Below are 144,179 nucleotides of genomic sequence, written 5' to 3'. Positions count from 1 at the left end.
CACCTAACATTGAAACAGTAGGATCCATCCGTATTTGCAAACTCACTGTTTCGTACCCTGAAACAAAATTTACAGTTTCGTCTTCCATTAGGTATGTCACGAGACTGCACCCTTATAGGCTTTCTATAGCTTTGACGAGCACTTCCTTTGTGCAAATTGTAGTGGTGGCCTGCCAGCTAGTTATAGCAAGTGTTTTACGTGGACAGCGGCATAAATTGAAAGAAAACGTTCATCTTGGGACCAAAGAGAAATCACGAGAAGAACAAGACGAATAAAAAGACGAAGAGTAGCAGAGGGTCAGACGACATCACAGCAAGCTCAAAGAGTGATACTGATTGTCCAAGCCTGAAGCCTACTTAAGGAACCCAGGACACAGTGGTGCCATCGCACAGCGGACCGGCTAAAGCGATCAAATGATTGAACAGAGGCTGAAGAGAGAGAAGGCCACTGAACAACCGGAACAACGAAGTTATGTGTCTGCACTACAGCGACCCCATTCACGTAGCGGTGAAACAACACCACAGGAGGACTGTGAAAAGGTGCTACGTGCTCTCTTCAAGGCCCTGCGTTCACACCTAGAGAAGATGCCGGCGAGCTCAATACAGGACATGCTAGAAGTAGTCCTGGCTTGAGTCGGTGATTCTAAGCTCTGCCTCCTCTTAAAACACCTAGCAACATGGATGCGGTCAGGACACAACGTTGACCGTCTCGCCCAAAGATACCAATTCTTATGCAGTGGAACTGTGCGGGTCTTTCCTATCCTTTACGTGAACTGTCGCTTTTCTTACGCAACGTACCAGTGCCAATATTGGCCCTATCTGAGACTGGCCTTTCAAGTACCTGATCAATAGCTGGTTACTACACGCATAAAAACCATAGTATACCGACATTTACGCCGGAAGCGCCATGCTACATACGTCAGACGTGAAATACCACATTTCCTGCTGCCAGTTCAAGACCTTTGTAGCAGTGCTTTCGAGGTCATTGTTGTACAAGTGCGGTTGGGAAACCGAAGCCTAAGCGTGGCGTCCGTATATGTGAGCTCTCGTCAGAAGGTCTCGATGGGAGAAATCATAAGAGACCGCTGCAGCCGCTGCCATGCTCCGAGGATTATATGCGGGGACTTTAACACACATCGTACTTTCTAGGATGACAAGGCAATTGATGTTCATGGGAAACAAATCTTAGTGCTTTAGATACTGAGGGACTCTGTGTGGCGAATGACAGACAGCCAACGATTTTCCGACCAGTGGCCCCTCACAGTGTTATTGACTTGACATTCCACTTAACGGACATTCTAGCATTATCAAAGACGAATAAATATAGAATGGGCAGCTACCATCGTCCTGTCTTTGTCAGCATTGCTAGATTTCGAACCACCGGCCGAAGATCCTGTGCTCTGACGCATTGGGTCTAAGCGAATCTTCTGGAGACATGTTGGCGGATATGCTACGTAGCAAGAGATTAGCTACCACTGAGCTGAAGCTGCACGATCACTTCCCCGCTCCGAACTTAAATCTAAATAATCTATGCGCCGCCCGTGGAAGGGCGGAACGAAGGCTGATGAGGACGAAGGGCGACTCACCAATGAACACTAAAAAAAACAGAAATAATGCAGTGATTCGCCGTTACACAAATAAACTAAGAAGATATCTATGAGCAGCATTTTGTGCAAGACTCTCGGTCTACACGCCAGTGCCAAGAGTATGATGGGACGTTTTTAACCTTGCCGGAAACTTTCGACCAAACAAGCCACTTGAAGCCCTAGCATAGAAGTTACGCAAGACGCTCGCTTGTCTTGCATATGCCTTTGCTTAAGTATGCTCTTCCAGCAGGACAGCCACAACCAACCTGCCTCCACCGCTATCGTCGTCTCCGATGGATGCACCTTTCACACTGAGAGAGTTGGAACTAGCTATGAGCACCCTCTGACGTGGCTGCGGTGCGACCTGACCTTATCAGTAATCAGATGCTGACTAACCTACCGGTTGAGAGACAACGTGATCTGCTAGAATTGTTTAACGAGGGGTGGGCCAGAGGGGTTATCCCACATTTATGGAAGGCAGCATGGGTGGTACCGATTATGAAGCCTGGAAAGAATCTTACAGCTCCGGACTCGTAAAGACCGGTATCGCTGACCTCCTGTGCAACGAGGCCAATAGAGAAGATGGCGTGCACAAGACTCACTTCGTGCGTCGAGCTGTCGTGCATGACAGGATTCCGGCAGCGTCTAAGTGTTCAAGACAATGTGCTGGACCTGCTATGTCACATAGAACATTATAATGCAGACGGCCTGTCGACACTTGCTGTTTTATGGATGTTTACAAGGCTTACGACTACGTGTCTCGAACAGCCACCATCAGCCAGTTAAAAGTTAAAAGCGTCACGGGTCATCTCTTGCTCTTCATAGATACGTTTCTCAATGATCGCCGCATCAGAGTTCGCCTTGGCAACACTTTGAGCGATGAAATTGGTATATTTCGCGGCGTACCACCGGGGAGCGTTTTATCTCCCTTATTATTTAACATCGTCATGGCTAGTCTCCTAAATATACTAAGCCATCGAAAAGCAGTGAAGATGTCTATATATTCTGATGATATCTGCATATGGGTCGGCGGCTACCAGCATTGTCGCCTCGCACGAATAGCCTAGGAGCAATAAATGCCATTCAATGCCACTTACACATGCTTGGATTTCACTATCAGCAGAGAAATCATCCTTCATACTATTTCCTGGAATTAAAAGAAAGTCTACACGTTTGGAGCCAAATTTGAACCGATACAAGATTCTACAAGTCACCAATGTCCGATTCATTGCCATTCCCTTGGGCCACACACTCTACTCTGGCGCTGCGCTGTTGACCACTTTGAGGCGTCATTGTCAAAGAGGCCTAATGTGTTCAAGCGAGTCACTGGCATAGCCTGGGGCAACCACCCGACGTTGATGCTGCGGATATATACTTACAGCGTTGGTTACAAGTCGGATCCTGTGCTAGGTACCTCTGATGTCACCCTCAGATAGTCGATAAGAGCGATAGAAGCCATACACAGAAAAGGTCTTCGGCTGTGCCTGGGAGCCCCTTAGCCGGCATCGAGCAAGAAAGTGCTCTACGAAACTGAGTCATGCCCTCTGCGACTTTAGGCTTCCCAAAATCTCATGATTCAGCTAATACCTTTGAGTGAATCTTCGGCCGTCAAAGCCCTCTTAGACCTGTAGGTAACAGGCAGCGCACACATTTTTATGCGGCACTGATCACGCTTCGAGTCTTAGGATTGAGCTGCCCGAAACAGAGTGAAAAGGTAGACCCACCTCGGACATTCGAAGATATCATATGCAACTTCAGGATACCGTGACTGCAGTCAAAGAGCTGCATTCCAAGTCACTCGTTCCTAAACATTTTAACACGACTTGCCCGAATCATCTCCAAGTATACACAGATGGCTCTGTCAAAGTAGACGAAGACCGCTGCGCAGGTGCATTTCACATTCACTCTCTGAGATATGCGTGGTCTGGCCGCCTGGACCGTATAGCCTCGTCGACAGTTGTGGAAAACGTGGTAATAGCTGCTGCTTAGCGCAAACTAAAGACATTGCCTCCATGAAATGTGGTTCTCCTTACGGACTCAAAGGCCGCGTTGCAACAGCTCTACCGTGGTCTACCGTCCATCAAGTTCCCGCGCAAACTACTAGCGTTCTTGAAAGAACTCGGCAACAAAGGCTTCAGAGTAAAGTTTCAGTGAATTCCCTCCCTTATTGGTATTGCTGGCAACAAAAAAGCTAATGCTTTTCCATAGGCAGCGCTCTATCATTCTCCCAAAGTCAAGACTCCAAATTTAAATTGTCAATTTTAAAAATCCGACATTCGAAATCACTTCGGGTCACTTTTGGTTCCACCACATATGCCATGCGTAACCATGCGTAATTTGTCGAGAGGGAGCCTTACTTCTATATCAAATAAGGACAGGATCTGCTAGTGGATGGATGGATTGATGGAATAACTTTACTGAAAGGTCCTGCGAGCTACGGGGCGCAAGGCCCCATAGAGGGGGATACTCCCACGTTGGGACCGGGAGTTGTAACTCCCTGGCCGCATCGTGGGCTCGCTGGACGGCTCAGAGCTGCTCCGCCAGGTCCATGCTCCGTAATGCTTCTTGTAGTCTGGCGGAGTCTTGATTCTTGTTTGCGTGGGTCCGACAACACGGTCAGTGCAAGTGATATACGTCTAGTGTGCTATGGCAATTTTCGCAATATGATGCTGTGTATAGGTCAAGCATGTAGTGATGTCTGTTCTGCGTGAGGTACGTGATGGTTTGAAGTATTCTGAACGTGAGGGCTTGAGGCCTGGTGAGCTTATTGTGAGGTGTGCTGTATATTCTGCGGTCTAGATAAAAGTGCTTTGTGATCTCGTTGTATGTGGAGGGAGGGTCCCGATTCTCGCTGGGATGGTCACCACCAGAATAGGTGGCGTCGTGGAGGGTTAGGTCTCACACGCTCCTGTGAGCCATCTCATTGAGATTAAGAGGGGCGTCCTCGATCTCTCCGAGGTGTGCCGGGAACCAGCAGATGGTGTGATGCTGCAGTGGTGTGGATGTATTGACTATATGAAGTGCTTGTCTTGCAACGGCTCCTTTCTGAGAGGCTTTGACGGCCGAGTGTGAATTGCTGTAGACGTGGGGGGTGGTCGGGTCTGTGAGCGCGAGTGCGATGGCGACCTGTTCTGCTATCTCGGACTTGTGGGTCTTGACTGTGAGAGCGTTTGTGACTTGACCTTGCTTATTGACCGTGGTGGCAACGAAGGCCTTCCTGGGCGGGTACTCTGCCGCGTCTACGAAACAGCTAGGATCTTCTTATCACGTATTTCCCGCAGGATGAACGATCCGTGTGCCAGCTTTCTGGGTTGATGGTGCGCGGGGTTCATGTCCCGCGGGAGTGGGCGAACCGTGTAGGAGTTGCGTGTGCCCGTCGGAACGCTTTGGTATAGATTCTCGATTGCTGTGGTGTCATAACCTAGTTTGGCTAGGATTTCTCTACCCGGTTTGGTTCCAGAGAGTCTTGTCAATTAAGCCCGTTCTTGAGCTTCGGCGATTTCTTCAAGTGTATTGTGTACCCCCAGTTGTAGCAGAAGCTCTGTCTCGGTGTTCTTGGGGATTCCCAGCGCTAGTTTTACTAGCTTCCTCAGTTACACATTGAGTTTGTCCTTCTCCGCTACCTCCCATCTGTGCATGGCCGCCGCGTACGAGAAGTGGCATAGCGCAAAGGTTTGTGTTAGCTTGAGGAGATTTTGTTCCTTAAGGCCGTGTTGTCTGTTTGCTACGCGTCATATGAGATTCAAGGCATTATTCGAATCTGTCACGCTCTTTTCCACTGTCGCGGTGTTAGAGCCGTTGCTCTCAATGAGCATGCCGAGGACTCTAATTTTGCTGACGTGTGGAATGGTTCCTCCGTCTTTTGTTCTGAGAGTAATGACATGTGTGTCTCCGATTTCGCTCTTTGGCTTGAGACCGCTTCTCGATGGTTTGTAGACGAGGAGTTTCGACTTCGCGGGCGAACATCGCAGGCCCGTGGGAGCGAGGTATTCCTAGATCGCGTCGATCGCTTGCTGTAGAGCGTTCTCAATTGATCCCAGGCTACCTCCGGGGATCCAGAGCGTTACGTCATCTGCGTATATGGTGCTAGTACACCAGCATGGTTATTAAGGCGAAAGCCTTAGATGGCTCATGGGACGAAAATTTGACTGTCCGATGTTGTGGCACCAAAATTGTGGGTCGAACACTCCACCGTTCATGGGCGTCGAACTCACGACATTTGATGTTAATTACGGCAAAGCGAATTAACACACAGTTAATTAAGGCACTCGAACCCTCTACCTTAAATGGGAGTCGAACCCATTTAGATATATGGGCGAATGGACCATATCTCCCAGTTGGATTCCAATTGACATCGGGAAGATCGACAGTCGAACCCACGACCTTTGGTGTTAATTAATTGAACTAGAGGTAACTGAGGCGCTTGAACGCACTACTTTTGATGGCAGAAAACAAGTAATAGGAAGTAACAACGCGTTCGAATGAAAATGTCAAATAATTTAATGAATTCCTCGTGAGCGCGCAGGCTTTCATCTTCATCGTCTTTAGCGTACGCTGGTGTGATGGTCAACTTTTTTAATACGAAGCGTATCAATTCTCCTAAAACTCAAGCATACGACTACACAGTAGACATTAAACACTTCCTGTGGTCGTGCCCAAAATTTTAAGATGAAAGGGACGCTCTGCTGGAAAATCTGCAAGAAAAGGATCTTCCTCATGCGTGCCTGCAACACCTTGTGCTCCCCGAAGGACGAGTTATAGCCCGCGAAGAAACTTCCCTTCTCTTTATCGCATTCTTAAGAGAGACTAGTCTGAGGGACAGGGGGTGAAACAGCCCAGTTATACTATAAGAGACACTCGGGCAGAAACTGCCGGCCTTGATCACTAGGCTAAGCCCGCCTGTTTCTACAACTCACCACCATCACCACCACAACCACCATATTCAAATTTACGCTCCTTTATCATCGGAATTGCCAACAGCTCACTTTATATCTTTCGCGGGAGCAGCGAAACTATCGTTCACACTCTTTGAGACTGCCCTTGTTTCAATAAGCAAAGTGCTGCGCTCTCCTCTATGCCAGATCAGCTGGAGAAGCGCCCACTCACAGAAAGCAAAATTCTCTAACACGGCCTACACGGACATCAGCGCGAGCCGCTGCTGCGTTACCTAAAAGCTAGCGCATTATGCAACAAAGCGGGACTGTGCAACCCTGTGCGCTGTATGACATTTTATGTCTCAGCAGGACATTGACCCTATGTATGACTATGTGGCACCTTCACAATGTGACAGCGCCCACACAGGCAGCTTTATATTATTCATTATTCCCTTCTTATTCTCTCATCTTTCGTGTGCTTTGTTTCATTTCTCCAGTAAAAGATATAGCCAAATGGAGATATTAGTTAAACTTTCTGTCATTCCTTTGTTTCTCTCTCTCTCTCACTTATCTGCAATTTCACTGCCCTCTACAGTTTATATTGAACCCAAAGCACGTCAGACTGTGAAGTCATTGTTTTATAGATACTGTGCTAGGATGTCATGATATCGATTCTCGTCGGCATAGTGTGTCATAAGCGCCACACAACGTGTGGCACCTATCAACAAATCCGACTGTAGTAAAATACTCAGGAGCACTAGCTGGTTCGTATTTATTTTTCGAGCGCAGATGAGGCGGTGACAGAAGGCTACAAGAACAAGCGCTGACTGTCTTCAATAGCAAACTTAGACTTCGCATCTGACGGTCAGAGACTCAGGACCTGGAACAAAATAAGTGTTCATTTTAGTCAGCGCTTGTTCAGCCTTCTTCTGCGCACCACCTCGTTCCTGCTAGAAATATGAATGCACATTTAGCGACGCCGACGCTCCATGTTCTAATATATGCAAGGCGGCACTGTTGAAGCTGTAGACAGGGAGAATGGCCGGCACTGCGTGTCCACCAACCGCAATGGTCCTTCATTCCTGTTGAATGTTCGAGAGCAAGCAGGCGGGTCGCCGCCTATGAGCACCCCCCCCCCCCCTCTCACTGTGTGAATGCTCGCAACGACCACTGAGGCAGCCGTCATGTTCGGCCGCAAGGTATTAATGGCTCGGAAGTGGAGTTGGCCGAACAACCCGCCAGCAACTGCGGCGCCAGCGTGACGGCGCCGGTGCGTCCGCGCTTGGCCCGTGTCAGGCGCCGAGTACGAAGGCAGCCTCCTTCCGGCCGAGAACTGTTACTCTCGTCGCCTTTATGGATTATTAATGACCGGCACCCAAGCCCCCGAATCTTGGCCACGTTGCCGCCAGGTCAAACTTTCTTCATTACCACCCGCGGCCGGCTGGTTATTATTCATCAAGAAGCGGAAGCGTCCGGGGAAAGCGAGATGGCGCAGTCCACAGCGACACGAGCGCTGGGGTTCTCCGCGCCAATCTCGGAGCAGCGTTTATTTTGCATTAGTGCACCGTACTACATAATGGTTCCGGCCTGCATCATTAGCTGCAGATAAGGGGGAGACACACTTTATTTGCTCGGCGAGACTTTGCCTCCCGCGGCCATGCGCTGCATTCCAGCACCTTCGCAGCTAAGCGACCTCCGTGGCTGCCTTTATCAGACTTCCCTTCTGCCGCGCGCTTTCCCATTTCGTGCCTTATCAACATCGTCGTTGCAACGAAGAGAAAAAAATCGCGAGAAGAGAGTAAAATGCAGGGAAGTCCGTTGATTCTGTTTATTGCGACCGCGAGCAAAGAAAGGTAAGGTTCCTCGGATATTATTGGGTACGAGCAGGTTGTAGAATTTACGAGCCATCGTTTACTGTCTCAGCACAGGGTTACCGGTATAGGAGCTTTGCACAACAAGAGGCTGATCTCGCGGAAGGATAGCGCGACCAGGGAAAGGTTTAACGACTAAGCTCTCGCTCTCATCCTGCTCCCATCGCTAACCGAGGCTAGCAGCGTGAGTCGGATAACATGCACCATTATTATCGTTCAGAGTCAGCACATTATGCACCGCGTTCATAAAAAGCAAGATGGGTATTCATTGTGCCTGCGTCTGGAACTGGCTTAGGCACACCGAAAGCAACTACACTCTTTCCTTGTTTTAGCCGCTGACTGAAGTTTTTTTGACGCGGGAGTCACGAAGAAGCAATCAGCAGTCCTTCTAGGGCGTGACGACGCTCTACCCTGAAATTAAGAGGTGCACTGCATGCGCACGCCCACACACACACACCGAATGGAGAGTGCTCCCCTCAATTTCGGGTTACATTTAATTTTAAAAAAATCATTGTTTGCTTGATCGTTGATCTGAGAGCCCCTGTGAAAGGCCATGCATTCTGTAAAATTCTACGTGAAGAAATAAAAAAATCTTGCTCTATGTTCAATTTATGGACCGCCGTGTAAACTGAGAGATGATAGCATCGCGCGCAGATATTTCAGACGGAGCAACAGTTGGTCACTTGCGATCACGGGGTACATCGTGTAACCTGTACAATAACCAGTACAATAACCACGAAAGTTAGCTGATGGGCTTCCACATCGTTTTTCTACATTTATTCGTTGCGAAAAGAGATTGAAATTTCTGCACACCGGTAATAGACCTTCCTTATTGTAAAGCTAAGCCTTCATTGTTAAGCATGCTTTTACCGTATCAGGCTGAACGTGCCACCAACGACAACGCCTTTAAGTCCAAAATTATGTGAGGAGACAGATTTATCGAAGAGTTTCAGCCGTGCTGAGCCTGTACAGCGACTAGAGCTGGAGAAGCGAAACAATCTTGGCCCGTGGAAAAGCACCGCCTGCGAGTTGCACGAAACTCTGGCACATCTAATAAGCTTGAAAGGCACAGGCATTATTGACACTGCTGTGCGTGCGTGTCCGTGGGTGTATGTGTTGTGTGGGGACGCGGGATCCTTGTTTATACATTATTTTTACCCAACACCTGTCCACGCCTGCCAAGCCATGAACCAGGCAAACATCTCCAGCTTTAATTAAAGCAAGCATTTCTTTCTTTCTTTCTTTCTTTCTCTCTCTCTCTCTCTCTGTCTACATGGAACTTCCAAGGTAATGGTGGCGCAGTCAAATTTTAATCTGCACAGATGCGTGCAATTGGCACATTTCATGAGATAGAACGCGTAGGCATGGCTCCTGCGCTGAGCCACGAGTCACAGTCAAGTTCCAGCATGCGCAGAGCCCGCTGTATTCAATTGAATGACGACCAATGCCTCCTATAGTCGGGCCAACGCGCAATGCCCTTGCGAATTAGGAAAAGGTCTATTGTGGTTCTCAAATGAAGTTATTATGAAAAAAGAATATGGGGTTACGTGAATACGTCTTCACTGTGTGTCTCTATCTGTAGCTTCCGCGGCACAATACCAGAGCCACGGTTGAAATGTGCCAGGGCACAGCGGTTGTTCCTGCACTGTTGGCTGCATTTCTGACGAAGTGGCAGCGGAAACAAGTTGGCCGTTCGACCCTGTCCACTCGACACCTGTAATAACCCGTATACGCACCGACAGAAAGATTTTTTTATTTTATTTTGGGTCATTTTACGTTATGTCGCTATAATTGATTTCCCATCGGTTTGACCATCTCTGATACTAATGAGGAAAACACTCCTTGGTTTGCCCAGATGCACGTCAACAGAGGCAACTATAGCGATTGCTCGGGACCATCTAATGCAAACTCACATTACGGTGGAAGCCTTGAGAACGCACATGAGACATTTTGCACGTGCCCCCTATCGCCACCTTGCAGCACTACCTTCAGACAGGCACCAAGCATCATTCTCTAAAACTATCGTCAAGTACAACGACAAACTTCCCTCGGGCTTCACCGCTGCATCTAAACCATCGATACCCCCTTGGTGTCTTATCAGCCCCGCCGTCCATCTCAGTGTACAAGGCATCGGGAAAAAGTCTGAGCTGTCGTCGCCTGTGCTAAAACAACTGTACGAGAGGTACGCGGACAGTGTGCATATTTATACTAATGGTTCCACAAACATCCAGTGTTCGTCCGGTGCTGTGGTTGTCCCAGCAAGAGCTATTACCATCAGCTTTAGGACTGACCACCCAACGACATCGACATCTGCGGAACTAGCTGCTCTTCGCGCTGCACTTCTTTTCGTCAATCGGGAGCCACCTCGACAATGGTCAATCTTCAGCGACTCAAAGGCAGCCCTACAATCTGTACTATCAGCTCTGCGTCATGGGCCATTCGAACAGCTCGTATTCGATATTAGATGCCTACTCCATACATCATGCACCCGGAGCGCGTCGATATCTATATAGGTCCTTATTGGGTGGTCTCTCGCGGTGGCAATTGTTGCCACGGTTGAAGCATTTCGAGGTAGCCCCAGACATGTTCGAAGGGCTTGGCCTTGAATGCTCTGTAGGACATGGATGTTAGTTTTGTTAGCGTTGGACAGCACTGGTGTGCTGTATCGCAAGCATCCTAGGAAGAGCGTCCTGTATAGTTGAAGCATAGATGCCACGGATGTGCCCCACGTTTTACCGGCGAGAAACCTTAGTATATTCGAGATAGAAGTAAGCCTCTTCTTCAAATATGTGATGTGGGGGCTCCATGAAAGGTCTCTGTCTATAATAACGCCTAGGAATCGGTGAGTTTTTGCGTAGGAAATTGGTTGGTGGTCAATAGAAATGGGGTACCAGGTCATGGGCTTGTGGGTAAAGGCGACTAAGGCGCACTTCTCGGTCGAAATGCTGAGGCCTTGCGCACGCAGGTACGATGATGTTAGGGTCACTGCTTTTTGGAGCCGTGCACGCACCTGGAGACGTGTAACTGCCGAGGCCCATATGCATATGTCGTCAGCATATATGGAAAGGTTTACTGTATGTGGTAGAACGTCGGCAAGGCCAAGGACATAATATCATATTTCAGTGGCTGCCGGGACATTGTGGCATCGTTGGTAATCACCTCGCCGATGACGCTGCCCGACGTGCCCAGGCTGGCTCACCGACACTCTTTATACCTTTATCCAGAGTCGACGCTGCAAGAGAGCTTCGCAGTCTCGCTCGTACAATCACGTTAGGTTGCTGGCATACACCTCAGAACTCTAAGTGTCGTTTACACAGCCTCGACCCATCACTGAAACTTACATTACCAGCGGACCTTCCACGACGTGACGCAACACTGCTGTGTCGGCTGTGGGTAGGAGTAGCATTCACCAACTCCTACAGCTATCGAATTGGAATGGCGGATTCACCAATGTGCGCGAAGTGCAAGTGTGAAGAGACCATCAGTCACCTTCTGTGCCACTGTTCTCGCTTCGATAATCAACGCGAGACTCTCCAGTGTGCCTTAAATAGACTGGATGACAGGCCATTTACGGAAGCGAAGATCTTGGGGGCCTGGCCTCATAGTTCATTGGCCCAGAAAGCAGTTCGAGCGCTTTTTCGCTACCTGAGGGAAACAGACTTGAGTGCCAGACTGTAGACATCCTATACCTAAGTTCTCTCTCTCCCTCTTTCACTCCCCATTCCCCTCCCCACGTGTAGGGTAGCAAACTGGACTCAGTCTAGTTAACCTCCCTGCCTTTCTGTCTTCCCTTCTCTCTCTCTCTCTCTCTACTCCATACATCACAGGAGAAAGGACACCACGTGACGTTTCAGTGGCTGCCAAGTCCCAGCCGCATCATAGGAAATGAAGACGCCGATAATGCCGCTCGGGCAGCTCTTGAACACACACAGGAAGAGGCCATACCACTTTCACGGTTCGACGCAGACAGCAGACTTCGAGTGCTTACACAGCAGATCACACTCCCTCTATGGTGCACACCAAGCAGCCAGACAAACCGGAGCAATCGTCAATACGACCTGCCCTCTTTGATGCCTCTCTTTGTGCCAACTAGACTCCGCTGAAGTGAGGCCACTCTGCTTTATCGCTTATGGCTAGGGGTGGCCTTCACGAAATCTTATTCATTTCGCATTGGAATGGCCGACAACGCTCTCTGCAACGCCTGTCTTTGCGAGGAGACGCTAGAACACATTCTGTGCGACTGTCCTGAATATAATGTTCAGAGACAGTCCCTGGCGTCCGTTATAGCACACCTTGACAATAGACCATTGTCAGTTGCAACTATTTTCACATATCGCCGGCAGAAGACATCGCAGCTGAAGGCGACGAAGGGACTACTTCGGTTTATGAAAGAGACGGGCTTGGACAAGCGGCTGTGACAGTGGTGTCACGTAACGCGCAAGAGTGACGGACGGTAACTGACAATGCGTGTGCTGTGTTATGTGCCCTCTCTTTCTCTCCTCCCCATCTTTCATCCCCCCCATGCCGCTCCCATGTGTAGGGTAGCCAACCATTTAAGCTAAACTGGTTAACCTCCCTGCCTTTCTTTCTCCACTTTTTCCTTCCTCCTAAATACATTTGACACATAACAGTTCGTTTATTTTTGCGCAAATTTCATCCGGGAGATGACGCTTAAATCGCATGCCAATTATAATATGTGACAGCAACCAATGCTAAGCAAACTACAAAGATTGTCATGGCTGAACGAATTGTCAGCTATCCCCAGTTCATTCACGGCGATAGCTGCAGCCTTAATTGTCAGGACACGCGCGGTCTCGCTGTGATTTAGCGGTACTACTTGGCTTTGACACAGGGAGTGCTTGGCCACTCGAAGGGGTCGGAAACACGTAGCTTGGAGATAAAACATGATTGTGACGTCCTTCAGAGAGAGGCAGAGAGAGAGTGAAGATCCCTTTCTGGGACGGCGGAAATTTTTACCGGCGTGCGTACGACCGCTGACATGTGCTATATGCTATTATATACTCTGCATAGGGAGGAGGAAGAAGGGGATTAAAAGATTCGAGATGAGAGCGGAAAAAAATAAAACAAAAATAAAAATACATATAAAATAAGCGAGAATAGAGAGAGAATAAACGTCTTTATTGTGCGAATGTAGCTTGGGTCAGTAAGCCCTTGGTATTGATATTTACAGGTGAGACAGTGGGTGAATTCAGGTTTTCTACATCATGAAGTGACGTTCGTGCAAGCAACGCGTTCGTGCAGAAACAAAGGAATCTGGAATAAGAAACTCAAGGAAGATGGAGACTTGAGGTGATGAACAGTGGTCGAACGAAGAACGCACGAACGTCGCTTCATGATATAGAAAATCAGAATTTACCAATTGTCTGACCAATAAATATCAATGACAATTTACACGCTCATTTTATAATTATTTTCATTTATTTTCCCTTTCTTTTCGCTCTCCCCTAGAGCCTTTTAATACCCTTCTCCCGAACAGTGATCGAACAAGGCATTCCTTGTTCGACTGCTGCTCATCAAGAAGCAAAGGAAGAGCCCCCCCCCCCCCCCCCCCCCCCCCGCGATGGCTCAGTGGTTAGGGCGTCATGCTACTGGGCACGCGGTCATAAGTTCGACTCCAGGCCATAGCGGCCGCATTTCGATGAGTGAAAAATGCACGGCACGCTTGTGTACTTAGATTTAGGCGCACATTTAGGCGCTGAGTACATTGCATTATTGAGCTTGCGAGCGGAGCTTGAGAGCCGGCGGTGACGATTGGCTCCTGCCCTGTACGGGCTTCGAGTTGTATCCAATCAGTGCACTCTGAAATGGACAGTGCACTTTGTGGACGCTTACAGAATAGCCAGCTGATCAAAGTAATTCTGGAGCCTTCCACTATGGCGCATCTCATAAACCGCTGTGCAGTTTCGGGGCGTTAAGTCCCATGATTTTATTTTATTTTATTGAAAAACGCCCATGCGGGAAAAAATTATGAGTCGTTGCCGCAAAATGCTTCATTAAATGAATAGAAACACCTGACAGCCGCAACGATTGGAGAAGCAGTCATCATCAGTAGCAGCATATTTTATCACCACTGCAGAGTGAAGGCTTCTCCCTGCGATCTCCAGTTACCCCTGTCCTGCGGCAACTAGCGCCTGCGAATTTCTTAATTTCATCGCCCCACCTAGCCTTCTGCCGTCCTCGACTGCGCTTCCCTTCTCTTGGCACCCATTCTGTAACCATAATTGTCCAAGGGTTATCTAACCTACGCATTGCATTACTTGCCCAGCTCCATTTTTTTTTCTTAATGTTAATTAGAATATCGGCTATCCCCGCTTGCTCTCTCATCCGCACCACTCTCTTCCTTTCTCCTTAACGTTACGCCTAACATTCTTCGTTCCATCGCTCTTTGCGTGGTCCTTAACTTGTCGCAACTTTCTTGCTTGTTGGTGTCTTTCTTGGCGCACTGTTAGTTCTGTTAATTTAAGTCTATATTATGAACCAACTCGCCAACAACACGTCTTGTTATAAAACAAAGTCAACGCAAGAAAAATCGAAAGCGTGTGATTGTTTGGCGATCTGTTATTGAGAAAACTGAGCTGTTTACTCAGCATTGGAAGAATGGTGGGTGATAGAGAAGCAGTTAAAGACTACCAAATGTAATTGAATGTTCAATGGCAAATATTAACTCCACCAGGCCCAAACAGCATGTAACATGAAGAAAAATTAGAACAGCTGGTTCCCCTTCGCTTCTAGCCTTGAATGTGCATTCGTGTCAAAACACAATAAAAAGCTTTTATATAAAATTCATTAGTACAGCAATTACCTATTACTAATTCATTTTCTGAGCTATCCATAACTGAAACTTCGCTCCAGTTTATCAAAGGGAGAGAGAGAGAAACACTGCTATTGGCATTGCATTACATAAGAATATTGAGGTACGTATAAAACTAAGTGGATCAAGAATTATGCGTCGTGGCTTGTGGCGCTAAGAAAGGCACGCAACCAAGCTACATAAATGACAGTCCAAGTATTGTAGATGCGATTGAAGGCAGAAAAAGAGCCCAAGAAAGAAATGAGGCTATGGTGTTGCGCTGTAAAGCACGAGGTTGCGGGATCGAATCCCAGCCACGGCGGCTGCATTTCGGTGGGGCGAAATGCGAAAGCACCAGTGTACTTAAATTTATGTGCACGTGAAAGGACCCCGGGTGGCCAAATTAATCCGGAGTTCCCCACTGCGGCGTGCCTCATTATCAGAGAACGGTTTTTGCACGTAAAACCCCAGAATTATTTTTTTTAGAAATAAATATGAACAATGAAAAGTGATTCAAAGTCAGAATGGGTGTAAAGGGGCTCGCGTGTTTACTTTTTGAGCAGTAGCCTACTGCATCGTCTTCAGAACGCATCTGTTGAACCAAAGTGTCCAAACAGAAAGTCGGCACTACTTTCACCCTGAGCCCAGTGTGTGCGGTGCTGGTTGATAGTTGGTCGCATTTGTAGACGCGTTCAGGTCAAGGCCAGTTTCTGAGAGCGAACCTGCGAGCGGCAGAACCAGCAGAAAGCAGTGACCATGGCATGGACAAAGATACATCGTAAAAATGTATCGTGTTACAAGAACATGGTATTGAGGCGATAAGTATTTGAGATACAGACACAAGATACGGGCGAATTAAATGTGTCCGATGAGATGCTCACCATTTGCATATATCTTAAGGTAGCACAATGCATTACTTAATTCCGCATTATATCTCCACTGTAGAGGCCACTGAAGATTTACAATAGTCGGCTTGCAAATTTCTTAACTCGTGCCTCGTTCCTTTCGAATTTCTTATAATAATACCAAAATTGTTTTTACGTTCTAACAAAGTGGTAAGCCGCCATTCCGCAACACTCCGTGGGGCTGGCAGGACTTGCATCGAATCAACCAAGGTACGCTGCGCAATCAGGGGTTCTTCCATACCGCCTGTATACACTGGTTCCTAGGGGCCAATTCAGCGTCTTATTTGCTACGTGTTTGTTTATATAGTTTTCAATAGCCGCAGATCAAGCTTCAATTTACGCACTGAACAAATTGGTGCGGCAGTAGAGCGCTGTAAAAGGCCGTTGTAGTCATGTAGCTGTTATACACACCCTAGAGAAATGGCATTCTCTTGTCCCCTTGTACATCGTTTCACACTGCTGGCTAATCGTGACTACGGTCATGTTCTTCTGAATCATGGTATCCAGACCATTCCAGACGGTGAATTGCTGACCTAATTTCGTGTAGCTACCGCGGAATAATCTAACTAATGTCTTGTCAGACCACGGGACTTCTAACAGCACGACGGCGTACAGGGGGATGTGCTGCAGTATGTGCTAGAGCCACTACAACGGAGGTCGCGTGTTCGTGGCGAACGCAATAAGTGCAATAAAAATGAAATAAATTCTGGGTTTTTACGTGCCCAAATCACGATATGATTATGAGGCACGCCGTAGTGGGGCAATGGACCAGCTGGTGATGCTTGCAGTGCCCCCGACGCACGGGACACGTACGTTCTTGCATCTTGCTCCGATCGAAATCCTGTCGCCGCGGCAGGGTTTTGATCCCGCGATCTCGTGCTCAGCAGCGCATCGCCGAAGCAACTAAGCAACCTCGGCGGGTACGCAATAAAAATTGCTTTTCAGTTTACACCTGATTTTGCGGTATCGAATCCCAGTGCGGAGCGTCCCTGCGGGGATTCTACAGTGGCGCCATCTGCCGCTTGTAAAGTGCCCTCAAAGTAAACTGCAGCGAATCATTGCTGGTCCAGTTAATATGTTTACCCCGCTAAGGGAAATCCAGCATGGAAAGCTGGTAACTGGAACCCCACATGCATTTCACGGCCCATTCTCATTATGTATTTCTGAAAAGTGGTTCTACGCTCAAACATTCTAGCAATATGTTACGCTTCAAGTACTGGCACACTTAGTTCGCAATTACAACATGCCCCTTAAATACAATAAATAAAAGAATAAATTAAATTCTGGTGTTTTACGTGCCCAAGCCACGAGATGATTATGAGTAACGCTTGCATAAAGGATAATGATTGAAGATTGATAAATATTATATAATCGTATTGTTCTGATGTTATTAAGCTGCTTCCCTCCTGTAATAAAAAATGAGGATGGCTTTCACTATTTGGTTCCCCCAGCTTCTCGTTTTTGATGCAATACTGTCGTACAGCATTCTATTTTCTGAAAAAAATTGAGGCGGGCTGGCGCTTACCGTTTGTTAAATTAAAAAAAAGGCGGTGCTCCTAGGTGGCACTGTGTTGCGCATTATTGATACTGCTGGTCGTATCTGGTTATTAGAAGTATTAGAACATGAAATTGTCGTCTGATAGAATAAGCTTTAATTACCGTCATTGCTGGTCTTATGTGAATCTTCGTGAATTTTGTGATAGGGACATCAAGAATAGAGATACTGATACACTTCTCGCTGAATGTATAATTATGCAGATACAATATAGACAAAGGATATCTTAAGATAGTATTCAAGGTGCATCTATATTCGATTCGATACTCTCCTGCCCTGGCAGAATCGGTTTATGACGTCAGCGTGGCCAACCTTCACGTGCTCATAGTCGTGTGCCTGACTGCCGCTCACCCTAGTGCGGAAGATGCGCTGCAGTTAGGCGAAGACAACTATGGAGCGACCACGTGCCTTCGCTACCGACGTGGATCTCTGATGTTGTCGCTGTGGTTTTAGCCACTGCTACAGTTCAAGCGTGTTTTCAGACATGTGAGGTCTTCGAAATGGACTTGAACTGACATACCTTGTGCTGACTTTGTAGTGAGACCTTCGCCCACGCCCCTAAAAATAATATACAGAGGACAAATTACTAACATCAGCCTTAGTATTCATCCATCGGATATACATGCCAAGACGACCTTGCTCTTTAAAAAGATTTCCCCTGCGTAAGCCATCTATCGCACATAATTCAAGCGTGTCTTTAGGCATGTAAGATTCTCTGGGCTGGAATTCTCCGACATAAGGTGGCCTCACAGGGTGCAGGGTTATCTGACAGCTAACTTGAATGATCGGTCGCCATAGTCAGAAGTTCTAATTCTCGCGCTTTTTTTTTCAATCTGAAGGTGCGAAGCTTGAATTCTCCTCCAGTACACTACATCTCCAGGCTTGAAGTGGTGCCTGACGCCTGCAAAAATACCGAGAGCCAGTGGGGTGTACTAGTCCAGGTGCAAACCAATTAGGAAGACCTACTAAGCTTCAACAAAAGACACTACCTCACCAGAACAGGAATCGGCCTCCCTGGTGCAGTATTCGGCCACTACCTCCCAAATGACTCATTCGATTAACCAATGAGCCTCAGTCGCCAGCCGCTGCGGAGCACCTGACCAAGGCAGCGGTCAGATCTGCAATGCAGCAGAGGGTGCTAGGAATCTCCGAACCAGGACAGGACGCCAATGGAAACTGACATTGGCAACGTTTAACACCCGAACCAACACCCGGAAGGCGAGTGCTATAGTTTCAGTTTCAAGGAACACGCGCGCTCCCAGTGGTTGCCGGACATCCTAAATATTTTTTTTATTTCTCTTTTTGTGAATTTTAAATCGGGTGAAGCGCCCGTCTTCATGCGTCCGTCGAGCTTACCTTCTCTCACCTTTGCCACTCGCTCAGCGATATCACAAGTCGGATCGCGCTTGGTCATCTGCTTCGGTTGTCGTCCAAAGTAAGAAGATGGGAAATCTAAGACAGAGAAGCTTGATCTGGCGTGCAGCAAATGGAAGACGCAGGAAACGAAGTCAATCAAGCATTTGACGAAGATGGCTAATTCTCGGCATTACTTGTGTTGCGAGGCTCTGTGGTGATCTAATACCGGGAATTCCAGTCCTGCGATATTTTTCAAGTTTCATAATGACAGCAGGTAAGCATAAGTATTTCACTTTATTTACTGAGCAGGTATTCATTTTGCATGAGTAAAGCAGTTTTGTGCAAGCCTGAGTGGACTGACATAGGAGCAGTTTCGCTCGACCCACTCGTCATGACGGCAGTCCATCTGCTGTCGGTCAAATACTTGTATACTGAAGGGCTTGCGTGCGTGTATGTTGGCCAATACATTTTGTGTCCTCTTTACTTTGTCGACACATATACAGACAAGGCTAATGTAAAGAAAAAAAAGAGACAGCCGGGATGTTTTACCAAATTTCAAGAGTAATGACGGCAAATGGGTGCACGCACATAATTTCTTATTCGGTTTTGATGCACCATCACTAAGACATCGTACTGAACAAGGTTGAAGCTCTCTACTTTATCTGAATTTTGGAGCCTAGACGGTACCATGCGCTCAGTTACCTTTCTTTAGGCTCAACTTCGGTGTGTGCATGTTTTTGAGGACTTGCGACGAGGCGCAATGTTATTTGTTTTGCCCGCACAATGTATATAATAATACCAGTAATACAAGTATAGAGTATTTAATTCTAATTAAGTAGGCACTGCAAATCCCCCTTGCAATGAAGAGTGCTAGAGAGAGAGAGAGAACTCAACCTTTATTTGTATTTTTTGAAACGGTAATGCGAGTCAGAGACCCGGTTCACCCTAGGTGGGAGGATTCCTTATTCTAAGAACCCTCTGGCTTGGGTTGGTTACTTGCGTTCCTGTTGTGTGAAAATAGTGTCCTAATACTCGCTGTGTTTTTCTGTATATATGAATATGACGCAAAGTATGATCACAGCTAGATCAAATGCGCTTATAAGCGTTATAGAAATATGTGTGCTCATTCGGCATGAAGTTCAAATAATGAGAGCAATTACAGGCTACTTCCTGTTCATGCAGATGCATGTAGCCAGTTTAAAATTATTGGATCCTTACTTCTCATACTCTCAATGAAATATATGTGCTGTATTCTACCTTCTTTTTGTAAGCCACAAAATGTGTCGTCGTCATTAAATACGCGATAGTTAAGTTCCGTGTGACCAGCCCGTGCTGATTAATTTTCGCATTGGTTTGGATCTCCTGGAATCTATGTTCGCTCATTATGTAGAGATTTCAGTTGTGCATGAAAATTGCTTCTGCAGATTTATGCTTTCAGACTGCGTGGAGGACAGTCTTTTCCAGTACGGAATGTGTGAATAAAAACAAAAACGTTGAACTTTACTTGTGTTGAGTTTTGGCTGATTGAGAAATCGGCCAGCTTTAGTTGGTCCTCTTCACAACACACGAACAAAATTAACGATTTATGGTGCCAGGAAGTTATTTTCTTTATACTAACCCCTACTACGTCTGTGGACTAGTTGAACTGCAGCCCTAAACTTAACCACAAGTTAGGAATTCGGATGCGACTACTTTCAACAAATGACGAAATTTAATACATTGCCTGCGAATATTGGTAGTTAACGACGGCTTCCTACATAAATATTTTTCATTATAATTGTTGGCACTGGCGTGTACGAACGCCGTCCCAGTGCTTTCAAAAATGAAGCTTCCCAGGTAAACGCGGCCGACCAAAAGCACTTCGTAAATGCGGCAAACTTTAAATTTTTTTTATTTTCGGCCTTCTCATCAATAAAAGTTTTTCACCACCACCACCAGCAGCGAGTTCTGCGCCGTGATTTGGCCAATGTCCCCTCGCGGCCAGCGGACCTGCAAGGGAGCACGAACACAGCCGGCTTGTATCCGAAGGGGGAAGGAGGGCTTTGCGGCAAGCGTCCTCCTCCCGGCGGCGCGCCCTCTCCCACTGCCTTCTGACCTAATCCGTGACGTCATGGAGGCAATGTTTTGTCTGGGAATTATTCCCAGTCGGATGTCCGGCAACTGCCAGTGGTTTAAGCGGCGCTGCCGCCGCGTATCGGCATGGGACTGAGTGTCCCAGGGGAGGTATAGGGAGTTTCCGCACCCTTCCCGAACCCTCTCAAGTGAAGCTAGCCCAGCAGGACTCCTTGACGAACTACCAGGCATTGTTTGGGATATCATTGGCCTTAGTGAGGTTAGAAGAACTGGTGAGACTTATACATACAGTGCTGACAAATGACCACGTCCTCTGCTATAGAGGACTACCAGATAAGAAGCAGTTCGGAGTAGGATTCCTAATCCATAAGGACATAGCGGGCAACATTGATGAATTCTACAGCATTAATGAGAAGGTAACAGTAGTCGTAATAAAGCTGAATAGGAGGTATAGAATAAAGGTGGTACAAACCTACGCTCCAACCTCCAGTGGCGATGATGAATAAATAGAACAATTTTATGAAGATGTTGAATTAGCGATGAGAAAAGGGAAATCTCAGTATACTGTAGTCATGGGCGACTTCAATGCAAAAGTGGGCAAAAAACAGGCTGGTGAACAAGCAATTGGCAACTACGGCGTCGATTCTGGGAACGCTCGAGGGGAGATGTTCGTAGAATTCGAGGAAAGGAATAAGCTGCGGATAATGAACACCTTCTTCAGAAAGCGTGGGAACAAAAAGTGGACCTGTAAAAGCCCTAATGGTGGAACAAGAAATGAAATTGATCTTATACTTTCTGTCGTCCCAGCCTAGTGCAGGATGTGTAAGTGTTAGGTAGGGTAATGTGCAGTGATCACAGGTTAGTAAGGGCTAGGATTCACCTCAATCTGAAGAGAGAAAGAGTAAAATTGGTCAAGAAGAAATAGGCCAATGTAGACGCAGTAAGGGTAAAAGCAAACTGATTCAGGCTGGTGCTTGCAAACAAATATGCAGCCTTAGAACAGAGGAATGAAGATGACATAGAGGTAATGAATGAAACCGTAACTAGGCTGGCTTCAGAGGCAAGAATTGAAGTGGGAAGCAAGGCGCCAAGGCAACCAGTAGGTAAGCTCTCCCAAGTAACAAAGGACCTAATGAAGAACCGACAAAGAATGAAACAGCCAACTCAATATATCAAATAGAATTCGCGGAACTTTCAAAACTGATCAGCAAGGAGAAAATACGGGGTATTCGAAATCATAACGTGAGAAAGGCTCAGGAAGGAGTAAAAAATGGACGCTGCATTAAATAAGTGTGAAGGAAACTTGACATAGGACAAACCAGGATATAAGCACTGAAAGGTAAGCAGGGTAATATAACCAGCAGTCTCGAAGACATAGTAAAAGAATTGAAAGAATTCTATACTGACCTGTACAGTACCCAGAGCAGCCACGATACCTCCATTCGAAGTAGTAAAGAACAAGTTAAAGAGGCTCCTTCAATAACTAGCGATGAAGTTGGAAGGGCCTTGCAAAGCATGAAACGGAGAAAAGCGGCAGGAGAAGATGGAATAACAGTCGATTTAATCAAAGATGGAGGAGACATAATGCTTGAAAAATAATTAAAGAATCTCTTAAGATCTCTCTTAAGAGGTTAACGGCGAAAGCCTACTCTTCCTCCTCTTATCATTCGCCTCTTTCTCTTTGCCTATTCTCTTTCTCTTCTTAGTTTTAGTCATTACTGCTCACTGCTAAGCATATTTAGTCATTTGTAATCAATTGTGGACATTACAAGCCGCCGCTAGACATGTTGGTCATATCATAGTCATCAGTCGTCATTACAAGTCACTTCTGTCATTATTAGTCATTACTGGTCATTAGTAAGCATTTTAGTGATTTCTAATCAATTGTGGTCATTACAAACCGTCGTTAGACATATTGGTCATTTCGCTGTCATTTATAGTCATTACAAGTGATTAGTAGTCATTATTAGTCATTATTAACCTCTATCAATCTCTATTATAACGTTATCATTCACTAAGTGTCACTATCAATCATTTTTAATTCTTTACTCTGTCTTTAACATGTCTTCATATGGCGTGATGACGCTTCGGTGGACACTCCGGCGGTCAGGTCTGCTCACACAAGCTTCACCATGAGCCTAGAAAGGCTTTCGCTTTAAAATCTGGCGGCTCTTTATCCAAATTGTCTATCGACTTCAAGGGTCCCAGAGAACGAGAAGAATGCCAACATTAAACTAATCCACAAAAAAGGGAGACGTTAAAGAACTGAAGAATTATATGCCCATGAGCTTACTTCCAGTATTATATAAAATATTCACCAAGATAATATCCAATGGAATAAGGGCCACACTGGGATTTAGTCAACCAAGGGAATAGGCAGGTTTCAGGAAGGGATACTCTACAATAGATAACATCCATCAATCGGGTAACAGAGAAATCGGCAGAGTACAATCAGCCTCTCTATATGGCTTTCATGGTTTACGAAAAGGCATTTGATTCGGTAGAGATACCAGCAGTCATAGAGGCATTACGTAATCAAGAAGTGCAGGACACTTACGTAAATATCTTGGAAAATATCTTCAGAGATTCTACAGCTACCTTAATTCTCTACATGAAACGAAGGAAGATACCTATAAAGAAAGAGAATTCACTGCGTGCTTGAAATAAGTATTCAAGCTATTAAACTGGGAAGGTTAGGAGTGAGGATCAACGGCGAATATCTCAGCAACATTCGATTTGCAGATAACATTGTCCTGTTCAGCAACACTGGGGACGAGTTACAACAAATGATTGAGGACCTTAACAGAGAGAATACAAGAGTGGGGTTGAAGATTATTATGCAGAAGACAAGGATAATGATGAACAGCCGGGCAAGACAACAATAAATGAACTGAAGTAGGGTGTGAGATCGGGCTAGTTGGTATTTCATGCTGAAGTGACAAGCGCAAGAGTAGACACGGGGCACAAAAGGGCGCTTGTCCTTGTCGCCCTATTGTGCCTCGTGTCTACTCTTGCACTAGTCACTTATGCAAGAGAACAAGAGTTCAGGATCGCCAGTCAGCCTATTGAGTCTGTGAAGGAGTACGCTCACCTAGGTCAATTACTCACAGGAGACCCTTATCATGAGAAGGAAAATTCATGGAAGAATAAAAATGGGTTGGAGTGCATATGGCAGACACTGCCAGTTCTTGACCAGGAGCTTACCATTATCATTGCATGGAAAGGTGTACAATCAATGCATTCTACCGGTGATAACATATGGGGCAGAAACTTGACGACTGTGCTTGTTCTACATGTGCTTGTGTGCGCTTGTGCTGGTGTGTGCTTGTGCGTGTGCGCGTTCTTGTGTTGTTCACTGTTTTGCCCATAACTTTTTTTGCGCTGTTTTAATTTAGTTTGATTTTGTTTTCTGTCTTCTCTCTCTGTGTATGTGTATTTTCTTTTTTTCCCGGGCGACGGACTTAGCGATAAACATATGCATTCGCGGTGTCGCAGCAGTCATGGTTGACCAAGAGTAACTACCGCCATTAGGTCCCTCCGCCCACCTCTATCTAACAACAAATAAACAAATAATATGGGAATAAAAGCTTGTAAATAAAAAATAAAAGCTCAACCAGACTCGACACGTCGTTTGTCGGTCTGGAATAAGGTATTGTAACCCTTCTGCAGTTACAGCACCGCACCGGCAGAGCGCGAGCCATAGAGGAGGAGCAGTGAGCGTGAATAATAAGGGGACCCACTGGGCTCGATTTTTTTGTCAGCCAGACCATACGTAATGCCTCACAAGACAGTTATTGCGGCGTGCGCTACGGTGCGCGAGACGAACACAAAAACAGAGGCAAAGGGTGGTAACCCACAGCGGTAGCTCAGTATAGTTACAGCGTTGCGCAGCTGTTCACGAGGTCACGGGTTCTATACCGGCCGCGTCCCGACGGGAGCAGAATGCAGAAAAAAAATAACCTCGTGTATCTCGCTTTGGGTGCACGTTAAAGAACCCCAGATTAATTCCGAGTCCCCCACTGCAGCGTGCCTCATAATGAGATTATGCTATTGGCAAATAAAAATCTACAATTATGATTGTTTCCTTTTCAGATAATAGAAAAGTAAGTGAATCTGGGGGAGCGAAGATAAGAAGAGAATAAGAAAGAAGAAAATCATGCGCAGCAATTCCGCAGTGTTTCAGAAAACAGGACGGTTGACACACATTGGTAGGCGCGAGACGGGAGCGAGGAGAAGCGCCAGAAAGCATATAGGGTATTTGTCGGTTCTCTGTATGCGGTGCACACCTCTGATCTACGGCTCTGGAAGATCCGAAAGGCCTTCGAACGCCTAACTGCGGCCTGGATATGAGATACGCCTAACTCTGTTTTGTGTCCGGCTGAGGAATGGCCCGGACCAGGGTCCAAATATATTCGACGTTTGAGCTGCATACGAAGCCAGCCTTCAGGTCAGGTGTCCCTTGAGGAAATTCGAGAAAATACTTTCCGGTTATTACTGCGGGTAATATTGTGGTAGTTGTTGCTGATACTCCTCCGCCCTTTAGAAACTTTTTCCCATACACTGCGCCTAATTTTTGGTTCACAAAAGAAAGTTCACTAACAGCGATGAAAGAAAGTACTTTTCGCGATGTCTGATCTCATACAAGGATTGACTCATGTGCTAGGTTGTTCATTATAACGGCAAAAAAAAAAAAAAAACAGCGTTTCAAGAAGGGACACTAGGGAAAAACCACACACACACTGCGCTGACAATTCCCGCCTTGAAACACTGTTTCTTTCTTTATCTGATTGCAGAAAGGGACATATTACGATCATTAGCCTACCTTACTTGCACTGTAAGGTCGAGATGTCTCCCAGCGATATCTAATTTCACCTGCCTTGCCTCAACCTAGTTCGCCCTATGAGAAAGCATTTACGCACTACATGACTCCCCAATAGCACTTCATCTTAAACCTCCGGTAGGATGCCAGCTAAACAGGTTTGCTTCCTAATCTATGCAGCCCTCTTTCTGTCTCTTGTGGTTACGCCTACAATTTTTTGTATGATCGCCTGTTGAGCGTTCCTTCGCTTCTTCTGAGGTTTCTTTTTTTCCTTATCAGCCAAGCGTGAGCCCGTTAGGTTGATACTTATGGATCTAAGTACACGGGTGTTCTTGCATTTCGCCCCCGTTGAAATCCGGCCGCCGTAGCCGGGATTTGATCCCGCGACCTCGCGCTTAGCAACGCAGCGCTAAAGCCAATAATAAACCACAGTGTGGGAAATTTCTTAGTCAATGATCCGGGTTCACTGTGATTACTTGTATTAGATGTACATACAAACGTTAGACCATATTATCGTGCCAATCAAGAATTATTGTTCCCTTGCCAGACTATTGAACATAATATTGGCCTTTTGCAAATTAATCATATTAAACCTACCCTTTGGTTTTGCCTCTTCAAGTACTCAATCATTTCCCGATATTCATTCCCAGCGTTGCTCAAGTGAACAAGGTTATCTGCAAACTGCATGGTCACCTATATGTTCCCCGGTTATCCTTATAACTATTCATTTACAATCAAGCATTTTGAACACTGATGCACGCGTGTAGTGAACAACATCAAAGTGATTGTGTCTTCTTTCCTGACGTCCTTCTTAACCTCTATGTTTCTTTTCTAGTTAATAATTCTGGTAGCAGTGTAATCTCTATGGTTATTCCCTAAAATATTCACGTATGCTTTTTTTTTATTCTTACACAATGTAATGTGATGACTGCTGGCATCTCGATTGAATAAAAGGCCTTCTCGTAATCTACAACGGTCATACTTCTGTACTCGCTATAATCCGCAGAGTCCTCACTTGCGTCCCTGATGAAATGTGATTAGTTGTTGAATATTCCTTTCTAAACGCAGCTTGTTCTCTCGGATGCTAAAAGTCTAGCATCACCCTGATTCGAATCGAAGTTGCCTCAGTGAATATTTTGTTCAATGCATAATTCAGCTTAACAGGGTTATATTCTCTCCCTATTTTAATGGCTCCTTTTTTGTGCGTTAGCAGTATGTTGGCATTCTTTCAAGTGTCTGGGTACGTAATTATAATCGTGAGGCATGCTGCATCAACGGTCGCAAGCTTTTTCAGTACAGTATACCTGCAATCTTTTGTCAGATCGTCTATTAGTCTATCTTCTACTGCCACTTTTAGCGTGGACAATATTGCTAAGCTCTTGTCACTTCGTGCCAAATTACACACAGCCCTGCCTTTTCTTTTCTACAAATACGTCTAGTCGGGGCTACGTGGCTGTTCTGGGTACCATGCGGTTGAGTACAGAATTCCTTTGCTACCTGTATTATATCATCGAAGTTGCTAGCAACATTCTTCTATTTATCCTCCATTTGTTGGGCTGCTGAGCACGAGGTCAGGGGATCGAATCCCGGCCACGGCGGCGGCATTTCGATGGGGGCGAAATGCGAAAACACCCGTGTACTTAGATTTAGGTGCACGTTAAAGAACCCCAGGTGGTCCCCCACTACGGCGTGCCTCATAATCAGAAAGTGGTTTTGGCACGTAAAACCCCAAAATTAATTTTTTTTTATTTATCCTCCATTCATTTATTTATTTCGATTGCATACTTCTTGCGCCTGGTTCCTTGCTGGTTTTACTCCCCCCCCCCCCTCTCCTTCTTTGTTGCGTCCTGAATCTTTACAATGTTGTAATTTCGAATGCCACTTATCTCCCCCTTGTTGATAAATTTTGTTAGTTCAGCCAATTTGACCCAATGTCTACGGTGCTAGGCTTAATTCTCTGTCGTTTCCTTATTAGTAATTTCGTTGCTTAAATGCAATGAGTGTAATACTAACCCAATAAACGCAATGAGCGTAGCGCGTCACTGATTGTACAGTGAGGTTGCGGTAACAGTTACCTTCCCAACACTCATTTGCAGTTTGTCTTGACATGAACCATGGTACGACCTATATGTGCATTTTCCGAACAGTGTGTCTGATTTCAGAGAGCAGAAGGCCTACAGCGTGCTTTTTATTATCGATGGTTTGCCCAGATTTTGCAAACTGTTTCGAAGAAGCAACTCAGCGCAAATGGTTACCTTCAACTGCACGACAGGCTGCAGCATCGGTATTTCGCTGACTGCTTATTTTTTTTTTCGGTGTAGGCGGAAACTTGTCGTGCTGACAGAGCGCATTTTCGGGGTGCCGTTAAAAGCTAGGCGCTTTCGAAATTCCAAAACCTGCATGCGTCATCAATTCTTACTCGCAATTCTTGTTGTTCAGTGTCGCTGCGCGTTCCTGAAGCTGTCTTAGGCATTAATTAATCATCGCAGCGTATCAGAGATTGCGAGCCCAGCTTTTCTTTTCTTTGTGTGTGTGTGGGTGTGTGTGTGTGTGTGTGTGTGTCATTTGTTTCAGTCATAGTTCCCGACCGCCGCTCACGACGCCTTAATCAACGGAAGCCGTCCAGTGCTCTTAATTTGAGCTGCTTTTCGAGCGACGTCGCAGAAGAGTTTTAGGCGCTCATATCTGGTGGCGACGCCCAGAAGCCTTCAGCTAAACGCTGCCATGCCCTGCGGCGCCGCGCAACTCTTCATTTATCTCCATTGGAAACAATGCGGCGCGCACTTAAGAGAAACTCTGCTTCCGCGCATGGCGTTAAAAGATTCAAAGGCAGGGACATTCTTTTTTTTTTTCTATTAGTCACAGTGACGCGGATATCACTGGCTTCTGATGGATGTTTTGTTCGCCAGGTGGGCTTTTCTTTTTTGAGAGCAGCGATATTAAAAAGTTGAGATGCAGCAGAAAAATTCTCTGACATTTACTTACTTATTCAAAAGCACTAGTAACCAAATTGACGCATAAACAGCGACACTAAAATGAGAGCACGAAAAGACATTGCTATACGTCAGTTGCCACACAAACGCTGATAAACAACAACCCGGCCACATTAGAGCTCAAGGATGTCGGTTTAATGTCACTGCAGCGAATACATATACTTTGATCGCTTGCATTCTGAACACTCATCACAGCGAGCTAGCCCACCTCACATTAGGACGAAATATTATCCCCGTCAATCACAGAATTGGGCCGCGCTCACCGACTCCACTTTAGATTACAGTGGCAAAGTCTGGTTCAGGCGCGATGTCCATGTGCTTTCTTTTTTTCTTTAATAAAGTTGCAGCCAGCCGCAACATTTCACCTTACTTTTTATTTTTATGGCAAAATTTTCTTTAACCACGTCAGAGAAAAATGTTTCCCATCATTATTACATGCATGGTTTGGCGCAGTAACAACTTATAGCGGCGCCTTATATATAGTAAAGAAAACAATAACAGCAGCAACCGACTTTTTTTTTCCGCTGCACACAAATAACCACGGGATCAAAATTTTGTGTAAAACATACAGACAACGAAAGACGGCACACAACATTTGGCTCGCCATTCGCAACACAGCCAGTGGTGTAGGCGGTGCGTATGGTGCATTCTAGGAAGCAGGAGGCGTACGCAATTGAGTGTAGGTGCAGTGGAGAGATGCTCCACTGCAAAGACACTCGAACAAGAAACAGTGCCCCTGAGTTCGGAGAAAATCAAAGATCACGAATATGCAAAGGTTGAAGAAAGGAAAAATGATAGCAGAGCAACCTTTGCATCTCCCGAGTATCGATCACCTATCATTAAAGGCAAGACCACTGAAGGGCATATGCTACTCAGCTACAGTTCGCGCAATGCGCAGCATAGTCAAATAAGGAAGATCAGTGCACATGGCATTCCCCCCTCCCCCCCCCCCCCCATGAAAGGAAATTTAAAAAAAAAAAAGAAAGCGAGAGTATGCCCGCACCTATTTGAAGGAAATGGCGGAAGGTTATGTATTAATTAAATAAATTAACCCTTCTTTTCGCACCAATCAGCACTGTGCTGCAGGTAAATAAGCTGTATCCTTTAGGAGCTCCTGAACCTTAGATAATTTAACAGTGTTGTGATAAAGGCCCGAAGGGCACGACAACTGACCGCAATCAAAATCATATACAGGCTTGCAACAACTTATGCATAGCAGAATGACTTCGCAAAAGGGCACTTTTTCTAAGCCGAGAAAGATAAAAAGAAAAAAAATAGAAATTCGCACGTCGTGGTTAAATACAGAACATTTTACAACTTCTAAACACAAGCACAAAAACACACAAACAGAATAAAAGAGTAACATGTATATGCATTCACTAGAAAAAAAAAAGAAATACTGCAAGGATAGTCACTTTGCGAAATGACAACAGACTTTGGCACGTGCTTTGTCAAAGGCTGCAAATTTTATGCTTAAGAGGAAGCTTTAGCTCGGGTGCTCCTATCTAAATACATGTAAAAGGAGAATTCGTTTTTCTCGGCAACCACTGGACTAAATTTGACGGGGTTTGCTGCATTTAAAAGAAAAGCTTAAAATCTAGTGACTGTTGGTTTCGAATTTTCGATTTAAGTCGTCAACTTTTCATAAAAATTTGGGAAAAATCGCAAATTTTCAGAAAACGAAACTATCAAGTTTACAACTCCGTAACTCAGCAAGAAAAAATGATATCGCAATTCTGTGAATTCTACCTGATAGCACATCTAAAGTGGACAAAATTGATATGTTACACATGAACCTCAAAAATGGAGAAATGTGTATTTATAACTTTTGCAGAACCTTCGTAAACAACGTAACAAATTCATGTAAGATGTAAACTGCCATATCAAATTTGTCCGCTTTGAATGGTCTAATGGATGCCGTTTACAGAATCGCGATATCTGTTCTTGATGCAGAGCTATTAGCTTGTAAACTTCGTGCTTCTATTTTTTTCACACGTCTGAATTTTTGAAAATCCTTTTAACAAAATTCAAGCCCTAAATCGAAATTCCGCTTCCAACAGTCACTAGAATTTAACTTTCTCTCTCAAATGCAACAAATTTCATTAAAATCGGTCCAGGGGTTATCTCAGAAAAACGTTTTTGCGTTTTTACATGTGTTTGAATAGGCCGCGTCGGAGTTGGGCCCGAGCTAAAGCTTCCTCGTAATGACCTGATGTAGCGCAAGGACAAAAGCACAAAGGAGAGGCACACAGGACACGCCACAGGCGCTTCTTTGTGATTGTCATTAAGTAAGCACCAATTAGCCCAGCAGCTACTGCTTCTGCAACAAATATTATGCTGTTGAGCAGCTTAGGTAAACAGTGCGTCAACATCTGTGATCCATAGTGTGTACGCGGTGCGGTAGTGCAAAAATATCTGAAACGGTGTAAAGGGTACGATAGCATGTGAAGAGGAAGTTCAGCTATATCAGAAGTGATCGAAATGTTTCGTCGGAGTTCATTGCTGCAGCGAATTGAAAGACTCGCATCGTTGAGGCTGAATACCTTGACTATGTTTGTGTTCCGAAGTAGCTCTGAACTGGGGTACACTTCAAGGAGTTTAAATATATTTTTTTAATGAATTTTTTCTAAGAATATAAAATTATGCGGATCCCGCGTACTGTGGGAATCGACGTGAGCGAAGCTTCCTGTGTTGTCTGCTTTGATTGACGATAATTAGTGCTAATGTTGACGGCGAATGTTTAATTTCTTCAGCGTTTAGTGCAATACGAGAGGGGTGAGTTGATCGTAAATGTTACCTTGCGTGCACCAGTGCTGTTTGTCTGCGTAGCACACAGAATAGACAGCGAGACGTGTTTGCTTGAGGCGTTGTTGTGCGCCATTGTTAGAAGGTTAGTATCGTCATTCCCTCACACAGCAGGTCGCATTGTGACAGAAGTGTTAAGGTTTAATTGAATTATGGGGCTGCACGTGCCAAAACCTTAATCGCATTATGAGGCACGCCGTAGTGGCAGACTACAGATTAATTCTGAATCCCTGTGGTTCTTTAAACAGCACCTAAATCTAAGTACACGAGCGTTTTTCTATGTCGCCCCATCGAAATGTGGCTGCCGTGGTCGAGATCAAACCCGCAATCTCGAGCAATGCCATAGCCGCAATGCTACCACGGTGGGCACAGAAGTGATGAAATGACGTGCCCTTCTCAGCGAGGCAACCGAAGACTTGGAGTGGGCCGTCCAGCGGGCCAGGGCCGTTGCCGAGGATCTCGAAAGGTTTTCCTCGGGCGATCGACCCCTGGCAGCCTAGCCCCGGGCACCAACATCAATAACCGTTGGACAAATAAAGTTTATTCCTATCGTATCCTTACATGCTACGGTGCTACGATGTCGCCATAACGCTACGGTACTATTATGAGGCTTTGAGTGTGCACGCCGTGCGTCAGTTGTCCGCTTGAGAAATTTCCATGGCGTTCATTTTTCAGAAATAATAGAAACGAATCGTACCGTACGTTAGACTTAAATTTATCCAGTTTGTCCGAAATTGCTTCGGTGTCTAGTAGTAGCGTTTCTTCGCCTTCTCACGTAGCCTTTGCCCTCTCCCGCCCTCCCCCCCATATATGCGAGTTGCGAGCGAAGAGTGCCAAGGCTTTATTCAATCGTTTCGTGGCTGCGTTGATTCTACCCATTACTTGCCGCCTCTCTACCATTCTATCCACTTTCCCCTGGACGGTTCCACGTTGCAGAAAGGTAAGCGCTGCAGTTTCAGCTATGCTTCTCAAACACGGGGGTTCACGGATAATTGCAGCCGTCAAGTGGGTATTTTGACGCCCGCCAGGCAGCTCCAGAGGGCATTGTGCACATGCGACGCAGTGCAAATGTAGAAACGAGCTTCTGGTATAGCCTTTCTTCTCTGCCACGCTCCTGCTCCGTGTATATGTGCGCTCTGAACCACTTCTCGACGCGGCGTGCAAGACAGCAGCAGCAGCAGCAGCAGCAGTGGAAAGATGGAAGGAAAATACAAAGAATGCTTCGCTTTAAAACTTATTATGGTTCGTATAGGTTCCCCAAATGGTTCGTATAGGTTCCACAATAATAGGGACTGAAAGATAACTTTCCCTTGGGTAGGGAAAAAAGCTTCCCTGACAACCAACATGCCTCTCCGAGAATAGCGTACCTAAAAACTATACAAGAGTTTTAAACTCGGTTAAATTGTCGAGTCATCAAGTCTAGAGAGAGTAGGGTTTGTGCCAGCAGCCTATCAACTCATCTCAGTCATTTCCACTAAAGTATATAGTCGTGTCGTCTGCATATGTGTTGCACAAAGGTATGGGAATTTTTAACTACGATTTGCATCACAATGTGACGTCGCGATGACTTTCCCGTGTCAGTGACATTGCGTGTGTTTTTGTTCGATTTGATTTTTCATTTATTTCTGTTTAATTCCACGATGGCTTCTCCACTTTAGTGACTTTTAATAGGAGTTGCGCAATATATTGTTACAAGCCATTCCCGTACATTGGAGAAGGCGCAAGCAAGGCGATGAAGACGGGGATCAAAGAAGCGCTCATGTGGTTGTTGTTCCGCCATCTCGGCTTTTAATTTTTACTTTTTTGCCTAGTCTTATCTCCTTCCCATTTTTGGTAGAGGTGCGAGGTACCAACTCGATACAATGGATCTCCGCAGCGGCCGACATCTGGCTCTTCCCACAATGACAGAAAAGACGGTTCCCGCCGCAACAGTGGCAACGTCAACGGTTGTCGTCGTCCAGCCAAGAGACCCAGGCACGCTTTGTGGAACTGATATTGTCTACATTGAAGAGTGGTTGGCGATCTACAAGCGTGCAAGTAAGAACAACCGATAGGATGATACGGTCGTGTTGGCCAACATCTATCTTCAAGGGACAGCAAGTGTCTCGTTCCAGAATCATGAAGAGAAAATTGGAAGTGGGGATACCTGCAAGGAAAAGATGAGTGCTCTGTTTGGCAAGTCTCTTGGTCGAAAGATCACGGCAAAGAAGGCGCTAGCATCACGTGCCCAAACATCGACGGAATTCTACCTGTCTTACATACAGGATGTGCTGGCCCTTCGCTGCAAAGCGGATTATTGTATGGCCGAGTCTGAGAAAGTGAGATACGTCATAAAAGAGATAGCAGATGTTGTGTTCAATCTGCTAATCTGCAAGGACTGTGACACGGTGGATGCTATCATTGATGAGTGCAAGTGTTTTGAAAATGCCAAAAGTCGACGTATTGCCCATCAGTTCACTCAACGTCTCCACACGGAAGCAACATCGTCGTACGAAGACTATGTGGGTCAGAGCTACCGCTAACCACTGGACACGTGACGAAGATCATACGGCGTGAATTTGAGGCTATGTCTCCTGCTTCCCCGTTTCCCTATGCCTGCGAGTGAAAAATTTTCGAGTACCACGTTGGGCCAAGGAGGTCCGGAGCTTCGTTGGCCTATGTTCTTATTTTCGACGCTTCGTCAAGAATTTCGCCTACATTTCCCGTCCCTTAACGCAACTCCTGAAGAAGGACATATCATTTTCGTGAGGTCCTGAACAAGCTTATGCTTTTCGCATACTCACTAGACTACTTATCACCCCGCTCATCTTGGCCCATTTTGGCCCGTCCGCGGTCACTGAAGTTAGCACCGACGCCAGCGGACACGGCATCGGCGCTGTCCTTGCCCAGAGGCAACAAGGACAGGACTGCGTCATCGCCTATGCCCCTGAACTTCAATCACTGAACACGAATGCCTCACTTTAGTTTGGGGGGGTCGCAAAATTTCGACCATACTTATTTGACCGCGCTTTTTCGGACATCACAGACCACCACGCATTATTCCGGTTGTCCTCCCTTAAAGACCGCACTTGGTGACTTGGTCGCTGAGCATTGAAGCTTCAGGAGTATGCCTTTGATGTTAATTACGAGTCCGGCCGAATGCATCAAGATGCCGACTGCCTCTCCCGTCATCCCGTGGATCCTCCCGACTCCGCTGTCCATGATCCCGACGTTTGCGTCCTCACCATCTTTGACTTTAGCGATATCCAAAAGGCAGAGCTGAATGATGCAGACTTGTGCTCCATAATCCACCAGCTATGCTCTCACCAATCCAGCCCATCTCTCCACCTATTTGTGCTCCATGATGGTATTCTCTACCGACGCAATGCTAACTCCGACGGCTCCGTTTTTCTGCTGGTACTTCCTACATCTCTCCGTTCCACTGTACTCAAACAGCTACGCGATGCCCCAACCACTGCACATCTCGTAGCTTAAATTATGGGGTTTTACGTGCCAAAACCACTTTCTGATTATGAGGCACGCCGTAGTGGAGGACTCCGGAAATTTCGACCACCTGGGGTTCTTTAACGTGCACCTAAATCTAAGCACACGGGTGTTTTCGCATTTCGCCCCCATCGAAATGCGGCCGCCGTGGCCGGGATTCGATCCCGCGACCTCGTGCTCAGCAGCCCAACACCATAGCCACTGAGCAACCACGGCGGGTGATCTCGTAGTGTCCCGTACATATGACCGGGTGCGGCGTCTGTTTTTCTGGCCAGGCCTTTACCGTTCTGTCCGTCGGTATGTTGCTGCTTGTGAGTACTGTCGGCGCCGCATGCGCCCGTCCTTGTCGCACGCCTGTCCACTTCAGCCTATGGAGATCTCAACTGTCCCGTTCTACCGCGTGGGTCTAGATCTGGTTGGGCCATTCCCGACTTCTTCAACGGGGAACAAGTGGATTGTCGTGGCCATTGACTACACAACACGGTATGCCATCGCCCGGGCGCTGCCAACAAACTGTGCCACTGACGTCGCGGACTTTCTGCTTGACGATGTCATTCGCTGCCATGGCGCGCCACGACAGCTGCTGACCGATCGCGGTTGTTCATTTCTTTCTAAAGTCGTTGACGACATCCCTGTTCGTGTTCCACACGTCACAAGTTGACCACAGCCTACCATCCACAAACAAATGGACTTTAGCGATATGTCTTAGTCGCACGCTTTAGCAACATGTCTTAGTCGCACGCTGACCACGGTGCTCTCTATGTACGTGTCCGTAGATCATCGTGATTGGGACAGCACTTTGGCTTTTGTGGCATTCGCGTACAACTCCTTCCGCTACGACACCGCCGCCTTTTCTTCTTTCTACCTGTTGTTTGGCCGCCGCCCAACGCTGCCATTTGAGACTCTCCTGCCATCAGATACCTACATTCCTACAGTGTATGTCTGCGATGCAGCTGCTCGGGTTCAAACAGCTCACCAGATTGCACGCAATCATCTCTCTGTCTTGGAGACATCCAAGAAGGCCCGCTATGACAGCTACCACAGACCCGTTCGCTTCTTTACAGGCTCTTTGGTCCTTCTTTGGACGCTGTCCCGCCACGTGTGCATGTCTTCGAAGCTTCCGTCTCGTTACTCTATCCCTTGTACGGCTCTCCGCCAGCTCAGTGAAGCCACGTACAAGATCGCTCCGGTGGCTGACAGCTCGTCATCGTCCGTACCACCTAGTGATATCGTGCACGTCGTCCGTTTGAAGCTCTACTTCTCCGACAACAACCCTTCCCTTCCCTAAGCGCCGAGACGGTGCTGCCACCGGCGGGGGGTCATATGTTAAAACTCATTCCCGTACATTGGAGAAGGCGCAAGCAAGGGGATGAAGACGAGAGTCGAAGTGGCGTTCGTGTGGTTGCTGTTCTGCCACCTCGACTTCTCTCTGTATACACAGCGTCCCAACTATAACTTTAGCAAGAGTTTAAAGATATGCGAATGCCACGTAGCTGAGCAGAACGAAGGTAATGTTGTTTGCCGTCGCTTGCAGAAACTCAGATTATTTTTTTTCATTCTACTTGTCTACATAATTAGTCCTAATTGATTAATCAACTTCTCAAATATTATAATTACATGAAAAGTGTAAATGAGAAAATTGTAGAGCGACATGAAAAACTCCCGATACAGCTTTCTGTTGCTCAATACGTGCTACTTAAAAGTGTTTTTCTGAGGGTGAAAGAAGCCCGCGAATACACGCGAAGTGCCTCGAGCGGCCAGTCGCGCGGCAATTTTGCGTGCATTTGCGAGCTTCTTTCACATTCGGAAAAACACTTTTATGCAGCATGTATTGAGCAACAGAAAGCTGTATCGGGAGTTTTTCATGTCGCTCAAGAATTTCCTGATTGACACTTTTCAACTAATTATAGTATGTAAGAAGTTATTCATTAATTAATTAATTAAAACTAACAAACTAATTAAGCGGAATTAAACAAATAATTTGAGTATCTATAGGCGACGGCAAACAACATTTCCTTGGTTCTGTCCAACTACGTGGCATACGCATATTTTTAATCTGGCTAAAGTTAGCTGGGACACCCTGTATATTAACTAAATACATTTTCATTTTTGTTTTGCCTCGTCTTATCCCCGTCATAATATTAACGTTTCAGCAAGAGTAGCTTCTAATGACAGGTCATGTGCTGACTCTACATTACGCATGAATCATTTCGTCCTCAGCTTGAGTGTTTGTTTATTGTGTTTAGATACGATTTTGCAATGCAGTAGCTAAACTTCTCATACCGCCACGTTCAATAACCAAGAACAGACTGTTCAGGAAAATGGCCGGTGGACATGCAATGAAAATGTGTGTAAATTCAAGACCTCTATTCTTTTATTTTTTGCACACGTTAAATGGGGTAGTTGACGTAGCTCTCCACACTACCAATGTTTCCTAAACATGAGAACTGACAATACAATAAAATTAAAATTTAAAAAATTAAATTATGGGGTTTTACGTACCAAAACCACTTTCTGATTATGAGGCACGCCCTAGTGGAGGACTCCGGAAATTTCGACCAACTGGGGTCCTTTAACGTGCACCTAAATCTAAGTACACGGGTGTTTTCGCATTTCGCCCCCATCGAAATGCGGCCGCCATGGCCGGGATTCGGTCCCGCAACCTCGTGCTCAGCAGCCCAACACCATAGTCACTGAGTAAAATTAAAATAAAAAGAAGAAAGATATATCAGCAAGTTTGGTTTAGTGGCCTTCTAGAACGCCGCTGACATTCAGGTTAGCAACTTGTTTGAAGTACTAGCGTTTTACCTTAGGTCAGCTTTATATGGAACTGTGAAACGCATTTGCAAAAGCAAGCAATCTGCATTGACTCTTATTGCCCCGCTTCTTGGGGGTCTTTTCTTAGCTAAACTTTAGTGTTCTTCGCACTAGACTTAGAATACCAATGTGTTAAGTGTTTCTTTTTATTCGTAGACGACTTCTTGATTTTTATTAACATGACCGTAACCCACTTGACTTGTGTGCTCTCAGCCTTCCAACCACCGTACGCGAGTGCACTGATCGTTTAGAGATAACGTATGAGATCCTAGTTTCGGGGAAGATCAAATTTTTTGACACAATGCTTCATTGTAATAGTGACCACACCTGTTGGTGTTATGGACTTCGAGCTAACAAGCCTTAGCTACCGTTTCATTCTTCGCATTCGAAGCTTGTGAGAGTGGGTATTACTAACCTGATTTTTTCGGAATGCTGTATTGAAAACATGAATATATTTGATGGATCAAGCGCTTGAGAGCCAAGCAATTCGCTTTTAGAAATTTGGCTATACCATAAATGTGCAGGTTGGTTATGCAGAAAGATTGCTGTACTTGGCGCTGTTCCTTTAATTCCTGCATTATACGCTGTCAGTGCCATCAAATGCATGTTAAACCAACGTTCGCGCTCTGGAACATATACATCACCAAAACATGGACACCTGTTTGCCGCTCCCTTGATGTGCCTTAACTTAAGAAACACGCGTCATCACCACAGACAATCTGATCACAACGCACCTAGCTGACGACTCGCTCGGGATGCACATTGGGCATCTTTCAAGGATTAGCGATAATTGAGTGGTTCATTCCTGGAATATAACGTCCCAAAGCGACCATCACCGATACTACCTGGCTTCTGCACCAGCACAGACACTTTGATCTACGTTTCGGCAACCGATCACCGCTCATCTAGACTGTTCGCCACCAAATTATACACATCGGCTAAAGCCTTCAACTCCGCCGTGGTGGTGCCTTTGACAACCTCCAAGTGCATCTCTGTAACCATATAATTACAAAGAAAGCACTTCATTCGTTATTGCCTATCATGCACAGATTGCTGCAGTTATTGCACGAGACATACGAAAACCGCATGCATATTTATACCGACAGTTTCACTTCGCTTGCCACCTGTGCAGCAACAGATATTATTTCAGATAGGCATGTCACGCTTTTGTACCAGGTGTCACACAAAACGGCATTCACAGCGACAGAACTTGCAGCCCTCCGCGCCACTGTGCACTATGTGGAAGATGAAGCAGCATGGAAATGGATCGTGTATTGTGTCTCGAAAACATGCAGCACTTAGAACCTCCAGAAGGATTTACGCTACAGAACGTAACAGCAGTTGGGGTCCGAATTAAAAGAAGTATTTCGTCTAGCTCATAAATAAGAGCTCTACATCATCTTCCAGTTACTTCCGTGTCATCGGGTTGTCAGTAATGATTTCGCTAACAAGCCTGCCCGGTTGCCCAAGAACGAAACCAGATGGTTTCAATTTCTTTGATGGGGACGTACATTGCAAGGAAACTTCTTTTTGTTGCTGACGCAACGACACAGGCTTTCTGTAATTATATGAGCCTCTCTAATTACTGGCTGAATGGCATTTAGAAATGCTTTTTCTTTCCCTATAACAATATTCTATACACCAACATCTGACTTGAAGCCGGCAGACTACCGAGCAGATGTTGTGCCTCCCGCCCAGGCCATCTGTTTCCAAACCGCCCCTGAGAGGCAGAGATTCTGGGACCAAGGCCACCACATACGTCACTCGCGCAAACAGCACTTCCCACTCTGCTGCCGTTTCTGAAGTACATTTGCCTGTGCGACCGTCTTTAGTCGTGCTATGCATCCTCTTCTATGCTAACAGTGTTCGATTTCTTTGCTTTCCTCTGTCTAACCTTTCTTCTTCTTATCCCCAGTGCATGGTAACACACTGAACGTTCGTCAGGTTTATCTAGATACCTTTCCTATTTTTTGCCTTCTCTATCCTTCTTTGCAAATATAGCAGACAGATTATCAAGAACTGCCTCCGGGTTGCCTGCTCTATCAATGGATGGATGAGGTGAGGGCGTAATACAGTTTATGAAAAGGAGCGGACAGTCAGTGCATGCATGCACATGCTCTTGATATTTGGCCCTCAATCATAGGCGATGGCTAAGAGCGGTCGGCTGTGGGAAGCATAGAGATCTCATCAAGTCCATGGCCACAGAATCTCGTTTTCTCTAAGTGGTCTTTTCTCTCTAGCCGGCCTAGGGTGGCGAGGAGAGAAAGCATTTGTTCCTCATCAATGAAAATTGCATAAATGGTGCTCCATAATTTATTTCCAGCCCAAGCATTTCGATCAGCACTGTCTCTCGTACTTGGGAAGGAGCAAGTGACGGTGAACGTAACACAGCTCTCAGTTTTCACTGTAAGCGACAGCAGATGCAGTATAGTTGTGACCGTCGATGCTATCGGAACACAATACCTTAAAGAAAATAACTGAAATTCCTCTCCACCTTGACCACATCGCTGAACTGAGAAAGAGAAAGAAAAGAAAACTAGGCCAGAAATTAGCACCGCTAACTCATTAAGTATGCAATAGCATACTTAGATTGGGATGTCTCGACAGCAGCGCGCGCGTGCGTCCTGGGTAACCTTGCACGCTCTCGTTTATCAAAGTGGTGTTTCTATAGCTCGTACCTCTTACAAACGTGCGATTTCGTGCGCACTGTGCGCGCCCGCGTACGCTAAACACACCGCGTCTTTTCTGCTAAATACCTTCAAGGTGGGTGAACTCTGCCTATTATAGTATAAAGAAATGCGTGAGCGATGGTGGAACCGAACGTCTGTGTTCCAGAACAACAGATCATGCTCTAATCATTAGGCCACCATCGCACGCAGGCTTCTCCCTTGCCAAAGTCACTCTTCGAATCAGCTACCAGTCTTCCTAAGTGTCGTCGAGTACCTCGACTCGTCGGGGCTCTCGGCGAGACTCTAGGAAATTTATTCAAAGACGAATAGCCTAACGGCTATTCACCACCTCGGGCCTCCTGATCCGCCTCAACTTCGCTTTTGCTGGGCCAACTCCTATGGTCTATCACCAGTCCACTTTTCCGGTCGAAACCACTGGGCCTTCCCGGCCAGGCTACTCCGCTGCTGCCATAGCGACTCTCTACCTTTCTCCCTCCTCCTATCTCCTTCACTCCCATATCCATCCCCCTGCTGGTGCTGAGCCGTGCTCCCGCAAGGGTTGCAGAAGATAGTGCCAGCCTTTCCTCCTTTCCCTACAAGAACCACTCTTCTAAACATGTGGCGCGTGCCTCACGCGCCAGTTTCTCGCATTCTTACCTCGGGACTCCTAGCGCTTTGAGACGCTGTATAATATTACACTGTCCTCGGCATCGGCCCATATTTTACGTCAGGCCAATGCCTGCAAAGGGAGGGTAACTTGCGCTATTCGAAAAAACACTAACAAAAAAAACCCGGCAAGTCCCAGGTCCTGTGGGAATCGATGTTATGCGAAGCAGTGTGCGGGGAGCCTACCAAGTTAACGAAACGACCATGAGAGCGCCAAGACGTAGGCGGCTGTTCCACGACCTGCATGACACTCATGTCATGACATTCATGTCCTGACCTGTCATTCATGTTCGTCGTACAATCTTGTCATAATATGCCAATTGTGGTGCATACCGAGTTAACGAAACGACCATGAGAGCACCAAGATGTAGGCGGCTAGAAAATGTTCGCCAAGAAATGCTTCGCATTTAAAACGGCATTAAATGGCATTAAGAAAAAAAAACATTGATTAGAGAGTTTTAGTTTAGGGGACGCAAGGCGTTGGGGCCCCTAGCGCTTGGGTGCGTTTGCGTTTGGATACGCAAGCAGAAACACGTTATATTTTAGCGGCCCGAAAAGCAAGCCGCACTGAGGTCGCATGCGCTCGCAGCGCCATCAGCGTCTGATCGTTGCTGCGTTATCATTTTTCTTTAAATATAGCATCAAGCACATGAAGTAAAGTACATTAAACTATTTTTATTAAAAGGAGTTAATATATATAAAAACGATGTCTGCCGGCACTAGGCAAAAGATTTATAAGATTATCAACGCGCCTACGATACGACTGAGGCCGAGCCGAAGCAATCCATACATAACTTTGGTAAACTGTAGTTACGCGTCTTGGGCAGCATAATCCGTAGCGCTCTGTGTTCTGTTTATTTAGAGCCTCCTGCAAATTCTGACATGCCACCAGCTTCTTTAACACATCGGCAGTGAAATGCATACGTGCACACGTCCTCGCCGCTGCAGCCGTGCAGCCATGTTCTCTGTCTGTGTGGCGGGACGGGCTGTGACGGGCAGCTTGTCTCGGCTGGTCGCTTCTCGTAAGTCCTCGTACACCGCGAGAGTCACGTGGGTAGCGCGACCTCTTAGGGGCAGCGATGTTTTCGTAGTGGTCTGCGCATGCGCAGTACCGTCCCCCGTAGTTCTTGCGTACGCAAGCTGCTTGCGTCCTCTAAGCTAAAACTCTCTATTCACTCTTGGCCCGCATATGCACACAAATTTGCCGCGCGACTGGCCGCTCGAGGCACTTTGCGGCCACTTGCAGGCTTCTTTCACGCTCGGAAAAACACTTTTATGTAGCACGTATTGAGCAACAGAAAGCTGTATCCGGAGTTCTTTTTGTCGCCCTACAATTTTCTCATTTACTTTTTTCATCTAACTATAGTATTTGAGAGGTTGATAACTTAATTAAGCCTAGTTACCTAGTTAGACGGAATGAAAATAATACTTTGAGCATCTCGAAGCGAGGGCACACAACATTACCTCGGTTTTGTCCAGCTACGTGGCCATTCGCATATTTTTGAACTCTGGGCAAAACTTAGCTGGGACACCCTGTATACACGGCGCGTAGGTCGTGGCGACAAACTGCAAAGAACAGCCGTCAAACTCGGGCTGCGCGCATAGGCAGCTAGGGAAATTCAGTTTCCTCGCGGAATACATGCTCTCGCCGACACCCACGCACGATTTCGACCATTGCTGCTGTTGTTGGGCCATGCCGTAAAACTAAGAAGCTGCGCGCGCCTTCGTCGCGGACTCGAGGAATTCTCGCGAGCTTTCTCGTTTCGGCAGCGCCAAAGCGGGGATTTCTCGCGCCGAGCGACTGAGCGGGCTCGCCTCCGACGCACGCGGGGACGAACCATCGGGGAAAGCGGCGGGCGCGCGCTCAATGAAGCAGGTCCGCGCGCTCCAGAGCGCGTCGCGCATCGATTCGGCGCGCGCGGAGGCGAGCGCAGTCATGCACAGGCGCACATACTGCACGCCGGAAGCCCCGTCCGGCGCTCTGCACAAACAGCTCATTCCTGCCGACGGAATAAACAAATCCGAGCCTCAATTCACGACGCCTCCATCGGCTCCGGCCTTTGCAAGCGGCAAAACCAAAGCGCCCGCGTTTGCGAACTAAACATAACGTCGTTGCCGCCGCTCGAATCGTGCAACACGGTGCAAAATGATGCCGAACTGCGCTTCTTCTCCTTCTCGTTTTAAATCTTTCTCTTCTTTTTTTCTTTGCGTCCGCTAGAGGTTTCTTTTTTATTTATTTATTTACGATTACATTAAGCGGCGATTTTTCATTCGGGATCATTCGAGCGATGCACGAAATCCGCCGAATAATGGCGCGCGTGGCAATAGCGTGCGTGCTAAGCCGCGCCGCGAGGCGGGCGTTCCTTTGCATCGGCAGCCGAGAAAGCGAGCGGGTGCGCGCCTCGGAAACCGCACAGACAGACAATTTAAACGAGCACGTCCGATGCCCAACGAGACCGGGGAGGAGGCTCCGCGAAGTGAAAAGGTATACGTTCACATTGGGCACGAGCCCAGAAGGGGCGGGATAAACGCGAAGGAGAAAAATAAAAGCGAGACCCGCACGGAGACAGCAGAGCGCAGCAAAATGCGACGCAGGACTTCATTTTGAAAGATCCATTGTTAGACCTGGGGGATACCTTCCGTGCCGATATTTCATTTTGCGTCCCTCAGACGGCGGAAACCACGGAACAATGCACTCGCCGTATAGTCGGTAGCGGAAATGGAAAAGCGGACTTTGACAGCGATACCGAAACAAAAACGCGTCCATCATAGAACAGACAACTGCGCAGGGGTCCAAATTGAGAAGCTCGCCTCAAAAGACACAAGAAATCCTCGCGCGAGCCTCGAAAGAAGCTTCCATCATTCACACCTGCATCCTGGGTGAAAAAGCGTGGGGAATTGATGGCCGGTTTAAAACTAATTGTCTGCTAGGACGTTCATTTGGCTCAAGTGAGCGCGAAGGACGGCAATCAGGGAAGAGGGAGAGGGGGCTGGCAGCGGCGAGAAAGCGATTCTTGATTCACTTGCAGACCCGATACGCCAAAGGCCCCGTATTAAGTGGCCGTTGCATGGTCTGCCATGATTGTCTGAACTCTTCCAATCGAAGCAGATGATCATAAACGAAAAAAAAAATGAATATTCACTGAGCTTCGCTTTTTTTGCGCTTGATAAGTTGTTTGAGATGGATTGTAGAGCAGTCACTGCATGCACTTTCAAGTTAATGGAGAGGCCATGACTACGGCATGTCTATCCCACTGGGGGCAGAACTAATTTTACTCTGGTCTCAATTTTGACACTACGGCACTTAATTCACGCTACAAATGAAATATACGCTACCTGAATCCACTTTAAGTGATGAAATTGCGATTCCACCATTTCACAAAGCTGCTGTGAGTTACCCTGCAATTGGAGCAGTGATCTGGTAGGCGATAGCCTGTCTTTGACAACTTTTCAGACCATCAGAAAGGGCACTCTCGCCTTCTTCCGCCACTACAGCGTGCACAAGGGATTGCCGTCACACTCTGACAAGGCAAAATCGTGTAGCGCAACATTATAAGCCCACAATGCTCAGGCAAAGATCAAAGCGACAGTAAGCACTGTTGTGCATTATGTATTAATGGACAACTTTTTTAATACCATTGCAGACAAAATGAAGGTATCTTAAAGCACATACTATCTTTTTTTTTCTCTTTATTTCTTTTTCTGTCGCCTTATCCCAGTGTTCATTTCACAACGCTGCGAGCGTCTCTGCTTCTTCACCATTGCCGCTCCTGACGAGCCTGCCTCATTTACCTGAAATAGTGGAGCTGAGCATCCTGTTTCTCTCTCTCTCTCTCTCTCTCTCTCTCTCTCTCGTAAACGCATACTTTGTTTATGTAGGAATTACTCCATCCCCTATTGTTAATAATGCATGATGCCTTTCAGCGAAATTGTATAGTACGTGACACGCAAGCACCTAAACTGTGAAACTTTATGTCTTCATGACATGTCAGGCATCGATCAAGACGGAGTGAAATATAATTTTTTTAAACATCCAGTTTGCTAAGTATCTACGCGGGTCTGAGTTGTAGCTAACATAATCCGGCTGGCATGAATACATATTCATCACCAAGATTTAATATTCAATTTTAGGATTGTCACGTCAAGTCTGAGGCACCATTATACGTAAGCGAATAAAGTGTATCTTGTGCCACTGCCGAATCTGGTGAGTGGCCCCGCGTCTTCTATTAACGGTTACGTGAATAGGCAGGGCAGGATATGGTTACCTGGAGAGATCGATGGGATCAAGGAAATGCATTAGAGAAAAATACTATTCGCATATGACCTTAAATATTCAGGTTCCCACTCTGATGGAGCGAAAATTTGAGAAAGCTTCCCGTTACGTTACGTGCAATAACATTAGTTGCAAAGCGTATGCAGCACGTCCGTCGTATGAACTTGTAATATTGGCTCAGTACAGTGGTAAAGAAATTATTACAAAATACAAAGGAGCCTTAAGACAGTGAATGGGGAGGCGGATGACTTATACCGCACTTCTTTTTCTTTTTTTTTTTCAGTTTGAATTATCTTCAACAGGAAAAAAACAAAGAGAAAGAAAAACAATCACACAGGCACGGACGCGCACAGGGGAGATCTCAGAGGAGATCCATAGAAGAAAGAGTATCTTGGACAGAGACAAAAGAGGAAGTAAGAAGTAAGTGGGAAAAGGCCAGTAGATGTGACTTGCATTGCCAGAATCTGAGCGGGCGCGCCAGCCAACGAATCGGCCGCTTTTCCTGTACGCTGCCCGGGCACGCTGGGGAGCTATCGGGACAGCGGGCGCAGCCAAGGCGGCCCGAATCAAGCGAAGGGGGCCCCAGAGAGGTGGATAGATCTGGCCGCAGTGTTGCCAGGCAGAGGGCATTCATTCCGCCAGCGCAGCTGTGACCGGCATCGCGAAGTCCCTCGGATGCAGCCCTCCGGGCGAATATATCTTTGTCACCCAGAGGTCGGGGACAGGTCCTCTTCGGTTGCGCCACCCGAGACTGTCGCAGCGCCGCGAGACGCGCTCAGTGGTGGGCACGTCGCTGCGAAGCCACTCTCAGGTGTCTGGCGGCAGAGATGCTTAAACGAAAGGGGCTTGTTCCGAGGCACCAGCGCAAGACTACTGCAGGCGGAGTGTACTTTTGAACGGCCGAGTAAAGAAAAATGAAACACTACAAAGAGCGCCTCACGGGGCTCCTTTATGGTCAGAGTGAAATAAAAATTATATTTTGCTCGGTTTTCTTTCTCGAACCGCGCTGTTGAAACAGTAGAAATATGGCAACCATATTTTGACGCCGCGAGAAACTCTCGAATTCGGTAACCATCAGAAGGCTTCGCTTGTTTCGCCTTCATAAATATCGGAAGACTGAGGCGTGACGCTCATACAGGAGCCTTTGGAAGTTATAGTCACCACATAAAACGCTCGGAAATTTCCTCTACGCCATAAACAGTGCGTGTGTAAAAGGACGCTCCGTAGAAGGGGCCAGCGATTCTGCTCCCTTCAGCGACAATAAAAGAAAGGTTACAGCCCCACAGCTATTGCACTGCCTATATGCTCGCACTTATTTCACTTGCCGCTTAATTGAAGGCTACGTTACAAACACGGCACTTCCGTTTATTTTCTACTTTCGTCAATTCGTGCAAAAAAAAATTCAAATATACGCCAAGCAGAGGTTGACGTTTTCTTCTTTTTTTTCGAATTCGATAAAGTTCATTCAAATCGGATTAAGGCTGCCTAAGAAGATAATTTATGTATTTCCCATGTGTTGAGACACTGAGGCTAAGAGCTATGCGTTACTCTTAAAGACATATAAGGCCAAAAACTGTCCTACTTGCAGTGAATGTCTTCCTTGCAAGCTGCAATAGGAAAAACGTAAGATGGAAGTTATCATGCGAGCCAGCCCTCCAGTCCATCTTACTCTGTCGTTCAGTAGCAATTCATCCGCTTTTGTTCCGTACATATAATTGTGGCCACATCTTACTGCACGTACAATAAGCAGTCATCATCCTCCATCATAACAGTAAATAGTATCCGGCTGTAACTGTATATAACACAATGCACCCCGCGTTGCTACGCTTAACACGACAGCTGAAATATAGACTGCAATGACTTGGTTTCTTAATGGAGGTAGCATTGGCGGCCATTTATGCATTTCTGTTAGGCATCTCTTACGCTGCCGGCTTCGTTGCCAGCACATTTAAGGAGGGAAATTAATTAATTAATTATGGGGTTTTACGTGCCAAAACCACTTTCTGATTATGAGGCACGCCGTAGTGGAGGACTCCGGAAATTTAGACCACCTGGGGATCTTTAACGTGCACCTAAATCTAAGTACACGGGTGTTTTCGCATTTCGCCCCCATCGAAATGCGGCCGCCGTGGCCGGGATTCGATCCCGCGACCTCGTGCTCAGCAGCCCAACACCATAGCCACTGAGCAACCCCGGCGGGTTAAGGAGGGAAACATTCTCGGCATTGTCAGACCAGTTTTCTTTTCTGCTATCTACCATACAACCAAAAATATGGGCCAAACCCGGAGATAGTGCAGTCTAAAAATGGGTATGTGGCACTAGTACGTACTGCTATTCAATGAACCTCTTTGACACTAACTGCGTCACCGGATATGTGCCACTCTTCAACGAACAATCTTTCATCATAGGTAAATGGATATGTGCCACTGGATATGTGTATTGGATATGTGCAGCTCTTCATAATAATCACCACAACATATAAAGCACATCATCACCAATTACACACCCATGTTAAGATAGATTGCCAACAAAGACACGTATAAAGTGCACAACTTCTACACAGAACAACAAACACCCATTCAGTATGCGAAAAAGTGTATTTTCATTTTGAAAGAATGCTATTCGCATACTTGGATACTAATCGTAGATGAGTTCTGCCCAAACATTTAAGTCAAAGGAAACCGGGGCCCGTGTTACAGGCAGGGATTCTTTTCCTTGCTTCCTGTTCATTTCTTATCATTCGTCTTATCGAGTGGCCGTTACCGGCGATACCGAAGGCACCCAATGGCGGAAAATAAAAAGAATGACAAATGAAAGGTATCATTACATAATACGGTCCGGGGCTCGCTTGCTAGAGCGCACTTAGCTCCTGATAAATTTCCGCTGACGTCCTCTGGGGCAAGAGGAAATAAGCGTCGTCAATATAGCAGCAATAGATCTTCCCTAGGCACACTTACTTTGGAAGAGAAAGGCGCATCGCTCAGCGGCTCACTCACGCTGCCCCGTACAGATGTGAACGCGGCGGAACCACTGACCAAGATGCCTAAGATGGCGCGGCTACTGCAACTGGTATTGCTTGAAGCAGAGGCATCGCTGGCCACGCTAGTTCTTCTGCGACCACAGAAGCCGTATCGCGAGCACGATCGCCACCACCTGCGAGCCTGGTACCATTTCTCAAGTTGACGTTCTCGTTAATTAATTATTATTTCGTTACCTTAAGAAAACCGTTGGGAATTACGTATAAGATTGGACTTAAATATACAAGAAACCTGAGTGGGCCGAATATTTAAAAGAAGTTATATCTCGTGTAAAGAGGAAAGCTTCAAACTGAAGAACGACATGTACCTCGGTAAGCATGCCTCAGAATGTCGATTACCACCCGCAGCAGCATCTGAGACGCTATGGCGTTGCGCTACTGAGCACGAGTTTACGGGTTCAAGCCCGGCGGAGGCATTCCGATGGGGTCCGAATGCGAAAGCGCTCGTGCATCGTGCATTTGGTGCACGTTAAAGGAACCCTATAGGTTGTCGAAAGTAATCCGTAGTTCCCCACTGCATGCCTCATAACCAGATCGAGGTTATATCGAGTGGCAACATCCCCAGAATTTAATGTAGATTACCAGAGACCACCTTACTTCTCTGAAGCGGTCATGTGTTTTCATTTAGAGCGTAGCTCTTAGGTGCCGGTTCCTGCGGCGGCGGCGGCGTAATCGAGCGAATGAGCACAGCGAAAGATGAGAGCGAACGTGGCGGGCAGCGGGGGATGAAAAAAGCGGCGAGAGAGAAGAGGCGCGCGGAGGAAAGTGGAAAGAAGGAGGCAGCGGTACCATGAGGCAGAAAGCGGAGGAGGGTATGGGGAAAGCGTGAGAAGCGTAGTGCGGCGACGACGCCTACGACATGACACCAGAGTAGCGTGCGTCGTCTGGAAGGTCTGTCATCGGCGGCTGCGGTGAATCGCGCCCGCGCGTCAACCACGCGCTGGCTCTCGCAATCTCCAGATTAGCGAGGCGTCGCACCACACTTCGCTCCGTTTGCAACGTGCTTCACGAGACAGATTTTCCGCGCCAGTCAATATAGCGCGAAATGAAAACACGTATAGAGCTGCGCTCAAATTTCGAATGAGGGGGTATCGTCGGTGATCTTTTTTTTCTTTTTTAGAAACAGTTGTCCGACAGTTTCAGCGGAATGTACATAGAACCTAAGCAAGATGCGATGAAGAAAAAGCGTAATTTTTTTTGCATGTAATTGGAACACCAACCTCTTGATTTTAAGGGCCAACGCTCGACCATTCACGCCATTTGCACGCCCAGTGAAACGTGCCGTGCCGAGCACGCTGCATACTTGGCTCTCCTAGGAAGGAGAGATGCAGAAAAGTACACACAATTCACACGTAATATAACACGAGGGTATGAAGCACCCATCACCGAAAGTTTCTTGCACGAGTGTGCGAAATGTGAGTTGAACCTCCTGCAAAAAAAAAATCATCGCGTCATGGGAGTATAACGTCCCAAAGCAGCACTGGGGCTGTGGTGAAACGCCATACCGGAGAGCTCAGGGTTAGTTCATTTTCATCACCTGTGCTTCTTTATTGTGTGAACCGCCAAAGGTGTAGATGCCATCAGAGTACACGAGCGTTTTTCCACTGCGCCCCCATTGTAACGAGTCCACTGCGGCGAGGAATCAAATCCGCATCCTCGTGCTGATTTAGCAGTGCAACCAAGGGATCCTGTTATCCTGTACCCACTTGAGACGTCATAAGGAGCTCATAACTCCGGATATTAACCAACACACAAGCATATACTTGTACGTAACCAAGGAAATGTAATTATTTACGTGTAATCAATTACATTTTCTGGTAGTTTTCTAACTAATCGCTCACTTTCTTTTGCTCAATAACGCTCACTATAATTCATTTGCTTTTTTCAGTAACCAGTTACACGCAACCAGTTACTTTATTGATGAGACAAGCGGTAACAGGCGACGTAGCTTTGAGTGCTTGAATATGGCAGAAACTACAGCAGAACGCCTGCGCTTGTTGCACGCAGCATTATCGCGAATGTACATGTCGGCGCTTCTATGTCTCGACAGGGATGGCTACTTCGGAGGCTGATGCCAGGACATCACTTACGGATCACTTGTTCAGCTTTTTATTGGCCCTAACGGGAGCGCCTTCTCCGAGTCCTAGCAACAATTAAGTGCTGCGCTTCGTAGAGGACCCAGGCATTGAGTAACCCCAATCTTGTGCTGATTTCTTATTTTTTAATTAAGTAATTGCAATTGTAGTAATCGGTAACATTTTTTTCTGTAATGTGTGCAAGTCTACACACAAGTTAAAATACGAATAATGTCCCGTGGAGATACCTGTCTATAAAGTTTGTTTCTTTTCTCGCTGTGTTATTATTATTTTTTATTACCGTTTATGCACTCTTATCCTGGACGAGTAACTTGGGTGCTTGTTGCGTTTAAATGTTTTTGTGAGTGTGAATAACTGCAAACTGTGCTGCGTACGCCGATCCGTGTCCGTTGGTTTTATTACACTGCTAACTGATCGTCCTGTAAATTCACTCCCCATTCAACCATGTCACTCTCGCTTTACCGTGGAGTTAGTGACTTGGAGGCTGCGTAGGCCAGCTCCTATAAGATCATCCCATCAACCGCTGCAGTCGGGCGACTGACGCCTTTTGAACGCGGAGTCCCGTTATGCAACATGCGTTTTTATGAATAAGCCATTCAAGCGACCGGAAATTATCTTTAATTAAGGGGACACTAAAGATAAATGTTGTTCGAGTTGCTTTAGTAAATTACCCACCGACATTATCAAAACAGTCACTCTTACTGCGAGCTTAGTAATCCAGAAAAGATTTAAAAAAAAAAAACGGGTGGCGACGCCGCCTTGAAGGTCCTGCACCAGGCCTCCGCGATGTCATGAATTTCGACGACGTCGGCCCGGACGCAAGCAAATTTATTTCAGTAAAAATGGATCACGTTGTATTCTACAGGATCCAAAATACTGAACCTTGGAAGTTTAAAGAATTTTTGCAGAGCCACAACGGCCGCAACGCGAAATAAGTTCTTTTAAATCTGTGGTGATGTCCCAGTAACGTACCGAACCTGGGGTCTTGGCGGAAAATTTCATAAATGAAACCTTCACCTTCATTTTTTCTTCTTCTAATAATCAACCTATTATCACTATATACATCAATAAAAAATTAGGGTTTTTCCGGGACCATTTAGCAATATAAACTCATTTGGTGTTTCTGTTTAGTGCCCCTTTAACAAACCATCGGCATCGTGGGACCAGGTGGAATAAGTTACTCTCTGTTGTCAAACTGGGCAGGTAATGTAAAGGCTCCATTGCTTCATGTATTCAACAGCTTCTGGCAGGCGTGCCTCGTTGAGCGTAGCTGAAAACAGGCTCGCGTCATGGCCATTGGCAAACTCAAGAATTTGAACAGCCTGCACTGATGTCACCTCATTTCTCGATTATAATAGTTGCGTCGAGAAGCACTCGAAAATGTGGTGTATCAACACTTATAATGGGAAATAACGTGCAAGGGCATCTGCTTTCAGCAGATGTCAGGATTAAGGAAGGGCCGAAGCGGTATTGACAACATCGTTGCCCGTGTGAGCTGCAATAAGCTTAAAAGAGTAGCGTGCACTATGACTATACCTTTGTCCCTTGACATAAAGGGAGCAATTTTACAACCTAGAACATAAACCATGTTCAGTGTGCGCATTGCATATGTGCCATTTAGCGTCGTCTGTGTGTATATATACATGCGCCCTGTTTCGAATAAAGCCATTTGTTGAAGTTAGCGCATGTGCCGTGTCCTTCATCAGTTCGTGTTTTATTCTTTCCTTGGAATATGCCCCGTACCAACAAGGCAGAACCCCTCCTATTCACATGACATATTCCTTGTCGAATAACACTAGCGGATATCAGACTTTGTGACTCGCGGCTCAGCTTATATTTCGGCATCTTAGGATGATATGGATACACACGCCGTATCTCATGGTGTATCATGAGAACGTGTTTTAAAGGGAAGTTTTGTAAGCCCTTCGTCCCAGCATTTTTTCTTCTGTGAACGCTCTGTCGTCTAGTCGGCTTAAAGCGGCACGTGATGTCTGTCTTTCTTTGTCAAAAGAAGGGATATACCAGGATATGTTCTATGGTCTCGTCGCAGCCACAAACGCTGTACGAGGCGCTAACCTTCATGCGGATACGGAAACAGTAGGCGTTCGTAAAAGCTGCGCCCAACCACACGCGGGACAGTAAAGTTCCGTCGCCTCTAAATAGACCAGGTGGTAGCCGAAGGCACAATGAAGGGGCAAGAAACTACAGTCGCCATTTGGCACATTCCGGTGAATTCCAATCGTCTAATTAATTTCGACGAGCAAGTACGCGAAATTACCGCGCTGCATCAGGCCTTGACATGGGCCCAGGCAAACGCCGGACTTCAAGGTGGATGGAACGCGCAGCTTCGTCGGTTCTCTCCACTGCGGTGTAGACAACGTCCAGGCTGACTGTGGTACCAGAGCGGCACACGACACTTCGGCAGACAGGATCCAGATACCGCTCTCGATAAAATACGCCGTCACTGTGGTAACCGCATTCGCTTGGCGCTTGCCGCGATCCATCTGGTGCGACACAAGTCATCAGTACTGGTCCCTCATTAAAATCGATCTGTCTTGGGACTTCTTGAGGTCGCAATGCTTCTATAGGCAAGATCAAGCATTTCTTCGCCCCGTCAGACTGAAAGTAGCCTACGCGAACTACTTCAAGTGCAAAATTCAACAGACATACTTGCCAATGTGTTCTTTGTGTAACACTCCTGAAGGCATGCAACTTGTTTTGTGTGAATGCTGCCGCTAGTCGTCAGAAGCGTCTTTGAAGGTGGCACAACGCTCGCGCCACGGCTCGAACTTCGAGCAGCGGCACATTCAGGGTCCGTGACAAAGCACCACTTCCGCGTTATGCACCACGGCAGTGCTACTGGTATTTCTGAGGTCCACAGACCACATCGAAACTCTGTGAATATCTCTATTGTTTATGTGTGTCTCTGTGCCTGTATGGGCTATTTGTATGTTTACGTGATCACAGTGTGTACCATAATTATCACCCAGCCCGTGGAGTAGCACGCCAGGCGATCAGCCAGGCTATCATCTCCAGCATTATACTTAACATTTGTACCTCTCTCTCATCGGCTCTTTCGCTGCCGATGATGTCACAATGGCCGGGCAGCCCCTGAAATTCGATTACGTGCTCGCTTTCAGCAACGTGGTGGATAGGTCCTCTGATTTCGAAAATCAGGTGTTTATTAGGACCATTAAGTAGCCTTAACTGCAGAGTCTGGAGGAACAACTTCAAATCACTGAATGTGGTCAGCTGGCTAAGTGTCTGTTGATGTATGTAGTTAACAGCACCTCTGAGAGCTGCAAGTTCCAATCCCGTTGATACTGCGGCAAGGGAGAACTTGAATCTGATCGACGCCAATCTTGGTACGGGACGAGCTGTTTGTAGTAACCGGACCATCTGTGTCAGCAGCGCAACGCTAAAGCCACTAAGCTACCGCGGCGGGTTTTGACAGTCGTCTCTGATAGTTTCTTCGTAATGTTTTTTTCACTCTGTTAAATTTATCTGCTGTCATATGTTACATCTGGAGTAGCGAGCACGCCAAGCCTGGAGCCGAAGCTCACCCCTCCAGTTAGCATTGAATTTTATCTATCTTCATGTCCTGTTGTGATCAGTGCATCGCGCCATCAGTACTGCATACCGATAATATATGCAACATTTTACCGCGACAGCACTCAAGAGCTCGAAAAATTGTACGCTGCGTCCGTCCTGTGGTATCGTAACGTTCGTCGCCGTGCTGCCATCGTTGCGAGGGTTCCACACAAAGTTGCGGTGCGTTGGGTATTAGGACGGGGCAGTAACGGCTGCCGCAGTAGATGGGTTCAGAGGTACAAGAATCACCACGGTCTGCTGTTTTGTTATAAACCTCGTGTCCACTTGGAGAAATAAAAGAAACCAGCAATTACAAGTTTTATGCGCAACAGAAGCTGATAGTGTTTATTCGTTCGTCAAGCCCGAGCAACAAACTATCAGCAACGAATCAGGTCTACTGGCGACAAATTGTTTTTTTTTCTATGCTCTCCGTTTACTGCGTCCTGCACTCACCTTTCCTATACTGTAGCTGAGAACCTTGCTCCTTTTCAGCGCTACGCTTTGCGCGCACGGTAACATGTCCCACGTCATCATATTTTTAATAACATAATTTAAAATAATAGCTTGGCGCCTTTCGGTGGTACCAACTACTCCTAATCCAAAACCCTGCTTTATGGCGTCTCTCATAGTGTTGACGATTCCTTGAGGTATTAGGCCCCGCGAATCAACCAATTTTATCTTCCACAGTTTCTCTCGCTTCAGCGACTATACGCTTTCCTTCCGTTAGGGCTCTATGCTTTCCATTGGTTACTTGTTCCAGGCGTCACACGTCCCACCCAGTTGTTCTGCCCTATATTTTAGTTGGAATAGCAAGTGTAAATGGGCGAAGGGACAGGCAAGATCTTCAAATCCCGCGAGCGATCATCAAAGCATTGCTCTATATTAACAAGGTACGCAAGCTGTACAAGTGAAAAACGCATGCTGCCTAGCACAGAAATCATCGCCTAGAACGATGAATTGAGCTACGGCGTCGGCGACCGAAGGTGCCTGGCGACATCCGCGTATGCCTGTTGACAGCGCAGGTGCTCTGGGAGCGCGATGCCATCGCTGCAGCGCGTCTGCTTCGGCAGAGGAGGCGGTGCCCATAGGAAGCCGCCGCACCAAGAATGCTCGCCGCGAAATGGGGGGTCGTTAACTTGATTTATTGCCGCAGGAAGTTGCAGCGCTGAGGCGTGTGTAGTCTATACGCGTGCGGCGGGGGATTGAGGTGCTACCGAGAAACGACTTGAGCCCCGGCGATCGGCGGCGTTCTTCGATCTATATAAATTCGCCATTCCGTCGGCGCGCGCAGCCATAGTCGGCTGGCGCGCGCACTCCCCGGGGCCCACCAGCGAAATGGGCAGCCGGGGGGTTTCAACTCGATGCGCTCTCTAAGCTGGAGATTAATGAAGCGCGCGTGAAAACAGAGGCGGCCTCGTTACTGGCTCGCAATTAGCCGGGCAGAGTGCGCACTTTGATCCGCCGCGGGATCACATCTGCCCGCACCTGCGCGTGCGATATCTGAGGCTACGCGCTTGGCACTGCACGGCGGTTTGCGAGGCGTCGCGTAGAGACCCCGAGAGCTGGAACGTGGGCAAAGTGCAAAGCCGCAACCCGGCGGCGTCGGAGTGACTGCGGCGCTAACCATCACACCGAGGAGGGAGACAAAACATGCCAGAGGCTTGCCCATTATGACCGGAGAACGGAATCGTAACCACGGGAAGAGCGTGGTACGCGAAAACAACCGGTTGCACTGGTGTACCCGTGCTGGTCAACGATGACATACAAACATAGAGGAAGTGCATGTGCATTGAGACGCCGGAGCTGGTTCGGAATGATCGGGAAGGAAAGGGTAGGTCCTGTTCACAATAAAACCACGAAACACGCACATTGTCTTTCGAGGAACGTTAGGGGCGACGCGGCCATGGTACTACGAAATTATTCAGCCACGTCACATTAAAATTGATTATAATCTCATCTTAAAAACCAATGAGCCTTTGATATTTATATCGAAACTTAATTCATTTTTGCACCCTGTGTAATCATCCGAGAGGGATTCCTCTACAGTCTTTCCTAGATTAGGATTTTCTGCTGCCGAAGGATCCAATAGCACACACAGGAACGATTACTGAGCCTGTATGGGAGCTCTCAATCTTCAACGATCAAAACTACTGGCCAGGTGCTCAGTGCCAAATTGTGCTCATGCGCCAAAGTTTCCATAGGTGCCAGCTATGCTGCCTCGGGGTCAAATCTCGGATACCCTCATTCCGATACTGGAGAACAACCATGAAGGCACGCAGACGGTTTTTGCAGCATGCGCTAGGAGAAAGTGATGTGTCATTCTGAGCGAACGCGCATGCTCTAAGCGATAATGGTAGTAGAGTTTGGTAGCCTCGCTGCTCGTTCAAGTCAAACGGGCGGAGAAGAGGATAGTAAACAGCGCCACTTTGAGCATAGCTTTTGTTGTATCGGCCGCTGTGTCATAGTGCGGGCTACACACTGCGCAAGCGTGAAGTTTTCTTTCTAACTCGCTATCTCCCCTTTCCATTCCCCCTCTCTCCTGGATTACTATATAACCACCCTACTGTTGACAATAAACGCTGGTTTTTTACCTGTCTCGTTCCCAGGCGTGTGCGTACGTTCCGTTCCTGTCGTGGCCTAACGGCCGCGACTATGTTACAGCTTTCATGACTCTCAAGCGGGGAATAGGGATTTAGAATAAGAAGAACCTGTCATGATTTGCGAAGCGAAACGAAAGTTAGCGGCGACAAAAGGAATGCGTGCGCTCCGCGGCAGGCAGGGCAGACGACAGAGAGCAGTAGAAAGAGCCGCATTGCGCAGGATGTGGCATGACAGTCGAAGCTTAACGACGTCCAGAGCGCGGTCGACGTACGCAAGAAGCATATGCAGCACGGGAAACTTCGATTACATACTACACGCGCTCTGCAGTAGTGGCAATCTGCCGAATAGCTGCGTTAGCCGATTAATAATGAAGCTTTGCCTTTGGGGCGCATTTTATGTTTTTACACAGTGGTGAGACGTGCCTGGGGTAGTACAGTGCAGCATAAACACGTAGGTATGTCGCAGCGGTGCTTCGCATACGATCAACGAGGTGCTGGTAGTTTTGTTATCCAAGTTTAGTGTGCTAAGAGTGAGCACAATGACTATAACACAATTTGGCTGTCAGTCGTAAAAGGAATTATTTTTGCACGGCAACATTCAGTCGGCCAAAAATGTCCAGCTTGTATGGGTCCTTCAATTTTACCTTTCTTCTGGAATCTTATTCGAACATGTACGACGTTGATTTTTCGCAGCTTACGTGGAAGTCCTCATTTGTGCGTCATTGTGGTTATGGGGGGGATGCATATTTATGTTTGGTCTCATCATTCAAGGACATTAGCTGTCATTTTTAGCTCAATATTATTATACAACCAACAGTATTTCCTGTACTCTCTATGGGCTTCTATAGCTATTCGTCATTTTTTGTATTGTCATTGTTACTGTTCGCGTAACTTGTGATGTCCTTTAATTTCCTACTAATTGATACACGTTCTATTTGAGCGTATACTTTTAATTTCTGCCCACCTGTATATGTAACTAGGTATGAATTTATTCGATATCCAGCAGTAGTGACTACATCCCGATGGTTGCAGTTTGCAAAAAAAGATTGTGTACCCAGCTTAAAGAACTCCACGATGTCAGAATTAACCTGTGGCGCTTCAGTATCGCGTCGTTCAGAGTCTCTACGTTGTTTTGGGAAGTTAAACCCAATCAACAAAAGGTCAGATGGCTTTATACGCTTTGAAGAATAAACTATCTTTCGTCCATTCACTCTCCTTATCCTTTTCTTCTATATCATATGGCGAGAAAAAATGACCGTTCAGTATCGGAAATTTTTTACTCTTGAAATATTCTTACATGGATTTCACTTCAAGATTCTATTGTACACACAGTTCTATTTATTAGGTTTAGCAATTTGGAATGGGTCCTAATTTCTAGTGGCCTAGTTGCACACTCTCGTGGAATTGGAGCTCGGAAGTTGTTTCGTAAAGCAGCGTCTAGCGTAACCGAAAACCAGGAACCGAAAGTAGTGGCCGCGTCACCGAGTCGGAATGCTACAACGTCAGCGTTGTAGCTGTCTGTCAACGACTTTGCAACGATGTCCAGTATACTCGTGGTGTTTCAACGATCCCGCCAGGAACACCGACTGGTATGAAGTACTAAAAAAAAATGGTCAGGCTTAGCTTGGTTAAGCCAAGAATGCGTTGCATATTGTGTTGGGGCCCAGCTTTTCCTCCGGCTGTCGTGACGTCACGTCACGTGGTTGCGCTAAAGGTCAATGGTGGCTGCCCGGCCGCGCCCAAGGGCTGAACTGAGTGATTGCAATATGCAACGCATAAAACTCTAGTGTAGGGGTATGAGCCACTATGGTGGCTCATACCCCCAATGGTGGCTGCCCGGCCGCGCCCAAGGGCTGAACTGAGTGATTGCAATATGCAACGCATAAAATTGTCACGAAATGTAGTTTTAGTATAGCGTTTCGACTTTTTATGTAGACGCGCGCAAAACGGTTACAGTCACAATATACACGTGTTCTCAAGACATTTAGAATAGGGTTCCGCTTGGAGAATGCATCGCCAACAGCAAATGCTGTGGCGCCATCTGGTACATAGAAATGAAAGCCCTTTCGTGGCAACGGCAGCGTCTTTTGTTGCACTTGCCAGCATGAGAACAGACGGCTGATCTTAATAATGACGAAATATGTTGCCAATACTTTATTCTCAAAGAGTGATGAAAGAAACTGAAAGCTGATTTTTTTTACCATTTATGTTTTGCTATCGTGACAAAGAGCGAGTAACGAGGCGGAATTCGGATCGAAGCGGGGGGCCTCGGCTCCACCATGTTGTTACGCTAACCACAAAGGCCCGCAAGGCTGTACACAAAAGCTAGCTTCCGTACGTAACCCACAACGTTCTTCATAGCGTTCTGCGCATACGCATTTAGGACCGGCTATATTATTGTGTACGCCAGGGCTTTGCGCATGCTATGCTAAAACTGTCTATTGTTATAATTCATTATCTAAAACTTAACTTTCATACAATGTATCAGTCAAGCTTACAGCCAAGGTTTTACAGCCAAGCTTTAAGCCAATGTTTTAAATATATGCGCGACTAATATATGTTGTTGGCCATTCTAAGAATAAATGAACACTACTTTTTATATTCAGTTTAATTCAGTAATTAGTCAATATTAATTAATCACCTCCTCAAGTTCTAATTTTATGGAAGAACGTCCAAAGAGGAAGTTACAGAATGTGCTAGGAAAGGTTTGACTCAGCGCTTTAGAACTACTCAACTAATAACGCTATAATTCTTCCGCATCGTAAATAAAGCCTGCGAAATGTGAAAGAAAAAAACATAATTACCTGTTTACGCCCATTGACGAATAGCGGTATTTTTTTTTTTTTTTGTAACCTACTGCGCTTGCTGCTGATATAAAGATAGGGCAGTGGTGCAGTTGTAAATCACGGAATTCAAGACCGCGATCGGTCTGCTTCTGCTACCGAAGGCAACAAGCCCTGCAGATGTTCATGATAAATATAAGCACACTGAGTGACACCCGAAATCGACTCTTGTACATCACTTTCTGTGTGGTAGCAGCGGTAGATAGGAAGTTGAAAATAGCTTAATCGTACGCTTCCTAGCACGCTTTACACCTTTCTCGTTTGAGGATTTTCCCTTAATTTAAGGCTTACGAACTTGAATAATTATTCTTGAGTATTTGTACAATTAAGCAAAATATAAAAGGTAGTATGAGTTGCACCTTAAGGTCGTTAACAGCATGCTTTAATTCGCATTTCGGTCTTCGGATTAATATGGTCCACATAGGATTCTTTAAGATGTGCCCCAAAGCTCGGTACATGCCTTGCGTAAACTCACCTCATTATTAATGATGACTCATTCTTAAGTATATTTAAGATTAGGTGCCTGCTCCTCGCTTCACTTTTCCTGGTTAATGTATATATGTTTTCCAAAGAAACAAACAAACAAATAATAATAATAATAATAATAATAATAATAATAATAATAATAATAATAATAATAATAATGCGATTACCCTTCTTAGGATACCTCACGCATTTTCCGGTAGCTTTTCCACCAACTTGGGTCACTGTGTATCTGACACTGGGTATCTGGCTCTCATCAATGCACCTCTTTGACCCCAACTTAGGGAACAGGGAGTGCACTACTATGTACGTGCCGCTCTTCAATGACATAAAAAAAAATCTTAAAAATTTCCCTTCTGTTCGGCAGAAACGAATAGTCGTCACATATATTCATGTAATCGTCCCTTAATATAGCGTTATTATATATGTATATATATATATATATATATATATATATATATATATATCGTGATTCACCCCGTCGTCTCACCTGCTTTGCTTTCCATCCTCGCACCAGATTTTGACTCAAAAAAGCGGAGATTACTTGCACAAAAAAATCGACATGCATAATCGACGAATTAAAAATCATTTTGACTTTTAAATTAAATATTTCACGGCCTATAATTCAATTTACGAACCCTAGCCGGTGAGTTCGCAAAGCGTATCCACGTGGAACGAATTTTAAGGCTGACATCAGTCGCGAGGTATTCGTTACCAAAGTGCGCGACCGAATACGTGGGCGTTCCAACACTATTGTCATTCAACGCATGAAACAGTGGTCTGTTAAAAAAGTAAGTGGAACGATAATGCCTTTTCTACCGCATGTTTCACGGCGCATATCTCGAAACTCGTGCGGTCTTTAGAAGCCGTTCCAAGTGGAAATGCCTTGCAAACTCGTCGTCTACAATTCGCAAATTCCAATATATATGCCATAAAGTAATTAAGAAAAAGTTCCTTAGTGAATTTTTGTTAGGCGATTTATTACACATTTTGATTTCTCGGGCGAATAATATCCGCCGCTTCGAGTAATCTAACTCAAGGACTACAATTACGCTATCTGCCACCGGCTATATTTTACGAATTCTGCATATGGTCTAAAAAAACGCCCCCTATATTCACACAGGTGCCGCACCCCGACTTCATGGCGGTGCCTCTAGATGGCGCAGCTTGTGCAGAGGGAAGCAGGAGAGAGGAGCCCAGCTGCAGACGTGCCTCATACATGACGCGTTCCGGCGGGGGCAGTATCATGTCCCGCTACCTTGCTTCAATGCTGATCGCGCTAACGTCGACATTCATCGCGAGATGGTTTCTGCCGGAATGCGTCATATAAGCGTGTGTATGGTCAACTTATATGTTTTAGAGCGTAAATATATAAGCGAGAGAGAAAAAAAAGTGCAGCAGATCCAAAATCTAGCGCCAATGTAGCGCCGCGCATACGGTTCCCATCATATCTGCCGGCGTGTCTCATTGCTTTCCCTGGCGAGGCTACGGTGCTCGTCGACTGAGCTTTCTCTGCTCCATCACATCTTCGCCGTTGTTTCAGTGAGTGACTACGGCAAAACTGGCTCGCACGTCCATTGCGCATTAGATTCCTTCAAATACCGGGCGGCGAACAGCCTTCCATGGCGCCTTTTGATGACTGGCGCTGAATTCGTTGCTCCCTACGGTGGCGTTATATAATCGGAAACGCTTCCAACATTAGCTGCCGCGTAATAACGAAATTATTTTTCAGTCGATGTTGTTTGTCGCCGAAATTGAGTGCGACTGGGTATCAACGGTGCCCGCATGTACCGCTTAAGTATAAGAGAATAGAGGCGTCGTACAGCTATTAACTTCTAAAACTGTTTAACCCGCCATGGTTGCTTATTGGCTATGGTGTTGAGCTGCTAAGCACGAGGTGGCGGGATCGAATCCCGGTCATGGCGGCCGCATTTCGATGGGGGCCAAATGCGAGAACACCCGTGTATTTAGATTCAGGTGGACGTTAAAGAACGCCAGGTGGTCCAAACTATCCCACAGTCCCCCACTACGGCGTGGCTCATAATCAGATCGTGGTTTTAGCCCACAAAACCCGATAACTATTTTTCTAAAGCTACGCAACAAAGGCGACAGCAAGTAATGCACGTGAAGGTCTTGCTATACCACTGCGGGAACACTGCGGGAACACTGCGGGAACACTGTAACGGGCAAGAACAGTGCAGTAACATGCCGCACGCTGCTGCAGAGCTTAATTCACGTCTTCCCTTAGAAAGTAGACGGCGGTTGCGTAATTGGCAAAGGAGACAAGGGGCAGATTTGTCACTTGAGGATTCTTAGGGCAAGCTGACGTGCTACTGTTGCTTTCAGATACTATAGTGTTGATACTTTGTCGCGCTCCACGTGCGCGACAAAAGACACGGATTGAAAACCATGCTCCAATTCGCAGAAGCAAGTATTCGAAGCGTTTCCAGTAACATAGCGGGGCCACAATAAGAAGCAAGGCGTTTTGCACGATTCATCAAAAGGCGCGAGATAAGGCATTAAGCTTCGCGATAAACTAGTAAAGCCCAGACCACACGTACGCATGCGCAGACGGTGCGGCATGGCTCGTACGCGTCGAAACGCGGCGTGATCTCGGGGAACAGCTCCCGTCTGTTATCGCGCGCTTGGGCTGCCTCGCGTCGGCGCGCCTGGCTACGCAGCGACGGCGCGGAACATTCAACTCTCAGTGAAGCAAATTTATATCACGCAAGAAAGTGCTTCTTCCTTCCTTTTCGTGCTGATCTAACAGCAAAAAAAAAAAGAAGTATAACAATTCCGTTTATAGATATCGAAGCAGTTTAAAACACGGTCAATAACAAAGAACGAAGCGGCTTCTACCAAGGGCGTCGGTGAGTGAGCCCAGTGAACGCGCGCTGTCGTGCGTCTATGTGGATGCAAACCGCCATTCCTCGCGAGACGCGGCAGGCGCTAGGCGCGCGGACGCGAGCTTGCGCGCTTCCGCAAGCGTGCGTGTGGTCTCGGCTTAATTGCGACGCACGATGGCCGCTCGAGCCAGCTCTGCCGCAGCCCCTCAGTGAAACAGGGGCGAGGATGTGACGGAGCAGAACAAGCGGCACCCCGTTCCCGTTTAGTCGACGCGCAGCGTAACCTCGCCAGGGGAAACAACATGACACGCTGGCACATACGGCGGGACGCGCATGCGCACCGCCGCCGTGGCGCCATTCTCGACTGCAGGTGCCGCGCCACCGGAAGGCGCGTCGATGCGTCAGAGTCCGTATACTTTTGCTCACGGGTGTACGCAGCGCAATTTGAATCCGTTCCATCCGCGAGAAGCGTTTACTTCCTCATGACCGTGCAGCCGCAGATGTGCGAAGGCGAGCTTTCTGTTTTTTTTTTTTTTTTTTTTTTTCGCACGTCCGGCTCCACAGCTGCCTCAAGCGGCCAGTGGCGCGGCAATTTTGCGTGTATTCGCGGACTTCTTTCACGCTCCGAAAAACACTTTTATGTAGCACGTATTGAGCAACAGAAAGCTGCATCGGGTGTTTTTCTCGTTGCTCTACAATTTTCTTATTGATACTTTTCATCTACTTTAACATTTGAGAAGTTTATTAATTAATTAGGGCTAATGATATATTTAGGCCGAATACAAAGAATAATCTGAGTACCTCCAAGCGACAACAAACAACATTACCTTGGTTCCGTACAGCTACATGGCACTTGCATAGTTTTAAATCTTGGTGCATGATAGTTGGGACACCCTGTATAATCATGACCATATAGAGCCAGCAGACAATGAAGCCAAGGGAGGCATCGAGGAAATTAGCTGTAGCTGAAATTGAAATGTAGAAAATAATAAAGAAAAGGGAAATGAAATTCGACGAAAGGATAACGTGTCGCCATGGAGAGCCGAACCCGCAACCTCCGGATTACGCGTGCGTTTCACTACCAATTGTGCTACGGCGACGGCTATGAAGTATTATAACATAATAAGTATTTATGTTTACTAGATCTATAGCCCTAAGAGTGTTAAGCAGCGCCACTCAGATATGCGTATGTGCGTGCGTGCGTGTGTGTGCGTGTGTGTGCGCATGCTATCATAAGACGCCAATTTATAAACAATGACACCAAGGACAGCCTTGGTGTCATTGTGTGTTGGTTTCTTATATGACTAATAAAAATCGGGCCACTCGGTTTCTGTTCTTCTAGTTGATATATATATATACATACATACATACATACATACATATATATATATATATATATATATATATATATATATATATATCATGTCATCCGCATTTGCCTGTGAAAAACTGTGAACGAACACTTTTATTTTGTTTCTACCATAGCAACACCATCTGCCTGTTCTTTTTTCTTTTTTCGCCGAAGAGCGTGCATCGACTGCCGTGTTGCTCCTCGCTACTACGCTCGCTACCATAAACCGCGCCGTGCGGCTGCCATCGTTATTCGCAGACAAGAGAATCTTCCCGACGCGGAATGGCGCGCCTTTAAATTTCCAAACCTCTGCGCAGTGGCACAGGTGGTGAATGTGGCGAACAGACACATCAAGTTAATTTTTTTTCAGCTTTGGACTGCTGGTGGCTGTAATGTTAAATTTATAACCCCACCCACGCGCTTTCTTTCTTTTTTGTGTGTGTGTGTCTTCACGGCATAGTGTGTCATAATGCAGTGAAGACGCAGTACAGATCTTAGCCGGTGAAGCGAGCCCGCGAGCTTCACAAGCTTCGCGAGCGTCATGAGCCTTGGTGCGGAGGAACACGTGTGATTTTTGTGAACGGACGGACGGATGAAGTGACACGTTCATCCCAACTTATAAGTGCTGCTTGCAATAAGAAATAGTTTTAGTAATGTGGTTACCGTCCGTTCCACTGAGGCTCGTGTGTCCTAGCAAGTTGGACACAGCCGCTCAAACGGAACGCTAGTGCCTTTTAGAGTATTGGTGGATAACTAATCGGGGATGAGATGGGACCGGAGTCTTTATAAGCGTAGGTAACCTTACACGATAAAGAAGAGATAGGCAAAATGTTAGACTGCAAAGTAAAGCCTGATCAACTCACCCAGGATAGGCCACGCAAGGTTATTTGTCGCCACCTCGTTTCAAAAGGGACGCCATTAGAGATTTCCATCATCATCATCAGCAGCATCAGCATCATCATCATCATCATCATCATCGTCATAATCATCATCACGACGCTTACGCCGGCAGCGCAAAGCGATACGCAACGCTCCCTCCGCTACCGAACCGATGGAGCTGAACGTCACGGTGTGTCTGTTTCGCTTTTCTATTGTTTTGAGCCCAAGTTGATTGCACGTCGCTCATGTCTGAGACGCGTGCTTGCCAATAATGCGAAAGGAGAAAACAACCGTGTACTTAGGTTTAGGTGCACGTCAAAGAACTCCATCTAGTCCAAATTATTCCGGAGTCCCTCACTACGGCGTACCTCATAATCAGATCGTGGTTTTGGCACGTAAAACACCACCATTTATTCAATTTTTACAATATGAAATTGACGCAGTTCTCACCAGTGCGCCAACGCCAGAAACATGAGCGGAGCAGACTGTGCGCGACGCTGAACACAATAAAATATGTCACTATGCGTTTACGCATTTGAATAGAAGCGTTGTCATGTCTCTCACACAAACGCTGCACTGCATCGTCGCGAAAAAGCGAACCGCACACGTTTTATCGGCTTTACTCGATAGTGCATTGTCATCAAATACAACAGTGATCACTTTCAATATTTGTAACAAAAGTACCGATACTGCCATCTGGCTTACGCCGGACACCGGGACTATTTGGTTTTCTGCGTCCAGCGCGTGGTCTTGCTTTTCGGGAAAAACGCTTCAGAGAGCATGGATCTCAATTCAGGTGCGCGAGCATGCTCTGTCGTATCTTTTTAGAACGAAGTTCTTAGACGCCCGCTGTTGCGGCGAGCGTCGGCATCGGCGTAACCCAGTGGACGAGCACAGCGAAAGATGAAAGCGAACGCAAAGCGCAGCGGGGGATGAAAGACGCGAGGAGGAAAGCGGAGGAGGAGGGTATGGCGAAAGGGTGAGAAGAAAAGCGTAGTGCGGCGACGAGGGCTACGAGATGGCGCCAGACGTCTGTCGGCGGCGGCTGATGTGAATCGCGCTCACGCGTCACACACGCGCTGGCTCTCGCGATCTCCGATTAGCGAGGCAGCCGCGCCGCACTTCGCTCCATTTGCAATGTGCCACATGAGACAGATTGTCCGCACCAACCAATATATCGCTAAATGAAAACACGTATAGAGCTATGCTCAAATTTCGCATTAAGCAGTATCGTAATCGTCGGTGATTTTTTTTTTTTTTTTTACAGCAAAGCTGTATATGGCTAGGGCTCCGTGGATTTTTTGTATACGTTAACAAAACTTATCATCATCAATGGCTCATACCCCCGTAAGCAATAACAAAATATGAAATGGCTCATAGGCCCGTAAAGCAAAGGCTACAAGTACTCAGCGAAGTGAAGCGAACAGTGCTTACATTCTTGCAAATCGCGCATACAACATACAGAACAGCATGTCGAAAGCTTTCATCATCAATGGCTCATACCCCCGTAAGCAATGGCTCATACCCGTAAGCAATGGATACCCCCGAGCAGCGCATTTATTTTGTGTTCTGTAGTTGCTAGGGGAAGGCCAGGTACACTTAGACCAAAAATCTTGAGCCATTCCACTCTTTTACAACTTGCCGGTGTGCGACCGTCCTCGACCATGTCTACGCGCGCACTGCGCTCTTTTTGTCCGCGCTGCAATCACGTTCGTCACTAGTTTCCTCCGGCTCCCCTGTGATCATCGTTAGAGACTTCAATATGGATATTTCAAAACCAGACAAGAAATGGTTCACTCAATTTACGCCAGAGAAGTTTGGTTTGAAGTGCCACACCAATCCAAGTCACTGAACTGCTCAAAAACGATCGTTTATGGACTTAATTTTGACCAACGTTATTTCTAAGGTTGTAACCGTACCAATCAGCGTATATGACAGTAATCACAAAGCTATCGTCCCTGCCATTACCAGAGGATGAAAATGAGTACATTTACCCTTGTCTAACCCTGTGTGATGTGCTACAGCTTCGCTTGTCATCCACCATCACAGAGAGGAATGGCTCCTCAATTTTTTCTTATTCTTGCATATCGGGCTTTCTTCAGAGTTTAGAAAATTAGGCAAAAGTTTAAAACGTAGCTTCATATATTCAACTCAACCTAACGCTGTAGACCAGTAGATATAGTGTTGCGCTGTTGAGTTCGGAGCTGCTGAGCTCAATGTCGCGAGCATGGTCATGGCGGCCGCATTTTGATGGAGGCGAAATGCAAAAACGCTCGTGGTTTAGATGCGCTAATCCCAGGTGCTCATAATTATTCCTGAGTCCCCACTAAAGCGTATCTCATAATCAGATCGTGGTTTACGTACGTCGTGCCCCAGAATGTTCCGTTTGTTTGTTTGTTTGTTTATTTGTTTGTTTGTTTGTTTGTTTGTTTGTTTGTTTGTTTGTTTGTTTGTTTGTTTGTTTGTTTGTTTGTTTGTTTGTTAAAAATGCCACTCGAACAACTGCTCTTTGTTTTTTTCTGTGTTAGACAAAATTTTAGATAAGAGTTTAGTCCTTATATGAATGTATAAATATCTGCACATTCGTTGTTAAAGAGCTAAGCTCCCTTCAAAAATGTTCTCAGTTCGTGGCCGACATACACCATTTGTCTCACGCAAAGCTAAGCACCTGTGCCCAATTACTATTGTTTGAATTGCTCAAGTTATACGAAACAACTGGTACGCGTGCCCTGCCGCTTAGCTTTCAGCGTGCTTTGGTGGCGTGACACGGCTTTAGTCACTATGCGACATGGCTTTACAGCCCACAAGCGCGCAACCTCGTGCAAGCGTGCTGGTAATAAAACTGGCGCAGGATGCTTGCACCGCCTTTCATGTTATTTTGATATCGTATTAGTTGGCACGACGAAAGCTCTATGTATCACTGCGTCTCAACGTTCTTTCAGTCACAGTTCTACAAGCTCAATCAGAGCTCATGTCTGTTATCAAGTTCTGTTGCCAACAGCTCAGCTAGAAATGGGTGCCATAGAGAACGCGTGAACCTCTTCACTGTTTAGTTTCTTACTCTATTCGTTTTCCGCCAAAGTGCTGGTTGAAGGGTTACCGCTGTTGTTATTATTCGTGACGTCTGTCGCACAACATCCCACATCACCGTGTGGCAGTTATTTTTCTTCATACGAGTTTCAAGGTTCAACGGGAATTTTTACTGCTTTCTGTGCTCGTACCAATGGGTCAGCACCGTTTAATGTATGCCGATCATCATCCTCATCTAAATGTCTACTTTTGTCATACGAACCGTATTCCGTATCCGTATTCATGCGTTGTCGCAAATGTAACTTAGTCACCTGGCGAACAGCTTCGACAGTAAAAATAATAGTGATGCTCTGCAGCGGGAAAGAAAGCGATCCCCTTGTAGACCAAGGTAGACTTTCAAATTATCGCACAATGGAAGGCAGCAGAGTAAAGTGGGAGAGCAACAGGTACCAACGTGCCTTGTGCAGGACGCCCAGTGTGCGTTCGTGTGGGCCTGCCGTACAGTATTCCCACCGTCATCGTCGTCGTTATTGCACATCATAGCTGAAGGGCAACATCGTAGTTTGTTAGATATATATATATATATATATATATATATATATCTCTATATATATATATATATATATATATATATATATATATATATATATATATATATATATATATATATATATATATATATATATATATATATATAGATACATCATTACGATAGAAAAGCTGAGAGGTTGGCCTGAATAAAAGTTCTGACCATCCATTGAGCTTTAGGGTAGAGATAGTTTCTTAGACGTTGTAAGAAACTCTATGGGCTATATGCACAGATTTCGTCTTCTTCCTCTTCTTCTTGACCTTCTAAAGATGTGACACCGACCCATGGCAAAGTATTGGCCATGAACGTCCGTAATATTTTAAATACGATAGAGTATTTAAAGATAATACCGAATAAGCAAAAATTTTGACGTACGTCCCGACGGAAAATGTCGCAAATTCCTTAACTGACTAGTTTCACTGAAGTAGTAAATAACAGCAACACAAACGCCTTTCGACGGACGTCCCCAAACCTACGTAACAACCAGAAGACTGAAATGATGATTACAAGATGATGATGATCCTCAACTCTAACACGTGCCCACTCCGGCAGATACGCCAAGAATTGGACGGTTTCAAATATGATGGTATCGGCCCCCGTGTACATGTTACAGAAAATAAAGTGAATGTTAGACTAGAAGCATACTTAGAAAAGTGTATTGCGAGGGGAAAAGTGTCATATTTTTTTTTAGTGGAGTCTTCTTTTTCTTTTTTCGGAATCGTACGGCTATACTAACTCAATTATTGACCATAATGACGAAAAAACAGTGCAGTGGAGCCTTTACCCACACTTGTGAGAAGCGCTCTCCAATTCGATCACATTTTGTTCTGACGGGGCCGGTGATGATAATGGGCAAGATGGGTAGCTTACGATTTCCTTGTAATACTGCGAAGTTAACGAGAAATCGTAGGCCAAGCAAACACAAATCTAGGCGCCAGAGAAACCAGGACACCGAACCCAGCGGCCTGGCAGCAGCGGGAATCGTCCCCAGCGCTCAATGGAGGGGCTGACGGGAACAAAGGCGGCCGGCCACAGCGCCACGCCATAGAAACGTCGCCCAGGGGGGAGAAATGCCGGCGGCATCGGAGCGGATCGGCGCTTGTTCTGCAAACAAAGTTGGTCCCCGTTCGGGACACGGCGCGAGACTCCCGTAACGTCCCTCGTAGCCGGCGTGCGCCGGAGAACATCACATGTTGAATAGGGAAAAGGGGAAGCGGCGAGGGCGCCGGCGCGGATAGGGAGAGAGCCCCCGACGATGCAAAAAGACGCAAAGCGATCATCCGTGACGCGTGCAGATTCTCCCCACTGCGCACGCGCAGAGCGCCGCCCCCTCGCCCGCAGGGCCGCGGTGGCAGCACCGGCGGCGGGATCGCGCTCCCTCTTGCTGGCAACCATGGGGTAGTTGTTGCGCTCGCGACCCGTCGGCTGGCCGGGGGAAAATGAAGAGCGAAAGTTGGTAGTCGGCGAGCGCGGCTCCCAACGAGGAAGAAAACGAAGCGACCGATCGCGCTCTGGCTGGATAAGGAACGACCAAGATGCCACGCTCCTTTCTGGTCAAGAAAGTCAAGTACCCGGTGTCCAACTACCATGCCAGCGGGCCCCGTTGGTACCGGCAACCGTCCAGCCCAACGGAGGCGGCGCCGGTGCCGAGCCCGCAGCCCAGTTCGCCCAGCCGCGGCGGCGCCGTCGCCCTGCCGGCCTACGGTGAGTCGTGCCGTTCGTGTGCGCGCCGCGGCGCTAAAGCCACGGCGCCACAAGTGCACGGGCCCGCCCTGGGTCGCGTGTCCGGGCCGAATTATGCCCCGCTCGCTCGATAGGCGCCCCCGCTGCACGTAGACGCGCCGCAGGAATAGGCGCAACAGGTCCACGGTTCCTCACGACACAGGCAGCCGCGATCAGCTGATATGGTCTCGCGCGTACACTGCCGCATCTCGGCGCCGCCACGTCGCAACCACGCGCTCTTGCCAAGCGCTGGGCCGGTTTTCGGTCGCTGCCCCATTTGAAGAACGGCTAGCTGGCTCTTGTCATGTGTACTATACAGTGGTAACAATAACTTCGTGTGGGATCGAAGCTGTCGCCACCCCGTGGGGTCTGCTTATAATCTTGGTACTCCAAAGATGTAGACAGTGCGAAGACCAGTCCTTGACCCTTTCTATAGAGCTTTGCAGCACCAGAAATGGGAAACAAAACCGACTACACGCCTTCTCGACAGCTTCGAACGCACACTGGCGTGGGGCATGTACTATTTTTTTGGTTATACTGTTCCGGTAGCCATTCGCTGGCACCCGGTCAGCAAGACAGTTTCAAGACTTACAGAAAATTAGCTACGACGTACACAACGTATCCAAAGCCGCCGTTATGTGCGACTCCTCCGTGCGTCGGGACGCTGAGGCAGCCTTATTAACGAATTTAATCCGTAATCAGCGTTAGGAGCTTAAATATGCAGCAGCCCCACTTTTTCAGTGAGGAGTAGTTTCACGATATATCTCCTGCCATCTTGCTTCTTTTCCAAACCCTTTCTTCTGTGTGTTGCTCTGCACCAGGAACGATACCAGCGTCATGCAGCCGCGAGGTAAGATTCTGCGTACTTATGTGTTACCGATTGTGTTTTCTATGTACGCCATCCATAGAGTCGGTTGTGTACACATATATGCCTCTTTGCGCGGTAGCCGTTTGCGACGAGAAAGATTGCTTTCTGGTCGAAAACGACTTGCACGAGCAAGAGCGCTGCTTAAGTTTCTCGAAGGGCGGGGGGGGGGGGGGGGTGGGGGCTGTTAACATATTATCTTATACTCTGGAACCTCTCGAAACCCGTCGTGAATAACGGCTTAATGCAGATACTGTTAACGCAAGATTGCAGAGCTGGTTCTCCTTAGAGCACAGTCGTTTCTTCTTTTCAGGAGGGGCTCTCATAACACCCTGTATTACTAAAATGTCAACAGAAAATAATTCTGAATTCATCTGACACAGAAATTCAGACTAAGTATGTGACGGTCTGTTGTACGTTGTTTCACAGTTCGTAGGAGTTACCGATAGAAAATAGTGGGAGCTCAAGGCTTCTAAACGAATAGAACCCTGAAATATATTCTACTCTGTGCGTTTTCCTTTGTTTCTTCCTCGGTTTTCAGCAGGCTTATTTTCTATCGAAACAATTTGATGATATAGGGAGTTCTATGGAGCGAATGCCGGGGATGGCCATAGAGCGCCTCGAAGCAGTTTCAGAACAGCACTCCTAAATCGTCATTAAATGTGAAAAATATGCAGCGCAGCTTTATATAACGTCGAAGTTTCCCAGAGAAACACTCAATCAAGTGATGGGCAGCATATCTCGAACATGCATACTAAGCGTACACACGGATTTTGATTAAAGTACTGCTGTTGCGCGTCCTTCACAGTGATAGGAGTCCACCTCCACACACTCGGCCCAGAATCTCGCCTCGGATGTGTGGGGCGTATGGCGGAGGCGGCTTCACTAGGCGGTGCTCCTTTTGATAACACACGTGCGAGAAATAGCCAATGTGACCGCAGAATGTAATCACACTCGGCTTTCTTACAGAGCATTTCGACCTCGCCTGAATACACCGGCGAATGAGCTGAGTTTTCCATAAACATTTCTTCGGTCTGAATGTCGACAAAGATGGCTGCCAAGACAACTACTGGGCTCGGTGCCAACTTTTGTTTTCAGAATTGAGAATCTGACGCCGGACCTTGAGACGCGAAGAAGATACAGTGACGGTGTTACTTAGCAACAAGATGGCGTATACGGCACCCTCACATGCAGCTGCCACGTGCTAGTACGCCTGCTCTTCGTTGAACGTGCGTCGCCGTCATGTTGAAAGTGACTTCGTTGGGCGGGAATACTTACTTACAAACAGTTTTTTTTACGCACTCACTGTTAACCTTTCAAAGCACCAGCTATCACTGACATTGTACGTTCTTGCACAAATACGCATACCCAGGCAAAGGACATAATAACCCCATCGCATTCACAGCTTTGACTTGGCTGCCAAAGGAATGTCTTCTCCTATCGCGTTTGACGACGTATTAAAGGGCATCTATGCACAACGACGCTTGCAGTCCTCAGCCGATGAAACGTGAAACTTCAGTTTTTGGACTGTCACGTTATGCTGTGCCGTAAACCTTGCAATATATTTAGGTCATGATCGAAAAAAAACATTCCATCAGCGTACTGACACTCATACTAGTCGCCCTAAATTGCCACAGTGCTCAAAGACAGGACGAAGTAAGACACACACGCACACACAGTCAGAGCTGTGCGTGTGCATGTGTCTACTCATTCTTTGACCACTACAGTCTTATAACGGCGAACCAACAAGCCCGACATTCGTTTCACTTGCCCTAAACTGGCCAGGACTGGAAATGTTCCCGGTACACGAATGCAAGACATGGGCATGTACTGAACGCATTGTAACAGCACTATTATTACTGTTACAGCAGTACATAATTTATAGCGGAGACTCGGAAGCCTATGGAAGCAATAACAACATTTAAAATTTTGAATTCTCGAACTCGGAGTGCGAGTAATTGCGAAGCATTCAGCTATACGAGACGACCTACGCCCAGCATTTACGAATGACCAACACTTCAAGAAATTAGAAAAAGAGACCTGCCGTCCATGCAAAGAACGTGCTGTATAACGAGTCTTCATTCATAAAACAGTGCGCAACTTTCTTAAGGGCGAAGTACATGCTTAAGTCTGCCCCATATGGCATAATGGAGAACTGCGAAATAGGTTGATACCTTAACTGCAGAGATCCTCTAAACGTATGTGACACACGTGCTGCTTATTTATTATGAGGGCGGAAAATCTCTGCACCAGACTGTACCTCTTCTACAGGTTGCGAATGCTTTACAGAGCTGCACGAATATTAACCGCAGCTGAGAAATGCAGGCTGTCCGAACTTGTTCCTAATTTAGTTACTTACCGCTTAAAAGAACCTAAAGGGTTATACCTATAGGAAACAAAGCTTCCAAATTTTCTCAAAGGCTGTTTTATGCGTGAAGCAGCTCATGATCCAGAATTTAAGCTTCCGACATTCCTTGCACTTGTGTGTGCCGGTCATGTTGAAGTATGTACCACCATTTATCTCGAATTCAATGCTATGATTAGCATAAATATCTCAAACCCAGACGAACGAAGAAGCCACTTGGGACTCTAGTGCGGTTGAATGACGGAAAAGCCGTTTACTGACTGCAGCATAGATCAAAGATCGCCGCGCACCTTTATGCGCACATCTCTCCTCTACGGCATCCATCACAGATGTTGCTTCGCGACGCACCACCCAACTAAGCTTGCTCGCGCTTGCAGTGCTGTCTACAGGCCAACGTGTTTTGTTGATCAAGTCTTGGTAGATGGTGATGTATCCATACAGTTGTAGTCTATTTTCTTCCTGCTTCATTTCTTCTTGATTTTTTCATAGTATAGTTTCACAGAAACGCAGAAGAATTTTGTAGGATTCTCCAGCATTCAATTATGATCTCATAGCAATCAACAAGTTGCACATAGCTCCTCTCGCTTTTCGCGCAGACGGTGTGACTAAGAACGTAGCGGGAACGGCAATACCGGGGGCCAGTAATGTTCCGGATGTAGCAGAAATATCGTGATAGCAGACAGGCGATATACGAGCCCTATTTTTCCAGTTGAAGCTCGCTACGCAGCAAAACACGAAAGCACGAGCGTTCCAATGCTGATTCACGCCTAAGCGCCTTTTGCTCCATGCGCTGAACGCAGCGCCGTGCAACGTGGCGCATAAGCCGTTGTCACTCTACGTGCACGGCAACGCGCGTAAAGCGAAGGCTTCGCTGTCCTTTTCGCCAACCGCTTTGTACGAGTGTGTTCGCCCGACGCTTCGTGTAACGCACGAAACAGCCCGGCGGCGGCAGCGGCGCTTGTCGCGCGAGCGAGCCATAGGAGCGTCGCGGGAAGCGTGGCCGGAAGCCTCGAGGCGGCCGACCATGGCAGCGGGGCCCGGGCGCTCGGCCATTAGGAAATGAAGCGCCGTACGTGACACAGCCTATCGAACAGCTTGGTCCAAAAGTCGCCGGCTCTCGCTGGCTTGGCAGAAAACACAGAGAAATGGCAGCGCAGGCGTACGCAGAAAAAAAAGAAAGAAAACGCGATGGGGAACAAAAAAAAAAAAGAAAAGGCGGGGGAGGGTCGCGATCTCTGTACGCGCAAAGAACCACGAAAAGGGGGAGGAGGACATCTGTTGTGCCCGTCGTCATTGGCCGCGGCCGATCACGTGAGCGGGGGCGTCACGTAGTTCTCGCAATAATTATCTGTTCAGCCACGAGCGCGCGCAATTAGAAGACTTCAATATATATACGGGCCATTTTGCCTCGCCTCGGCCCTCTCTCCCGCCGCGTTTTCTTTCTTTCTTTTTTTTTTCCCGCCGACCGCTTTCTTTTGCTGGCTGCCCACGGCCGCTGGCCGCTGGGCACCGCGGCTCGCGTACGCGGCCGCTTCATTACGGCGCCAGACTGACGGTGCTCGTGGCCCGTCTGTTAGGCCGGAAACGCTAATTGCGTATACACTAGAACGGCTTTCCGAATTAGTGCCACCGTTGGTTCATGCCCGCGGACCCTGCTCCTGTGTCATGAAGCGTCACCGCACTATATATGTACGCTGCTGCCCGCACCCCTTTTACGCTCCGTGTTTCTTTTTGTCCTGCCGCTAGAACAACAGTCGACACTAACCCGCTCGACAACAGCTGAGCGTCCGCGCAACTCGTGAGCTTGCGTTGCCGCGTTATGCACACTCGCGGAGGACGTCGACACGGCAAACAACGATGTCTGCCAGGGACGCTGTGTTTTACCGCGTGTTCCCACTGGGGGGCATTGTTTGTTTTGAATGAAAGAACGATCGCGCAGGGTTGAAGGTAGGGATTAGGACACAGGAGGGCAAGCACCAAAGCGATCCGAATTTCCGGAGACGAGCTAACTACAAATTTTTGAAACATATGCATGCATGGCGAGGCGCACCAGAAATAGCAGCATCAGTTACTCGGCCAGGCCTGTAGGACGCTGCTTAAACAACTGTGAAGGACCAGGCGTAACCAGATGCTTAACAGGACACCGTCTGCCTCAACCAGTGAATCACTTCGACATCAAGCTTAACCTCCAGGCCGACTGTAATCTCTCCGTTGAACGCCTGGGAAACACTAAACTAAGCTGATTAAGCAACTGCTTAACTGATTTGAAGAAAATATGTTCATTTAAGAAACAGCTCGATTATTTGACTGCTTGACGCCGATATTCTAACCCGGGCCTCAATTTCTGTTAAATAAATCACAAATTTATATATATACATACATATATATATATATAGATATATCTGCGGACAGCTGGGTCGTGTTGCTACCCGTCTAAAACGGATAAGTATGATGTAATAGTTTACTACGCACGTAAAATATACGATACTAATATACTTAAATATATGAAAGTGCTGTGAAATTCCTACTTACAAGTCAGCGGTATTTCAGAGCCGTTTATGATATATCATGTTTGTCTACGTTAGATGACCCAATAGATGCAGCTTAGAGAACTGTGATATATATATATATATATATATATATATATATATATATATATATATATATATATATATGGGTGTGTGTGTGTGTGTGTGTGTGTGTGTGTGTGTGTGTGTGTGTGTGTGTGTGTGTGTGTGTGTGTGTGTTATTGCTCCATTACAGAGCCGTGAACTTCGTTGTCTTTTTTGCGATTTTGGAAATTTTTCTCAGAACATGTTGGTGTAAAGTAAAAAAACAATGCTCCTAACAGTCGGGAGATTAGATTTTTTTCTTTCTTTTTTTTCAATACAGCAAGCTTCACCAAAATTGTTCAATGTATGTAAAGAAATATAATTTATCCGTTCCCGTGTGTTCAGAAAACAGCTGTTGAAATCAAGCTTCCTCTTAAGAAAAAACTATAATAAGCAAACCAACTTCCATCGCATGATGTAAAAAAAAATGAAGAAAATATGCAGACGTGTCTTATGATCTCTGCAGGCACGAAAAAATAAAAAGAGACATCCCAACAATTTAGCAGCAACTTTTACGTGTCTTCCTGTCTCACACGCCCGCCTGTTTGTTGTCACGGCAGGTTTATTCTTTTATTCTAAATTATCGACGCTAATGAAAAGCTCAATACCAACGCTTCCGCACGCAAGCAGTGAAAGTATTAAACTGAAGAAGAGAAGGCAGCCCGAACGATTCAAAAATCTGTTCGCAAGAAATTAGCCACTGAGCTCTAGCTTGTGCGTAATATGGTAAATGCCGCGAACACTACTCGACTCTTTTTGTCTGTTGTTTGGCGCAGGCATGATTGAATGTGGAGTCATCGATAAGCGAGGAACGAGAAAGAACCTGTCTACGTAAAAAAAGAAAAAAAAAAGAAATATCGACGTTACCTTTTTCCCTGGTCGCGAACTATTTTAAGTCTAGAGAGAGAATAAAGGGATAGGACGATAGCATAAGCTCAGGCAATGACGCGCTTTTTTTTTCTTTTTTCTTTCCCGCTTTTCTAAGGAAAGCGATGAAACAAAGAGCACTACAGACGATCATCCATCACAAACGGCAGGTGAGGAGAGAAAGCCTACCTTGTTTGTTGCAAGTTCACAATCGCTTGAAAGACAGCACGCGAACGCCTTCTCGTGTTTAACATAACTTGCGCGTGGTCTCTGTCTGCTTTTCTTCCCTTCTGTGTATACATGTTTTCTGACTACGTTTCAACGCTTCCGTTCCGCCTCATTCCGTTCTGCTGAGGGGAATGCTTCATCGGCGTCGTACGAAAAGGCTAGATTGCGTGCGTTCTTGTTGACACGGGCGTCCCCACCTCGGTTACGCTTATTTCGGCGCACCTGTAGGCAGGCGTGTTTGCACTGCAAGTTGCGTGAACGCCCATGAATGATGTTGACGGAAAGCCATACTTGACAAATGCATTAGTGAAGGACGTACGGAAGTCGTCCTGCGGCGCTCAATGAGGTCGCGCGACAGTTTTGTAGGAAAAGGGACTTGAGACCGGAGCCTGGCTTTGAGTATCTTATAGAAGTCGGCCCTGTTTCCACTGTCACTTTGTTTCCTCAAAGACTTTGGAGGTTATTATACATAAGGCCACTAGTTTTGCAAGCAGTCGAGTGTAGCATTCACGTTATATTGGCGTACAGCAGCTGGTTACTATTCCCACGAGGGCCGAGAGCAGGCTCCAACCTGAAGCTGTGGTAGGGAAAATAAAATTAAGTCCCATGCACGTGCTCAGATCATGTGATACACGCATGCGACACTGAATGCGACATACGTCAACAGAAAATGGCCCTTGGTTCTCCCATTAGATCAATTTATCTGCCGATTACATTAGTGTAATCACACATATGCGTTCGTGGAATTTTTTTGCTGCGACTTGTCTTGCGTTCAGAACGCCCCCTAACGCCTCTCTCGTGACAATCCCGATACATCCATGGTTGACGAACACGCTGTAATGAGTGCGCACTGGCATAGGTCCCTTATTTCCGACCCTGCGCCCAGAAAGTGAAGCTTGTAAATTTAACGTAATGCACAAACTATGGCGTACACATGATGGGTGAAACGATAATGGTTGCTTATAGTTTGAACGTGTATCAGCGAACACATTTCTCACTCGTGGACGTTGAAAGGGCTCGCTTCTGCAGCGATTTAAGCAAGCCAGGAGAACAAGGATGTACGTTGTTTTTAGTTCAGTGTAGTGCTTCTACTTCGACAAAGACGAAAATGAGCCTAATTGCTCTTTAACCCGCGATTTTCGTGAAATAAGGATAGGCTGTCGATAAAGAAATAAGAAAGTTGTAGTAAGTATGGCTTCGTCTTAAATGTAGTCACACTGATATCGTGATACTGATGAGTGAGTGAACCTAGCGGGCACAATTTTGAGGGAATGCAGCAACGTTATATATCGAAGATATTCTAACGATTACAGAAGATGAGTGCGTAGTCAAACTCTTTGTCGGGTAATTGAAAATGTGCATACATGCATATACAAAAGGCGCTCGCTGGTGTAAAAGATTAGAATTGTATCTCTTAGGATGACGTTGGCTGTTCAAACTGTAGATAGACGCAGGCTCAGTACGCGTTCATGATTTATCCTAAAGGTAGCCTGGGGCTAAATTGTCCCTATATTGATTAAATATATCAATATGTATATATATATATATATATATATATATATATATATATATATATATATATATATATATATATATATATATATATATATATATATATATATATATATATATAAATCGTGCTAACCTAACGTGCTCAATGTGTGCGTGTGTGCGTGTTGTCCATTAGCTTGATCGCCGCTCAGTCTCTTTCGTACTTATGTATCCTTCTGTACCGTCTTATACGCAGGCACAAACAATAATGCACTGACTAATTTTGTATGCATGACGCAACAATCTGGTGCTGGCTCCTAACTCCTGTCACACACGAGGAGGGCAAAAAGGTATGTCAACCAAAGTCGACGCGAAAGACAAGGCCGTACGTGGCCAGACGTAGTACATGGTATACGTATCTATATGTACTGAAATAACTGCATTAATGACGATGTAATGTTGCATAATTACACGATATTATTGCATTATTTGCACTATGTTCTACGTTCCGTTGTCAGAAGTACCTTACTTTTTTTTTTGGACCCTCTATTTCTTTCATTCATGTCGAGTTCTTTTTTCCGCTTATTTTAACGCATGTACGTCGACCTTGTCGTGTTTCGCGTCGACTTTGGGTGATATTCTTTTTTTCTTTCTACCAAGAGGCCAGGTAAGCCGGTTGCGGAGATAGAGCAGTCTATGGTGCAATGTGGTTCATTTTCGACTATACTGATGCTCATTAAGCCTATGCCGTTAATTTTACCTGCTTTGCCACTAATTCTCGCTTCTTGCTTTGTTGAGACCTACATTTTGATACCTTCTTTTGATTCGCTAAGATGCTCTGGAGGCGCGAAAGGGCCATTTTTTTGTTTATTTTTTACCAAGAGGCCAGATGGATAACCTGACGTACTGCAAAACCGCGTGAAGTCTCCAAAAGACTTTTCTTCAAAGCTCGCCTGCACATCATAATATTATAATGCGGGCAATTAACGGTGGTCCCTCTTTTGTCACCACTCTCGCAGCGGCCTCGGCGCGCGCATGCTCATTACGACGGCGACGCTGCAGGCATGCCACGCACACAGCGTCGTTTGTCATATCGTCGGTGGCACCCTGCGTACAGCACAGTAAGCCGGATAGCGTCAATCAAATCCGCGTCGTCCTTCTCACCTACGAAGCGAGCCCCCCCCTCGCTACAGCGTGTGCCGCAGTTGCCGAGTCTCGCGGACGCCAAAATAACCGCTCCAGGATCGATCACACCGTGCGGCCACACTGGGCGTGCGACCGCTTACGCAGGGATGGAAGCGAAAAGAAAGCCGCAGTCGCCGCGCAAACGGCGATTCCCCTTCTGTCAACGACGCTTCCCTCTGTGTCGGTGATACGGAGGGGCTGCGCGCACGGCGTGAACGGCGTCGGCGCTCTTGTTTACGGCCGCGGGAGGCCACTAATGAGAAGCCCTGCCTCTAATTTTCTGCACAGCATGGCCCGCACTGGCAATGGCGCTGCTTAGGTAGTCACTGCCCGTACCCGCACACGGCTACGTATTTAGCCGGGGGGATACCGTGGCAGCTCATCGCTCTTGCTCTCCATGTGCCGCCGGCCCCGACATGAGTCTAGCGTAATTGCAGTAATATCATGAGAAACTGTGTTGGGGATGCTAAACATTGATTGGGATAGGAATTTCATAACTACAATTATATATATACATATAATAGGTAATAATAAGAAAGACGTGGACAAAAAGGCGCAGTAAAACACGCATTACCGCAGACTACAAGGATATTTCTAGGTTTGTTGTAAAAGGAAAGAGCCCAGTGCGCGCCAATAACTGCGCTTCTATGCCATTGCCTTTCCTTCGCTGCCTTTTCAATTACCCCCCTTCCCCAACTCCCCCCTTTTACGTAATTAAAAACCAACTCTCATGCATGCAGTATAGGAGGTGTCATGTGTTCAGGGCCGTTGCTTGAACACATGACATGACACAGATGCTTTCCGATATCACTACGAAGGCTATATGCTCGCACTGCATCAGACGTGTAAATGAAAAATCTGTTTCTTTGTGTCGTTTCAAGTGATCACGGCTTGTTAAAGACGATTCAAAAGTTAATAAGCCTCCTAAGTATAGGTACCTATGAACCTAGGCTAATGTCATCAGTGTGCGGTTGTTTCAGAAATATTTGTCAGAAACTACCCTGGCTACAATTTTCGATACCATACGTGTCGTTTCTACTAGCTTCAACCAGTAATGTCATTCGCCCAACGCCCACATTGCAACTCGGTCGATTCGCGTGCAAGGGGATGATCGCGTCGTGGCCGCTCCTCTCTCGCTTTAATAACGGGCAGATGCAAGGCGTGCCTTTCACCCGAGAACAGAAAAAGGAAGCCAAGCGTCGCTACGCCGCGCTCGTGATCATCAGTGCACCTTTGTTTACCGTTGCCAGCAGAGCGTGGGTCCCCTGCGTGCGTGGCTATGGCTATGTGGCCGCGATGAGAAGCCGACTTGTTGGACGCGGCACCTGCGGAGACGACTCCGTGCGGGCCCGCGGCGCCCGTGCGGTGCACTGCGTTCGGCGCTCGCCCGCACTGAGGCCCCCACGTAATCCTTTAACAACAGCTAGCGTGACTTGTGCCTATAAATATTTCCCGAGATGTTTCCCCGAGTCACGCCAAGGTGACAAAGAGCCACGCCTGCACCGTAGCGCAGCAACGCTTCGCGAGGCCCTGCTGCGGCGTCGTTTCACCCGCAGACGAGGGCCACGCTTGAAAACGGCGCGGCGCCGAGGAAGGTACCATCACCGCCCCTCCCCCCCCCCCCCCTTCCCGCCCCCTGAATAGGAGGAGAGAGAGAAGGGGTGGTACCTGGGCCCGAGATAGTGCGCCTCGCACGCCAGCCACTAAGCGCCCGCATTTGTTCGCGCTCGCGCTGGCCACGATAGGATCCCGCCGCGGAGCAGTCTCATTTGCAGAGTGATCGAAGGAACGCCGAGAAGCGGCCACGCGATCATTAGCCTTCGCGAAGGACTCGGTTTCAACGCGCCGTGTTGCTCCAGATCTCGGCTTCGATAAGTGCGCCCACCGCGCGCGAGCTGCTCATCTGCGAAGCCATCAGCGAACCCTCGGCGACAGGCCATCTGTCGTCCGGGCCGCGCGCGCATTCTCGAAGGAGAACCAGCCGGGCCCGACGCTCCGGATTAAAGGGATTACGCACGCTGGTCGCGCACGCGAGCGTGTTGCTCACTTCGCAGCCGTTAGGTCACAGGTGTAATGGTCGAATCCGCCGGGAAGGAGAGACGCGTGATCTGCGAGGCTTTAAAGCGTTCGCCACTCGGAACCGCCGGTCTGCTTTTCTTGCCTGACGAATGGAGACATTGCGCGGACCACGTGAGAAGCAGTGTAAGCTGAAAGTATACTCTGCGTCGCCGCGTGGCGCTTAGGCAGCCGAGTCGGGGCAGCGCACATCTGCTGGTCTTGTTTGTTGGTACGAAAATATTCCCGCTGAGGATGGTAAATGTCAACCCACTTTCACGATTACGAAGCGCGACCAATGCAAGTACTGACAAAACCAAATCAGGATGAACTCACTTAGGCGCTCTAGTGTTACTCCCTTGATCCGCTGCGATTTCTCCAAATACGCAAGATGCTCCGCGACGCATGATTCGAACAAGCTTTACGAATCAAGACGAACTAGCTTTTCAGATACTACTTCATTTACTGCGTATACGTTTCTTTTGTGTCCTAATAAAAGCAGTACACACTAAATATAAAATTATATATTTATCTGTAATCCTGGTCACTAACGCTATCTAACTTCTAAAATCCGACAAAAGCATTAGTTTATATTACTGCAGCCGCCAAAATGCACAAGAAATGTCGCGGAAACATATCGATTGAACCCACCAAGGTGCTTATTCCATGTATGCTCTATGGGCGAAGGGTGTGGTGGGGAAAAAATAAGAGGAAGAAAGAAATAATATAGCTGCCAGTATAGGTTGTTCAATGGATTACAGTCGCGTTATTCTGTAACGCAATTCTGGGTGTTTCCATGTTCGAGGACGGAAATTTAACTCCGATCTTTTGCTTGCATAGCCTCCACGTAACTGATCCGCATTAGTTTTGGCCACAGTTAACACCGGTGTGCATCCGTCGCATTTGATCAACAGTTATAACGATGGGGCGCTGGGCACCACATTGTGTGTCTGATGTTTGAGGAGCATATCCGTATATGTGAAACGCAACACCCGTGCGCCGAGATGTTAATGCAAATTTTTAAAATTTTCGTAACCTTATTACACAAATTAATTAATTACTTTGTAGTTTTATTAAGCAGAAGGTCATTCAGTGACGTCCGTTCCCCGTTTCATTATGCCATGCATTGGCATCTCTCGTGAATTAGGTTCACATGGCAGCTGATTCTGTCCTCAATCGGCACTGATGCGTGCATTCGGTCCTATAGAAACAGTTTTGCCTATAGTTTAACCAAGTAATGGGGGCATCATTGGCGTTTCACTAAACGCTTAATATGCGTTTCGGACATGTTGCGCTACCGAACTAGAAAGGTGCGACATACATTCGAAAAATTCCATATGTTTGCCGTGTTTTCTTTTTGTTTTTTCTTTTTGTTTTTTGTAAAGCATACGTACCGTTTTGTCAACTCCCCGTTGACTTTCCGTACGAGTAATGCGAAAGTTTACGGCATAACGACTACGGAGATTTTTTATCTGCACATTTCTTATTTTATTATTTTAGAATACCGAGGGCTACCTTTATCATTTTGCTGCGTGTCTGTACATTGGAGGAAGAGAGGCAGCTGAATTCCCATTCACTTGGCACGTCCAACTGCTATATCGGCAAGGTGGCGCGTATATAAGCAACCAGGCAGAAATTTAGCTTGCCCACAGCAGCGCCATAACGCACACACTATAGTGAGTGGAGGAAACAGTTGTCAGTAGCACATGCCGTAATTTTGCCTCAGCATGCGCTCTTCGCAGCGCGCATGGCCATGGACCAAGCTTGGCTGGACGCATCGGGAAAAAAACAAACGTTTATATAGGCGCGCATCTGTTGTCGTTCAATATGTCGTGCCATTTGCGTTGCCTCCCCAGGGCCTCCCTACCGGAAGCTCTCAGCTTATTTTAGCTGCACACTCAAACCGCCGTAGCGTCTCCATGCCAGCGCTGGTTCCGCATAGCGTTCCAGAGTCTCCCCTATGCGGCATGTTCTCTCCGCTTTCTTCGCTATAGCTGTTAGCACTAACAGTGTAGATATTTCGGCTTCTTGGTGTAACATTCTGCAGTTTTTTTCTGTAGCGCAAATAGCACAAGGACGTAGAAGAGAAAACAGACACACACATAGCGCCTGTGTGTGTCTGTTTTCTCTTCTACGTCCTTGTGCTATTTGCGCTGCAGGAAAAAACTGCAAAATGTTAGCACTAAGCCTGCTGTCTTCATACCAGGGAATCGAGACACCCTGTAGTTAGCTCTAAATGTTGGGGAAAAATGCAGGAAGCGAAAACGAAGGGTGCCGTAGAAGGAACGCGAAATGTGGGGACCTTCTTGCGGAACGCGTGCATTTTACGTGTGTTTTTGGCTCGTTGCCAGCAGTGGAATAAGACATGATCGGCACGTTGTGTAGAGCTCACGTTACTTGCCGGCGTATGTACAGGAACCGCGCCCCACGACTTCTATATAGACGTGAGCGCACAATTTCAATGCCACCTACGTATTGCTCCACAAAGCTATTAACTGGCACGAACTCGGCAGGACTGTCTTATCAGACGAGTCGTCACTGCTACCTAACTCTATCTAATTCACTCTGAGATATGTACACTGCCTACTAACAGCGTCAACAACAGTTTAATGTATATATACGCGAAGCATTATTGATAAAAAGATCAGCACGTAGAAACGTATAGAAGCCAATGGTAAACAAGGAGAAGTATTCGTAAATACCATGTTTGCTTCTGGGAATTCTTTGGGACCGCGAGTTATCATACCTTTTTTCATTTTTTTCCCGATCACTCTTTTCTTGCTGTGAAGCTCGCAAGTACAATACATATGTACAACACAGAAGTTTTAGGTTAGCTGCAGACCATGGGTGCTTCCGGGAGTGCAGCTCTTGCGTCACTATCACACTCTATGTCCATTGCATAAGTATAGTATGAATCGAATACCAGGGAAGAAAGACAGCTTTGTTGCAAAAGCAGTAGTCTTTGCACTTTCATATCTATATAGTGTGTTGCTAAAAGCCTAGAGTTTCCTGCAATAATTATTGTATGAAACTATGGGACTAAAGGTCTGAACCGTTGGTTCACTTTGCTGGCTATGTTTGAAATAGGCGGCCGGGTCAACAAATGGTCCAACTGCAATACCCCCCCAAACCACAACATTCCTTCCATAAACGAAATTATTCTGTGTCATTTTACATGAATGCACTTTACGGGAAAGACATAGCAATGAGCCAGCGCAGTTCACATCAGGGAAAAGTTAATCAGCAGTGGTTGCCATATATGGTGGTGTAGTCCTGCTGCGAAACTCTCGTTTCTTCTGACGGTCGCTGGTATCGTGGCGCTGCGTACCAGCAGGAAGCGCATCGGAAAGTGCGCAGCTTTCCCGGCCGGATCCGCAGCGGAATGTTGCGCCTTGGTGCGGCGGGCACGTGCAGGACGACGCGCAGCCGGCTGCGGCTATCGGCTCGCGTGGCGCCGGCACACGCATTGATTCGAAAGCGTCAAAGAAGCTGCGACCGAACCATGCTTAGGCATCCGGGAAGCCAAGCTCTCGTGTGCCTGCTGGACGAGCCGCGGCGGCAGCGGCTGCCGCTTTGTTCTCCCCCTTTCCGCCGCTCTCGGTGGCAAATGCTTCCGGAAAACGATCGCACGGCCCGAGTACTCACAGATAACCCTGCGTTCGATCCGAAAGTCAATACGGCCCCAGCTTCTGCCGTAGCACGCCAGCCTCGATGCAATCCTAGCGGGGGCCGTCCAAATCCGCCGGATCCTGCTGCCACCATGGCGCGCCAGCCGGCTGGTCACGGGGCACAGACTAATCACGAGCCCGTGACCGGCCGAGTGGATTCTCATACGCATTTGCGCCAACCTTGGATCAGCCCAACTGTCAGACGCACACACAGAGGCTTGATTCACGCCGTGCACAACGCTGCGATGATCTCGAGAGTTGAGCCGGCGTCAGAAGAGGGCGCAAGCGCCTTCTGGCCGACCGGTGCTGGTGCCGTGTGGCGAACTGCTTACCCGCTTCCAGACCGAAGCGCAGTGTAGAACTATCATGAACGCAGGCCTTGTGGAAACGCAGGCCTTGTGGGTGTGTGGGTGTTTATCTTGTCTCTTGTCTACTAATGCCTAGAAAGTGCTGTTTAGTGCAAAAACATTCAGAGAAGGATATAGAAAAAGAACGGACACACATGCCACATATGTGTCGGCCTTTTTCATGTCATTGTTGTGTCTAAAGGTTCTTGCGCCTAAGACCAGTTTCTATGTCGTACGAACACGGCGATAGCTGAATAATTACTAAATTTATCATGCCCGCTTGCGGAGTTTCTTGGGATAATGCGGCATAACTATGCACCTAATGTAGCATAAAATGTGGGTTGCATCTTATTCTTGCTAATCTTCCTATTGGTCCGCTTTGTGTTACGAACAAACGTCTGGTGAGTACCGAACAATCGCACATTCCCTTACAATTTCTGTGTCTTTAAGAGTACAGTCGCGTGTTCTACGTACACTTTAGAGCCTCAGGTGGTTAAAATTAATCCTGAGCCTTCAACAAAGGCATCCTTTAAAACCCACTCTGCAGTTTCTGCAGTTTAACCCTGTGACTTAAAGAACTGAGTTGGTGTCCATACAGTGTGACTATTCTGCTTTTACTGGCAATAGCAAGGTATATAACATAGCCAATGACATAGTTCAGTTGGGCTTAATGAACAGTGTTCAGCCTCCATTATAAGAAAGTTTAATTTCCTCTGCACCAAACGATTCAAACGAGCCGTTGCGGTGCTCGCTGAGCTTACCAAAGGCGTTATTGAAGGTTTCATTGCTCGTTACCCGAGATATTATCCCGTCTCGTTCTTGTAAAGAACTGCCTGGATAACGTACAAGCAAAGTTATCATAGCAAACACGACGACATAAACTCCAGCTTGTGGTGCGCAGAGTTCAGTGACCTGCGAAGTCAGGTAAAATGCATAATACATAGCCATAGAGATGCCTACTTTAGCTTTATTGGGGAGCGCTTAAAAACGTCTGATTGCCTGCTTCTGAACCCCGGGGCTTCTAATCAAGCAGCCCTGGCGCTGTGCAAGAGATAATTTTTGAGAAAGGGCTGACTTAACTGGTATATATGATCTATGTAGCCCATGTATCGGTCTAGTGACGAGCTCTCAAGAGACGGCAAAAGTTGTTTGCTAAACAGTTTCCGGGCTAACAAATAAAGTGCATGCATACTTCTGGTTACTGTGCCTTATTTCTAGGTAATGATTTTACAATTCCACTGAATGTGAAGTAGAGCTCTCCATTAAGAACCTAAAGCCGAAACTTTTATGTGCTGAAAATGAGGTACCGAGGTTCACTGTCAAAAGGGGTGCTATACCGTAAAACTATTCCAATTCTGCAATCAGCCCTCCGCGATTGGTCAAAAACATTTTTGGACCACCCCCACTTCACCTGTCTGTCACGCGACGTCACGAAAACCGCGATAGCTCCGCATCTGACATGACGTGTACACGCTGATTATGCATGATTTGGCCGAAAAAATAAAAATAGTTACTTCTGATTCGACGCCTTTTCGCCATTAGCCCCCCGGCTATTGGTCAAAAGTTTTCGGGCTGCACCCATTCATCTGCCTGTCACGCGACGTCATAAAACAGCAAGAACTCACCGCGTCGAAGTGACGTGTACGCATTAAAGATGCATTAATATGCCGAACAAAACTGAATTTTTTTTCTGAATAGCCGCAGACTGCCCCGTTCCGAAAGGAATAAAAGGTGGCTTCTGCCGATCGATCCGGCACTGGCTACTCGCCCCTGCTGGTGAGCATGGGTTTATTTGCGTGTAATAAAACTTTTTTTAAACAGACCAGTCTGTACTCGTGACCTTGATGTCCTCATATACTCTCGATTGGCTTTTAATAAACGCTTCTCCTACTTTGTGAGCCCATCCAGTAGATTATTGGATGTCACTGACAGCAGGAATTTTAACGCCATAAATAAGATATTTCGCTGTTTTTGCCTCATGTTCAATCTAGATTGCTGTTCTGTTGTCTCAAACAATATAAAACGAACATTTGCAAGAAAACTTGCTATGATCAAAAGTGATTTTCTTGTGTTGTTTGTTTTTTGAAGGGGGGGGGGCGGAGGAGGAGGCGGTTTTATGTGCTATTATAATTATGAACACGTATTACAAATTCTCAAAATGCCACATTCGCAACGTCGACAAGTATCTAGACCATGTGCTTCTGTCTAAAGTTCTGGGTAACCTTGTGTCATGCAAGAGCCTAACCTTAGTACTTGTTTCTTTTTTCTATACTATGACTTGGATCACGCAACCTTAGCATCTTAATGCGCAGAATTCGTTTAATGTGAGTCCTATATAAAGAGATTTTTTTGTCGACACTACAACCCGCCGCTGTGGCTTACCCGCTATGGTGTTGCGCTGCTAAGCACGAGGTCACGGAATCCAACCCCGGCCGCGGCGGCCACATTTCGATAGTGGCGAAATGCAAAAACGCCCGTGTTCCGTGCATTGTGGGCACGTTAAAGAACCCCAGGTGGTCAAAATTAATTTGGAGTCCCCCACTACGGCGTGCCTCATAACCAAATTGTGGTTCTGGCGCGTAAAACCCCACAATTTAATTTTTTTTTATTCGACACTACAATCTGCGCGTTCTTATGAATATGCTAGAGCGCAGCTTTCAAACAGCGAGCGTCGGCGGTGCAACCGAGAGAACGAGCACAGCGAAAGATGAAACAGCGAACGCGAAGCGGGAGATGAAAAAAGACGCGAGCCGCGAACGGCGGAGACCAATGAGAGCGGCCCCTTCTGTGACGTGCGCCCGGAAAACTGGTGCCATGCGCACCCGCCTGACCGCTCGATGCGCAGGCGTATCTGGTCTCAGCCGGACCGCTCGTTTCGCACTACTGTCTGCTCGCGTCAGCTCTCGCTTGTTGGGTTTGAAAGGTTTGGTCTCGCTCACGCTTGTTTTGATTGTCATGGTTTGCGATTATCTTGTAATCTGATTGTATGCGCAACGTGAATCGCCGGTGCCGCGTGACTTCCAGGAAGTACCGACTTCCTGGAAGCCACGCGGCACCAAAGCGATTACACGGGAACCTTCGACGAGTCATGTATAAAAGCCGACGCGCTTCACCCGCAGATCAGATTTTCGACGATTGTCGACCCTGCTACATGTCTCTCTCAAATTCGTTGCCTCAATATATCGCAAAATGAAAACAGGTATAGAGCGGGGCTCAAATTTTGCATTACGGGGTGTCGTAATCGTCGCTGAATTTTTTAAATGTGTTTGTGTTCCGCGAGTGAAGTTTTGCATCTTTGTTGAACTGTTCTTCATTTACTTTTTTTTTTTTGTGGTGATGAGAAATGGTTGTGAAAACACCTTTGTAACAATTCAAACTATTCCTTATTTTAAGCTTACCGGATTTAAAAACAGAAGTTTGTTCGTGAAGCAGAAGGTTGTTCTGTTCGTGAAAGTGAAGTTTGTTCAGTTAGCCGCTACGAAGCTATTAATTCAGTAAAAGTTCCAGCACGTTGCAATGAGCGATCACCAGCATTCGATCAAACAACTCTAAAATAAAGTAGATGTTTCAGGACATTGCTTTTTATGACCTGACCCTTCAGCACATATCATGTGTGCCCCAGCTAACGCTAGCCAAGTTCTCGAAAGAAAAAAAAAATGAAGATTTAAAGAACGCCGATCAAAACACGATTTTAAGGCCCACAGTGTTCGGTTGTCAGGCCTCTGACCACCGAACACCGTAGGTCTTCTAAATGAATCTTGCACCACGTTTAGTTTTTTTTTTTCTTTGAACAGCTTGGTTAACGTTACTTGGGGAACACGGTACACATCGCCCCGTTTTGCGGCATCTGTGTTACCATTTCACCGAGCGGCTACCAGTATTTGCCTCCCTGTCTCCGTTACTCAATGCGTTTTACTTATGGCTCTCGTGCTGAGGGGTGGACTTTGATAAGGCATCGTCGGTACTTCTTGATATCGAATTAGCATTTACTAGGTATCGGAACCGAAGTTTTTATCTTGCGGCTGGAATAAACATACTATATGAGTTGTCAACCTCATGGATTCGACTAGCTTCATATATTAGTGCTTTCTGCAAGGGTATGTCCGTTTTAATCTGACAACGAGATTGATTGAGGTGGTTTGTTTAGGTTGGTGTCCAGCATACTTTCAAATTTGTTCGTTTCCTGAATTGAGCTCAAGCGTGGTTTGATTACACTCCCGTAGAAATGTTCGGCGTATTAAACCACGCGTACGTTGCGTTTGTGAAGGCTCCCGCTATCCGTAACAACTGCCATATTTTGTCCGAACCACCTGTTGCAGTGCGCCTAGCTCGGTTCGCTAAAGGGGTCGAGGTCATTCGAGGTCATTCGTGATTGGTCCAGTCAAACGGTGCGGCCTGTGTATGCTGCACGAGACTGTGGGATGCATCCGTTGCCTTTCAAAAGATAGGACCTGCCCCACAAGCGGTGGGCTAACAATGCTGCACATCAGCATGGTGACTAGCAAGGGGACCGATAAGTGGCACTCATGAACGATTAACAATACAGGAATAATGTGTTGGTGCGTCTGGAGGAACAGTCGTGAGACGACCTGGGCGCGGAAGTCGAGAACGTCCACGAGAGAAAATCAACGTAGCGCTGGTTCACGACGAGCGGGATTTCTCTTTACTCTTTCTATGGTCGCATGCTTGGAGCGAAGTCGACAATTTGCTCCGCCATTTTCTCTCGACGTCCGCAACCGTGGGCACGGCAGGACGAGTGGCGGGCGCGCGTCCGGGGCCTGGGGAGCGAACACCTGGTCAGCCGCAGGGGAGCCACGTATCTCAATGAAAGTCGCCGCCCACCTGGGAGCTGCTCCCCTCCCGTATACACGGCGCGGCGCCGAGCGCGTCAGCTGCCTTTAACACGTCGCAGGCGGCAGGCTAACCACGGCGCATTACGAAACGCTCCTCTCACGCGCGCGTGCCGCCCTACCTCCCCGCGCGTGCCGCGGCTTTCAGCGGTGTATCCCGAGCGCGGAATCCTCTTAGCGCCCCGCGCCCTTCCCGCTTTCACCCGCCGAAGAACAGCTGGCCCGCTGCCGCGAGCTCTCCTCCTCTTCGGCACTACTCGCGGGACAGAAATAAAACAAGGAACGAGAGCTGAAACAATAGCGGAGCCAGCCGTGTCCCAGCTAGCAAAAACGAGGTGCGCGGCGAGTAAATCCTCTGGCAACTGCATGTTTTATTCTGATCTGTCTGGAGCCGAAACAACAGCGCGCAGTGTTCCTTCCTGCGACTGGGCAGTGCGTGAGTGTGCTCGATGGTGCTCCTTCCAACGCCGCTTTTATCTGGGCGATCCTCCTGCTGCCTATCTTACGAAGCCAAGACTTCCATTGGCTTCATGCGGTTGTTAATAAAGCTCGAGCTCCTCGGTCGTGTGCGTGCAGTCACTACTCCCAGTGCTCAGTTGTCGGCTTAGCCTCAGTATGAAATAAATTCTTGCCGTCATTGCGTCTGTATATGCTTTTTGTTATTCCTAGTTGCTTGTTTGACATGTGAATTTTTTTTTCTTAGTGTTTATGTAGTCGCACGTAGCGTTAGCTCTCAGAGGCCTTGAAGCTTCCTCTCATGGAAACATGTTTATCAGCTGTGCAAACTTGATGGGCGTGGTTTTACTGCCGGAACAGTCCAAGATGAAAAGAGCGTCAGACGAGTGCAGGTTGTTTCTTGTACCTGGTTTTTTTTTAATTTTTATTAAGCACGTAGGCGGCTGGATAATTTGTAAGGTAATCAATCTTTTTTTTTTCTTTATTCGTGCAAGCTCCTCTGATCACGGTTATATAAGTGGAACTTGTTACGCGCTGCGCAACAAGACCGCTCCCTAGATTTTTGTGCGCGAACGGACTTGACTGTAGGTCATCTCAATGCTTTCCATGCCCCAATACTGGTGTCCATACACTACACAGCATGCATAGCTCTCCGACTTTACCATCTTCCGCGCCTCGTTTTCCCTTTTTTTTTCTTTCTAACCGCCTTGCTCCTGCACACGGCATTGGCCCGGACAACCAGCTTTCTTTCACTAATTCTCCACCGCTGTCTCAATAAAAAAATTTAAAAAAAACGCTGCATCTCGCATTCCACAAAGGAGATTTGCACACAGAAAGCATGGTACAAGGCCGCACCTAGCTGCCGACACACATCACTAAGTAGTCTGCTCTGGAGGTTTCTGAAGATCGTAATCAGCATTGGGAAAAGTAATGAGAAGAAAAATGTAATGATAAATGTAACAAGAGAAAATTAAACTCTATTTTTTTTTCCGCACAACCGTAACGCAGTAAGGAGACCAAGAATAGAAGCCGATAGAGTAAGACCAGCTGCAGTAATTCTGATTTCTGACCTATACTTCGATGGCAAACGCATTTGGACGTTGTCGGGGCCATGTGTTTGATAACATGGACCGCGCTTTTTTTCGCTGCTTTGTCTAGCCGCGCAGCATCAGTTAGCAGGGTTTCGTTGCCGCATGCCTCGAGGCTCCCCGCAGTCTTCGCCTCCTAACGGATGTCTTGAAGCAGATGCGCTGAATGCTTCTTCCGAGGCACGACGCATCGACCGTGCGGACACTGCCACGTGCGTTGTCACCGGGAGAGTGCCTATATTACGATCACCAGTGCGCCCGCGGTCGTAGGGCGCAGACTATGGCAACGAGAGCCAGCAGGAAAAAGAGAAGCCAGTCTGAAGTGCACGGCGAACAACGGAAAGAGTGGAGAATCCGCGGAAGCAACAGCATCGCCGAGGAGATGGCGCCGCGCGCTGGGCGAAACACGTCCGCTGCCGAGTCCATTGTGCCGAGGGGGCGAGCGCGGCACCGGAAGCATCTCAAAGAGCTCGACGGAAAAGTTGGGTCAGCCGCTGGCAGCGGACTGCTTTGTATGTGCGGGGCCGCCCTGAGCGGCGACAGACGAACAGAAATGCGGTAGTAGCGGCCACTACTTGTTGATGTTGGCCGCGCGGCGGAGCCTCGCCAGATGGAGATGTTCGCAGGACCCGATCACCGGCCTCCCCAACAGTGGACCGCCCGCTAAACTTCCCTTTTACCGCGCCGCGCCTTTTCTCCTTCTCACTTTTGTGTTTTCTCGCGCAGAAAGAAGAGACAGGCGCGGCGCACACTCCATCAAGCCTCGATTCCACCAGTAGTAAAGAAACGCGAAGGAAGAGCGTGTGTCATCACACACGAGAAGTGTCAATCTGTACCCCGAAAACCTGAGCACTTTTGTTTTTCTTTTCATTTTCTGTCACAGTCTGTTACGCGCCTCTCCTGCGAACTAGTAGCATGAGGCTGTGCTGCGAAAAGTTACAGAAAGTCGGAAGTAGTAGTTCTTCTACGGGCAGCAATGAACCAATTCATAACACATCTGGACTGCGCTATGCGCAGTTAAAGACTAACTGGTTTTGTTTAGGCAGCCATGACATCTCCGTGCGAAAAACAAAAAAGCACCAGCCACTACGTTATCTTCTTCATCCAACCAGCCTCCCTGGCACTCTGAATGTGTCTGTTAGGCTGGCGCAACAGATTGAAAAATGCAGCGCACAAGAAATTGATATCAAAGAACATATAGAGTAGGAAGCGTTTAGGTATCTGAGATTGACGGCAAATGTCGTGCGGTATCTTCGCGTATGTCAATTAATTCAGTACAAAAAAAAAAGTACTCCTCTGAGCAAAAGTACTTGTACCAGGGATTCCGCGATATTCTTCTGCACCTGTGAATGTAGATTAAAATCGAGAAGTGCTATACAAACTTGGCATTTCTGACTTTCCAGTTTCAAATTAGTGTGTGCGTTAGAAATTAAGAATAAACTCAGATCTTGCGGCGAGCTTGTGGTCCGTATACTTTTCGTCACAGGTGTACATGACCGGTTCAACGGAGCGAATTCATTTAAATGGCTTGCTCAGTGCTCTTACCCAACGCCCTAACCTACGCTCTTTCATGGTCATTCTGGTTTATTATGAAACCAACTTCACGTCCAAGTGCCTTTTTTTTTCTTTTTTTTTATGATTCGTCTGAAACAAATCTAACCTAATAAATAGGGCTCTTGGTGGACAATAATCAAGTAGAAGACCTACAATCGCTTCCAAACTGAGGCTCGCCGAGAGGCCAATTCACTTACGGCGCCTGTAGCGGCATTGCAAAGCGTGCAGAGCGTGGACACAGCCAGTCGCGACATGCAACTAGGCGCCCATGATCCACCACGCGTGGCTCCTCTATTTTCGAGCGCAGCATTTATTTTTTTCTCGCCGGCAGAAAGGTCTAGCAGCATGACGTCCTCCTATCGGAGATAGCGAAATTCACAGCGCTTGAAAACAAGATCCACGCAAACTGGACCACGGATGCCCAGTCTCAACCTGTTCGTTGTTGGGCAGGCTGCGTCTACGCTTTGCACGTGCCTCGTTCGTCCCTCGCGTGGCAGTGCCTTCAGCAACGCTGCTACTGAGCGCTTGTTGCGCCCCCGGCCGGCTTCTGTCCGCCCTGAGCCATATTCGACGCTGCGCCGTAAAGGGGCCAGGCGAACAAACAAAAGGTCACTTGTTGATCGGACTCGTACGAGCGGGAAAGAAGGGAGGGGCTGGAATAAATCCTGGCCGCGGCGCGCACCGTGGCGGCAGAGCAGCTCCATCGATTGCGGGCCGCGCTGCTCGGCGGCAGTGCGTGGCCGCGCGCCTCGCGGGACGCCGGGAAGAGCGGCAGATAAGGAGGGAGGCCAATGAGGAAGCGGCCGCCGAGGGCGAGCGCGAGGCTAAAAGCTTCATCTCTCTAATGCCCGTGTCGCTTATCGCGGAACACGCGAAAGGCTGCGGCGAAAGCGGAGGGAGTACATCATCGGGAGGTGTAAGCCCGAGATACAAATAGAGGAAAAATACGACGATGGCGGCTGGGGAAAAAAGAGCCAACTAAAAGAACGCGTAGGCAAAACCTAGCAATGGCGAAAGAGCGCTGCTACAGGCTAGCGGAGCTGGGACACCTTTGGAACGTTTATACACGGCGCGACAGACGAAACAAACAGAACTGTGCAGTGTGGGGAAGAGGAGAAAAGAGGGGCCAGTGTTTGCGAACGCATTACTGGGTGTTTGTTGGTTTCACTGAGCATGCGAGGCGACCGGAGTCAAAACGCCGGCGCTCGCTCGCCAGCTTTACGGGCAGCCTATGGAAAGACTACGCTTTCGCTCGGACCGTGCTGAAGTAAACAAATCATGTGGGACGAGATCAAAAAGAAAAGGAAGAAGAAGCGACGGGTTTTCCGGCTGCGTTGAGATTATAATGCGGTCGTAAAAGGCGTTCCCGGAATCGATCTTGATCTGAGCTGATGTCATCTAGAGTGTCTGGTCAATAGACCCTGAAGGTCGTAAATTAAAGCCCTAAACGTCAGTCGGATGTCATTGGAAACGGTCGGAAGCGCATGTGGGAAGAGAATTTCCTCGCCATTTCGAGCACCAATCCAGAAGCGGGTGGCGACAGCGAAGCCGCAGTCATAAAAATAACTTTTTGACAGGACTGAAACGCGCAGCCTCGCTTGTGGAGTCATCGAGGAGCTGTGGGATTCCGTTTGCGTCGTCGAAGTCGTATTTCATGTAAAGAACAATAAGACGCTGAGCAGTAACAATGCGCGCCTTGGTATGCCGGTCGTGCCAATATTATTCGCAGAATGATGGCGGCGAGACTTGCGACGTTTTTCTAAGCTTAATGCGGACGCCAGTTGCCCTCTTGCAATGTTGACAAACTTATATGTAGAAATACTTGTGTTAGGTCGTGAGCGTCTGAAAAAAAAAAAAAGAGTTAAGCAAGTCCTCGATAAACTTCAGAGGTCAATCCCTCCAGAGTAGCTATGTGTCATTGCGACGTCAGAGACTGCTACTACTACAAAAACTAGGAGGAAGTTACGCACAGGTGGTCGCAGGCCTTGCATAATCATAGCGACGATCGCTCCACCCGAGCTGTCCTTTCATTTGTCGGAGATGAAAATGTGTCATAACTATACGAGATCCACAAGTTTATTGCGTGTTACTTAATACTACCATAAGATAAACAAGGCCACCAGCCCATCATGTCCATACCCGACCCACTAAGTAGCCCGACAACTAGAACCAAGCACATTGATTTAATGTTAAACTCCGCCCCTCACTCATCAACTTCGGTTTGACTTATGACTCCTCTGCAATAACTCCACGTTCGCTGCGCTCACAGCCTTCTTTATAAATCTCTATAGTCTAAAGAAATACACACACTGTACAAGGTATATAGGCGTACAGTGTACATAGCAGTTCTGCCGTGTTGACTGTACCAATGCAGTTATCGTAGACATGCTCAGTGCAGTATACGTGAGTACTCATGTGCGCTCATGCGAAGGGCTTTTTACGAATGCTGCGGCTGGTTATTGACTGCGGAACATTGAGAAGTTTGGCTACTGAAAACCGCGGCAAGTAGTGCCAATTACAACGCTTGCTTTTCTGCTGGCATCTCTGACCCCCTTGTTCATTTTTCAAGAAGGATTTATTGTTGAGCTACACCTCTTGTTGGAATTCACTAGCTAGCTCCCAAGTGACAGGAGTGAATTCTGATATTTAGAAATAAAAAACATGAAGCAAAAGTTGGACCAGATCATTCATGTTTCCCAGCCTGATATTGCTTGCGTTCGTTATTTATACCACAATTTATTTTTGTGCCCATTTCTGTCCGTGAGCAGCTGCGTCCTGCAAATTCACTGGGTGTATTTTAACATACCGCGCTTCCCACAGTATGCCTTGTAGAGTGCACGGACCCGAGTCAAGGCTTTTCAGGGCTTTTTGACCACGCGCCTAAGCATCTTACGATGTTTGAATAAACTGATTTGATAAACTGATTTGAAGTGCAAACTAAACAGGGGTATACAGGAGATTGTGGAGACTGAACATAATCAACGTTGGTCGAACAAGGGGGTGCATTGTTTTACCCCTGTTCATCCAAATGAAGAGTCTTGTGAAGGCAGACAGCCGCTTCGAGACGTGTATCGCACCGTATCTACGTATGTAAACGTTGTGTGGGGATGTCAACGTAGTGCAGGACCTCGTGTATGCCTTTCTAACATAATGATACGTGATTCCACCGCAGCTACACGTATAAGCGTTACGCTGCAGCTTTGCACTACCTGTCACAAGGGACTGGCACGTCCGCCAGCACTTCTTAGCTCGGTCAATCTTGCGCCATTTCATGTAAATGTAGGCAGTCTCAAGAAGTCGAACCAACCAACCCTGCAACATGCCACCATAAAACACCTTTAATGTAAGGACATATTCTCATCCATCCGGGAGTAGCACAAATTTACTAAGTATATGTGCTTCTCAGAAAGAGTGCTGCGCAGTCGAACAACTAATTCTGGTTCAGAGATTAAAGCCAGAACCGACGCCTATCCAGGGTGGTCGCTTAATACCATCTGAGCTAACCGGGAGGCTAGTACATGGCAGGATGTTGCCCTTTAGTTCTGCAGCGACCTTTGCTCAATGAACTCCTTTGGTCTGGGGAATTCACTGTGCGTGTTTTCCTTAGACTGTTGCTTTGGCCTGGGTTCAAAGCAGTAGATCTATGTCTCGTCACGAGTTACCAGTTTGTTTGGTAAATCTGATTTATTATTGTAAAATGCTCCAAAACAGCCTCCAATATGCTGACACGTTTCCTTTCTTGTTCAGTTGTGAAAAATTTTGAGAACCACATCCCTGCAACCTTTCTCGTTCCTCAGTCGACGGGGATAATGACACGAAGTCGTGATATTTCAAGTTATGTATCAACACTTTTGGCTCATATTGGCAAGCTTTATAAATTGGTAAAACAACTTGTAACATGCAGCACCACATGAAGAGCCACTATCACCCAAAGCTTGTGACATTTCATCATGAATATGATTTGCACATTTGCCTTAGAGAAACAGGAAGTTGATTATGGTCCTAAGCTCGGCCACAATGAACTTTGCTGGAGGTGCTGCAATGTTGAATTTGAACCTAAATGAGAAAAATAGAATGGAAACATATTTGGGTCATTTTTGCGTCATTCAATATAGACAAATTGGCCAATATATACAGCAAATTACAGCTACCTAGGTCTTTTCTTTCATGGGTAAGGCGCACTATACTTATTAGCAGCACCTCTAGACTAAATACATGAGAAGGGACAAATAGTTTTGCTGGGCATCCATGACACCAAATTTCATTAGGTTCTTTGCTGCATCTAAAAGAAAACGTTAAAATCTCGCGACTACAGGCACCAGCTTTTATTTACAACGGCAATTATTTTACAGAAATAGAAAATTGTGAACTTAAAAGAAAAATCTGGTGTGCCAAGTTTTCAACTCTGTAACACAGTAATAAATAAAGATATCACGATTCTGTAAACAGCGCCTATTAATGCAAAGAAAGCGGATGAAATTGCTGTAATATACACCGCTCTAAAATATAGCAATAATTTGTTAGCAGAACGCTTAAGAAACCCTCGTAAACAATATAACAGTTTCACTTAAGCTGTGAACTCGTTAAAAAAAATTTTCCCCTTTAGTTGCTCTAACAGATGCCGTATACCGAACTGCCATATCTGTTCTTGGTGCAGAGTTCCTAATTTGTAAACTTCATGCTTCAATCTTTCTGAAACTTACCGATTTGAGGCAATTTTCGCAATATACATGAAGCCCTAAATTTTAAAACAGGCGATGTACATTTGCTAAACTTCAACTTCATCTCGCAAATGCAACGATTTTCATTCAAATCGGTCTAGTGGTTGCCTCATGACCGCATTTCTGTGGTTTCCGTGTATTTGGACGGGAAAAATCGGAGTTGGCGCCGCGGTAAAACTCCTTAAAGGGAGCCTACGCCTCTGGGTCAACTGCAACTAAGAGCTGCAGTTGCCAGCCGCTCCGCATTGAGCAAAAGATGAGTCGATGTTAAAAACAACGACACTGACTGGGTGCAGCGCGGCCCATTCTAGGCCTGTGTGGGCGAACAAATGCCTGAGGTTGCATTCAGCGAGTCTCTGGAATCATGCGGACCACCTGGCAGTGAGACCTGAACAGAATATGGACAGCCATGCCTTTACTCAAGCAGGCTATATTAAGGTCGCGTCTGCCCGCTTGCACTCCTCCTGTCGCAATTATGTCAGTTTGTATGTTGTAGTTGAATACCGAGTCTTTTTCTATAATTTATTATTTGTGCGGGCTTTCGGACACGTTAAAGGTTCTCTTCTTCTTTTTATATATCAATTCGTATATGAATATTTGATTTAGAATGGCAGCTCGTGCCTTGTTATATCGTTGTCCCCCCTCATATAAGGGGTGATAATTTTTAAGTTTTCCAGAATTTGTGAATTTCGCTGGTGGCATTTAGCGTAATTCTTGTCCTTGAGCTGTGTTACTCGAAGAGGCGGACATTACACGCACGAGAAATTGAAGCACATATTCAACTAGTAGACAAAAGTTCATTAATTCGGTAATTACTTTACGGCACATATTGCAATTTGCGAATTGTAACCGGTGAGCTTGCAATACGTATCCACCTGAAATGAATCTCCAGTATGACACCAGTTTCGAGATATTGTTTCCCAAAGTATGGGACGAAATACACAGGGGTTCCAGTTACCTTAATGCTTCAGTTCATAAAAGATTGTTTTGTTGAAAAAGTTAGTGAAACAACAGTGCATTTTTACGGGGAGCTTAATGGCGCATATCTCCAAACTGGTGTCATTCTGGAAATTCCTTCCATGTGTATACGTCTTGCAACCTCACCGGACACAATTCGTAAATTTCAATATGTGCCGCAAAGTGATTAATTAAGAACTTGATTAGTGATTTGTTTTAATTCGTTGAATATGTGTTTATATTTGTCACGCAAGGATTGTCCGCCCTCAATAATCCAGCTCAAAGATTCGAACTATGTTATATGGAACAGGTTATTTAAAAAAAAATTCTGGAAAACTTAAATATGATTGCCGCGTATAGTTAATGCCATTGTGTTTTCACCGTCAAGTGTCATAGCTGCTTTATTTTTTCGTATACTAAAAACCAATTTACCCGTGAGCACCATCTGAAGCTAGTACGTCTCGTGTTAGCATATACGTACTTCGGTTACAAGTTCTCACCGTTCTTCGTCATCTCTTCTCCAAAGAAGCGGCACTATAGCCCCAAGTTCTTTGTGTTAGTGTGGTTCTTATTTGGTTGTTTTCGCTCGCTGAAATCGTTAGAGGTCTATAAGATCGTTTGTAGGGCTTTTCTCGTGTTCAACGATTTTTTTCTTCTAGGCCGCGTGCCTTGTTGGAAGAGTGCGTTTGTCCCAACCCTTCCCTCCTTCAGTACCTAGACATCCGAGTGCCGCGAATTGGGTGGCGGCTCTTCCTGTACAACGATTTGATTTAATTCTTTTTTTTTCCTTTCAGTTGTCATCTTCCGCTACCCGTACGCTTCACGGATAGTGTGGAAACACAAAAATCAGGGTCCGAAATTGCCCGTTCGAAAACTCGTCATTGCAAACGACTTGTGCCAAATGAAAAGGCTTTTCCTACAAAACTATATACTGAGTCACAAATATACTACGTTAAAACCACAGTAGAAACATTCGAGGCTGTTCCCAGGCCACTAACCTAGAAAGATATGTTCGCAAGAAAAAAAAAAATGGTGCATGCCACAAAGAAAGAAAGGCTAAGGGGAGAAGCTTTGTCCCTGAGAAGTGGGCAGCAATGCATCGTGGGTTGGAAAGGATGAACGGCTGGGACTGAACGAGATATTACTGGGTAGGATTGAAAATACCAGGCAGTATGGGTTCATCTTTTTTTTTCTTTGTGTAGTTCACACATTTGCGGCTTGATAGCACTGTTGCACAAGTCTGTTTTGAATGAAGATAGTGAACAAAGACAAACAAAAGCCATGCTCGCGCGTGACCGCTTCCTTTTATATGGAATTGTAGCCCTGACTGCGGCAATTAGATTCGTGTTCGAACATGACATGAGGCACAGAATGACCATTGAAGCCATAAGACCTTCGGTGAAAACAGTCGTGCTAGAACTCAAAGCGCCAGAAACGCTGCGAGCGTAGTACGTACTACAGAGTTTAAGCATGGCTTATAGCAGCAAACGCAACGACCTGGTGTTAGCGTGCTATGATACCCACTGCACATGCCCAGTGAGTAGGCGAGGCCGGGCATTTAGCATTCAACTACAGCTCAGCACTAGCACACGTAAGAGAAACCTTGCGTACGTGAACACGGCGGTGCTCGTCGAAGTGGCTGCCGTCCGTTTCGGATCTATCAAGTCATCGTCCTGCGCTGTGTAGCTCATTGTTTTCTAACTGATGCTTATGTTTGCTTGATATTTGTGTCATGATTAGTGACATTAGCATTAGTGACAAGTAGGCGCTGCTTTTGAGACCTGTTCTCGATTTTTCGGCGCTTTATACTGAGTGAGAGACGCTGTATTAGCTGTATACGTGACCTCGGAGATATCTCTGCGCGCGCCACAAGTCACGCACGTTCCCCAAGCTCAGAAGCCATAGGCTTCAAATCTTTGCTTGTAATTAGTATTTTGTATAAATGGCAGCACAAACTAAATTTTGCGATTATCATTATCATTTGCGAAACAGCAAAGTATCGTCGGTGCCACCATAATTGGCACTATGCGAACAATAAGCTTACAGCATCGGATCAGCTCGACTGCACTTGCTTTACTGATATGTGAACTTTCGTATAGATCGAGTAACAGTCGTTCGCGTTGGCGTTAGGTTAGGTGCACTCCTGCGTACGATATAGCGCTAGTGTCGCTAGTGTTGCGTCGCCCGCTAGCGTACGCAAGCACTTTACACTGTACTGAAACTGTCAATTGTCTTCCTGTCCAACGACGGTTCCATGTCGTGGCAGCGTCCACGCGTTGTGGACAGCGTGCACTGAGCAGTGTGAGGCAATTGGCAGTACGGTCGAAAGAAATTAAAAAAAAATGCGATTGTTGCTTCGTTCCGTAACAGTCGTGGTGGCACGTCGTATGGACCACCAGACTGTGATCCTTAAAGGAATAAAAAAACGCAATGGAACGGACCTTTCTGCGCGCCGTGCCTCTCGACTGCAGGCTCGACGCGGCGATTACTATTCCTGTAGAAAGCACATCGCCGCAGTGGTCTAACTTACGTGTTGTTTACTCCTTGAGCTGCAGCAGTAATGCCGTTGTGATATCTTATTCGGCTACATCGGGTGCAATTGTTTTAAACATTTAGTTGCATAAAATTTTCTTGAATAAATTAGCCGAAGGAGCAAAAATAAATTGACCTCGGGGATTTGGTTCCTGCGGTGCTTAAACGTCGTGCGTCTCTTGCACTTTGCCGAGTGGCACAGTTGACAGGAGCTGAAACTATCTGAAGCGTTGGTGGCAGAAAGCCGGTAAAGTCGATGAGCGAGTGTCTCTTTGTGCTTGCGTGCAGTGCACAGCTGAAATAGACTTATGTGCTGTCTCTTGCACGCAGACTACTCGAGCCCGGCGTACGAAAGCGGGAGTACCGGATTGGCACCCGTGACGGTGCTACCGGACGGCGCCCCGAGCCCGGCCGGCGCCGAGGCGAAGGAGTACCACGAGTTGTCGCCGGCCTTCCACTTCGACGCCAACGAGGACGTGGCGAGCAATGTCGACGTGGTGTCCGAGCCAAGCCCCCCGCCGAGCCAGAGCGAAAACAAGCCTCCCCTGGCCGACGGCCGCAGCCGGCGCAAGGGCCGCGACAGCTCGCCCCGCGCCAAGCGCAGTCCCGAGCGGCCGCGCTACACGTGCGGCGAGTGCGGCAAGCACTACGCGACCTCGTCGAACCTGTCGCGCCACAAGCAGACGCACCGCAGCCCGGACTCGCAGCTGGCCAAGAAGTGCCCGACGTGCGCCAAGGTGTACGTGTCCATGCCGGCGCTGGCCATGCACGTGCTGACGCACAACCTGAGCCACAAGTGCCCCGTGTGCGGCAAGGCGTTCTCGCGGCCCTGGCTCCTGCAGGGCCACATGCGCTCGCACACCGGCGAGAAGCCGTTCGGCTGCGCCCACTGCGGCAAGGCGTTCGCCGACCGCTCCAACCTGCGCGCCCACATGCAGACCCACTCGGGCCTCAAGCACTTCCGCTGCGCGCGCTGCCACAAGTCGTTCGCGCTCAAGTCCTACCTCAACAAGCACCTCGAGTCGGCCTGCTTCAAAGAGGACGGCTGCGTCTCCTGGTCCGTGGACGACTCGCTGGACGGCCTGCAACCGCTGTAAGCTGCGGCCTTCCCATCGGAAGAGACCCGGCCGCGCTGAGTGGGCCCACGAGGGGCATCGCGATTCGGTCGCGCCGTTCTTGTGTACTGGCAGGCTAAACAGCGGCCTGCCAATCAACGAATCTGCACGATGGGGCGCAGTCCTCGTCACTGTTGTTAATTCTTTTGCCTGATACTCGGCCGCAGCTCACGCAAAGCATGAAAACGCTAGGCACGCTGGTGTCAGGGTTTGCAATGTGGGTTTCGACCCAAACCGCTGTATAGGTGTACGTACGTGCCATTGCCGCAAGAAACATTTCGAGTGTGGCCTCCAAAATATAATCGTTTCAGTACATTGTACAACAAGGCAAACATTTCATCATTCATAACAAAACATTTAAATGTCAAAGTACCACCGCTGGGTTCTTCATCCCATTCCTCTCTCTTGTTGGGCGGCAGCCACGAAACAAGAAATGTTTGTCTTTGTTACAGTTTGAAAGGTCCCTGGTTTTTTGTTTTGCTTGTTGTTACGAGTCTCGAGTAACAGCGAACTTCGATTCATAATTGTCTGCCTGCACTAGCATTCACGTAGCTATCCGGGACCCTGTGGTCAAAACGCAAGTTCAAAGTGCCACGGCTGGGAGACGACGTGCAGAAGGCAAAGAGGGCGCTTAGTTTCGCCCATTACGAAATGGCGTGCACTTATCACTGCGGCGTAGCGGCGAAAACAAAAACACCTGCAGCTTGCTTTGCATCGATCGCCACGGTGAAGCTGTTTGCTTTAATGCACATGCCATAAAAAGTGGCGCCGCCGGGCACTTTTTCACGCGTTGTGCTGTCGTCGATGCCCTCCATAGCCACCGGCACCAAGCGACGCCTGGGCCGAAAAAAAAAAAAAAAAAAACGAAGAATTTCAGCTATAGTAAGTTGCACGACGCAGTCAAACGAAGCAATAACCTCAACCACCGTAAGCGTCTATGCAATGGTAATTACATTTTTGTTTTATTTTGCCAGGATAAATGCAAGCCACATGGTAGCATTTGAAAGAACGCTCATTTTGAAAATCGCTCCAGCAATAAGCGTCGGCACGCATGCTACCCTGAGCACCCGGACCAAAAGCAATACGAATAACGTCGGCGAACTACAGCGCCTGAATCCGAGGACAAACGATTTGACGCGTCTAGTCAGAATCCGCGAAGGATCGCGAGCCTGGCAGGGAACCTGTCGCGTCGAAGCAAGAATCGATAAAGGCTTGCGCGCGCTTGTGCGAAAACTGCGATAGCTCTAGAAGAATGGTGCACATAGAGGTGATATTTATTGAGCTCATTGTATTTATTTAGCCAAATAGGTGTTTGTTTATATACACGCTGACTTAATATTGCACGTTTCACTGTATATACTCATTTATTTGCAACAATGACATAGATCTGTGCTAGTCAGATTTAGCGCAAGTACGAAGACTACTCACTAGACACGTAGAGTATATTATTGCAAGGTCTCAAAGTATATTTAGACCACGAAAACGTACGCGTGATCAAAGGCCGGCGTCGGACGTGAGGGACGGGCTTCTGAAGACAATGACGGAACAACCTGGCACGCTGCTTGTGGCCCAAGCAACTGGCATCGGACACACAGATGCGCACACGCACACGCACACACAAAGAGAGAGAGGGAGAGACCCACACACACACACAAACACACACGACTACAAGAAAGCTCCCGCCAGCTACGAGTCTCATGAGCGCGGAGAAAAGCTTCCATGGGCATGTATCCCAACTGCTACTTGCGCGCGTGTGTTCGTTTCACTCACAGCTTAACATTTCTTTCCCTCCTCCTAAATCTACGACCATCGACTTAGCAGTTTTGTGATAGTCCATGTTGCTAGATGCCAGTCAAACTTTCACGCGAGGTTCCTTTCCTCATCGTCGATCGCGTACGCTTTCAATACGTGAGCGTCATATATTAGACTTTCGGCTTCTTAGCAGTTAAGTACGTTACTGTTATGACTACAAAGTGCGCAGGTCAGTAAATGGCTTTGTACGAGCTGGACGAAGGAGCATTCATGTTCCCACATCGAGTTGCAAAAGGACGTCTTAGCAATTCTGTTCACAGAAAGCGTCAACCGTGGCCGTACCGTTTAGCTTATTGGTCTATATACAAAACGCTAATCTAGCGGTTATGCAATGGTAGCTTATAAATTAAAGACCGTACCCGCACGCCCACAAATTCTAAATGCGTAACGGCTTAAGGGCTAACAGGAGCAGGTGATGTGGTGAAAGTTCCAGACAACTAATGTGTTCTTGTTGCAAACATTTCTGAGAACGATATCGTTATTGAAGTAATAAAGTTGCGTGAGAATACCAGGCACTCCAAGGTTGGACCCGCGCAGCCACAAGCTGCACAGAAACAGTAACTTCACAAAGACGCTGAGGGGTAAATGTACAGATACTTCGCGACGTAATAAGAATCACTTTGAGTGTTCTGGGCTCATAAAACACAGATCGGCGAACTGCATGTCCGCACCAGTACGTGTGACTCCTTTTAAACAGGTAGTTGCTTACGAATGCAAGCGTGAACAATCCATTGAGAATTACAGGACGTCGCGTTCGCGTCAATCCTATAAGCAATAATTCCTTCCGTGTATAGGAAATGACAATCTTCCCTGTTGTGGTGATACGTCATCACGTGCGAAGAAATAATCCTTAAAGCAATACTTACAGCACAAAAAAATGAAATACTCTATGGTGCTCTATTCGCGTGTGAAGAAAAAAAAATTATAAATAGGTGCAACCCATTTGGCCAGCACAATCAGGCTAAAAGCTTGTTTCGCAGCCGGATTTAAGGCACCTCGTGTATTATTTAGCAAGGACAAATCAGCTGGCAGAGCTAGCAGTAGCGGCGAATGAACGCATGGCACTACGACTCCCCACTGAATTTTTCCCAAACTTCGTCCAGTTTTGTTTCCGTACGGGATACGCTAACGTTGAAAGTGCCAAACAAAGACTCGGCGTGAATATGTTGATCGCTGCACCAGCTGACCGTTCCCCGATGTTCAAGCTGGATACCTTATCGGTCAACACAGTTGCGTTCAGCACCAAGATAATTCTTGGCTTAGGTCTACGCCCTGATGTTGGAATCTTTTAAGAAGAAGCGCATCAATGTCAATGACTACAAACATGTCTCTTTCTTATGCGTTGTGTTGAAATTGTGCTTCGTGGTTAACCTGCCCTGTCTTCTGAACGCCAGTAGGGAAGGTATCCCATTGTCACTGTCATTCTACTTATCATAAGTTTGTAATTTACTATTCGCTCTTTTTTTCCTTATTCTAGTTGCTAAAGATGACCCACTTTTGAGCAGGATCGAGGTCTTTCAATATACGGGTTGTTCATTTTTAAGTTTTCTGGAATATTTAAAGACCCCCGGTTGCAGATAACATAATTATAGTCCTTTAGCTGCATTATTCAGAGGTGAACATTACTTGCGCGAGAAAGTCAAACACATGTTCGTATAATTAGCAAAAATTCACTAAATAACTTCATTAATTACTTTATGGCACATGTAATCTACGAATTGTAGCCGGCGAGCTTGCGAGGCATATCCACTTGTAATGTAGTTACATAATGACACCAGTTTGGAGACATGCGCCATCAAACTCGCCGTAAAGATTTACTATTGTTCCACTTGATTTTTAATAAAGTGTTCTGTTATGTATTGAAGAACAGAATAAACTGGAACGCCCATGCATTTCTTCCCACACTTTGGCAAATTATTTCTCGAAACTGCTGTCATCCTGGAAATTTATTGGAAGTGGATACGTATTGCAAACTCACCGGCTACAATTCGGAGATTGCAATATGTAATAATTCATTAAAAGTTAATTACTCAATCTTTGTTAAGAAGTTGAATATTTGCTTCGATTTCTCATACTAGTAATGCCCGCCGCTGCGAATAATCCAGCTCAACGACAAGAATTATGCTATCTGCAACAGACTATTTTTTTTTAATTCAATAGAACTTAAAATTATCACCCCGTATTGTGTGCTGTTACTCTCGTGATGGCGTCTGCTTGTTTCCCTGTCGCAGATACTCATCTAATAAATTTTGATTTGATTTAGAATATATAGTAGGTCCAAAACAGCACTAGCCAATCAAAAGATACGTTCATAGCAGCGCAGGTTCGTTTTGACACAAAATAACAATACAGAGCACATTCTTGGGACAGTCATACGCGCAAGAAAGGTGGTACGCCTAGAACGCAAAAGTAAAGGCTATTTAAAAAAAATATTTTTGAAGCAGTAGGTCAACGTCACTACTGCGTTCTTCAGTCAATGACATCAGTCAGGTTTGAAAACATAACAGACTGTGCGCGTTTAGATTTATCTTACCAGCAGCATGTCGACTGCATACATTGCGTGGCTCTTCTTTGGACCTTATACAACGAAAAACGATTTACTATGCATTGTAGCTGTTTAATTATTGGAAACTGATGCTTGAATGTGTTCGCAATACTGACGTCATCTCACTTCATTGCATAGAGTAATGATTATGGCAGCGCCTACTAAAAAAAAATAAGCTTTGAGGTCCTGTGTATTATCATCACTTGTAATAGGCCTGGATCTGAAACATAAAGGCGGAAACAAAGATACTTCCTTAGCAAGACGACACAAATAATTATTAGAAACGTTATCATGCCATAGACGGACAACCTACTTGCACACTTTTTCTGATAATAACTTCATAAAACGGACTACAAAAAGAAATTCCTTCCTATATCCTGTGTTGTGATGTCAGAAACTGCGAAATGGTATTGTTTCATTATTGCATGAAGTGTTTCTGCAGTGAATAATATTCATATGTATTATGTAAAGTTTCTGGCATCTCTTGAAGTGTGGAGTTTTGGTAAAGGCTGCCACAAAACTTGGGTTGAACATCTGTGGCTATAGGGTACCAAGTCATTACATAAAAACCCGTCGTATGTTTCAATGTTTGCTCTCTCTCTAGTGTATGGGTGCTCTATTAATCTTGGCAAATGCGAAAATATTGGTGCTCTCATACAGAGGTGTCAGATCCAAGGCCGCCCACATTTTCTAGCAGTAGTCAAGGAAACAAAAGAATGGTGCGGGTAGAATTGCTTTTGGTGAACTGCAATACTTATGTTCTATTACACTGTATGCAACTATGCTATTGTTGTGCAACTTCACAGCACCGAGTCGGCTACTACTAAAAAAAAACACTTAAATCATTATTCAAACCAGTGGAGTATCATACTGGCTCTATTCATGACCGAATATACAAATGTACTTTCTAGCCTATTCAAGCGACGACACAGCTTTAGGTGCAGCCAAATGTACCACTTTCTGCACCTTTCATATTTAGATGACTACACCATTCGCTTTTGTGAAAATTTACTGAAATGCGAACTAAGTATGCTGCGACTTCCTTGGTGACATGTTGGGGCTGCAGGGACATCATGACCGCAAAAAATTCTTCACCGAAACACGTTACGAGCAACGTCCTCTTTTTTCATGTTGTCAAGCCCTTTCTTTGAATGGAAGCGTCCCTTCTGGACGCAGTAAACACTCGCGAAAAATGCATTGCGCCTTTCCCGACGTCCGTCATCCGAACACTGCCTGATGCACGACATCATGCATGACATGTTTGAAGGAGTTTAAACCTGTTATATATAGCAATAAGTATGTCGCGATGGAAGTCGTAGAATGTGCTTTCTCTCTCATGGTACCAGTATGCTTGAAGTGCGTCCGTATAGAAGCACCTATCACAACGCTGCTGCTCGTCAGACGTAATTTATGTGTATTTTATTGCAGGTCGAGCACGTACTCATTTGTTCGAAAAATATATGAATGCGTACTATTTCTACATTTCAAGGAGTCCAGGCCCGAGCCAAATGTATACATACCGTTGGTATTGCAACCATATCTTTTGGCTGTGATTGCTGGATAGAAGTAAATTGTGCGGCATGTGACGCCGCACTTTTAAGGCGCAGCAAACTACCGCTGTCGTCAGTAGATCCTAGCGTGTCACCACGGTTCGAAAGGAACTGTTGTAAAATTAACAGGCTGAGCAATAATTTCGACTGCCCGTTGAGTCTGTCACACATCGATAGAATTACAGATTGCAGCTGAGGTACTTTCTTCCTAACCGTCGTCTGCAATAGTGCAGACCCTCTAAACACGAAGCTGTAAGCGCCAATGTTTCGGGATTCTCAAGCAAAAGCTTTTAGGTGTATTGCTCAAAACGCTGTGCATCGCATAATCTGAAAACGAGCCAGTTCTGCACTACCTTGTAAAGTACTAGAAAATGTAGCTGCAGTACTGTTTTCAACACAGCTGCGTCAAATGGTGGAGGCAAACTTTGCCTCTATTGCAAAAAGTTGTTGCAAAAACACAGCTCTATTTTTCCGCTTGTAACTCATCATTAGTCAATCAAATGGTTTCCAGAAAGGCTTCTTATGATGAAAGTTTTCCAGTACTATTGTGCAGGGAACATGCTCGAGCCTAAAGAAATTGGGCTGTCACATGACTCCAGTTTGTTACGCTCTACTTTCTTTGTTCATTTTCTTTGGCGACCGCAAATGTGTCTGCTATTTACAAATGTATACCTGCTGGCTTCTCTAGCTTTGTAGCGAAAGCTGCCTGTACTATCTGTAGAGTGGAAAGCTCTGCAAACTCACCTGTATGAATTTTGCAACGAGCAGGTCGTTTTCTTTTTTCGATGCTCTGTGCAGTAAAATCACTTATTAATGCAAAAAAATAAAGATTTGAACAAAGCTGTTGTTCTAAATTGGGGGAAATCAAACATGCTGTTCAACTTGATCTTATACATAGTCACTTTCCCCTTTCTATGCATCTGTTTCGAAGTTTCTCCTGTGCTAGAGTTTGCATCTTGAGCAATAAATGTCCCTATTTTTTACGAACATGCATTTTGAGTACTGTGTTTTTTTTTTGTTGAAAATATGCGCATGGAGTGACACACAACAAGAAAAAGTGTTTGTAGTTTCACGACTGATCGCTTCGATTTTAAGTTATGAAACTGCAAGCGTTCGGCATCGATCACTCAGCAACTCCAGTGCTTGAACGTAAGAAGGGAGCAAACACTCCGCCTGTTGGTGAGTGCATGTTACATGTGAAAAGATATACGACGAATACATAACTGCTTACTGGGGTTTTTATTTTGACAACAATAAAGGCTATGAGTTCTCCTTTCTTTTTTCTTTTTCTATCTAAGGAGTCATCTTTACAGAAAGTTGCTTCTTCGGTATATAAGGTATTCCATTACGCAAATACTCGAATTTATGTATGAATACTGTTAGGATAAACATTGTACTAGGGATAGCCATTTATCAAAGCAGCCGTGTCACTCATGATCCCGTGTAATGGCACTGAGAAGCAGCTGCCACGTAAGGCTGCTATACTTGTGCCGGGGATAAGCGTCCGAAGCGACCAGTAACAATGATAACCTGTCGCTCATAAAAAATAGAAAGATCATGACTTTATTTTCGTAATTTATTTAGGGGGTGAGCAGAGTGGATGTACGCTATATGAACATGTTCCTAGGGGTGGGCAGCGCAACCAGGACGCAGGACGATACAAGCGCACTTATATGAACTTTCACGAGACTCGGAGGTAATCAGTATCGACATAAAGGAGCAAAATGATGCAAATGCTTGCCAGTAGTGACGTGAGTTCTGTTAACAATTTTGAGAGGAAGTTCTTTGGTAGGCTCGGTCAAGGATGTTTCTGTTTCTGTGCTTAAAAAGAAAATGCAAGCACAAACTGTATACAGTACAACCAATGCGAAACTGGAGTATATCACTGAATACTTGTGCTCAATGAGATTTTGAGTTGAATGCTATATACAACATTGCGATCCGTGAGTCACTGATATCAGGTGAGCAAATACATTAAGTGACTTAGAAATGCTAACGCAGAAACAAAGTCAAATGGCGGTAATGTTTTGGTGCGAACATGAAGGACATATTACAAACATCCTGTTATCTTAATGTCTATCACAACAAGTGGTATAATGACTCCATGCGCAGAAAATCACAGTTGTCTGCTGTGGTTTGTAAATCTTTGTTAGCCTTGTCATTATACTGCCTCAACTGCTGCTCATTTGTATATTCATTACAAGGTGTAAAATGGCGTGCCTGTTGCTTGGGCAAGTCAGGTGACTCATCCCAGTATTTACGCACTATAAAAGACGCTGTTAGCGGCAATAATCTGGCAGCATGATCGGCGCGTGACCCTGAGATACGTAAAGATATATAGGAAACTCTCGAAAGGGCAAGGTATGATTTACGATTGCAACAAGATCATTTCTCAACTTGGGCCACGTGTGAATAACGCATCAACAAATTTTCGTGAAACGAGTTAGATAACAGGTCCGCTGCTCACAAAAAATCTGGCATACCGTTCCGCCCTCTGTAAACATGCATTGGGTCCGTTTACAACCTAAAAATGGAAGCTACAGGCCCATTAAGTGCAACTCGGTTAACAAGGTTGACTGCAGTCGTAATTCTAAAACAACGATGACAAACATTGCAAGTTGCCATTAGCTTCGCGTCCTGCCTTAAGAATGCCTGTAGCAGCTCGGCTTGCAAGTAAAAATAATGAAGAAGCAGAACTCGTTAAAGAGCACGTCTGTCATTTTTCATTCATCGCGAACGCTCGCTTGTGCACAAACGTCAGGACCGGTTGTGCAACAAGGGCCTTCCCAAAGGGTGAAGCAAAAACAAAAAAAGGCGCTCTTAGGCGACCCCGGCTGCTTGCTATTGTTCCTCGCCACTCTGCGACTGGCAGCATCATCAGTGCTGGTCGAGTCCGCGCAATTGTGAAATTTAGGAGCATTTCGCATTTTGCCGTTGATCCACTCCGTGCCTGCGATGACGCAAGAGGCAGCGAAAGAAAACCAAGAAGCGCGGCTGACTGCGCGGGGCATAAATAAGGCGCCGGGGAGCGCCTGGGCTCGGAGGGCAGCCACAACAAATGGTTGGCCCGCGCTGTGCCGCCCGCCAAGAGGCATGCGCGCGCGCCGCGAAAGCATATGTCGCTTGATGGATGCCACGCCAGCAACGAGAAGGCGGTCATCGCGGGGGGTGCCCGGCTGCCGGTGTGTTTAATGATTGACCATTTATACTTCTTTGGGGCGCCCCAAGAAGTCGGCCCAGAGAGGAGCCTCCCGATGTTATCTATTTATTAGCCAGCGCGCGCGCGCGCGCGGTGTCGCGGGGACCTCGAGCGACCAGAGATGGAGCTCGGGCTGTAGGGAAATCGCGGCCGGCTCAAATCTCTTGCTCCTTTTCGGTCGCTGTGCCACTCACAGCGGTGCGAATGATGGATGGTCGGGCCGCTTTGTAATGACCGGCCCTGCTGCCCTCCAGCGCCGCTGTCTGCCAGCGAGGGACGCCTTGCAGCCTTGGCTGTCGCCGCCGCCGCCGCTGCGCTTATTAAGCGCGCCGCGCGCTTCGCACCATGCCGCCACGGGAGTAGGGAAACGGAACGCGAGACGCCCCGAGAGGAGTCACTCGCAGCGCTCGCCTGACGCACCCTGCAACTGGTCTCTTATCGGTCCACTAGCAACGCTGTCTGCCCGCTGTCGCAGTAAAAGGGAACGTTGCAAACGCTTCGTCCCGAGCCGGTGCTTTCTGTACCAGTCGTGTCCTTCTGAAATTGATAACATGCGGGGCTAGCCTTGTTTTGCTTTGTATTGTTTTTTTGTCTCGTATAACGAGCGGCAGGTGGAGCAACTGACAAGTTTAGAAACGTGAGCTCATGCAGTTTTTTATTACGCTCTGCATGGAATAATCTAAACGGGACGTTTGAAGCTGAGGGGTATACTTGAATACATACATACATACATACATACATACATACATACATACATACATACATACATACATACATACATACATACATGCATACATGCATACATGCATACATGCATATATACATACATACATACATACATACATGCATACATGCATACATGCATACATGCATACATACATACATACATACATACATACATACATACATACATACATACATACATACATACATACATACATACATACTTACATACATACATACTAATCAGGGATACATATTCATCACGTCGCCTGCCTTCGTTTCTGAGGAATGCCGTTATTTTCTTTTTTTTAGGTTGTTTCGAAGACTAAGTGACAAGAAGCTTCGTCAAGGCGTGTCTAGGTACTGAACCGGAAACCGTAGCTCTAGAACATGTCGAGGTACGGCTAATAGCAGAATAACTTGTTAAAGGCGAGACCTCTTTTCACTACAGACATCGTTGGTGTGACGTCCTTACATTGTGTGCTAGAACCTTCCGTACATCGCGGTCTCAAAAAACAGCCGTGATTATGGCCTTCAGTATTGTCGACGCCACATATGGCGCGCCACGTCGACACAGCAAATTACAGTAAGGAATCCAGAATCCAGAACACGAGTAAGTTTTGCGCAAGCGTAGTTCGGAACATCCACATAATCGCTGTCGTCGCAATCATCAGCAAAGGCTGTCACGCTTCATGTCCACGTAAGTTATGCGAGCAAAAAACACAAAATATCTGTACTGAGGCCGTCCATCCTATAGAAGGCAGAGCCGCTCAATACTGGTCTGGAGATCGCCACTTGGAGGGAGACAATGGGAGCCGCACTACTTGCGGAGCAGCCGACCGCGTTTCTGCTATACCTTCGCAGTAACATTGCACAACTGAAGCCTTAGTAATCACCACCAGTCACATAATGCGAGTTCAGACTTCAGCTTAACGCGAGTTCAGCTCAGTCATAGACGCGAGAAGTAGGCATGGGCCCGCAGCCAGCCTCCTGCTCACTCGTATAGATCCAGCCAATCAGCGGCGGTCGAAATGAACAGGCCGAAATGTCAGGCTGGTGGGACCAAAACTGTTCATTTCGACCACCGCTGATTGGCTGGATATATATATATATAGCATTTATCACTCGCTTTGCTACATGGAAAAAGTTTTTTTTCTTTTTTGCTAGAGCTCATTGTGGATTCGATCGTAAGCGAGATATGCGATCGGCCTTGGCTTTGAAATATTATTGTATATAAACATATTGTAAAGAAACCGTACGAAACGCACCGATACTCCTGTTTCGTAAATCTAACATTAAATGCAGAAGTGAATAAGTGCCAGTGATACACAAAAAAATATGCTTCCATTCATCCAAGTGTGACTGCTCGGAAATAAAACCAACGTTCATTCCGTAATTGTGGAACGGATCCAAAACTACGGATAGCGCAAGACGGACGATTGCAGTGGCTGTTATGGTGAAACCGAGGTTGTCTTAAGCAGAAAAAAAAACGAAGAAGACGGGAACAGCAGGCCTTCTCATGTAAACTTCCTGTCGTCGTCCCCAGGACGCCATGCCTGTGACTATGACGTTCTATATACTGAGTAGGACGTCGCGGATGCATTTGTTGGCCCAGATTCGGGTGAGGGCAAAATCCAAAAACGCCGGTGTGCTGTGAGTCTGACCCGCATTAGAGAGGTAATGTAACACCCCTGTTCGCCCTTCCTTGCGTTTCCGTGCTTCACATAGTTTCTCCGGTACATATGTGTCAGGGTGCAGAGAGGTGCATCACTGAAGCCAACAACCACCGTTCGCAAGTTCGTCTACGCAGCAACGCATAACGGGCGCGCCGACAGGCACACTAGCGAACAAAGTAGACAAAAGATAACTTTACCGGAGCTACGCAAACTCTTAGTAGACATAGATGAAGAACAGTATCAGATGAGAGCAAACCTCTAAATCGGAATTTCTAAGTTAAATTGTTTGCAGATGGTGCACTTTTCACAGAGCTCGCGAGTCTGCAGAATTGTACGTAAATACCGCTGGAAGTTTTGGGAAGGCTCTCCGAAGTCTGCCGGGCCGCTCTTCTATCAAAGTTCAATGCAAAGTTAGTAATTAATTACAAATTTAGGACTCTACCACACCATCTTTATGGCTTTCGCCAGTAATACGCACGGTCTGCTCAGCGCCGTTCCACCTCGGTGCGTCTTCTCGTCCGGATCTGGCCATCTTTTGAAAATTGCCCGCAAGCTCCTGCTACCACTGTTTATTGCACATTTAGTAATTAATCACGAGGGTTGAGGATTTTACCAAGGATTCGTCATGACACTCAGCAGTACTAAGCGGGCCACATTTCTTTCTCAGGGTAAGCCCGGCACAGCCCGCCGAGAAACGGGCTGAGTCATGAACACGCGAAACTGATGTATTTGCAGAATGAAGCAAGGTTCAAACGGGGCCGCGGGAACCCAGCGGTGCTCGAGTAGCAACTGTGGTGTTCCACCCGGCAACAGCGCAGCGAGATGCCTCGGCCATCTCAGCTACGGGAACAGTGTCTACACGAGCTCTATATTCGATTCCTACAAATGTACACCTTGATACGTGTTCTCGCATGCACGTGGCCGATCGCTGAAACTGGTCCGCCCACACACATGCGACACAGGAGACCCAAAGGAAGCGATAGAGTGTGAAGGAAAACTGAATATTTGCAGCGCAAATAAACAGGTCATGGAGGCACACCAACGACGTAGGTTAACGTATGTCGTGAGCTAACGTGCGTCTAACCACGAACGCAGGCGTTGATGCACCCGCGGGATCGCCGTGTGTGTGCCTTCATGTCCTGTTTATTCGCGCTGCAGACACTTGGTTTTCTAGAACAATACGCCAACTATATAGCCTATGACCAAGTCATGAATAAAGACTTCACAGTGGAGGCTAAAAGTTCACCTTCATCCCTTTTTTTAAAATAATTTGCTTGGCAAGAACGTGAAATGCTCATTCCCTGAACAAGTGACTCTTTTGTTGTTCATTTACAAATACAAATCTTAGAAGCGTGCAATATTTGGCAATAAAGTTAGTGCAAACGATTTGGTTGTACTATACAAACTGTAAACCAAACGGCATGTGCGTGTTCCTCCTTCGGTGCGGACCGTGCACGTCGTGCGAAATGCTACTGTTGTCTATTAATTTGTTATTAGAAGTAATTCTGCGCTGATGATTGCTTCTTATTCAGAGTTACACGCCCACAGATAGGTTGGAGAACACAGGTAATAATGTATTGGGCACGTCTCAATAAGGTTAACCATGTTTATATTACTCATATTATGTTGTTGTCTTACTGAAGGGGAATATACCCACGAGAACGGACTCTTTTTTTTTTTCGAATAATGGCTGGGTGTTATCATAGAAACAATAGAACTCAAGTCATATATATACTAGAATACTCGTAAACGAGAAACAACTAAGCTCTGCGTATCGACCACATCACCACAATAACAGTAAGAAAATACATGAACTCCAAGTTCCCCAATGCACGTAGAGTGCCGTGTTCGTTGAAGGAGCACAGTGTTGAAGGCGAACAGAACACCACATATCGTTTTAAAGGGATGCAAACATGCTTAGATAATGCAATAATAAATTGTTAAGCCGAAGCCGAGAAATCGTAAGTTGCCTGAAGGGGCATGCTTATATTGATTGACCTGAAATTATTGAGCATAAGCTACCTACTCCATGGGTTTTCATAGCAACTCGTGTCTCTAACCACCGATCTTTTGCAGCAGCGTCACTCAGAGCAGTCCTATGAATCTGTCTTTCTCCCTGACCGCAGTAAGTGTTGCTATCACTTACATCCAAACAGAAAGGAATGTTAGACCCTTTCGAATTGTGAATTTCGAAATCAAATGCAAATCGGGTCGAATGGAATTGAAAAGAACGGACGAACGTGCACAAACGTTTATTTTTCTTCCGACGTTCCGGATGGGGTACCGCTTTGCATTCGCTATATGCGTTTCTTAAGTGTACACGTATGACAGGGGGCCCTCGAACTGGTGAATTATTATCACGTCAGGTACCGGATATATCTATATCAATGTAGACGAACAAGAATAAACAACGTCACACTCGTGCGATATGATTGCATCAGTTAACGATTCTGGCACAGAAACTCAGTGCCAGGATCGGCTTAAACACAAAGTCAATGAAAGAAACATGTAAGAAGTGTATAAAAATGTGAACTGGTCAAATGAAAAACAGTGCACAAGAAAGGTATTGCGACAAAAGAAGCAATAACGGCGGTTTTGTAAAAGGTACATGTCCAGGTAAAACAAATCACCAACAAAAAGGTAAGAGAGATAAAAACATAACAAGAACAAAAGAAAAATACATCATAAGGGAGCAATTTTTTCTCGGTAATCTTGAGAAGCGCAGTGTATACCTACTGCACCGAGGAACCATCTCGTCGGCGTACGCATTTTAGCTTGACTTCGCCTATACAGGATAGAACTACAAAGAATAATTTTTTATCGAAACGTTTAATGCGGGCATATTTGCAGGAGCAATGCCGAGCTGACTAAGAGAGCTATGCCAACATAATGCTTTGCATATAAAACGGCGGGCCGAACACCGCGGCTGTGTTGCGCAGCGTTCAGTCAAACGCATATGCTGTGACAAGAAAGATGGAGAGCGAAGCAAAAGGCGCATTAAGCAAATGCCAGTTGATTAAACCAACTACAAATCAATCATACATGTTTTATTACTACCTAGTTGCCACTTATCAGATACGTAGGAGTAACTACGAGTATAACTTGAACAATCGCGAAGAAGACGAGGCTGAATCGAAAACAAACACAACAGGACGAGCGCTGAACTGAAAAAATTATTGAAGGAACAACCAGCTCTATAAGGTGCCAAAAAAAACGCCAACAAGAACCAGAAGGTTGAAGGGCATGCGTACTGCCTACAAGCACAGGTGGTTATTTAGAAAGCTTATCTCAAGTTTTGCTAGAGTGAGTGACGCAGCGCTAACACATTTATCTTCCGCTTTAGCAATGCAGTAAAATTCTAGAATTTCTTTTTTCTTTTTGCGTGCTTCGGAAACCTAGCGTCACTGAACATTGGAGTATATGCTCATTCGTTGCAATGCGCAGCTAAATGGCTAGAGTACCCGTTTTTTACATTGTTTTCATGCTGCCTTGCTCTATCATTAAAACATTGGCCGGTTTGTCCGATGTACACTCTTGCGCGTCTTAACGATATCTCGCAAACGATGCCAGAGCTGCACTTGGTGAACTTTGTTTTGTGATTCGTCGAGCATGGCTGGTGTTTCCGATTTTTCATTGCATTGCACAGCTTAGAAAGTTGCAGGGAACGGAAAACACAAGGTTGACTTGGTGCTTGATTGCTTGATGGCCACTTCCTTTAGATTATGCGATAACCTGTGAACAGATGGTGTTACCTGAAGGGGTCTCGTTTTCTTTTTCCTGCTTTTCAGTTTTTCTACCTGAGCGCTTTATTTTTGGCAGGGGTGTGCCAAAGCAGTCAGTAGAATTATCTCATCCTGGGCACCACTTTTGGGGTCATTAAATGAAATCCTCCTAACACCGCTTTACCAAACCTATAAAACTCTCAGCCTCATCCCTATTGCAAGGGAGTCAAATCAGCTAAATAACAGTTTTAACGCTACAAAGTAGGTTCGTTTTTTGTCACATCGAAAAAGGATAGCTTAATGAGCGACAAAACTGATGTTTAACCGCTGCTTGACCCACAAGCGTAGCTCGATCGAGCCATAAACAAGCAGGGTACGATTTCGTGCTTTTGACCTGACATTTGTGAATTTGTGCCCATCAGATGCGGTAGGAAATGCTTTGTGATTTCGAAAGTAACATTTAAATAAGCTAGTAGGAATCAGTACTCCGGCAGATTCTTATTGCAACGACGGGCCAAAAATAAATTCCGCAAATTATTAAGGCATGCGGACTTTATACATAGTTACCAAAGCCACCTCTTGCTCTCGTCAATATTTATCGATGCCCCCACGCAGCGACCCAGCCCAATACTTTTTCCTAAATCTAATTGCTTCACAAATTCTCCAAAATAGTGGCTGATCTAGTTAGAAGCGCACTTATTCATTATTCCCTTTGTACTCGGCGACCTGCCCCCACACGACATCCCTAGCTGTCGCACGAAATCCGAATATCAAAGTTAGTGTAGCTTCCCATTCAACTTCTGTCTGCTCCGGCTACGTGCAGGCGGTGGCACTCATCAACACCTCATGGAGTGGCGTACGCTGCTTTATGCTATCTAGGTCGGAAATACTCACGTTGACTTGTAAACCTCCTCGTTTGATACCTCTACTCAAACCCGAAACTCAGCGGCGGAGCTTGATGATGATGATGATGACTTATTGACATCACCTTTGAAACGGGGTGATAAGAAATGGTCAACTAGCCTGCTTGAGATGCTCTACGTGCTTTTCATTCTAGTATTTTTCTATACTTCTCTTTATTCTTTATTTCTCTTCCACGAAAGTTCTCTAACTCGTACCGGTATCAATGCCTGTAAGGGATCCGGCTGTTTCAATCTCTTTCCTGCTTTTTTTTCTACCAATACTCTAAATAGATCTTGCTTATCTCGACTGCTGACCGGCTGATCCCTCCCGTTCACTTTAAGTCAAAGCGCTTCTGGAGGCTGTACGTTACCTACGGGTCTCACTGGGTGAAGCCCTTCGCATTCCGTTAGGATTTGCTGAGTGGTCTCCGGATTTTCGCTGCAGCATACACATGCCTCATCTAATTTCTAGCATTCTCTCCGGTAAGTTTTTGTCCTTAGGCAACCGGCCCGAGCCTCAAGTAGCAAGGCACTGCCCTTTATGTCGTTGTACAGATTCTCCCTTCTAATTTCGTTCATCCCATTCTTCTAAATCTCCACGGTCTTTTTTGTTTCCATTCTTTCCATCTAATTAGCTGTCTCTGTTTCTCTCACTTTCTTTCTGACGACTCTTGGTTGTCTATTTACACTTTAAATTACCCTGTACTTGGTTGCCGACTTTCTTGACCTCTTCCTGCATTCTGTGACCATGCTTTTCAGGTACAGATGCTTGCGCACTTTATGCGCCCATTTATTTTGATCCATGTTCCTGGGTATTTCTTCAAAATTACTTTTGCTCTGTGCTTCTCTGATTTCAAACGAGGCCCAACCCATGTCACTCTGCACTGCCTCATTTGAGGTTTTGCCGTGGGCTCCCAAAGTCTACCAGCCTACCGATCTTTGGTTACCTTCCAACCCCGACAAGATATTCGATTTTAAGCGCAGAATAGCGTTTGCGGACGTTAGCGCTGGCAGCATTACTCCTTTCCAGATTCCACGCACCAACTCATACTTATTTTTGCCCCAAAGGGATCCGTGATTCGTTATTGCTGCATTCCGGTTCCTCTTTATTTTCAGGTTGTATTGGTGGGTGCTTGAGTAAGTCTTTCCTTCCTTTATTTCTACTCCGATGCACTTATATTGCTTGATTATGGGTATGACTTGCTGTTGAATTGACACCACGTAATTAATCGTCTCTTCATTAAAGATCATAATTCCCGATTTGTCTGGGCTAACTTAAAGGCCTATATTTGTCCCTGTGTTGACACACATATTCGCAAGTGTCTTTAAATCTATTTTATTGTCCGCTAGTAGTACTATGACGTCCGCATACATCAGTCCGCGGACCTTCTGTTGCACCATTTGTCCGTTACGCATGTTTGATAAATGAAACCTTAATTAACTTTTCTACAGTCGTCTTTATATGGCCTTAACATAAAGCGTAAAACATAAAACATAAAGCGTAACACCACTAGCTCCATCTGCCGGTGGTAGATGCGGAGCAGTTGTGTCACTCAGCGGCCGACCCCTTTAAAAATTGACTACTGCGCAATACTTGTTCATGAACTCAAGAGAGCGAGAGAGAGAGGGAGGTACAGAGAGGGGAGGCTTTTTAATGAATCCTGGAGATGTGTTCCTGGCGGCATGCTTAGCATGCTACTCCTGATGGTCATGATGAAAAAATGAAATGATATGCACAGTGTACGTCACATGAACAAAACACAACACTCAGTGAACTGAAGTATCTCATCGAGGCCAGTGTCTCTAAGGAAGGTTAAAAGTGTCTTCGTTGTGCGAAATGCACAGGCAGAGAGAGTTATCTCATGGGCCAAGTACGTGTTGTAGGTCAAGAGATGACATTCCGATTATTATTCAATGCAGGCATTAGGGCCATTCTTTTTGATGTAGATAGCCTACAAGCGCCGATTAAGTTACTCAAATTGTCTAAGTGAGGTAACTAGTACATTTCCTCACCAAGCTACAAATCTGCCTCTATTGCGAAAATTCTTCTGGTTTATATGGTCACCTTTATGTACCCAATGAATTTCTATAGGGTGTTCCAGCTGACGTTAGCCACGCTACCAAAAGAAATACACAATTTAACATGCACGGTGCAAGATACCGTTATAAGAACTGGGGTGTTTGGTCGTCTGACCTTGGACAACTAAGCAATGTAGGTGTTATAGTCCTATCTTCCACGGTGTTCTTTAAATAATTGTTTTTTTTAAAACAGCTTGGCTAACGCTAGCTGGGACACACGGTATATTGATATGTTTTGAAAGTTGGTAAGTGTAACGCGAATCCATCCGCTCAAGTCGTTCTACTAACGTTACCACTACGACACACTGTTACATAGGCATGTGCCTTTTATGCATTCGTCAGTCACCCTAGAACAGATGAACTGGTCTATCTGGAAGGTAAGAAGGGGGAAAGCAGTCTATACCCCAAAGCACTGCGGAGAAAACAACTTTTGAAGAAATTGGGCATCAAAGCGGCTCTATCGCATGCTCTGTTTGTAAAGAAACTGTTTTCTTAAAAACTTCGCGTCTGGCTGCGTGTAGAAGCGTGGATAAGACTGTTTCGACGAGCTAAAGAAACCTTGGCCTGAAAACAACCGCCCCCCAACGGGCGCTGAGAGGGGATTATTCAGCTAAAGAAGGAAATATGGAGCCTCCGCTGCCGATAGTGAAGGCACGCAATGACGCAGAGCTCGAGAACTATAGTCAACAGGACCATAAGTTGTGTCACTTATAAATCTCTTAAGAAACAATGAAAAAAATGTACGCGCTGAACGGTGAGTTGTTGTTGATGTTTCTTATGAAATGTAAAACTACTGAAGAAACCTTGAATTTCTGATAAAATGACAATTGTCATTAGGATTATCAATAGGCAAATAACCCGAGCTGTTTAGATTCAAACGCTACAAATATTACACGAAGAGTGATATCCTTATGCTGTACATGCTTTACATGACCCAATAAAGGTTACTATTGAATCCAATTAACAAAAATCGCCTAGAAACTCAGGGACTAAAGCACAAGCTTACTATACCTAAGTGCGAAGGACATGTACAATGCAGTGGCAGAAACGTAAGGGAGCCAGTAGTGAACTAAATATGTGAGTTGAGTTTCCAGCGAAATATTGAAATGAACAAAGCAGCCTTCGCGAAGGAGACGTTGAAATGATGCACTGACTACCACTAAGACGATGGAAATGTTCGAGGGGTACGTGGCGGTGAAAGGCGAACTAAACTGATGTCCCCTAATCCCTGGGTATGTTACATCGCCTCGATCCGCCGTACTTTCCAGTTGCGCCTGTAAAATAATAGACCGAATGATGCTCGGTATTACAGGGCGGTACTTAGAACATTGCAAAATTTATCTTGATGTCCTGGCCTGCTTCCGACGTACCATTTATTGGTTGATAGCCTTACGATCTTGTCTTTTGCGTAAGCATATCCGTAAGCATATGCATTTCTGAGAAGTTATATAAGAAAAATGTGGCCCACAAGGTATCATTCTCCTGAAATCTCATTCTTCTGGAAGCAGCTCACTTTTATTGACTACCTGCTCATGATCGATCACAACTGGAAAATCACGGAGGCGACCAGTACATTCCATGTAACCATTATACAGAGCCTTCTTTCTCGGATTTTTCCGCTGCAACATTCTCATGTTGTCACACAGACTCACGACCATGCTCAGCGGAATACCTAACATACAAGCCCCGAGTTCGCTGACATTTGCCGGCTTTTTTCGATGGGCTTCAACAGCTTCAACAATTTCATCGTTCAGAAGTTCTCAGCCGCTAGCTAGATAGCTGCTTATACATTCATAGCGCACATTCGGTGCGCTACTCGGCTCTCTAATTTCCATCTAGCTTCTCTGCCACCTCGAACGCAGCAGACTACCTTTACCAGTACCATGACCACTTCTCATGCCCCACAGGCTCGCTCCCACCCGTCTTCCTGCCGGTTTCGCGTCCGTTGTCTGCTTCAGGGTTACGCTTATGACATTTTAGACAACCTAGAAGTGCGATAGTTTGGGCCAGTTGGTTTATCATGAGACTATGTGGTGCAGCGCAAAGTGGTACAGGTCTCGTTTTCGTCCTCGTTTTCTCCTGTGTCCCCTGTCCCACTTCGCGCTGCACCCCACAGTCTCGTTTAGACAACCGTACGTGCGTCCCGCTATTGTTCACACTGTGCAGAAAGTTGACTTAGTTTCCCTAGCACTGAAGTTAATGTCTCTATTTTTCTCGAATGGATCAAGCTACTATCGTGCACACATTTACAGGGATGATTCTATTAAATAGGTCAGGTTGCTCGCACCAAAACATTGACGAGTTCAAAATTAGCGCCCTTCGACCGCGTCATGATGAACATCGGTCCTCCTCGCATCACTGAAGGTAAGCAACATAGTACTCGATCAGTCCATTGAAGGGAGACTATCCAGGAACACCGAGCGTTAATCGCTTCTATCCTGCCACAGAATTGTTCAGGTGGTCGTCTCGACTGAGCAGTTAAACTTCATGTGGCCGGGAACTGTCCTAGCCCCACCACTTTAACCAGCCACTCGTTTACAGGCTGCAGAGGCCTGGAATCAACGGCCATGTTCTTAGATTCCTCGGATTTCTCGGCTGCAACATTCTCATGTTGTCACACACACTCACGACCATGTTCAGCGCAATACGTTCAAACTAATCCGGAGTCCTCCCCTACGGTGTCTCTCAGGTGTTGCTTTGGTACCTAAAGCCCATAAATAGTTATTAGTGGTACTCCCAGTGTGATGTCTACTTCCAGAACACTCTCATACACCAAGCCTGTGGCATCCACGGACTTACTCGCGAGGAAGCTACGCTGTTGTATCGCACCAGAACCGACTCCGCGTACACAGCCCGGCTTGGTTATTCAAGATTGAACGTTGTACTTCCACGCTCTGTGTCTTCTCTGGTGATATCAGTGACATTGAATATTTCATTTGGCTTATGCCCGCAGTTCGACAGAGAAAACACAGAAATAAAACCGATGGTTCACAGCCTGCAAAACAGTAGTCTTACGCACAGGACCTCTGAAGACGTCGTCTTCCCCGGTGGGTACGCGGCAATCAAGAGAGTGCAACGACTGCTGATTGACTTCCTACGAGACACGGGGCTCATCGAAAACTGGCGGCACACCCCTGATCTCAACTCATAGGAGGCTCAGGCGGAACAATTACCGGCTATGTTGCAAGGCTAACCCAGCTTTCTGCAACATCATCACCACCACCACCACCACCACCATCTCATACAGAACGCTCGCCTTTAACTTCCTCCTGTTTAATTACCGTACCCAATTACTCGTAATCTCTTTCTGTTGTAAATAATTTTTCTCATAAAATAAAATTGTTTCAGAAGACACAATGCACTTTCTTTCTTTTCTTTCTTTTTTTCCCTTTCAAGGAAGAGCACGCAGGCGCGATTACTGCTGGAAAGCTTGCTAGCAAACCTGGTTACGTGTGTTTTTCTTACCATTCGTTTCGCGAGGTAATTTGGCTTCTACAGGCAACTGCAATTTATGCAAGTGCGCCGGTTCTCTAATTGCATTCCACACCTTCGCCAGAGCGTCAGTTATTAAAATGAAACAAGGCAGGCTTTCTGCTTTCTGTTGGACCCAGCACCCCACAGATAACGTGGCTGGCCAATAAAGGTCAGCCCTTGAAGTGAAACCCCTACTTTTTATCATAAAATATGGCAGCATCAGCCATACTGTGGCTCTGCAAAGACGAGTTTAAAACACTGCGCCTCTAATCATTACCCTGTAAATAACGCGCGTGGAACATGTTTTCGGATTAAGCACCCAAGCAGCACAATGTGGTTTGTTCCCCCACACATGCCTTCGTGCAGGAGAACAAGACGGAACCATTACTCGTCACGGACAAGAAATTATTTTCAAAAGTAAAGCAAATGAAACCATGATATTTTCCTTTCTAGGGCGTGTGGCCTCTGTTGAAGCATATCCGAAAGAGCGCAAGGTAGCATCCAAACAAGCCCTTTTTGAATGTTGATCACCTGTGCCACCTTTAAATTTTTAATCAGCTCTGGTAAAGTGCTCTCGTGATTATGGGTTTAATGGCCTCGGCAAATTAAACCACGGAACACCTCGCGCGAAGCACCGGGCAGGCCCCGGCCTTGTAGCTCGTTATAAGCCGGGGCCTGCTTCGCTGCGAGCAGGAACCAAACGCCGCCGGGTAATCAGCGAGTTGTTCTCGCCTGCTCCTGGGGCGAGCGCTACTCCCCGCCCCGCCTCTTTTCCCACCAGTTTTGGCAGGGCTTCCCGCTAACAGCTACGTCCGCCGGAGCAGCACTCATAACGCTGTGTAAATGAGGAGATCATGCTCGGCGCATTACTTTCGCCCACCGCGGCATCATTGAATAAAAGGTACGCGAGCCGCGTTACGACCGCCAGCCGCACTACTTCGGTCTAGAAAAGAAAAAAAAAACAAAGGCGAAAAAGTAGCTCGAACGGAGGGGCGCGAAATAACGCCAATACTGGGCTAAATTAGGCGCGTGATTAGCAGCCACTTTCCGCATAGATGTATGGAAAAATAAGAGATAAAACTGTGGCTTTGGTAGCTGTGTTGCAGAAAGAAAAAAAAAAACATTGCGTTTTTTTTTTTTCATTGTTGGCCTTTGCTGTAGTGCTTAAATAGGAAGAAATGTCTGTTTCCTTGTGTGTTTGAAGACAGTGCTTGATCACAAGCAGTGGTTCCAAACAAGCAATGGTTGATTGACAGCGCTAAAACACAGAAGTGACAACCAAAGAAGACACCAACGTCAAGAAAGTGGCAGGCAGCTAAGACACCATCACATCAAAGAAAAACAGATGTGCTGCTCTGCTGCGTGACGCTTCAACCATGAGAGCATGGGCGAAATTAACCGAAAATTTTTGTGTTTTGCAGATCATCATTGAACTGTGAGTAATAATATATGGCGGGAGGGGGGGGGGGGGGGGCGAGGGGTATGCGTTTCAAATAATACATGCAAGCACACGTTTAAGTAAAATTTATTGTTTTACGAATTTGTGAAATAAGTGAGTGCTGTTTTATGGTGAAGAAGCACAGATATCCGATCCTTTATTCAGTATGCCTCAACGGGCAAAGAATTTTCAGTAATAGACAGCAGAAGAAGCTTGAAAAGACTATCTAAGAGAATACCTTGTGTAAAAGCCAAAATGCCGCAACTTTGTTCTTGGATACATTCTGCGTGAAACAAGTTGGGTTCCTGCGCCAGAAAGGCGATCGTGTACAAAAAAGGGAACGCGCGAGGATTTTACTATTCAAGACGATTGTAACCGCAGTTTCGCAATGTAGACTACTCGCTGCCAGCAGCTTTTGTAACACGCATCTAATAAGGTCTTTGAAGATGACCGTGCCAACTCTGGTTACTGAGGTAACAGCTGTTCAATCGTATATATATATATATATATATATATATATATATATATATATATATATATATATATATATATATGCAAAGTTCCTTCCTGCTCATCATGCTGCTGTTCATTTTCACTGCCTCGCCCTTTCAATACCAACTCAGCTTAGAAAGAAAGAAAAAACACTTTTTCCTCCTTTACTCTTGCGATTACTTCGCTTATGTGCAGGCAGCCGCTGTTATTCGGCTCAACAATTGTCCTCTAGGGACCTGCTTTGAACACAACGCGACACCTTCCGCATTGTTTAAATTAAAGCACAACAGCTGGAAGTGCATAAAGGGCTGACATCGACATTTTCCGGCCACCTTCCTCTTTCTTCGTATTGTTTCGCCCTCCCTTTTTCTCTCTTATTTCGCCTTTGGAGAAGAGGAGGTGGCAGCGGTGGCAGTCATTCTGACAGGACAGGTTCGCAGCGTCAGCGGGGGCGGCGTCCCCCGCGGCAACACTCTTTCTGTCGGGCCCGCGCGGGGACCAGCTTTCGCCAGAGGGCGCCGTCACACGCTGGTGTCGAGTACAGCCGATGGTCTTGCACAAAGGCAAATTAACTGCGGCGGCTCCCGGGAACCAGCTCCGAGAGCGCGCGGCCGCCGACAGGCACGCTTCTCCACTCGGCTCGACATTGCGCTCGAAGTTCGCGACAACGGCGCCGACAGAAGCAAATCAGCAAAAAAAAAAAAAAAAAAACAGCGTTCGTGAGCGTGGGCTGCCGATTCGTGCAGCGGTTGGACCACGTCCAAAAGCACGCTCGCGGCCGTGTCAACGCCCTCTACCTCGACGTCGAAAGGCGGGCCGAACGTCGGACAAAGGCTCGCCTCGAAGCACAGCTCCGGTCACGCCAGTCCTCCATTCTTCGTGCCTGTTGCACTGCGCTCAGTCACGATGGCCGCAGTGCAAGACGCCGCGCCACTCGCCGTACACCGTGGCCGGCCGTTTGGCATCTGCCCGTCGGTCGCCCATTCGAGGCTAGGGGCGACCACGCAAAGGAGCCTTGACAGGTTCTCTTCGCGCCACGGGGCTTGTAGGAGCTTAATGAATTAAACACTCTTCATTGAATTTCCCTCCTTAGCGCACCCGGTGCAAGGACAAGCAAGGACAGCAGACAGAGAAGTGCGCTGTAAAAAAAGAAAATGAGTCCCCGCGCGGGAGCCACACTGACGCAGGCATAGTGCAATACTGAGTTGGCACCTTACGGGAGCGCGCGAGTGGCGCAACTATAGAGTCCATAAGTTGTCGGGGATCGAGCTTAGAAATTTGTGCGTCGCAAGCGACTTGGACGTACTCCAACAAGCTTTTGTTGTGGACTTTTGTGTTCTTGTGTGGGCGGCAGAGGAAATCAACGGCGAGAGCCTCTTCATCTTCCTCCCCACCTTCCGCTTACCCTTCCAAGCCCCCTTTCCCCTCCCCTCCCAGTGAGTTACAGCAAAAGCATACCTTATGATGTAACGGTTCCATGCAATTTTTTACCTCCTACCTGCGCTAACACGGATTAATTGGTGCTGCTCAACTAATTCCGATTATCGTAAATTTCAATAGGCGCTAGTACATGTTCGTTTGACGGAAAGTCTATATAAGATAGCACTTATTTTTCACTGCACGATCGCCTTTCTTTATTACTGTTCCGTTATTTGGGAACATTAAGAGTGGCAATGTGTGCGCGTGTGTGCGTGTGTGCCTATGTGTGTGGCCAACGTAGCATAAGCACATACTACACATTACATCATGCGGGCTTAGGTACTACTTAATGGAATGTCGTGTGCAACCGATTCCCGTGCTTTAAGGAACGATGCGCTCTTGTAACCGAGCGTTGCGAGCTGCGACCACCTGAAACGATTTATCCCGTTTTCTGGCTCCTAAACACGCACTACACCATATACGGCTGCCTGAGCGCCAGATACAAAGGGTATCGCCTTACTTTTTCTTGTCTTTTTTTTTTCTGCTGACCTTCTTCTCTACCTGCTTGTCTTCTTTCACCCGGGTTTGTGCGGGGCCATCGCGGGCATGACTTTATTATCGGTAGATGGAGTGCAGGCGCGTCAGCGGGAAGCTGTCTCTCGGGGCCGCTTGGTTGTGGAGCTGAAGAGCGGGACGTGTTCGATATCCTTCGACCGTAATGGCACAATTTCTTTACGCCGAGAGATGCGCTCCCATGAAGGGCCAACTTGTCGTTGAATAGCGGCTAGTGATCAGACTGGCGCGGCGATCGGGTGCATGGCGTTCCTTGGCTGACACCCTTGGGAATGTTTCGGCCATTTTACGGAACAAGAAGGTCGCCTTCCCCAGCAGATGTTCACTAGAGAAAATTTTCTGCCCGTGCGACTAGGGTAGATAGATATGTGTGATAAAATAAGCCTCCTGGTTATTGTATCGGCGTGGTACTCTGAGTCATTAAATTTTGTAGACCAAGTGAACCAACGCGGTCATCTTTACCGCTTCTACTCACTTTAGTGCTCTTTTTTTTTTTTACTTAAATAGATTAAACTGAACCACCATCATATCTTGGGCTGCCAGCTAGTGTGTCGCGCTACGAATGGGCACACGCTGTTGCAAATACTCTTTTGTTCCAAGCCTTTCTGTTTTTCTTATTTGCTGCTGTCAAAAGTTGTAAATCACGAGATTAGTAACAATAACGTAAGATAATATAACACCTAACCCCAACATGACGTGCAACATGTTAGGCTAATTTTGCACTGTCGTTTGCTTTAGCATTTGTACGGCAGCAACTACTGCCACACGCTCGACAACCGCTAACGAGACCAGCCAGACCACGTAGCCCTCAAAGAGGGTATACAGGACGCAGCTGTTCGGCGGTCTTCGTCCGCTTTGACGGACCCATCTGTGTACACTTAGAAGTAGTTCTGAGAATTTGTGGTCGAGTTCCCCAGAACGAAGTCTGCATGGCAACAGCTTTGTCAGGGTTCACAATTCAGCAAGTTCCCAAGCAGTCACTATCATTCGTGAAATACCTCTACAGCGAAGGAATTCGCACTGAAGTTCCAGAGGACCTCCTCTCACAGTGAAATTGTTGAAAATAAAGCTGGTGCATCTTATTGAATAAGTATCACTCTCACATTCCGCTAAAGTCAAAGTCCCATAATGTAATTAAGTCACGAAATCAGGCAACTGGGCTCATTTTCCGTCGCTTTGTATTCCGCCACATGTACCCTACGGAAGCATGTGGTTTCGACGAAAGGAAGCACATCTTTTGCACCGAATAAAAACAGGATCTTCATATATATCTGCATAGTTTTTCTCCGCTCTGTACTTCGTGCAGCAAGACAGGAGACATCGAACACTTTCTGTGGTGGTGCCCAAGCTACCGTAGAGAAAAGGGCGCTCTTCGTGAGAAACTACAGAACAAAGGCCTTCCACAACAAAGGCCAGGCTAAACCCACCTGTAGTACAACACCCCACCATCGCCAATAATGTTGTCGGAATTCTACATCAAGCTGAGCATGCCGTGGTCAACACCTCACGCGGTCAACTTTAAGCACTTGAAACTATAATATTGCGCGATTTCGTTATCATATCTATCAATACTTCCTGTAACTGTTCCTTAAAGAACCACTCGAAAGATACTGTGAGGAAGTAAGGGGGTATCTTGCATAGCCGGCATCGGACTCTAGGAATTGAGCCTAATATGTAATACCATTATGTACTTCGCACAAATGAAAAGGGGGAATTTTAGTTTAGGCACACCACGAGTGACCTTGGAATAACTTAGATGCGAAATACTCTTATGTTCAGGTTTCTAGCCTTTGCGAGGATGTAGTCGCTAAGACAGTAATATGAGTCGTTGAGGGCAGTGGTAAGTCCTAGTGTTTGATTATTTGTGCTTATTGAGCATTGTAGAACGTTTCTATTCAATCTGGAAGTTAAATATTACTCTTTCAAATAATTTAGAGTCTAATCACTGTGCGCTATAGCAGTGCAACAAATAAATCGTGTGTAGCTTCTGCTATTTTTACAGAGTCTTCTGCGTGGCTCCTTCTCTCGCCCCTTTCCTTTCGTTTCCTTCCGGCCATTCCCGCAGAGCAAATTCCTCGCGATAAGCGAAAAAAATATTGCTCAAAAGCGCATGACATGCGCACGAAAATGAATCCAACCACACTATATGCTCACTGTTATTTCTGAAAGAATCAAACGTGCAGTTGGGAAATTTGTGCATTTTATAACAGCTCTCTAAGAGGCTTCATTTGCAGGAAGCGTGTTCTGTTGATGCCTCTCTTCATATGGAATAAACCTTGATTGCAGACATTTTCGTTATACACCTGCGACGATTGCAATTGATTTTCCTTCTTATTTTTCAACGCAACAATAAAAGTAAGCTTACCTAAAAAAAGATCATACAGTAAAGCAGGACAATTTTTTTTTTAATTTTGCCTCGTCCCATAGCTGTGATGTTTCTTTTCGCCTCTCAAGCTCTCCTCTTAATGGCCTCCCTTCAATGCGCTTCTCATACGAGCAACAGCGCAGAAAAACGACGCTGAAGCGCAGACAGCAGACGTACGAAGCAAAATCAACACCTGACTCATCGAGCTGCTTCGAACGCTAATCACATTTGCATTCAAACCCCTCCCTCGCGCGTTTCGGGACACAAGTAAAACACACTCGGCGGCACGCGACCAAGCCGGCACGCGAAGTGCGTCGCACGCCGCGCATTCCTCGTCGAATCAACGCGTGCTCTCGCGCGGGGTGTGGGCTAAGGACAAATATATATATATATATATATATATATATATATATATATATATATATATATTATCATGAAAAAAAAAGCAGATGCCTCGAGCGCTGGCGCACTCGTTCCCAAGCGTGGAATTTAAAAGAAATGCCGGGGTACGCGAAGAGCACAGAAACGAGTAGACGAGGCACGTCTCTGTTTAGACAAGGCGGAAATTTGATTCGAGACACGAGCTGGGCGGACGGCAAAGGCAGCGCGCGCCGACTCGCAGATCGAGAGATCGTCGCGCGCACATCGGCCAGGCTGGGCGACGGAAGGAACGGCCGCAGGCGTGCGAAGCAGAGAGGGAACACGCGCTCGCTTGCTCACGCCGCGGTAAAACAAATACGAGTCGCAGCGCAAGAGGAGGCGAGATTTAAAGCGCCCATGCCAAGGGGCTCCAGAACAAGCGGCGAAGAACACGTGGGGACGTCAATAAACAGAATGGAAAGGGTTCCGCTGGCAAGAGCTGGCTGCGAGGGGTGTCTTTGACCAGCTAATCCGGTTTCCACTCAAGAGCAAAAGTCCAAGCACCGTGGCGCTCAGGAACAGAAACAAGGAAAGAAGAAAAACAGCGGCGAGACCAAGAAGGGGAGGGAAAAGGGGCGTCAATATTTGGCTACCGTGACCGGAGACCGCTTCTGGCCGCCGCTGGCAAGCGAGGAGCCGGCCTAATAACGAGACGCGCCCCTCCTCAGGGTGTGCCGAGGAGCTCTGCTGCAGGCGGTGCCCAAGAAGTGCCGCGCACCGGCAGTCTCCGGCGGGGACTAACAAGAAGCAAAAGCGCCAAAATGATCCCCCCGGCCAAAGAAGTGCGGCTCGCAGCAGGCCCACGGACTGCTCATTTTGGCGCTGCTCATTTCGGACAAATGTACATACGCTCTCTCGTCTTCGGTTCCGTACCGCGACGAGTGCGCGACTCCTAAAGATATCAGCGCTCTTCATTATTTCCGGCTGGAAACAAACTCAACGTAAACCGCGCACGCCTTCGTTCTCTTCCCCAGCTCCTTCCACGTACCTCTGTGCATTTTTTTTTTCTCATTTTCTCAAGACTGGCGAATGGTATATTGTTCCTACACTCTACGTCGATGGAATTTTGCATTCCTCTTTGGCGACAAAAACTCTGAGTACCCGCCGCTAATGAAAAGTCATCAGATACCTCACGAACGGGTCGTAATGAAACCGATCTTGAACGCCCCGCTAGGGCTGGGGCCTAGGGAGCAATGAAGCTGACAGAAAGAAGGCAGGAACATATAAGGACGGCTAGTTAATAGTCGTCGCAGACTTCGCGTTTGTGCCTCGATTAAGTTTCGAACAGCGCGTATTCTATTTTCAGCGGAGACAGGAATGAGCCTAGCACTAACGCAGTTTCGTCGGGCGCTTCAAGAAGAAAGTAATATGCCATGATATCCTCGCTTAAAAGACTTGAGCCGGTTATGTCGAAGCATGCAATATTTTACAATCATCGATTATTCTGCCGTTGACCAGTAATAATGTACATATGTAGCGGAACGCTAAAAAAAGGGGGCAAAATAATTGCTTCTTGTTGTTGTCGTTGTCGTTGTCGTCGTTGTCGTCGTTGTCGTCGTCGTCGTTGTCGTTGTTGTCGTCGTCGTCGTTGTTGTCGTCGTCGTCGTCGTCGTCGTCGTTGTTGTTGTTGTTGTTGTTGTTTAATGACTGCAAGCACCGCTAAATATTTTTACCCCCATTGTCAGTTATCGCCAAAATATTGGCTTTACTTTTCAGCATCGACGAATATTAAGCACAAAAATAGATTAGGTTTGTAATATGTCGTTGATAGAACGAACTAGCAAGCTCAAAGGATTTTTCGTCCATATGTAACGGCACCTCAATATTCAACACCGAAGTTAATTCTTATAGATGATGAGCGCCGCGCAGGTGACATCGAAGATGATTACAAAATCTTTAGCACATATCTGAAGAAGCCGGACAATATAAAGGCCGTCTAGGGTGCATCCTTGCTATCGCTGTGATCTGCCGCTGTAGCTTAGTGTCTATGGTGTTGCAGTTGCTGGATCGAGGGCGTGGTTTCGATGCCGACCGCGGCGGCCTCATTTCGATGGGGGCGAAATCCAAAAGCGCTCGCATGCCTAGATTGAGGTGCACGTGAAAGAACCACAGTGGAAACGATGCAATGTCAAAAGCGACAAGGAAATCGCTAGATATTGTTGCAGTAGACGACGACATATGGAATACGTTAGTTTTCATAAGCAACCCAGTATACTGCATGCTCGCATACGTCTGGTGGGGCGATCGCGCGGCCCCAGAAGCCACGGCGAGCCCGCCGTTTCCCAACATGCGTTCCCCGTCTTTGTCTGCGCCCCACGATGCCACCAGGGTTCCGTGCTCTTACGGCACTAAATGCTGAATCGGCTGATGATTCGTGGTCCACAGAGTCATCAGTGTAAATTTCGTGCAATCAATTCATTGCATCGTTATGTGCTCTAGCGTAAGAAAGGTAATAGGGCCGGAACGAGCACTGCTGACATTTTGTCGATTCCTGGGATGTTGAGAAGCAACTAATTTGGCAGCCATTCGCGGTGCATTGTAACATGTGAAGGATGAGCGGGCTCACAACTGAGTACTTTTTTCTGAGATTCGCACTCAGCTCTAGAAATTCTCAAGAGGAGCTCGAGCGAGCGTAGTCATATTATCGAACGTAGTCTTTACGAACTCGTATGATTTCCTTATTGGAATGGCCAACAGCTCCACGTGCGCCACATGCAACATCGATGAGACGCTCGCACATATTATTTGTGTCTGCCTGCGAAATAGTGCTCAGAGACAAGTGCTGTGCATAGTACTGGACCAGTTGGACAATCGTCCACTATCAGAACAGAAAGCTTTACGTCAGTACTCCCACAGAACATCCACGCTAAATAAAGGCCTTACTCGCGTTAAGGTTCCTGCGGTCTGCGGGGCTTCACGATAGACTGTAAGAACGCCGCCCTCTACCGCTCTGTAGTGTACGCGGTTTGGTCGTGCTCGTCTCTATTTCTTTCCATCTCTCCCTTCCGCTCTCTTTCTCTTTTTATCCCTCCTTCACCCTTCCCCCCGTGCAGGGTAGCCAACCGGAACTGCCTCTGGTTAACCTCCCTTCCTTTCTATGCATCCTTTTCTCTCTCTCTCTCTATAAGCGAGCGACGTAGGAAAGTTAAATGATCCCTCGGTAGTGGTCACAAACTGTGCCATTTGTGAGCTGCGTGCGTGCGTGCGTGCGTGCGTGCGTGCGTGCGTGCATGCGCGCGCGCGCGTGTGTTTTCAGACCTAACGAATAACGAACGAACATACGGCAAGTCTTCGAGTTTCTCCTTAGATACTACGATTGTGGTTCATATAAAGTCCCATAGTTCACACCATTTACTTGCGCTGACGAAGCCATCCGTGCAAAACTCCAGCAAAACTAAAGAAGGGCGCCTATGACAACACCAACGAAGCTAGTTCAAATATGAACAGGAAGATTTTGTTCAAAGCCAAACCAGTGGGGAAAATGCATCAGCCTTTTTTTTTCTTAATGTTCTTTTCCGGTGATTTTGCGTGCAGGCGTGCAATGCTTGCTAGCTCGCGTTTTATGGCCTTTCTGTTTCTCCCTCCCTCCTTTTTTTTCGGTTTCCCTCTATCTGTTCGTGTCTGTGTGTACTTGTGTGCCGCAAAAGCAAAAAATAAATAAATAGAGGTAAAGGCTCCGTGGTAATTAGATTTCGTGGGCGGAAGAGGAACTGAAAGCCGGACGGATGTAGCCATCCGATTCGCGGCAGAGAATGAGAAATTCGCGAACACAAGGCTACGTGCCGACCACGTTTAATGATCCGAATTTTCCCGGTCCCAGCGGCGTGCCGACAGGTGTAAGGAACGACACGTCGATAAGCCCAGGAGCCGTCGATTCGGATCCCGCAGCCTCCTCCCCGCCACGTTGGCCCGACGCGGCCAACCCCGCGCCGGCTGCTCGGACGAAACGTCGAGGTGGGTGCTGGGTCGCCGCCCAGCGCGCCTTGAAACGGGAACGAAGGACGGCAGACGGCGCACACTCACATAGCGCGACGGAATAGCAGAGAACAGTACGGATGAAGGGATCCCTCCTGTGTTTGCGTGTCTTAGAAAAGGGATGTTCTCTTTGCGGACGACCTTTCACTACGTGTTTCGTGCCGAGTACGCAGGTATCCGAAGCTCTCGGGACACGGGACAGTCGCGAAAAAAACTGAGCTTCCTTACGGCTGGTAAGCGCAGCCTAGAAATGAGAAGTGTGCTGCGCAGTTCGCCCACCCTATAGTGAGCCTCTCGATTCCTGGCTGCCGCTTTAGAGCTGCTAGAAAAAAAAAAGATATATATATATATATATATATATATATATATATATATATATATATATATATATATATAATTCCTTGAGCTGTATTATTCACAGAGGCGCACATTACTTGCAAGAAAACTGGAAACACATATTCAACTAATTATAACATCACTCACTAACTTGTTAACTCATAATTTGTGGCAAACATTGCACTTTACGAATTGTAGCCCGTGACTTTGCACGACGTATGTACTTAGGATGAAGTTCCAGAATCGCACCAGATTGGAGATACGCGCCCTCAAACTCGCCGTAAAATTGCGCTGGTTCTGCACTTACTTTTTTTTAACAAAACGCTCTGTTATGCAGTGCAGCACAAACGTAACTGGAACACCCATGTACTTCGTCTCACATTTTGGGAATTAATACCTCGAAACATGATGTCCTCCTGGAAATTCACTTAAAGCGGAGACATCTTGCCAACTCCCCGGTTACAATTCGTAAATTGCAATATGTGCCGTAGAGTAATGAGGTAAGATTATGAGTAATAAAGTTCTGTTAATTAGTTAAATGCGTGTTTCGATTTATCGTGCTAGTAATGTCCGGCTCCTCGAATAATTCAGCTCAAGGAGAAGAATTATGCTACCGCCTACAGCCCATCTTTAAAAATTTCGCAAAACGACAAAATAGCCACGTCACCACGCGTGTGTGTATATATATATATATATATATATATATATATATATATATATATATATATATATATATATATATATATACGTGTGTGTGAAATGGTGTCCTTCTTGTTAGTGACAACCCTATGAACCCAACAATGAAACCATGGAAAGCATAGGGTAAGTTACTTGTTTTACTTTAAATGTAGAAATGATAAAGTAGAGGGTAATGTAAGACATGAAAAGACAATTTGCCGCAGACGGGATCCCAACCCACGTCCGATTCAGTGTGCATATTCTCGCCGGCACGATGAGCCACAAGCAGCCGCGACGTGTCACCAATTTTCGCAGTCGCGATTGTATGGAAACAAAGTGTCGTCGAGCAGGGTGCACAGAAATAAAATTAAGCAAACAGACAAGGCGAGATCAAGGAGAGGAAATTCAGTCATTCGCCATGACAGCGGAGTAAAGTCTAGTGCGAGCGCGAAATGGTGAAAGTGTATACGTGTGCCTTCAATGCTTCCTATGCGATATACGATCTTCGAGTAACATAATCGCGCATATACGCACAAAGGGAAATGGTGAATTTTTTCAGAAGACAGCTCACCCCTAAATAAATTTTCTGTCAATATCACTCTTCCTCATAATTCACAAACTGTTTTTCTTTCATTATAGGACCTTCTTCTTTTCTTTCTTGGAACGCGCATACGTTGCAAGTAGGGCTGCTTGACGCGAGTGCTTACAATGTAGCGAAATGGTTCTGCGTGAGAAATATCGACCCAGTATACACACGAAGTGATGCTTTTAACGTTTTCTGTTTCGACTCTTCTCTTTAAAAGAATGGTAGCTTGTTCCTGAAAAATCTGTAAATGTTGTTATTTTAATCGGGCGACAAAACATCCCCTTCCCCACCCCTCTTTTTTCAGCTACAGAAGCAGATCACGGAAACAGTTACGTTCGGCTGCCGCTTACCCTCATAAAAAGATTTCATGTTCAAACTTTATGCATGGATCGTGCTCTGGGGATGAAGCTTTCGGGCATAGAGTGTGAGTGAGAGTAAAGAGCTGCGAAAGTTGTAACACTATGAGGCAAAAGAAAAAGGAAAGCAGTAAAACAACATTGAAATCTAGAACCGAAGGGTAAGTAATAAGAAAATTGAAACCGAGACTGCAAACAGAATAAAATGTGAAACAGCTTGAATGATACACAATTTTTTTTTTATTGCAGAGCTATATCATTTACTTAAGATTAAGCTCTAATGAAAATTCACGCATGCGCTTTGCCGAGCTTCTGCGAACGTGCGCTGCATTTCTAATCAATTGGTACTAAAAGAGAAGTGAAATGCATAAAACCCCGCCGTTTGTTAATGTGAAAGCGCCCCGACTTCCTTGTGTGCGCCCGTTATATGCGTTGGCATTTGCTCTTTCATTTCTGCACCCCAACCACGTCAGGCGGCCGGGAAGCCCGAGCCGCGCGCGACAGTAAGCACGGCCGGCTCGCCTTGTCTGAGGCATCTCTCGAATGTCGTCTCCCAGGCGGTGGTGGGATGGGACGGGGCTCTCAGTGTGCACGAAGAACAAGCGTGAAAGGATAGAACATTTCACAGTCGACTGCAATGAAGAAATGCGCAACCACGGTACTAATTTGCATCTGCCCCGCGGGCTGAATCAGTTGTGGCGCGGCGTAATATGCAAAGAGGAACAACCGGAGTACATGCGAGACCCGCGGTTCTTGGGAAACATCGGCGCCGAATGCATCCCTCTGCTCGGTGTTTCGTTTTCGCGCCCTGAGTGTAATCAGTGTGGGAGCATAGATACGTTCGTCGCACCGGCTGCCGTTCTCGTAGTTCACATTCTAATATAATCTTTTCTTGCTCGGTGACGCGTGTCCGTGAAGCTGTAAAAAAAATGTTGCCGAAGCAAAGGTGGCTTCAAGGTCGTCTTCTAGAAATTTGGGGTGACGCGCTGGCATTCCATTATGCAGTCGACGAACATGCTTATACAGTAACGAAAAACTTACTGATAATATTACTAATAATTCGATAGGATATACCTCGTGGATAAGCTATAACCACATTAGACAAACAAGTGTACACTGAAAACAGAAAGGTTTTATTAAAAGCGTTCGTGCGCAAGCGCCATTCGCGTAGTATATATAGGCTAATACCGTTCGCAGTAAGACGTGCAGCCATCCTCGAGGTGTTGTCACTTGGTATCTCAAAATAATCGTCATTTTCGTATATTACAGAATTTTATAAAAACGGAAGGATGCTTGCACTAATCCTACGTGCGATGTGCGGAAGCACAATGGAACGCGTTCCGGTGCCTGTCACAATACAGACCCCTATACTAAACCGCAAGTGCGCTCTTTGTGTCTGCGCTGTGCTATCCAACTGGAACGTCGCGGAAGGACCGAAAACATCAACGCGAGCGCCTGCAACGCCATTGCGGTGTAAAAACGCACAATGCAAACGAACGAAGTGTGAGGCCACCATTACCTCTTCAGCACAATGGCGAAAGAACCCTCGCGTAAAGCAAATGCAAAAGAGCCGCTGCGGTTGCGCACGCTAGATTCAGAATAGAGAGCACACACGCAAGGCACACGGCGTGGCGTGTGCACACGCATTGTGGATCACGCAACGCTCTCGCATGCACTGATCTATGCAATGCTTAGTATCTCTTTTAACGTAATTAACAAAAGAATAATCTCAAAGCACTCGAGCGGAATGTTGTATCCCTGGCTAGCATAAAGAAATGCCAACCCAGTTCGCTACGCTGCCCTGGTGTAGGGCAAAGAGGGCGTATCGTATAGGGCGCACAGTTGAGGAATCCGACTCTAATTCGAGGAAAACAGAGATCTCGCTTGCCACAAACGTTTTCACGCTCAAGTAGGATACGAAATTCGGTGAGCGGTTATCATGAAGAAAACTTGCGCGAAAAGCACGTCGTACGTGTCTTCCTTTCTTTCTCGTTTTTGCACTGTTTCCTTCTCGATTTTCTCACACTGAGCCTGGAACATTACCTTTAACTATAACTGCGAAATGACAACGCTTCTTCGAACGTGAATGTTGAAAAAAAAAAAACATTTCATACTTAGACGTGTAAAACATACGTTCAATGATAAATAAATGACACTAATGACTTGCATTATTCCGGAGTATGACATACCTTTTTTTTTTATACGGCCTTGAAAGCTTGGGAACATTTCGCGTATCGTTGAAGGCTGCGAAAGAACATTAGAAAACAATTAGAGCTCTTGGGTTTTCTTCGCTTCTAAAAAATCGCAAATTTCGTCCCATACTTTGGTACTGCTGTCATTTTAATCACGCGCAGATAAAGCTTTATCTAAAATATAGTCATAAAATAGGTGGGCACGAAGGCATAAGCAGAAGGGAGGACTCACGGCACATCTTCTTCTTGTGCATCTCATGGGCTTCCTTTCAAGCGATGGCCCAGATCATCGAACGCTTTCTTCTGTCCAAATCCTTTGCTGCTTCGACACGCCCGATTATCAACTGCGCCGCCACTGAATCTTCACGTGCGTCGGAGAGCGGAGCGCCCGGCCTTCCCAAGAGCGTCATTCCCTGCCCTAACCTCAAGTAACGCTGTCCGACATCAGTACATCATCATGTGTAATAGCGGACAATTTAAAAGCACGCACCGCTTGATACCACGTCAGTGGGCACGGAGGCACAAGCAGAACGAAGGACTCGCGGCACTTATTTTTGGGTGTGCAGGTTGGTGGTCCCTTTCTCTTACCTGGTAAATGTTACAAGACAGATGACCCATTTGCGGTTGTGCTTCCGTGCCCAGAAGCAATGCTTCAACCCTCCTCTTCTTCACTGCTTTTTTTTCTTTTTGCGGTGACATTGAAGAAAATCCGGGGCCTGACAAGGCCATTGCGTAACTCGTTCAGATCGTCAAAGTGACAAATGAGGCTTGTATTAGAATGGAAACTAACTAATCCAGTATGTCACCGGGCAATTGCAGATCTTAAAATTTAAATCATGGGCTATTATGTGCCGAAATCACGATCTGATTATGAGGCACGCCGTAGCGGCGGACTCTGGATTAATTTTGTTCACCTGGGGTTCTTTAACGGGCACCTAAATCTGAGTACACGGGTGTTATTGCATTTCGCTCCCATCGAAACACGACCGCCGTGGACGGGATCTGATCCCGCTACCTCGTCCTTAGCAGCGCAACACCAAATCCACTAAGCAACCACGGCGGTTGATGGCCGATCTTAAGGTTTCCCGCGACACTGTTTCTGCTGCTGTAACTGACATAACCGTGCGGTTGCAAACTAGAAAATAGGGTTAACGATCTTCCAAATCTGCAGCAAGAACTAACACACGCCAGTCGCTAAAGGCCGATCCACACGACGGACCAAGTCCGTGGGCCGCTCGGTCACGTGATGCGACGACACGCCTCGCCGCGGTCCGGTCCGGCGCAGAGCACATCCACACGGCGGACCGCCATAGCAGACGGCAGAGCAGACCAACCAGCTACACTCTCGGCCAGAGTGTTATCATTGTTATCATTCCGGCTCGAGTCCCACAAAGCCGGGAACTGCTCAACGAGGTATACAAAATGAAAAAACCTCCTCGTCACTCCAAGAGGACACGGTGTTTAAAAAATATATCTGCTGCACGCACGTGTAGGCGGAACGGCGGACATGAAACGACTGGCTTGACTGGCTTTTGATGAGCCGAAAACTAGATTGGATTTGGCTGAAGACACTCTGTTGCCGGACAACATTCGTTGGCTAAGCCAAAATCGCTGCGGTTTGCATGCGGTCCGCCGCCAAAACGGCAGCGGGAAAAGCCTCGGCGATTTGTTGGACCGCGAGGGCCGCGGTCTTGCGCGGGCTAACGGCGTTACGCACGAACTGGTGGCGTCCTATTACGTGATGCGCGGACCGCGGTCCAAAAGAGCAATTTGGTCCGTCGTGTGGATCGGCCTTAAATAGTGTGGAACGATAGGCGGCTGGGCTACAAGCCCGCCATGACGAATCCGAAGATAGGTTTCGACGGCACGACTTGCTATTTTACGGCATATCAGACAATTCAGATGAAAACGCCTGCCGGTCCGACGAAAATGTTATCGCTATGGCCTGTGGCAAGCTGGACACTCACTTATCAACTGAAGACATAGCACGTGCGCACACAATAGGCAGATATGCGGCAGGCAAAGAACGGTCACTTATTGCTAAATTTTGTAGCTTCAAATTAAAAGTGCTCTTACTTAGCTAAGCTGCCTTCCTTGCAGGGTAGTGGCATCAGCGTTACGGAAGATTTCTCCGCACCAACTCGATTCGTTCGTAAAAAGCTGGTGGAATACCGCATTGACTTAAAAACGCCTTTCAAACTGCGGTACAAAAGTTTATATTCAAACGAAACGTGCTACGTGTTTGATACTTCCGAGAATTCCGCCTGCGAAGCATCTTCCTTACAATCCGACAGCACTTCGCCAAGCACTGATGCCGCTTCCTTAAAGGGAAGCTGGAAGGTTTTCCAGAAAAAATGAGTGAACATCTGTACATAATGGTTTTCAACCCTCCGAATTCGAATATCATATCGAAATTGAGCGAAAGAAAGCGCAAATATATTTTATTTCGAGGAAAAGTGCAGCAGCGGACACGCCCAGCTCGCGCGTCTCGTTTCCGCCTGTGATTGGTCGGGCGCCTCGTGACGTCAATTCTAGTAACCGACTGCTGCCGCTACACATGAAGCGCGGTGCCAGGTAGTTTGGTGCTGTTTTTCTGAGACGGTAATGGAAAATCTAGAGAGACTGCGTTTTTCTGAGGAGTTCGGCGTTACTCCCTACATGTACGAGCCGAGTGCGAAGAGCCGGCCTCTCGAAGAATCAAAAGATGCTGGTGCGAGCAGTGCTTTCGACGCGAACGAAAGCAAAGTCTTGGGATCTCCTCGTGTTGGAAATGCTCTTTGGTGAGTATGTTTTTTGCAAAGCGATCTAGTGATCTCGCCGATTTCTCGCCGATCTAGTGAGCTCGTTTCCGGTCAAACAACTGTAGTGTTGTGTTCCTGCATGCCTCCTCGTGGAACGTAAGCGGGGATGCGATCGTCGGCATTTGTGCGCTGTCCAAAGCTTTCGGCAATCTACAAAGACGGTTTAAACGCGTGAAAAGCTTCCCGGTTCATGCAGTACGTGTAGTGACCTTCATCTGTTGACTACCACGTTGACTACCACTCACGTTGATTACCACTCACGTTGACTACCACGCACGTTGACTACCACTCTACATACACGCAGACGCACCAACAAAGGAATGCAGGGTCGATCGAAGCAGATTGCGATGGCACGCATGGAGAAACAAGCGCGGTCAGGCACGGTCGCGGACGCTGCGAAGGAACGAAACACTAGAGTTGACGTCACAACACCGCGGTTTCCGGTCTCCGCTCGCATCGTCAGCGTCAGCAGCAGCGCGTGGCATTCGACGGGGGGCGGAGCTACAGCGCAATTTCAACCGACGATTACGTCGCTCCTAATTGAAAAAAAAACCCAAATTTTACCTACATGGTTTATAAGGTTCCCGCATCCGTATATGAGCGTCTTATTGAATTCGACAGACTCTTCAGCTTCCCTTTAAGGGCGACTAGCTCAGGCCGTATTTACTGTGCCACTAGCTATAGGACTGCGCGAGGGGTGGTGGCACACCGTCAATGCTTTCAGTGCGTTCTGCCAATCTCCGTCGTCTTATTACCAAAAGAGGCAGTCTAAGCGCCTTAATTAATGACACGAATGCTGATATAATCCTGCTGACTGAAGCTTGGCTATCTGAAAAAATTGCAACTGGTGAACTATTTCTCTGCAAGGAAAGATTAACCGTATATCGTTTTGACCGCAGTGAGAGAACGGGTGGTGGTGTCCTCATTGCCGTGAATGAATGTTTAGAATGTGCTGTTTTGAACATTACATGAAATTTAGAAATAGTGTGGTGTTGCATAACCATTTCTTTTAGAAGGATGGTTTTTGGAATTCGTTACCGCCCGCCTAACTCCAACAGCTGTTTTTGCGAGGAAATTCATGATTGCCTAAGTCAAATTTCAGTCCGATTTTTCGGTATACCAGTCTTCCTTCTAGGTGACATTAATTTTCCATCAATCCATTGCTCTCGTTCATGACCGCTTGCAGAGCCCGCTTCCGCCGAAACTAACAGCTTCCTAACCACATGCTTAAATTTCAACCTATCACTAGTCCTTCCTCCTCACGTGTTACTTCTACAACATCATCCTT

At 46.6% G+C, this 144,179-nt stretch overlaps 1 protein-coding gene across 1 annotated transcript; it reads left to right on the top strand.

The window, feature by feature from the left end:
• The first annotated feature begins 70,303 nt into the window (after positions 1-70,303).
• On the top strand, positions 70,304-110,478 carry LOC126546080 (uncharacterized). Its single transcript, XM_050194167.3, has 2 exons — positions 70,304-70,604; positions 102,794-110,478. Exons 1-2 carry the CDS (start codon positions 70,436-70,438, stop codon positions 103,558-103,560), a joined length of 936 nt encoding a protein of 311 aa, XP_050050124.1. The 5' UTR covers positions 70,304-70,435; the 3' UTR covers positions 103,561-110,478.
• The last annotated feature ends 33,701 nt before the right edge of the window (positions 110,479-144,179 follow it).

Source organism: Dermacentor andersoni, chromosome 1 (genome assembly GCF_023375885.2).
Source record: "Dermacentor andersoni chromosome 1, qqDerAnde1_hic_scaffold, whole genome shotgun sequence".
Lineage (NCBI taxonomy): Eukaryota > Metazoa > Arthropoda > Arachnida > Ixodida > Ixodidae > Dermacentor > Dermacentor andersoni.
Note: the sequence above shows the minus strand (reverse complement) of the source record. Positions and strands in the feature narration are given on the sequence as shown.

Coding starts and splice junctions, on each gene's coding strand:
- LOC126546080 (XM_050194167.3), top strand. CDS start 70,436: ATGCCACGCTCCTTTCTGGTCAAGAAAGTCAAGTACCCGGTGTCCAAC. Junction 70,605..102,793: donor CGTCGCCCTGCCGGCCTACG/GTGAGTCGTGCC, acceptor TCTTGCACGCAG/ACTACTCGAGCCCGGCGTAC.